This window comes from Struthio camelus, chromosome 1, assembly GCF_040807025.1.
Source record: "Struthio camelus isolate bStrCam1 chromosome 1, bStrCam1.hap1, whole genome shotgun sequence".
In the NCBI taxonomy this organism is placed as follows: domain Eukaryota; kingdom Metazoa; phylum Chordata; class Aves; order Struthioniformes; family Struthionidae; genus Struthio; species Struthio camelus.
In genome coordinates this window covers 198,514,159-198,634,969 of record NC_090942.1, presented here as the reverse complement: position 1 = coordinate 198,634,969, position 120,811 = coordinate 198,514,159, and the positions used below count along the sequence as shown (strand labels likewise).

At 36.9% G+C, this 120,811-nt stretch overlaps 1 protein-coding gene across 5 annotated transcripts; it reads left to right on the top strand.

Annotated features, from left to right (window-relative positions):
- Positions 1-4,393: 4,393 nt before the first annotated feature.
- On the top strand, positions 4,394-120,423 carry PDS5B (PDS5 cohesin associated factor B). Of its 5 annotated transcripts, none has more exons than XM_068930093.1 (35): positions 4,394-4,559; positions 26,784-26,909; positions 30,431-30,634; positions 35,219-35,305; positions 35,415-35,512; positions 36,384-36,510; positions 44,293-44,373; positions 46,699-46,839; positions 56,033-56,148; positions 58,038-58,132; positions 60,256-60,401; positions 61,571-61,722; positions 63,371-63,484; positions 65,059-65,140; positions 72,494-72,542; positions 73,840-73,979; positions 74,060-74,175; positions 75,660-75,765; positions 77,852-78,012; positions 78,633-78,756; positions 79,593-79,751; positions 80,578-80,646; positions 85,288-85,424; positions 91,187-91,310; positions 95,638-95,842; positions 101,575-101,689; positions 102,090-102,222; positions 103,007-103,126; positions 103,438-103,500; positions 106,706-106,851; positions 108,791-108,890; positions 112,433-112,875; positions 112,967-113,068; positions 116,364-116,505; positions 117,345-120,423. In XM_068930093.1, the coding sequence occupies exons 2-35, from the start codon at positions 26,802-26,804 to the stop codon at positions 117,378-117,380; spliced, it is 4,341 nt and encodes a 1,446-aa protein (XP_068786194.1). In that variant the 5' UTR covers positions 4,394-4,559; positions 26,784-26,801; the 3' UTR covers positions 117,381-120,423. The 5 variants fall into 5 exon arrangements, with proteins under 5 accessions (XP_068786194.1, XP_068786196.1, XP_068786193.1 ...); XM_068930092.1 differs by having other exon boundaries at positions 4,431-4,559; positions 108,791-108,896; XM_009686495.2 differs by lacking the exon at positions 4,394-4,559 and adding an exon at positions 5,223-5,241 and having other exon boundaries at positions 108,791-108,896.
- The last annotated feature ends 388 nt before the right edge of the window (positions 120,424-120,811 follow it).

Sequence of the window (120,811 nt, the reverse complement as noted above, 5' to 3'; positions counted from 1 at the left end):
GTAAGGAGACTATGGGGTTTGCTGCACTGGAGTTGAGATCTTCTTCTGTGTCAGAGTAGCTTAAAGGACCTAATCCTTTAAGCTAGATGGGAGAAAAAATGGAATGGCAAAGTTATCACTCTTGGTATTCAGAAGGGGATTTGAGGTGTTAAATTCAGAAGACAAATGAAAGCGCTGGTATACATGGAGGGACTAAAAGGCGAAAGATGTACAGAGATTTGCACTTGCAAATGGCTCAGGGTTACTATAATAAGGAAGGAGACTCAGTGAAAATGTTTAGTCAGTCTTCTGATGGTGATATTACCTTGACAGTTGGAGAAAAGTCAGCAATGTGGTCTCCCAGAGATGTTTGGGTTTGCTGCTATTGTTTTAAGATGTTGTTTTATTCAGTATCTTTGTCAATGACCTGGAAAAGGGAGTGCATATTGAATGATACTTGGATGATGTTAAGCTCTTCTGGGTAATCAACTGTGGTGCGAGTGGCAAGAACTCCAGAAAGCCTCACAAAACTGAATGGATAGAAAAATGGCAGGTGGGCTTTGAGGTAGATTAATGTGAGGTAAAACATAGGATTATCTGCCAATCCTGGATATTTAAACTCAGAAAAAATCTTGAAGGTATTGTTAACAAGCCCTCTGAAATCTTTGGCTCAAAGTGCAGCAGCAGCTGAAGAAGCCAACGAAAAGTTAGGTGTCATCAGAAAGAGCAGAGACCAAGAGGGAGGGCAGCATGCTACTATGGGAAGCCTTGATGTACCCTTATCTGAAGTGAGTACAGTGTGCAGTTCTGGGCTGCAAGGGCACAGCAAATTTCAAGAAGGTATGGAGAAGGATAACTAAAATGATCAAGGGGGTAGATTGGCTGTCTTAGGAGGAGAGATCAAAGGGGTTAGGACTCTGACTGCGACAGGGCAAGGATGGGAGGCGTAGGGTCAAATTTTACAGATCAGGAAGGCACTGGATAAGGTGAATGCAGAACTGTTGCATGAAGAATACTAGAACTGGGGGCTATTTGCTGTTCTGGAATCTGCTGCCAAAGGAGGCTATGAAAATATACACTATCAGCAGGTTCAAAAGGGGACTAGACAAACCAATGGACAACAGGTCCATAAAATGGATTCTAAATGGAATAGGCAGGGATACCCCTGTTTGTACATCTTGTACAAACCAGAGATGTCAACATGCCTATTACAGCAATTGTGGATGCTGGGAGTGTACAATGCACAGAAAGTAAGCAGGTCTCCTTCAGTAGTATCTCCTTTTGCTATTGTTCTTGTTTATACAGATAAAAGCATAAATGCAATCTCCTAGTGCGACAAATTATGCTTTCAAGTTTTCTGCATTTGGGGAAATTGCATACCTTGCACTTGCAGGGTATGAGTCTCACTTGGGGAAAATGACATTTCAGATCATGGTGCAGCTGAAAACCAGGCTAGACGGACTACTGGTGTGTCTCAGAAGGGCATTTTCCGTCTTGAGGAGGTTCTGTGTATTACTCTGGCTAAGGTAAAGAGCTGCCTTTCATTGTACTCTGCTATTTTTGCACCATGTTTTTGCAGATAGAAAGCTGAGATACAGGCACTTCTATGAGGAGAGTACTGTTTTCTAGGATGTTCTTTGGGATGTTCATTGTCCCTTAAACGTAGGGCGATGTGAACACTGTCTTCACGAAATTCTGTGTAAAAGTTTTGGTCTTCATAATCTGGCTTTCTCTGTATGACATACTCAGCAAAACATTATTCAATTGTGTGTACATATTGTGAGTCTTCCATAAGATTATACACATTATTGATAAGTAACATCATACATTTATCATTTCTTTTGCCTGTATTTCTAGAAGGGGGCAAAACTAGTAAAATGAGTCTGCTTACGGTCGTCCAGTGCCCTGTGAGATGTGATGTTTCTTGGGGGAGGCACTGAGTCCACCTTCAGGAACCTGCTTCTATAGATTACACAGGGTAGTTCTTTTTAGGACTGGATCAGAAAGGCGCTGGCTGCTTGCTGTTCCCTCCCTAACCTAGAATTTAGGTCCCCACACAGCAGCATTAAAACTTCCCAAAGTATTTTCTGAAGAAACTCCGGTGAAACGCGTATGACTAAGTCAACAAATGACTGTTGAGAAGGTGGTATTTCGGCTCTCCGGTTACAGACGGGGCTGACGCGCGGGGTAGCGGCGGCTCCCTGCTGCCTCCTGCAGCCTCGCGCCGGCGTCGGCCGTTGGGCGCCCCCTCAGCGCTCCAACGGCCGCCAGCAACGGCCACTCGGGCGGCCGCCATGGGGGGCGCGCGGCACTCCTCAAACGGCGGCCACCGCCACGCTTTGCGCCCCTCCGCGCGAACCGGAGGGGGATCTCTGGTAACGCTTCAGGAGGGCAGTTTGAAGTTTAGCAACGGATTTCTTCTCACGAAGAGAAGCGCTGTCGGAAGGGCTCCCTCGTGAGGGTTAGGAACGCTATTACCGCTGAGCTGCAGAGAGCCAAACGCCATTAATCCCTGTAGTAAGCATCTTGGGGATGTTTGTGCTGTATTTTAACTATCTCACAATTAAGAGGGGGTGGAGAAACGGAGGAATACCTCAGAAAGTTGACCTCTGAAATCTTAGAGTCTAACTCCAGGCAAGAAATGAAGGCCAGACGGTAAATGGGGGGCTGGCCTCCCGTTGCCCTGCTACCAAGGCACTTCACCTTATTTCACTTTCAAATCATTCCTAGGCATCCTGATATGAGGTGAAAGTGTGAAGTGCTACTGTAGCCTGTTCTAGCAGGAAAAGGGAGCAAAAGATAAACATATTTGCAAACAGAGTATGGCAACACAATAGTTACTTTCACATTATACACATGGTTTTGCAACTTCAATAGCTGTATGAATATTCAGCTTGTCTACTGTTTTGTATATATCACTGTACGCATGTGCAAGTGCTCCATTAAAAAAAGAGATGTGTTCCATAACTTAAGAGCTGATATCTAGATAAGCCAGCACAATGGGAGGATTGCAGAGAAATTGTTCAACTTATGTGAAAAAATTATATCCTTGACTGCAAGTGCAGGATGCTTCCCAGTGATAATCAGTAATATAAAATTGCCAGACAAAATATTTTCTTTTTTGTGCCTGTGCAGTAGTATGTTCATTTTCCAGAAGAGTAGGACAAATAGTTCACTCTCAGAAATGTAAACAAGGGTAGTTTTGGGCCTGAAAAGTCATTTCTATGTAATAGTTTTTGCATTTTTATCTTGATAGGACTGATGTAGATTTGGTTAGAAGATGAGGATGTTTAACTGAGTTTAAAATTTGGATGAAAGTGAAGCAAGCTGTTTTAAATGTGTTAGCAGAAAGCTTGAGGAATTTATTTAAAGATTTAAAATATTAGCCAAGATGTTATAACTAACACACACTTTAAAAGATGATTGTATCCCACTGTAGACAAAGCCTTGAAAGTATTTCAGCAGATCTGCTGACTAGGACTTTCACATCTTTTAAATCATAACACTTTGGACACATCTATTGTCTTCAGACATCTCATTCGTAAATGTAGCATTTTCTATGTAGCAATGAGATTAAATTACATCACTTTTCTGTTCTTATTTTCCTGTCAGAATACCCCCTGAAACTCTTGCACTCACTGAAGTGCAACCAAAGGGTTTGATGAGCAATTGCTCATCAACTTTTTTTCTGCTTTCTCCACAGCTGAGCATCTTTATTCCTCATTGTTTTATAACAAGCATTTTATAATTCATATTGTCTTGGGGAAGTATTTATTTCATTAATTTGCACAGCAGAACAGCAAATCTACCACAGTTCATCTGTCAACTGATTGCACAGTCCTCTCTGGATTTGGGCCATTTGCTGCATCTCCTGTGCACGGTCTTTGATTTCTGAAACTGTTGGCAGTTTATACTGCTAGGATTGCTGAAGTAAGGTCGTCTGCTTGCCTGCAAACCTCGTGTTAGTTTTTCTAAGTCTCTTTTCTCGCTTTAAGCCATGATTCACAGTGGCGTGTAACTACTGAACGTCTTCCGGGGAGGTAGGGTTCGTCGCCGCTTCCCTTGCTGGAAAGTGAGGGAGGGCTGTATTGGGCCCCGGGGCACGGGTATGCATGGAGGGGGGTGGCGGCCGTGGCTCGCTTTCTCCCCTCGCCTGGAAGCGGTGCTTGGGGTCCTAGCCCGCGGCGCCAGGGCAGCGGGTGTCCCTGAGTGGCGTTGGGGCGCCGCGGGCCGGCTCGGCGCGGCGGCCGGACGCCGTTTCGCGGAGTTTCGCCGCGGGCCGTGTGACCGGCGGTCCCGGCGCGTGCCCGCGCCGGCGCGGCGCCGCGCGGGCCGGCAGGGGGCGCTGCTGTCCCGCACTGGCCTCGCTCGCTTCCCTCGGCGGTTCCATTGGAGCAGCCGGAGACGAGTTGGCGCCATTTTGAAGCCGACAGGGGGACCGGGGCGAGCTGCGGAAGGGGAGGGGGTTAGAGGCGATTGGCTGCGGCTACGGCGGCAGCTCCTCTCCGAGCCCAGAGCAGCGGCAGCGCGGAGCGGACCCGCCTGGGACCAGCGAGGCGAGGCGAGGCGGCTGCAGTGGGGTAAGGAGCACGGCAGCTCGGCCGCGGTTACCCCCCCCCCCCCGTCCACCGCTCCTCGGCGGGGGCGGGGGGCGCCAGCTCGGACCGAGCTCCGCGGCCAGCGCTTGAGGAAGAGGAGAAGCGCGGGGTGAGGGGGGGAGCTCTCCCCGTGGCCCGGGACTTGAGCCCCCTCCCATCCCCCCCACCCCTTCGCGGGGCTGCTCCCCTCCCCCCTTTCCCGGGGCTGGCGTCGCAAATTAAATTTGCCGCCCCCCTCCGCGCCCGCGGAGAGGCCCCGCGAGGGGGTGACCTTGGCTGGGGTGTGCTGTGCCCCCAGCTCGGCGCTGTGGTCTGGGGGTCACCCCCCCCCCCCCAGTGGCCGGGGCGCTCGCGGCTGTCCGGCGGGCGGCGTCGCGCGCTCAGCGCCCGTGGCTCCTGGCGGGGGGGGTAGTGGCGGGCGGGGGGAGGGAGGCTGTTCTCCAGCGCTGGTGATCGCGGCTCCAGCGGGTGTCCCCTCCCTGCCCCGTGCAGCTGGCCTAGCCCCGCTCGGGCTGCACCCAGGGCTCCCGCCGCCGCCTCGCGCCGCTGCCCGGGCTTGGCCAAAGACCCCCCCCCCCCCACCGCCGTTTCGTTCTCTCCCCGCTCTGCACTTAGCAGTGATCCTCGGCCGGGAAGAGGTGGGGACCGGGAGGACCTCGGTTCGGTGAGTCCCCACTTGCTGCGAGCTCGTTTCATTCAGGCTGATTTTTTTTTTTTTAATTCTTTGCATCAGGCTCTGTTAGAAGGCACCCGCGAAGGAAAGACGGGGGGGAGTAGGGACTGCCTTTTAGACGAAGGACTATGAATTTTACATCTAAATTGCCAGATGAAGAGTGGTTAATTTATAGGTTTTGTATTGTTTACGTTGAGAGCCTCTGGTCAGGAATCTAGGTCTGTAACTTCATCCCGCTGCAAATAAATCACTATCTATTTTTCAAAACAAATCAACAATTAATGATGGTGAGCAATGCTGGAAAATTAAACTGCAGCAGACCAGCTCCTACAGAGCTGGGTTTTGTTGTGCAAGCCTTATTCTGACTTGCATGTTTGACTCCTGAGCGGTTACTTACGGAGAACTCTGATCATTTGGTTAGGCATTCTATTTTCCGACCTAACACAACTGCTGAAATGTTTTTATGTTGGTCTTTGTTTTGCGTTTGATGGGTAGGTGCTTTGGCTGTAATTGACTTCTCTTTGCTGACGATGGCATAGATGAAATGCTTAAAAAGTGAGCGCCTGTATAGTTAAAAATGGGTGTCAAAGCCTGTGTTTTAGGAGGGAGGTAAGGTGACGTGCATGCCTTCAGGTTTTTTCCTTCCAAACCAGTGGAATTCTTCTATTTTTCTGTATTTCTGATAGAAATTCTACTCAGCGCATTTTCTGTGTAATATAGATACGCTATAAATATTGTATGTGCTTGTACAAAGTAATACTTCAGAAAGACATGAAACAGCTGAATTTACCTTATGCTCAGAGTATTCTAAAAGAAACTGAGAGTGATGAACGTGATACATACACCTCACTTAAATTATCTTTATCTGATTGTCTATCACTTACATCACTAGTGCACGCTTTCAGGAGAAAGTAGTTTAGTACTTGCGTGACATCTTGTGTTTGTGTTTGAAGTAAGGCTGTACTTTATTATGGTGAGGGTGTTTTTTGGTTTTTGGCTTTTTTTTTAGTTCTTATTGTACAACTGTAATTGCCTGTGTGTCTCTTGCGTTCTCTTCACTATTTATTGGACAGACTGGATAACTGTTTTGGCAAAAACTAAACTACAGTTTAGTTATTGTAAAAAGTAAATCAAATTCAAATGGAAAATCATATGTATGTAACATTTGTATGCTAACATCTTTTTATCTTGTGTGCCATATAAATATTACTTTAAGAATGTGTCTAGCAAGCTTACATATAGAGTTAAATTGAGCAAGTCGACTAAATTCTTATTAAGCTGTAATTAAAAATACAAGAAACACCGGTAGTTGATAGTATTTGGAAAGAGTATAGTATTAAAACATGAGCATGACCTCAGGCGTTATCCATTTTTGGCTGTAGAACAGGACGCTGTGCTCCCTTCCATAGAGCAAAAGAGATGCTTTTTCTGTTGGGATACATTGCTCCATCAGGATCTCAGGTTATGTTTTTTCTTTATTCTCTCTGATTCTTTCTTTGCTCACACAATTTGAGCCCATACAAAAGAGTAAAAGGTTGTATGGTCATATGTAGGAGTCATGTAGTAAAGGTTCTTCATTTATAGGTTTTGGACTAAATGTTTTCTTTAAGGCTAAGTTTTGAAGAGATGGTACAGGCTACTTGTTGCACAAGGAGAATTTCAGGGGAGCAGTGTCTAAGAAAACGTGAAGATGGATGATAAAAGTGTGCCAAGTAGGGAATGGAGGAAAGTAAGATACAAATGGAGCGAAACTGATACGGAAAAATAACAAATTCTAATGTCCCTTTTCCTACCTTTCTTTAATATTATTTTGCCCAAATGCTTACCTTCTACTTTCTTGATATAGTCTCCACCTCCCTCCTTCCCCCTCTCCCCCCCCCAGCACTTCCTTAATAAGTTTCCTTATTAGAACAAAAAGGTAGTTCTGGTACTGACAACTGGTAAGATTGTGTATCATACTTCTTTCAGTAAGTTTCTAAAGTAGTGGTGTTTGTACCCTGAACACAGAATCTTATTATTGTAACCTGAAATAGGCTTTGGAAAGACTGACAAAATCTTGAAGGCTTTCAGTCTGCTTTGGGAACTAGCTGGAAAGGGAAAACTGAGGAAACTCATTGCTTTTTTTTTTTTTTTTTTTTTAAGGGTGTTAGGCAGCGTGATCATCCTTGGTAGGAAAGTATTCATGTTGATTTACCCTGATTTGTAGTCTCATCTGGACTATAGTGGAACAGCATTGACAGATCCTGGAGGGAATCATGTGCAGACTTCTGAAGAATTGCAGAATATATGCTTTTAAAAAAATCTCTCCCTCAGAGGTTGAATATCTAAAATTGAAATTGTGCCTATATGTAGATAACATGCTAGCTGCTGTTTCATTGGTGAGGTTTTTTAATTGAATGTAGCTGCTTAGAAAATTTGATTTTCTGCTTAGTTTTGATATTTATCAAAATATATTCTTAAAGTAAAATATATCAGTAGAATTAGAGAGTTTGAATGAAAGTAAACCTTGTTATTTTAGTAAGTTAGTGGTTTATTTCAAAAACTCTTTGGAACATTTTGGATTCCACAATAAAAATACAATTATTTATATGAATAATTACTGTATTGTGTCTAACTTGAAACAATTTCATGGAATGTGACTAATATTTTAACATTTTGATTTTTAAAAAGAAACTAATGCTTCAACTATTTTCAAAGATTATTACTATCTGTCCCTCCTTCTCTGCCTATACTGCTTTTTAACCTTCTCTAAAATATGATGAAATATATAGTCCTTGAAGTAGGTTCTGAAGATTAAGTCCTTCAATTATTTTGTTCCTAACTATGGAATTTACTCTTTTGCATCCTATTCCAACAGTGGAAAACATTCTACAGTGTTTTCCTTTCCTTATATTGAGTGATATTGAGCTCTGTTATTTCAGCTGATGACAGCTTTGTTACTAATATACTGGAAAAGCTAATTTTGAGAAAGGAAAAGTCATACCTCACTGGGAACAGATGGATGTGTTTGTACTAATCATCTTGTCTGCCACCATTTATATGGTAGTACCTAACCAGGGATCAGGACCCCATCTGGGGCTTTCTAATTTAGGCCCTGTTTCTTTGGAATTGATTCTAGCCAATCCTAACTCTATGTACTTTTTCTCTGACTTAATCAGAAATCTTAGTAGATGCTTCTTCTGTCTAAATTAGACTCTTCATTTATGCATTTCTTAATGGAAAAAGAAATAGCGGTCAAAAATGTTATTAATTGCTCTCATAGTGTAGTCACCTAAACTACAGTTCATAGCTGTTTTAAGGAAGACAAGGTTATCATCATTCAGCTCGAGCATAATTGTTAATCATTTAGAAAGTAATTGTTGAGTGCAGTTTTCAGCTTTTGTGTGAAGATATCCATTTGTTGTCCACAACTTCTTTCAGAGCAGCCTCTCGTTCTCTCTGAGACGTCCCCAGTGTATCTACATTGTAGTTCAATTCAACATCAAGAATCAGCCTTCTGAAAGTCTTACAAAGAGAAAAAAATGACTTTGTTTAAAAAACAAAAACCTTTAACCCTTATCCGTTCTAAGTGCAAGCATATTAGTCATGAGGAAGACTTTAAAAAAAAGTCTGCATAGAAACTTTCCTTATGTAATCTTTGATTCACCTTGAATTTGACAATTCACTTTTATTAGTCCTGCTTTGCTAGACGGGTGTATGTTTTCAGTGAAGGCAATCAAATTGCTAGGAAATCTTTGGTGGTGCATAGGTTAGGATTCTGTTCTTAACCAGTAATAACTGTTCACGATTCTTTTTTGTTATGAAAAGTGGGCAGATTACTTTGTGGAAATCTTATTTTTTTTATCCTTATGGATTTTTTTTTCTATCGATACATACTTAAAATTTGTAAAAGTTTTTCACGGGGAAAATGTACAGGGATGATGGATAGTATCGTACTTAACAGTAAACCATCTTTGGTAATTATTTTGTTGTTTGCTAGTTCAGTATGAAGCATTGTACATAGTTCAATATGACTTCCTGTACATAGAAACAAAGAGATGCTACAAAAGATTAGTCTCTTCAATATGCTCTGTGGAAATTCTTGTGTAGGATGGTGTCTGTGTGCATTCAGTGTGCCACTTGTATCTTTTAAAGGTCTAAAGGAGGCGAACTGTGGACCCCTAGCTCATGGTATATAATATTCTTTACTTTGGATTTTCTACTTTGTGGAGTAGAAACTAGTAAGAATGAGGTTATAACACTTTACTTTTCTGGTTTTTGGAAATGGACGAAAGAGTACGTAAGTGCAATAATGCATTCTTAATATCAATAATGGAGTTTTTCAGAGGTAGCAGATAGGAGATGTTTCCTTTTTGTTTGCGCAGCTGAGATTAAGCAGTACATAATAACTCTAGGAAGCATTTTTGTAATTGAGGGTATTAACAATTGTGAAATTTGTGTTTGTATGTAGTTATCTGAAAGAAATATTCTAGTGTTCATTTTTGAATATTGGTGTATTTTGTGCTTTGAGAACTCAAAGCACTGTGAACATCTTCCCCAAGTTACAAATGTTGCTTGTAGTTAATTCTCCGCAGGGGCTTTCTTACAGTGTTGTAAAAGAGTAACTTTAGAGTAACTTTTTATTTCTGAATGGATCATTGCCTGCATCTTCTTCTATTTTATATAAGCAGATGCATTAAAACTACTCAAATTCCTAATTTTTGAAAGACTTAGTAAACATTATTTTAGTTAATTCCTGTCCCCCTCCTATGTATATGTTAGGGTAGTCTTTAGTTATGGTTTATAGAAAACTTTTTCATCTTCCTTTATTTAAGAGTTAGAACTGCATATTCAAGACGGCTGTCATATGTTCCTGAAGCTGGAAAACGTGAAATGAATTAACAGGGAGCTGTGGGAAGGGAAATCATGTCTTATTATTTGGGTGATTAAATGTCACTTTGAAATACTGGAATTTGTTCTTTCTATCAGTTTCTAGTGATGCCAGATAAGTCTGCTTAAACCAACTTTTCACAAGTGTTCATTAGCAGTGGGCTGATTTCTTGGGTGACAGGCTATAGACCCTGACTTCTCTTTTGCGTGGCTTAATAGAGGCTCTGTTTTCAGACATAGTGTGATAATATGGAGTGTTTTGAAGTTGTGCCCTAAATTTCTCTAATTGTGCAGCCAAAACTGGTGGATGTTTTTTAAACTTCAATCTGTTACTCAAGTTAGTCATCTGTGAAATGGGAATAATACCTACTTCATGGAAATGTTATGTAAGTAAGCTAATTTTTATGGCACACTAACGTACTCTAGTTATGAGTCCTGTACAGAATCCCATTAGGAATAAAGTCTTGTAAGAGGAGGGTTTAAATAGCGTGTAACGTGGGATGCACGTTAAATGACAGGAAGAAAAATTGAGTAGTTACTCCTTAAGTGGATCATATTCTTAATGCTGAATGAGACAAAAGTCCTGTGGTGGAAAAAAGTAGTGAAGGATCAGTTAAATCAACTCGTTTGTATTTATTATATTTAAAATTGTATAAGAAATCTTTCTTCCGATGTTTCCTAACTTTAAACAACTGTTTTTGCAACTATACTGTTGTTTTAACATACATTTGCTGTTCTTTTTTTAAGGAAACTTGGTAGACAAATTCATTGTATGGATGTGCTCCTGTGAGTCATTAGGTTGTAACCTTTAGCTACATGTAGCTACTACTAATTAGATTAATGGAATGCTATTAGTAGCAGTAAGTTATTACTCTCTGCTAACCAGCATTAATTGGGATGATATAGGGGCACTTTTCAGTGGATTCTTGCAAATATTCATTATTGGTAGAAGAGTAGTGTAATTAATATGATGATTCTATACGATTTCTGGCCCAGTACAGGCCCTGGGAAGGATTGAATTCTAGTGGATGTGTACTTTTTGTTCCCTGCAGCTGACCTTTCTGCTTTGGCCTTTCTCTACTGACCTCTCTGATTAGTTGGTCCTGATATCTGTTCAGGCTTCCGATTTTGATCCTTCATTGCTGAAGAAATCCTAGTCCTTCTCTCACCTTGCTCAGTGATTCTTAGACTTCCTACCTGGACGTTCTTGAACCATGTGTCCCGTCCCTTGCCGCCCTTTTGGTTCTCAATTGAATGCTATCCCCACAACCCCCTAAACTCTCTTTTCCAGTTGTCTAATAATGCTTGTTGGTCCCTACAGCTGTGTTGGCAGAAATAAATATGTGTCTGTGTGTCAGTTGTTTCTATGCTAAACTGAGCTTTTTGACTTACAGAGTTTAATGTAGGTGTCTGAGCTAAGAATCTGGCTGAGGTAAGGGCAGTTCCAGCGTTTTCTGCTAAAGGAGCAGTAACTGTGAGTAGACAGGTGGATTAGCGATGGATTCAGTTGTCAACAGGATTTGCCAGAAACTTTTGTTAGTCTCAAGACTTGACTATGTTAACCTTATAATTTGAAGGGAAGTAAGGAGGAGCCAGGAGAGAAGAACCTAGAATGTGTATTTCAGCAGTTACTATACATAAGAAATAGACGGAAACTCTTTGAGCTGTCGTGTCTTCATTGTACGCTCATAATCATAGGCAAAGCAAGCAGCCCTGTCTATATTAATACTTTTAAAGCTTATTCCTTTTTGTTATGAAAACACGGCTTTTCAAAAACAGGTAAAGGTCAGTTTCTGCTGAATTTTCTACTGTAACCTCCTGTAGGTACTACTGTTTTGACTTTTTTTTAAATGCTCATATGCTTCAGGTTTCTTTTCTGGGTAGATTTTTGTCCTTGGGAGGTGTTGTTAGAAAGTGTTCCTGTGTCTATTAGCAAGATGAAGTGTACGTCCTTACTGCGTATCAGCACAGGTCTGACCCTGAGTTAAAGCAAACCTATGCTGTAATCAGCACAAAGAGCTTGGCTATCACTGTACAGTGAAGATGCAAGTGATGAGTTGCAGCTGTTATCGTTACTTATTACTCTTATTAGCTTTCCTTTAGCTTACCTCAAATGCTTCCAGTTAAAAATGTTAAATAAAAGGATAAGTAGATATTTAAGGATTAATATCAAAAGGGAAAGCAAACTATAGAGTTCAAAAATTTGCTGTAGAGAAGACCTGGCATAGCTGTAAGCCAGTGATGCATACAATCTTGATTGTACCTAATCCAAATAAAAATACAACCCCATAGGGATAAAGGGGTAAAAAGAAGTTAGAGGTGTAAACAGAGATCATTGACTGGCAAAGAGAGCTACATGTTGGTCAAGAAGCATAGAGATAAATGTCAAAGGTAAGCTAGACTTTGCCGATGACATTGAAACATCAAGAGTCTTCTGCTTGATCACTTTAATACCAGTAGGATCACTTTATGTTTCTCTATGATAGCAGATGACCGGGTTCAGTTACTTGGGAAGTTTCTTCAAGTCCAATGGTCTTAAAGACCCACCACAAAAAGACTTAGGTCACCTGACTGTGGTAAGTCTTCAGCTCATCTGTTTTGTAACACAATCATTGGTTCTTCCTCTATCTTCAAGGGCATGTTATTGTACATGCCAGCAAACCATAGGTTGAAAGAAATTGTGTGAAATTTAACGAACAATGTAGTTAACTGGAGAAAAAAAAAAGAAACTAAACTGATGTGAGCCCTCAGTGTAGACACTCTATTTGTAAAACACTCAGCTTGTATATGCAACCCTAATATAAATGTTCATTCATAATTCACGTTGATCAGGATTGAACATAGTGTTTTGTAGTGTAACATCTGATTTTGCAGTGCGATACCCAGGCTTTCCTTTGAGTTTCACTATGCAGACTTTTCCACTAGCATTTTTTTCTTTTACTACTTTCTGTTTGTTGACTTTATGTATAACTGAGGCTAGTAGAGGTTTTTGTTAAGATTTGCTTTTTATCTTCAGTCTCTACAGGATGACAGCTGTGCCCGTTACTTTTGTTAGGATATAGGGTTTAGGGCATTCTGGTCTTTGTTTGCTCTGTAATAATTTTGTGATTGTATCATTTGTAATAGGGTGTTAGACATTTATAATTCTGTTATCACTACAAAGCTAGGCATTGGAGGGAAGCTAATTTCTGTATACAAATTCTGATTTCTTATTAAATAATTTTGTATTTGTTATCCATCTCCAAGATTTTTATAAAATATTATTTTTCTTCTGTAGTAGTATGTTAGTCGTCTTGACAGTTTTTGTAAGAATTAAAACTTTCATGGTAAGGCTCAGTAAGACATTTTTTGCCAAATAAACCAACTACTAAAATGATACCAAGTGCTATTTTCTCCCGGAGGCAATATAGAGATTAATTTTGATTGATAACTCATGTCTATCCATAGTTTTCTGCACTGCATCATCTTCCTCTACCCTCCTGCCACCTCCTGGGGCATCCATGGCACTCTTTCATTTTATTTTTTCCCTTTCTATAAATACTACAAACGTTAACTTTCTGAAGTATTATACCCAGTGACACAACATATCTGAGACTTTTATGACTAAGTTTTAAAATTATTATGCTGTTTGAAAATAGAGTTAATGTAAAGGAAAATAATAATCCCTTCCCCCTGCTTCCTTTCCAAGTGCTGGAGGAAGGAAAAAAATCGTTCTTGACTTAGTAAATCTTAGAGTAGTTTTCCTGTTAAAGAAAGACTATGTCAAAATTATGGCTGTAGATAGTAGAATTGTAAAATTTTTATTTAGTACTAAGGCTTACTGTCAATTCTTTTGTTTTAGGGTAGCAATTTGAGAACTTTCTGTGAGAGTCTCTAGTAGTTCTTTTCTTACCTGTGGAATGCTTAAACTGCTTAATTAAAAGAGTAAGACAAAGGACACCTCAAAAAAAAAAAAAAGTGGATTTGAAATATTAGCTGATTTGTGCTTCTGAGAAGGAATATTTTGCACTGTGAAAGGCCTATACTTTTTCAGAAGTATATTTATGTAGCTTAGAACAGCAAGATGCTAATCTCCTTTGTATACTGATTGAGTTCTGCCATAGTCTACCTGGGTATTTTGCTTCAATTATTGATCAGAAAGTTGTTCTAAAACTTCATTACATTGAGAACTTAGAAGTCTTTATCTGATTATCAGTGTATTCTTCATTGACTGGAATATTTTTGAGCTACTATTCTTTTTAACTTATAAAGATCTTCCAGTATTTCTGGTATTCAAAGTGTTTTCTGCCTCTTCTCAAGCTTGTCCTGCTAACCATCTCTTCTTGTTTCTGTAGATATGCTCTTCTGATGTCATAGACTTTATCTGCACCTTTTCTGCCTTGAATTATTAATTGTCTTGGCTATAGGTGCTGACAGTTGTATGTAGTACAACAACAATACATAGTATTCCAAGCAAGTTCTTGCCAGTGTCTTAAAATTCATGTTAGAAACTAATATTTTTCAGGAAGTACCTTTTCTGGAACAGCGTTCACGTAGCACTAGTGTATATTCTTAGCTGTGATCATCTATATATGAGCTTTCCTTATGCTTAGTGGGGGTTTTTTTTCAGTTGTTGTGTTTTTGGTTTTTTGGCTTTTTGAGCTGATAGTGGTAATTCTTGCTTTGGTCTTCATACTTAATAATGTTTCTGTTTTTTCTAGTCTTCTCTTACTGTTTTTCTGAATGATGATCTGATCCATCTGTGAATTAACTATGCTTTCCAATTCAGAGCTCAGATAGTAAATGATTTTCAGTGAAAGGAAAATGCAAATTGTTTTATCATAGATTTATCAAATAGAAATTATCCCAGAGTAGTAGTATATCCTTCTAAATTAGATTTATCCATTTATATTCATACATTTATGCATTAATTTATGCAGTAGTACTTTTTTCCTTGTTTTTAAGCTATTGAAGTGCAATAATCTTTTATTTACACTGGCTAGCTCAGTTTGATTCAAATTCTGACTTTAATTCTATATTTCTTGGTCTTCGGGGTGTAACTCGCATTCCTTGAGGGCTTTGATTATCTCTTGTATCTCTTACTAAGTGATTGTTCATTCAGTTCATTATAAAATGTTTCCTTGCAATCAAAGCAAGGGGAAGAACAGCTTAGAAATTTAAGGTTGTTTTGTGCCTTTGGCATGCACATTGCCCATCTACACCATGTTGAAATTATATAGGTCTCCAAATTAAATCACTTCTTTTTTTCAGTTTATCCCTTTGAAAATAGATAATTTATTTTTGCACTACTTGTGTCTCTCTATTATATGTAAGCATTCATGGTATCTGAACGTTGGCAAAACCATGTCTTATGGGGTTACATACTTATGTGATGCTGTTTGCCAACTTCCAGTTTCATCATGTGCATGTTTGCTGGAGAATAACCTGTATCCTGGGTAAGTGTGACACAGAGGATAGTTTTGGTTTTCCTAATGTGTGTATGTGCTTTACCTAACAGAAGAGCAGAAGTATTTTGTACTGTTTCCCACTGAGAACAGTCGTCCAGCTGCATTAGTTGATCAAGAAGATCATATGAACAGATTGCACTGCTTCACCTGAGTACTGTAGAGCTCTAAAACACAGAGAGAATGTAGTGAATGTTTCCTATATTTTTGGAACCTACCCATATGGGTAATATACCTACCTATATGGGTAATACAGTCTAATTGGAGGCCTGTAGCTAGTGGTGTCCCCCAGGACTCAGTCCTGGGTCCAGTCTTGTTCCATGTATTCATCAGTGACCTGGAGGAAGGCACAGAGTGCACCCTCAGCAAGTTTGCTGATGACATGAAACTGGGGGGAGTGGCTGACCCACCAGAAGGCTGTGCTGCCATTCAGAGGGACCTAGACAGGCTGGAGAGCTGGGCAGAGAGGAACCTCCTGACATTCAACAAAGGCAAGTGCAGGGTTCTGCACCTGGGGAGGAATAAGCCCATGCCAGCAGGACAGGCTGGGAGCTGACCTGCTGGAAAGTAGCTCTGCCGAGAAGGACCTGGGAGTGCTGGTGGAGAACAAGTTAAGCATGAGGCAGCAGTGTGCCCTTGTGGCCAAGAAGGCCAATGGTATGCTGGGGGTGCATGAGGCAAGAGTGTTGCCAGCAGGTGGAGGGAGGTGATCCTGCCCCTCTCCTGAGCCCTGGGGAGGCCTCACCTGGAGTCCTGTGTCCAATGCTGGGCTCCCCAGTACGAGAGACATGGCCCTACTGGAGAGAGTCCAGCGGAGGGCTACAAAGAGGCTGAGGGGCCTGGAGCGTCTCTCCTCTGAGGAAAAGCTGCGAGAGCTGGGCCTGTTCAGCCTGGAGAAGAGAAGGCTGAGAGGGGATCTGATCAGTGTATACAAGTATCTGAAGGGAGGGTGTCAAGACGATGGGGCCAGACTCTTCTCCGTGGTGCCCAGCGACAGGACAAGAGGCAATGGGCACAAACTGAAACAGAGAGGAAGTTCCATCTGAACAGGAGGAGAAACTTCTTTGCTGTGAGGGTGACAGAGTACTGGAAGAGGTTTCCCAGAGAGGTAGTGGAGCCTCCTTCCCTGGAGATATTCAAAACCTGCCTGGACAGGATCCTGTGCAGCATGGTCTAGAGGACCCTGCTTGAGCAGGGAGGTTGGACTAGATGATCTCCAGAGATCCCTTCCAACGTAAACCATTCTGTGATTCTGTGAATATTGTTGTGACTGTTTCATGTTGTGTAATGGAAGCAGAATTGTCCTGGGACTGATCTGTATGCTGTTGGCTCACTAGCTGGGAAATCAAAGGCCTTCAGAATACTTATGCTTATGATCTCAGCTGATATTGAGAGTTCCACTAAGTTATGTGGTCTGTTTTTCTGGAGGCGTAAACAAGATTGCAAGTATGTCCCTTGCTGAATGTATTTTGAGCACCAACATGTCAGGTTTCTCACCAGGGCTGGAAGGGCAGGATACTGTATTTCAAAGGCATCACTTAAAGAAGCCTGGTGAATTACAAAATGAATATATTGACTGAATTTCTCCCAAAGGACTTTATGGAAAAAAAAAAAAAAAAAAAAAAAAAGGCAGAACAATTGCCTAGTAGCTTCTATATGACCAGGATAGAAAATGAAAACCAGAGTTACTCCAAATATTGCTCTCAACTACCTCCGAAATAATAATTATTCCTATCCTGAATCAATAATTTGACATCTTTACTATTATTCCTTGCATCTAACAGCTTGATATTTGGATGAATGTTTTACAGATTGCATATACATAGCAACAGGAATAAATCTATAGATAAAGCACATATGTCAAGATAAAGCCATGTATGAAATGAGCTTTCTTTGTTTACCAATGGCAGGCATAATGGGTTTTTTGTAAGCTTTTGTAGTCTTGCATAGTTCTCCCAGGAGTGCCCTTTGTAGTAATTTTATTCTTCAATCTGGTCAGTATTATTTCCAAACAGTATGATTTCATGTGAACATTGGCATTTCAGTTTAGTAGTAATTAGTTTGAGCCTTCTATTTGAGCAATTGAGTTCATGTTCTTATTACAGCCATAACATTAGCAAGAAGGATGGGAGAATTCTGATCTCCTGAGTTTCATTTTTAGTCTTGCTTGGACCATGCCTTATTGTAGACACTGCTTTCTTTTTATGACTGTGTTCTCACTTAAACTTTATTCAAATCATACTTAAGTATAGGCTATAAAGGTATCAACATAATCAATAAAGATGGCTTTTTTTTAGATTTTACTATTTAAATCAGGAATCTGTAGAGAGTATCATGTGGCTTTTCAGAGGCTTTGGACAAATTTTCATGGGGGACAGTGTATATTTATGATAGAGTACTGCTGTTCTAAATTCATATTTGTACCCCAGAGGATGGGAAAACTAGCCTTTTTTTAGACAGTTCTTCAGATCTGTGCTACATGACGTTTAATTTATTTTATCTTGGATTCATTCTCTTAAGTGACTGAGCTATTAACAACACTCAGCTGAAGACCCTTTATATGTGTTATATCAGTCTCAAGTATTTCAAGTTTGTCAAAGCTGAAGTAACTGAAAATATATACTTTTAAAATGGACATTATTAAGAAATCCTAGTAGGAAGTGTTAGCAGCTTTTCTAATGAAGTTAAACTTCATAGTGTTTGCTAGTGACCTTTAGTATGTGAGAAAGTTTCATCATTTGAATGTTAAGGTGAAAAGGTCATTGTCAAAAATGTAATGGCTTTCTCTCTGACTTAATGAAACGTATCTCCCATTCCCTCCTGCTTTCACCCCCCCCCCCCAAGTTTTATCTTTTCACAAAATCTTCTATATCTGAACTGGTATAAGCAAGAACTGCATTTCTGATTTTATGAGTATAGTGACATCTTGCTTATTTGCAGCTTCTTTTATGCATTCCCTTTCGGTTCCTCTGTGGAGATGTATTTTTGTACAGTAAAAAAACAGTGTAGTACAGGACTGTAAATTTTAGTAAGTGTGTTATGTGAAAACTACTATGCTCCTATTAAGCCAAATTCAAGTTCAAGTGCATTTGAACCACTTATTGTACTTTTTTTGTTACAATTTTTTGCAATTACACTGTTACTTCTTTGTAGTGTTGTCATATACTTTGCATTCAATATTAAGCATTCTGGGAACTACTAATAGATTCTGCTTCTTACACACTTGTCTTTTTACATTTTTAACATGGCAGATTTGAATAATAATATGACCACCTAGAAAGCAATGAGATAGCCAAATATTAGGAAGAACCTATATTGCAGGTGTCTGTTTTACCAACATCGTATTTTATCAACCTACAATCTTTTCCACTTTATGAAACAGTTATGCATTTAAAAAAATCTTTATCAGTATTCATTTGTTCATTTTTTTTGTTTTGCCTTTTTTTCCTGTCAGAATCTTTTGCTATGATCTTCTAATTTCTCCTTGACATTTTTTTCCTTCAATTGTGCGCAGAAATAGGAAACTTTGTCCAAGATCCCTACAGTTGATGCATTTAATCCTGGATAGCAGTATGAAAATTGAGATCTCGCAATTACAGGACAGTTTTATTTCTCGCTTAGCTTCTTGATTGGTTTGGTAGTGAATTGTAGTTCCTCATTCCTTTTCTAAACTGCCTTTATTTCAGTGAAAATGCTCTTTCCCAAATAGCAAAAAGACAGTAATTTTATTCTTGTAATTTTTACTTTTAATAACATAGCTGAAAATAGTGGAAATGTGTAAGTAAGATTTTACATCATGTGGAAGCTGCAAATGTCTGCAATGCCACTGGAGAGAGCTGTATGCTGAGATAAGAGTACTGAATACTGTATACTTTTTTAATCTTTGAGAGGCTTTCTAATGCTGAATTTTGAAAAACCTTAATATCTGCAGAAATGGGGACTTGCATATGATTGTTCCCTAACTAATTGGAAGGAACACTACTATATTCTCCATAAGTTGTTTGCACTATTTTTTCGGTGCATATGATGACCTTGGTACCGTGGCTTGCCTCAGTGCTTTGCTGCTTATTTTTGTGTGTTAGTTCTCTTCGGGAATCCCACAAATCCTCCGTACATCATGGAAATATCTCCTCTTTCTCAGTTATTGCCTGCATACCTTTTTATTTTATACAAAGTGTTTACTGAGTGTGTTAATAAATTTAGTGCTCTTTGCTGTATTTTTGAATACAGGGTTGAAAAATACGAAGTGTTACCCAATTTAAACAAGCATTGTCACTTGATATGTTGACTCTCAAAGGACTGCCATTAGTGAGACTTCTGTAGTGAAACCAGTACCTTTCATATCACTTCCCTGACTGAGAGTGTTACTTTTTCCTGTGCAGTGTGTTTCTTCGTTTCAGAAGAGCTTTAACTAAGCTGCTAGCAGTTTCCATGAATTTTGATTTTTTTTAACTGTCTTGCAGAAATAGGAAGCTAACATTTTCTTTATACCGTGAGTGATACGCTAATATCTTGATTTAATGATGGCTAAGTAAACAGTATGACGTATATAAAAGAGAATGGAAAGTGTTTTTGTAGACATTATCTCTGAACCAGTATGAAACATGACTCAGATTTACATGAGCATACTTGGTTCAACACTCTAAAATTTTCTTTTACTCAGTAGCAGAAAATTGCCTCCCAAATTTTAGGTTGGAGTGGCTAGTCAAGTTGTAGCTCCTTGGTAGTAGATTTATTATGGAAATAGATTTAATTGACACCAACATAATGAGTCTTCAACACCTAAGTCAGATATGACCTTGAACAGTGCTGTCAATCAGTGAAATACAGGAGTTTAACAGGATTTAAAAAAAAAAATTCCATGACTGACAAATTGCAAAAATATATTTTTTATTAATAATCCTACAGAAGTAAACAAGTCTACCTCTTCCATTTCTGCAAGTTGCCAGTAATCTCTTCAGAATACTTTGTAGTAGTGTCTGTGCAAATTATAGCTTGACCAATTTCTTAATGCGTACTCTGTTATTGGAAAAAACTTATTGAAAATAACTTTTTATTTAGAGTCCTCAAAGTGTTTGTATTATTTATATTTATTTACATGGGGATATTACCTACTGAGGGTATAAAAATGGAAAAATTGAATGCAAATAATAGCATATTGTTCATCGCTTCCTAGTAACAGGGAAAAAGAGCTTTGGAATGGGCTCTGTATTACCATTTAAGAACTGGAGAAAATTTGACTGGTGTCCCCAGTATTGCTTAAGACAATTTAGGGGAAATGTTCTTGGGACTCTTTTTTTTTTTTTTAAAAAACTGTTTTTATACCCTTGATGGAATTGCTATGATAGTGAGAGGCCATTGGCTATGCTGTTTGACTGTGGAGAACAGGTTGGTGAGTATTTGCAAATCCTCTCTTCTGGCTACCCTTTCTTCTTGTAGGACTGATATGCACTGTGACAACATGTATTTGAACCTCTAGACTTAGCTTTTTCCATACTAGCAATTTGTTAAATTCACTTGAGTTTATATTAGCTACATTAATATAAAGGGAGTGTTGTTCTCAGCAACTTACTCTAAAATACCTTGCAAACATAAATTAAAAATAGAAATATTTGTATAGGTCAAATTTATGGAAGCTTTCTTAAATCTTATATATGTAGTTGCAAAATACTGTTCTCTAGATGTAGCTATATATACAATTATGTATGATTCAGTGAAAGTTCTGAAAATTAAAAATGGTTAAATTTGTACAGTTACCTGTATGCCCTTATTCTGAATTTTAAAGAGGCAATAGTAGAACAGTAGACAGATTTACAAGGCATTTAAGGATTGATTTGCTACCACTTCCTTCATCTCCTGGAAAAGATTTATAAAATATCTGAAGGATTAAGAGTTACATGCATATATGTATCTCTGAAAAAGTACTGTAGATATATAGCTGCATGCATGTTAAGGCATAGTTTATTTTAGTGATTAGCACAGTTAATTAAATCTCCATAGGCCATGTGAACTGTCATCCAAACAAAATGCAATTTAATGAAATGTGGTTTATGTTCTTCTTTTAGATCATTGACTTAATATCCTGTAATGATATTTATTGAACTATTAAGTATTGCATAGGTATTTAACATGCAAGACCTTAACCCATCTTTTATTTGCACATACGTAATCTTTATTTTATACTGTTGAGCAAGCAGAATATGTGTAGTTGGGCCATTCATGAAGAGTTATATACTATACAGAAACCAACTGGATATTGAATTTTTTAGCATTTAGTATCATGGTCAGTAGACTAATTCAAGTGGAACTAGGTAACTATTGGGTCCTGCTAACTATGTATAGAACTACTCATTTGTATTTTATTTGAATTTGACAAAATTTTGTCGATGGCATCTATTACGAATTAATTCTGACACTAATGAATTGTTCCCTATCCATGCTCTGGTTGATAACCGTAATTTTGCATTAAAAATGATCTTTCAGTTTAACTTCTTTGTCACGGGAAATGACTTTAATTCATCCAGTTTTAATTACCAATGAACGCAACTGCAATTTGTGTTACTTCTTCCATGCTTTTATTTTCCTATTACAGTTGTAAAAATAGTATATATTTTGTTTCTTCTTTCTTTTCCCTGTTTCTTTTTCTTGTAGTTGTTCCTCCCATTCCCCTCCCACCATGTATATATTTTTTTAAACTTGTCAACCTTTTTACACTTATCTGCTTTCCTGTGCACTTTTTTCATGCTTACTCTTAGTTCCTCATGTCTTTCAAGTAACAGTTGCAGAGGTGCTTCTCCTGCATCTGTGTTGAAAGAAGCAGTGCCTAGATAACTAAGATCCTAATGTGCCTTCTACCTTCATAATCTCCTTCAGTGAAAGGAGTGAAATTCATAATTTAAATGAGATTTGTTTAGATCATGTATTTGATTTTCGCTGTAGAGTAGTTTTCTAAGACTTGGCTTAGCTTATGATGTTTAACGTATTCAAAGCCTATTTGAGTCATGATTTTTCTTCCTAAATATTGACATTAGCTTTTTAAATCCTATTTTTATTGAAGTTTCTTGTTATATTTATCTGCTTTTCTCTTCTTAGAAAAGCAGAAACAACGCACGTATTTCTAATTGGTTACTATAAGCTTACATTCAGGCTTGTGCTAACTTGGGACGGAGATGCTTTTTTCTTCTCTTAAAAAAATGAACTATATGAGCACTTTGTTATTTCCCTTTTTCTTTGCCTTCTGATTGTGTATATTGAATAATACTGGATTTCTGGCAACATTGTGTATAACTTTTTTTTTCTAAAACTTCAGCTATAAAAATCTGTCATCTGGATTAGTTGTGTTGAATCTCCAAGCAACTTTCTAGGTATTGTCCTCTTTCAAAATTTATCATCTTACATTATGTCTTCTTCTGGAATATACTGGATCTTTAAAAACAAATTTAAAAACGTTATGAAATTGAATCAGTGAATATCTTTACACGCTGACTTGTAGATTTTCATGGTCAAACGTGTTCTAGATGCAGCTGAGCTTGAGGTTGCTGTTCTTAGCTCTGTTGCTATCGTGCCTGCCAGAAATTAACTGAAACTACTGATGTGACTGTATGTGAAATTCCACTGGAACTTTTATACACTTTTATTCTGATAGAATTCGGTTAAAAACAACAAAAGAAGTCCTAAACTTTTAAGTATTCAGCACGGATTATTTTGTCAGTTAGGTATATTCAGGCATACTGGGAGTCCAGAAGAACAGAAATTTCTAGCAGTGGGGTGCAATAAGCTAATTTGTTTTTATTTAAATAATATTTGAAGTGATAATAGGATAATTTAACAATTAATTTTCTTATATTGAATGCTAGATTTTATTTTTCACTATTTCTCCTAAATGAAATTTCTTCAGGAAAGCCTAACATTAACCCTAAAAAGATGAGATCTGCAAATTTCAATTATGTGAAATATTTAAAAGTTCAATTATTCTATTACTTAGACCGTTAGAGGCAAAAAATATTTCACACTGAGCCTTTTAAAATTGTTTTTTATCTTATTTTTTATGCATCCCAGATTTTTAGATGTATTGAGTTCATAGAAAATGATTTCTTATTTACTGATTTCTATACCTTTGAGAGGAATAATGGATAGTATACCCAATATAACTGTAGAGTTGTCAGGCTTTATGTTTGCTTTAGTTGCAAAATAAAGTTTAAATGAAATTAGACTTGTGATCTAATGCCTACATGAGTGTCTAACCAGTAATGGATTTCTCAGATCTCAAAGTTGCAAGGGAAATGCAACCCCACAGCTATGGACATTGCATTGTTGTAGGAGGTTTTACTATTTTGTTGTAGTCTAGATTCTGTGGTAGATGATTCTGGATTTGTTAGTTTGAGTCAATTTGGTGTACAACGAATGTCAACTAAAAAAACTGCTAGTAGTTCCTTCTGGCTAAAAAGGAAGGTTCATTCTGATCATTTCTAATTATGACAACAATCTTGTATTTCATGAGGAGGAAAAATCTTTCTGGTAGTTCTTCTGCAGAGCATATAGAACATTAAATTTCAATCCAAAACCTTGGATGCTGCTGAAGCTTATTAGAAATTTGGTTGCATATGAACTGGAAGCTTCAACTTGACCATAACGTACAAGTTCCATCCTTCAAATTGTTTTATAATGTACTCTAAGTGAGACTGTATTCTAAGTAGGTTTCCACTGCAGTTGATCTGATCTGACAGCTCTCTGCAGCTGAAAGGGAGAGTTTTGATCCCCAGTTCCGTTAGTCCCCATTCTTTCCCTTGAAGTAGCTTTGATGCTTGTTGCATGCTTTTTAAGACAGTTGGGCTTGGTTTTTTTGAGTTAATGAGTTTGGTCCAGCAATGCATCTGATACTGCGGAGTATCCTCAGATGTAGAGGAGTGGGACGACTTTTGCTGTGGTGAGCTGTTAAAGTGACATAAGCTGCAATATATAACTTTATTCCATCTGGAAACCATAAAGGATGGTCTGCATCAACCAGCAACAAAAGTGGACTTTGCTACATTTTCTGTGTGTTTTTGAGAATTTCTATACTCACTGTTACAACGATGTATTAAGAAATGTAAAGGGGATGAGGTGATGTCATGTTTTCCTGGGAGAATTAGAAATAGTTACTTTAACGTATTTTGTTCCTCACCTAACTTTCTTATTATCTATTCTTAGTGAAATTGCAAGGAAGTAGTGCTCAGTTCAACTGCCGTGTCTGTGGAGATACAGAGGACGTGACAGAACCATAGAGTTATTGGCTTTTGTGTAGCTATTGAATTGCATTGCATAGCATGCCTGTCTAGTGGCTTTAGTGCATATAATAAGTGAGGTGACATTGTTGTATGTCTCAAACACAACAAATGGAAGAAAGATGTCTAAAGCGAGTAGAACAGCTTCATCCAGGGATGTACAAGTGAATGATCAAAAAAAAAATCTCATGATGAGCAGTGTTAAAGAAGGTTTATATTAAAAGACAGCTTGTCTTTATTTCTGATAGTAATGAACAAATCATGTACCCAGATGTTTGCGCTGACAATTCATGAAAAAATGTGACTTGTTAACTTTTTAGTTTTATCCTTAAATGACCTCTTACAATTAAGAAAAGTGGAAAATTATATAATAATTTAGGGCTGCCCTTTTCAGAATTAGTCTCACAAATGTTTCTTAAAACTGTTAAATTTCTGGTGAACTCCTACCTGATCATGTTCATTCTTCTCATTTCCCCCCCATTTCCTCAAATAAAGATATGTTATGCTCTATGTATTCTTTACAAAGATTATTGAAATATCAGTGTTAACTTTTGTTTTGCAGAAGGTTGGAAATATTAGGGAAAATCTACACATTTTACACTGTCATGAAATGTGGACTGATACATGCAAAATACACTGAGGTATTTTTTTGGAGGGGAGTATGTTTCCCACTTCAATTTTCTCTTAGCGTAGAATGGTCTTACTTTAGGCTGGTAAGCCTCAATTATGGCAGGTTACTCTGTCCTGTTTCAGTTCCATCTTTCTTTGTGGATTCTGATTGACTCTTTCTGTTACAGTTCTGGGAAGATCTGATTTTTAATGTAGGTTCTCATTGTGTAGGAGCTCAGTAGGAAGAAAATGCCTGTCTCTGAATTTACAGTTCAGGAAGATGGAGACTGGGAGGAGGTGTTTCAAACTTCTAAAAAATAATTAAGGGGAATGCTGGTGAAATTTTATTTCCTTTATATTTGTAGTACGTTCTTGAATTATAATTGCACTTGCGTAGTCTTTTTCTAAAATCCTAATTATCCCAGCACACGGCATATACTTCTATTCGCTTTTGCCTGTCTTGTGCTACTTAAATAAAAGCAATTTACGCTTTCCTTTGTGCAAGTAGAAAAATAACACACAGCTTTCTCCAAATGGCAGTGGAACTTTGCTAGCTTGAGATGGGTTAAGTGGTATCTTGTACCTATATGAGGTTAAAGGGACTGAGAAACTGGATAGTTAGGTGGCTTTTATGTTTGGAACATAGGAAGAAGATACTGTTGGTTATCTGCAGCCTTTCGTTTATACAATTTGGGTTTATGGCATAGAGGAAGGACTTCCAGTTGGTCTACTGTGTTCCTATCCCTACTCTGTCTGCTGCTCATCCGAGTTATTGTCAGCTTCTTTTGGGTGGATAAAATGGTTAAAAATATATTATTGGCAAATGAAAACTAGTGGTGTGTAAGATTTTCAAAAGCACTGCACTAAATTAAAGCTACTTAGCCTTTCTGGGAAATTGTGCTCTATTTAAATGTTTGGAAAATACAGTCTCCTTCTGTTTTGAGAGAGTCTGAAAATCCAAGCTGCCTAGGATTTATTATTACCCAGTGGTGGTAATGGTTCATACAATAAGATACAAGATAATTCTTAGAAATGTAACTAAGAAGCATCAAATATATTCAGGGATTGTGTCTTTTCCATTATGTACTACTTGAAAGTATAAATGTAATACAGAACAGTCTATCTGAATGTCAAAACCATTACTATCTGCTGCAACACTGATAACTGAAAACAGGCAAACAAAATCTATTGTCCAGTTTTTTCCTTTGTTTGTGTGATTTTGTCCATGTATTTTGTTGGTCATGTTTGGACCCTTCAAATTCATCTGACTGCTTGAAGAAGCAGGACAGATAAGGTAAGTGTAAGCTAGCAAAAGAACACTGATTTGTAAATTTTTTTTTTTTTCCAGATTTAAAATTGTGAAATCATGGCTCATTCGAAGACGAGAGCCAATGATGGAAAAATCACATATCCTCCAGGAGTGAAAGAAATCTCTGATAAAATATCTAAAGAAGAGATGGTGAGAAGGTTAAAGGTTAGTAAGCAAGATGTAAAAAGAAAAAAACCAAACAAACAAAAAAAAAAACCCCACCAACAACAGTGGAGGCTCACTAATTGCAGACTGAAATTTCCTGTATACAGCATTCAATGATCCTATTACTATATTTCATATCCAAAAGGATTTTTTTCTTTTGGCTTTACAACAATGAACCTTTGTTACACTCAGAAGGAGGAATTTTTGACTGTTGTGCTTTCTATCATGCCACAAATACTCCTTAAAATTTATTTCAGCTCCTACAAAAAGTTAGTGCTTTTAGAGATGGAAGCATTGGAAAAGATAGATATAATATTAATTTTGAAAATAATATGGCTATGTCAAAATATGTTATTTTTAAGCATTCAAGCTCCTCACAAGTTTATTTATAAAAATCCACTTTTCTAGTGGATCCTTTTTATTCTAGTTATTTTAACCTTTATCATATAGTCAGGTGTCTGTGATTATACTGTATATTTCTGTCTCCTGAACTTCTTGGCCTTTTTTGACCTAAATATAGGAAGGAGGGAGAGATTTTGTGGGATAAAATCTTTTATCTGCCCATCTGCTTTCACAAAAAGGCAGGCCTATTTCAGTATTGTGTAGAGAGAATGACTGCAACTTGAGCTTGTCCTGTAAAACAAGAGGGAACAGATGTGGGAGAGGGACCCTAAATGTTCTAATTTTAAGTCAGTTGGAACTGTGTGTATTAAAAAAAAAAAAAAAATACTAGGGCTGTTCTTCCCCCTTTTGTGCTTGGGAATTTGGTTGATAGTAGTATACACTATACTGAAAAAAGTCTATGTTGACTAGAGGAAGGCATTTATAACTTCATATATGAGAGACTCCTAACAGAGTAAATTATTTCTTCCAGAAATCAGTCAGCGCTAGCGTATTTTTCAGTGCATTAGTATACACACAGCTTCTTACTCCTACAGTTTAATTTTTGGCTTTGAATGCAGAGTCCCTTGTGTCCTCTGTCATTTTGATCTGTCTTGCAGAAGTGTACTTTGCAGGAAGTCCTGTGGTTCTTGTCCAGCTGGCTATTCTGGCTGTATATTAAGATGACAACGTGGTTATGCAGGCAGGGAGCTCCTTTACACCCTAGCTCTACAGGTGCTCTTTTTGTGGAGGATCTAGGCTACTGGAGACACTGCAAGTGCAAGCTCCGCAGTATAAACAGAGTTGCAGGTGCTGAGAATAAGTAGTTTAAGAATAGGTGGGCTATTAACACCCTCATTTCCTTGACTGACAAAATCACATCAGTATTAGGGAAGGAGTAGTTTTTTGTAGATTTTGTAATTCACACAAGTAAATAGTTTGTTTATTTAGTAACAACATTCATTTATATATATGTATGTTACTAGGAATTTTGAGAGTAGAATGGAAAATATGCATAGTAAATTTATATATTAGCATACCTTCTCTTGCAAACAGTATGGACTTCTGATCCACACCATCTCAGAGTTGTAGTAGAATAAGAAAAGACGAAAAAGTGGTCCAAGATATGGACTAGCACTGAAGAGGGAGAGAATGTGACAAAGGTTTGGAAATGATGGAAACTGTAAGGAGGGTGTATTTTTTCCGCAGTTCCTCTTAGTATGCAAGACCCAAGGCGTCACATAATGAAATAAGTTAGTTTTAGACCTGCAGTCTAATAAAGAACTTTTCAGTAAGCTATATAATTAAACGGCAAAGCTTATTGCTGTAGGATGATATAGGAGCAGGAAGAATCAAATGGGTTAAAAAATGCTGGCCACATCTGGAAGAAGCTCCATGAGTATTATTCATGGTGGTCTGGGCCCAATTTCTGGTTTGGGAATTGCCTAACTGTTGATTTGCAAGAAGCTAGAAAAGTATGCTAGGAGAACTAGCTTATTTTTCTATGTTTTTCATTGAGTGCTGTGACAGACTACTTTGGAGAGAAGGTGACTAATTTATTTTTTCTGATCAGTATGAAAGTTCATATTGTCTGGAAAGAGAAATTTAACATTCATTTCCAGAGTAGACATAAACAGTACTTTTTGCAAGAACTCTTGTGAATATTTATGTTACCATGTTAATGAATTACACAAATTTAATTGCTTTCCATATCAGTGAACATAATTCTTCCTTGATGTTTTTAAAATTCTTTAATAGTATATGAGGAAGGTAGTGCAGCTGATCTCCTGTATGACTAGGGAAGATTTTATTTTTTTTCCTCAATGGAAGTTATATCTGTGCATAAGTTATTCTTTGCCTTTTACTAAAGGATTCTAATATGTTTTGAAAATCTTGCAGCTGCTGAGATCCTAAGTATGCAGGAGACTTAAAATAGGATCTGTTGCTCTCTGACCAGATATGTATAGTCAATTTTGAAATTTTAAAAATAAAACAATGAAACTATAGCAAGATAAAATATTTTGCAGCCCTCTTTTTTTTTTTTTTTTTTTTTTTTTTTTTTTTTTTGGAGGGATTTCACTGGCATCATTATTTTTGAGAAATATCTCTTCCTGCACTAGTGGAATAGATGGCAATTTGAACTTTAATTTTCAGGATTGTATAATTTGATCTTTATTGTGTATATATTTTTTTTCTTTTCTTTTTAACTTGAATGAGAGTTGGACTCCTTAAAATAACTGCACCTCTGTGATTCAAATAAAAAAATTGGAGAAAAGCATACCTGTGTTGTTAGTACTTTTTCTCCTCCAAACAGTTTTTTTTAAATGTAAGATTTGTCACTGACTAACAGTTACTAATTATGATTTTTTTCCCCTGCTGTATCTTTATGGTCTATTTAGGGTATAAAATAATTTGTGTGGTCCAGAGTGGTGTGTGTGTGTCTGTGTCTTTTTTTTTTTTTTTTTTTTTTCCTGTAGAACAGTCCACTGGCACCTAATACTAATTAGCATTTTGGTCTTGTCAGATAACATTCATGCTGCTAGCCAGTACTGGATTTTTTCATATATGTATACACATACATATATATATATATGCTTCTGTTGAAATTCCATGTGATCTGCCTCTGTTTGTGGGCTGTACAGGTGAGAAACTTGTCCTCAGAAGCAGTAGGAGAAAATTCTGAAACTGGAAGAGAATAGAGAAAATTGAATTGTAATGCTAAATACTTCAGGGAGAAATACACATTTTTGAATACAACTGATTGTACTGTATTCAGTATTTTACACTGAGTGTTTGTAACAGTAAACACTTTTGTGTTCTTAACTTCTTGGCCAACTTGATAATGTTGTTATCTCTTAAAGATATGTGAACTGCCAGGCTTTCAGTAACACTGCTGAGGCTCTGCATGCTGGAACAAATGACAGGGGACTTGACTAGGTCCTTCCTGTTTTGTGAAAAAGAAATATAATTTTCAAGTTTTTTTCAAACAAGTACTACTGAATTGGTAATAGTATTTAAAGAGTCATAGGGAGAGCTCAGGATGCTTCTGATAGACGTTATACAAACACAGGAGAAAACTTTGTGATGACCCCTTTACAGAGCACTTCATTTTATATATTGAGATCTTCCTTTCTTTACAGATGGTTGTGAAAACTTTCATGGATATGGACCAGGACTCTGAAGAAGAAAAGGAGTTATATCTAAATCTTGCTTTACATCTTGCTTCAGATTTTTTCCTCAAACATCCTGATAAAGATGTACGTTTGCTAGTAGCATGTTGTCTTGCTGATATTTTCAGAATTTATGCCCCTGAAGCTCCGTACACTTCACCGGATAAACTAAAGGTAAATTTAATTAATCTATTTTTCCACAATGTTTTTTTTGAAATGAATGATATAATGGGTTTATTTTCCCTCCCGTTATTTCTGTTCAGCTTGAGTTATCCCTGGCTTTCCCTGGATTGTGGGGTAGGAGTATTCTGTGAGGTCAGATGTTTACCAGATAAGGTGATATATCTTATATCTTTCAATAACTTGCAGGGTTTTGGGTTTATATAGAAAATAGTTCAATAAAATATCTATCGTTGGGGTTTACAGATAGTGGGCTGCCACATTAGAAATACCTACAAGCTTTTACACGAATCTCTTGCAAGATAGCTGATTTTTTAGCAAAATCATTGCTGTTTCCAGTTAAACTACCAAAAGATGATTAGTGTATTTTTGTAGACAAAAGCTGTACTGAATGCAATAAAAATTATTTTTGTAAGGAGAATAATTTATTTTTGATGCGAATTGGGAGAATTTTGCAATTACAATATCTCTGATCCCACTAGATGGAGATGGTTGATTGGGAAATGCCAGGTTTGAAAAGGCAGTTCCAAATTTGCGCTGTTTGTTACAGAAAATTCCATTTTAGATTGCTTCGTGTGTGTGTGTTAACTTTTTTGTAGAAAACTAACTTTTTTTCCAGCTCTCAACTGAACAACTTCTGAATCTAGACTAATGGACTGACCCTTCTAGGAAGTCTTGCAGGGGAAAATAACACTGGAAGACTTTTACTTTTTTTTTGCTTCTCACTGTCATGTCTCCCTGTTTTAAGAGTCTTTTTTGCCAAGTAGGAGAAAAAGATGGTTGTGGTGGAAGGTGCACCTATTTATAGTGGAAGAAATGGCTTAATTTCTGATCTAGTGGTAGCACGAAAAGTGCTTTGTAAGTAAGGTGAGCAATACAGTTTCAGCTGTAGTACATCCTTTGTTTAGCTGACATACTGGAGAGAGATTTAGGAACTTCTGTTAGCTTTATTTTCTTAATTCTTGATCATTGCATCTCTAATTGCATGTTACTGATTACACCCTTTATAGCTAAAGACAAATGTTAGCTTTCCCTACCATGTTATGCTTAAGTCTGTTTTTGAGCTTTCCTGGTTTCTACTTCAGTTTTGAATATATATATATATATGTGTGTGTGTGTATATATATATATGTGTATGTATGTATATATATAGCAAAAAAACCCTATTTTTTATATTATTAGGCTTAGGATTTTTTCTTTTTCTTTTGTCTGAGCTGGTCTACCAAGTGATATTATTCCTTCTTACCAAATTTGGGCTGTGATATGCTAACAAGTTTTAAATTTTGTTATATATAGTCCTAGAAAGTTCACATTACTGATAGTACACTATTTTACTTGCACTATAATTATAGTACTTCAACTTGGGTAGAGCTGCAAACAGACTTGGAACTTCCTTTGTCAGAATTGGTTCTGTAATCTGTACAGATTTCAGAATTCAATCTCTTGATGCAGATTTCTAAATGCATTTTGAGAAATTAAGAAAGGACAGACAATAGGGACTCTTGCCCAGAAGTACTGAGGTAGACAATTACAAACTAGTTTCAGCTGAATATAGCCTTTGTGGTTGCAAGACAAGCTCTAGTACATATGTTGAAGAGTTCCTCCACTTTATGAAAAGAGGTAAGAGGAAGAGCTTTTCTTCTTGACTTATATTTTGGCACTATTTTTGCCTGGTATTTAATATTTATATCCCTACGCAGCCTTAAGAGTCTCCGCTTTTATATTTAAGTACCCAAGTTGGAGACAGAAAATGTTGAAGAGAAATAGCTTTTTGAGAGGGGAAAACATCAATCTTGAGATTTTTACCTTTGCTTCAGGGACTGTTTAGGTCTTTTTATGTCACTTTGGATGGTGCGTAAGTTGCAAAGAGAGAAGGGATCACGATTTGAGTTATTCCTCTCTTATGTATATCCTCAGTATAAATCTTCCATTCCTCACTAAATGTTGAAAGAGTTTTGAGAACAGTGGGAAAAAGCCACAGATAGGCTAAAAGCAGAATTGGAGAAGGACTGGTCTTCTGGGGTGTAGAGACTTTCAACTTCAGTCCTCAGTCTGAGGAAAGCTTGATGAGTAACTCTCTTTTTTTATGAGGTGGGAGAAATATTCTAATCACTACTGGAAAACACTTTATCTTACATATAGTCTGCCTAACCGAGGTGAAAAGGATATGCTTCAGGATGTGCATGGTAGCAGAATTTCGGGTATCTGAGTACTTTCTGTGGTGAAAGCTGTGGCTCTGATGCATACTGAAGCTTTTATGTGGTCAATTGAATGTTTTTTCTGTGGATTGCTGTCTTGATACCAATGTTCTCCCTAAAGTGAAGCATAGACACCTATGTTTTTAGGGTTTGGGTTTTAATGTATACTTACTTTATAGAGTCTAGTGTGAAACCATATTATCTTATAAAAGTGTTGTGACTTCTTAGCTAACAGCCAAAATTAATCCTGTGTCTTGTGTGTATAACTGCATATTCAGATGGTGTACACTTAAAAGCTTTAGGTCATAGAACATTACATATTCAAAATTAATAAGTACTTTTGGCTTTAATCTGTTTTGCTTTCTGTAAAATATGAATAAATTATCAATTTATCAGGTGATGTCATTATTATTTGTGAAGCATTCAAGTGTTACATTGCATATGTGTACTATTCATTAATGTACATATTCATATACAATATGGTAACGTATACTTTATAAAAATCTATGAGGAAAGCCTATTTTGGTCTCAGTACAGACTTTGAATTATGTTCACTTTTACATATGAAACGGCAGGATAGAAAATAAAGATACTCTGTTAAGATTCACTCAGTGCAAAAAATATATTTATTTCCCATCACTGAGATTCAGTTTTTATTTCTCCTAAATTTCACAGTACTTTCTGGGCAAATAGTTGTTTAGATGCTGGAACTCATTTCAGAGGGGTTACTAGCCTGCTAGTGATTCATTTAAAGGGAGTGAGGGGGGCTTCTTTAGGCTAGCCTTTGTCTGGTCCTGTGACCTGAATGCTCTTTAGCAACTGGAGTCCACTGAATGTGTCCTTTGAACTGTATCTTCCAGTTTGATTTCAAATAAGAGTCCTCTTCCTGTGCTCTGACTAATCTGCAGTGTGAACCAAACAGTAGTAAGTAGGGGTGATCAGAAGATTGGCTTCAAAAACACACTTTCGATCCAAAGTCGAACAGTAACTTAAGCTGCGTCTTTGAACAATGTGCTTGCTGTATGTTTTTTTGCCAAGAGACGATATTGTCCTATCTAATTTTGATGTTATTGGTTTTATGTAGGGTCACAGTAAATGCCCAGCTTATTGATTAAGGTTGAATTTTGTGATTGTAGCCTTGGAAAGAAGGGACCACATTCTCCTCTTCTGTCCAGCTCATCGTTCTTGGGATGGGGTGAGGAGGAGGACAGCAATGACAATGGTCCTTTGTAAATTTTTGGTAAAGAAAAATTTTCTAGACTTTAGCTCTTACACAAATTTGAATAGGTGTAAAAAGCTTATGTTAATGTGAAAAGTATATTAAAATCTGCTATATTGCAGTTCTTTTTTTCTAAGGATCCTTTTTTTCAAGGTTAACTGTAAGACTTGCACATATTTAGTATGGCAACTTTATGCTTTTGGAATTTATTAAAAGTTAAAGGTTTCTTTGCCTCTGACGGAAACTTCAATCCATCCTATCAGGCCTTTGGATTCTTTAAAAATAAAATTGAAGCTTAAAAAAGAATTTGAAGGTAGGAATTTATTTTATACCTGGGTTGTTAGATAAAATGCTATGGAAACAGCTGAGGTTGTGAAGACCGTCTTTGAATGATGGTGAAATGTGCTTCTGAATCTTTTGTTTTTATATTGTAGTTAAGAATTTTCAGCCATTGATTGCCTTAATGCAGAAAGGATTTTATAAGGATGCTTTCCTATATGTTTCCATTCTGATCATAATTGACTTAATTTGTTGCTTATTACCTGATTGAATTTATTGTGTGAAACATTTTTCTAAATAAGTCCTCTTGTACTGAAAGTTGATATGCAAAGCATGAGAAGCTTGATTTATTGTTTTTTTTTTTTAATTTTTTTTTTTGCAAGAGATGTGGTCTATGTCAATAGAAAAATCGATTGTTTGGAGTGGTGATTAAGAAATGCACAAACGCGTCCTACTACTGGTACAAACGCTACTGCTGTAAGCCTAGTACAGTGCTCTTAGGAAAGCTGCGGTTGGCTACTGCTTTTTTCCCTTCTTGCCCCCTGTCCAAACCTGTTGCAGCATAAAGCGAAAACGCAAAGTTCGTTGTCCTCTTGAATAATATTGTAGGTTATGCAGCATGTCAGCTGGGTGCAGCTGTATGTGTCAAGTTGAGTGTTTTTTTACTGTGGAATTGCTTCCTAAATCTTTTAAAGAAGATGAAACATTCTAAACTTACTTCTTGACATTCCCCCTAATGTTCTGTAAATCTTGTTGTTTCCGACAGTGAAATAGTGCTTCTGACATGACTGTGTCTTGTACTGACTAATATTAGCAATTAATAATTATTATAATTTTTAAAGTTTCATTATGACTGAATAAATGTCACTTTTTTATTTTCAGGATATATTTATGTTCATAACAAGGCAGCTTAAGGGGTTAGAAGACACAAAAAGCCCCCAGTTCAATCGCTATTTTTATTTACTTGAGGTGAGCTCTATAACTTACTATTTCATAATAAGTGTTAAATGTATGCAATTTTTAAACATAATCACTTATTAACTACCCTTTCCCCCTTCCCACATTCTGTCTGACATAGAATATTGCTTGGGTGAAGTCTTACAACATATGCTTTGAGTTAGAAGACAGCAATGAAATATTTACACAGTTGTACAGAACACTGTTTTCAGTAATAAAGTAAGTATTGTCATCCTAATTATAATATATTATTGTATATTTGAGGTGAGAGGTTTTGAACTTGCATGTTCAATCTATTGTGAGACTGTTAGCATTAACAAGAAGAGCTTAATTTAGATACCCCAGTAATTCAAGGTAACAAAATGTAGCAGTCTAAATGTAACAAACTATCAATTCTGCCTGTTTTAGTTAAATGGTATGACAAGATTAACTGGAAAATGTCTTTTTTTTTTTTTTTTTTTTTTTTTTTTTTTTACGGTTAAGACGTTTTCTTTCTTATGTTGAAGTAGAATTTTCTGTAATTGAATTTGTGCCCATTGCCTCATCCTTTGGCTGGCTTCTTTACTGTCCCCCATCAGGTATTTATATGCAATGTTGAGATCACTTCCTTAATTCTCCCAGTCCTGAACCTTCTGTTCTCCAGGTTGAATAGTCCTGGTTCTCTCGGCCTCTCATCTCATGACAGATGCTCTAGTCCCTTAATTGTCTTCCTGGCCCTTTAGTGGACTCACTTCAGCGTGCCCGTGACTCTCCTGCACTAGGGAGTCCAGAATTAGATAGAGCGCTCCAGATGTGGCCTTGTCAATGCTCAGGAAAAGGGAAGGAAGTTCTAATATGCTATGTTATTCTCATATGGGCAGATCAGTCATCTTTCTTTTTCGATGTGATAGTAAATGGAGAGGGAATGAAATTTGAGAACACTTTGAAAAGTGGTACATGCAGTCCAGAAATTTGAGTAGTTTGACTTCTAAGAAAAATTGTCAGTTGGTTATTATGCTCCTTGTTGTTTGGCATTGTCTTGGAGAGTATTCTGAATGGAAGTTGTATTTTATATGAATAGTATGCTAAGAATTCTTGTTTTTAATTTCAGCAATGGTCACAATCAGAAAGTACACATGCACATGGTTGACCTTATGAGCTCTATCATTTGTGAGGGAGATACTGTGTCGCAAGAACTTTTGGATACAGTGTTAGTTAATCTAGTGCCAGCACATAAGGTAAGGCTTAGTAGCCATTTAATTTTCTTGCAATCATGATCAAGATTTATCAAATATGTATTCATTTATGTAGATTTCACTGAGAGAATAGCTGTGGCAAATAAGTTTGTATTACTTTTTTTTCAAACTGCAATTTTAATAATAATGAAACTCAGTAGCATTTCATTGCTTTGATTCACATGTCATAGACTAAAATGTTTATATGATTTTGAGTATTGACATTATGAAGTCATATGAATACATTTTTGGTATGTGGTTTGTACTGCTAGAATTTCATATAAATGATATCTATCCTTTGGAAGTTATTGCACTGTTCTAAGTGGTGGTGGTGGGGGGAGTTGTTATAATGGATGATTTGCAGTTGGCTCTGCTGTTTTCCAATTATGTTGACGTTGTCATTGGAAGCACATCAGTGTGTTTTTGATGTAGCCATAGAAGTAACTGTGTTCGGAGAGGGTGGGTGCTTAAAGAGCCGAAATGATGGCTATCTTACCTTAGTAAGTAATATTTAAAAAAAAAAAAAATACAGATGGCCTGGAAAAGAACTTCAAACTTTGTTTGTGTATGTGTCATGAAATGTTAGTGTTAAAAAGCAGGAAAGTCTGACTTCTTTGTTTGGAAAACTATTTGGGTCCTACTAGAATATCTTGGGCTACAGGCTTGGGAACAAGACTTCTTATAAGTCCTGTATGACAAAAAAAGAAAAATTTCTGTGTAAGCTATCTAGGAAATGCATACTTAGCTTAACTCTGGACAGTTTTGGCTGTGCAATGACACGCGCTGACATGCACTTCCTCCCAAAAGACTAACTTTTTGTCATGCCTTTTTAAAAGCTGCAGTAAGTAAAGTGAATGTGAACTCTTCTTATCAGCTCTTGTAAGTTAAATGTGGAAAAGAGATTTTTGCAACTTCAGAATACTGTCTCTTGAAACAGTGCATCCCTGAGGAAATTTAATAAGCTTTTCATAAGGTGCTCTGTAAATAGTATAGGTAGTAGCACAATATGATATGTCTTACCTCAATTCATCAGTTTTAGTAAATGAGCAGTAAATTGTTTTTTCCATTGACAGTGAAGGGCTAATTGACTAATATGGGTTAGGGTTTTCTTGATTGGAAATGTTTTAATTGTGTCCTTCAGGGATCCTAGGACTCCTGTGCCAAAGCTGGATTGAAATTTTCATATCTAAAACTCAGATTTACAAAGTAAAGCCTTGGAATACAAAAAACAAAAGCAGAACTGTGCAAAATAGGTTACTTTATATTTTCTCAGGTGTTAAGATTCTGTTTTGTGTCATAGTGTCCTGCATTCAACTTGATTTGACAGTACTGTTTTTATGATTCAAGATTAATAAGCTGCTTTTAAATTGGGAAATTTGTATCCTATCAAACTGGATATAGCATTGAAACAGTTTCATTTTATAGCAGATTTATTGACTAGAAATATTTTAATGAGATAAGGCATTTTGACTTTTGCATTTTATTTTGTCCATAATCAAAACCTAAACTCTTTGGACAGAATACTAGTTTATAGCATGTTTTCTAATTGAAGTAGTTTCATAATTTTGATCCATGTTCTGAGCACTTTTGCTCTGTGATTTTTATATTTTTATCTTTTTCACCCGAATGGAAAGCTTCTATTTTTTTTTTTTTTCTCTATTTTGTCTCAGTATGCTTAAATTACTTTGTGTTAACTTAAGACTTGGGAACTTGCATGGTAGCTACAGAAAGTGATTAGATAGATAATGTTATGTTGGAGAAGTGGGGCAGTGCAGTCAGAATGGGAATTTCTCTACTCTTGTCCCTTTGAACGCAAAACTACAAGGTACATAACAATAAGGTCTGCCGTAGGTCAAAACTGTGAGTTAGCTGAACTGGCAGTTAAGGCTGTATGGGCTATAGAAAAGGGAAATTCCAAAAATCAGACTGATATCACTATAAATGGTATAGTGGAAGGTGTTAATGTAAGGATAAGTAGGAAATTCTTGTCTAGCTGGATTCCCTGGGTGCAGAAAGAGTGTTTTTTGATGACATGGAGGAAGCATAGTTTTGGTATTCAGATTTGAAAATGATCAGATTGAGAGATTGTTGTCTCTGTTAAGATAACCGTGTACATGGTGAGTGACACAGGCAGACAGTGTATTTTTGATAAAGCCAGAAGTAAAGTAGTAAACATGAGACTGGAGTGCGCTTGTGAGTTGAATGACTGTTCTGGAAAATAGTGATACAGCTGATTTGACTTATGGTATATAAACAGTAGTATTGAGTAACACTAGAGAGGCTGAAGACTTGAGGAGCTTAATCTATGCAAGTTATCAAAAGAGCAGTATGTAAGCATATATTGGGAACAGAAGGTTCAGACAGCTCTTTAGTCTTGAATCCCTGATGCTAAGATTCAGTGGTTGTAATTCAACATTAGATAAAAAAATTCATATAATTTTAATATTTATTTAAACTTATGGTAACTACCTTGAACAATTTATCGAGGGTTATAGAGGATTCTTTACTCCTCATACCTTTTAAAATTAATGTCAGTATTTCTCTTTACAGAAATACTAGATATGGTCCTTAATTGTGTGTGGTAGCTTTAATAAACTACGGTGCTAACAGCACAACCACAAAAATTTAGGCAGTGGTAGGATATACTGAGAACATGACATACTCTCAAGCGTTCATCTGCTCTGATTTGACAAGCCTCTGAAGCAGTCCTAACCTTCTGTAGCTGACTTGAGTTTGTAAGTCATCTCACTTGACACCCCTTCCCCCCCCCCCCAAAAAAAAAAACAACTGATGTAAAACTGAATGAAAGTGGCTGATGCTAGTATCACAAATCAAGTATGTTAGGGTATGCACTGGCTTGCTCAATAATTAAAGCAGATATCTGATAATTTAATAACACATCAAACATAATTTGTGAACTATGTGTCCTCTTAATTTCTCTGATCTTTAATCATTTTCTTCCTTTTGTGATTTGGCTCTTTTATTCCTTTCTATGATCTCCGCTGAAATTTTTTTGATAGGATTATATAAAGAGGGAATGAAACTAATGAGGAAAAGTAAATTAAAACCAAAAAAGACTGAAATGAAGGCAGTGGTAGTCATCATAAAAATGCAAGAAGAATGAATATTTGTCTTGTCTTGTCTGTTTAGATTATAAAGGTACTGCCTTACTGTAAACAATTTTTGTGCAATGTTTTAGCAAATGAATTATACTTTGTTTCCTTGAATGTTTGCCAGACTGTTCCATTTTCAGCCTCAGGACTGCTACAGGGAAGCACACATTGCAGGTGCTGTACATGTTTATCTCTCCAAAAAAGTGATATGGACAATTAAATTCCTCATCTGTCTTTTTTTTGGAAGCTTGCTTAATAATTAGTGTTATCTATCTTGGCAACACTTCAGCCAAGCTCTTTCTTTATTGTGAGCCATTCTTAAAAGGCTGTTCCATGCCCCTTACCCGCAGATTTACTAGATCTAGAGAATCTGTTAAAACTTCTTTGTGAAGTTCTCTTGAACACAAATTCTGTCACTGTGCCTTGATAATCGGAATAAAATTAATGACCGTTACGAATTCCAAAGGAGATAAAATATTAAAACTTATGTTTTTGAAGAATATTTTCTCTAAATGAGCAGGAAAAAAAGGTTTAACATTTGATTTCACTCTTAAAGATATAAAACTAAAAAGGATAGGATTGATGCTAGCTAGTCATCTTTTGAGGGGGAAAAAATAAGGGTTCTGCATTTGTTTGTTTGTTAATGTTCTTTTCAAATATGGGTATAAATTACTTAATTGCTTTGAGCTATGTTAAATTGGGCATTGAGAGGAAGTTGAAAAAGGTAACTGAAAAAATTCAGTGAATGTGCCTTTCTGCCTCTGCCAACTCCATTGTGCTAGCCCATCTGGCTTTTGGCTCTGTGGCAAACTGGCTTTTGGCTCTGTGGCAAACTGGCTTGGAGAACATTGCATATACATCCACAAAAATGTCTGTGCCACCCTGTCCGAGAGGTTGCCACTACTTCTTTCATCTGTATTATAAAGTTGTCAAAAATTCTGGTAGAGAATGGATGTGAAAAATGAGATGACAAGGTTCTTAATATTTACCCAGAAGCATATCAAATTGAAATACTAGCCATGTGTATGCAAAAATAATGGTTGAAACTGAGATGAAGGAGACAACTCATAGCTGGTGAAAATGGTCTCTCTTCAATAATTATTGCTGAAATACTCTCAGTTTAAAAAAATAATTAAAAAACTCTATTCTCCTATTTACTTTTTTTTTTCCCTTGAAAGGAAACTAGAGATTTTCAGGTGAAAATGTCTGTTTATAGCGCTATACAAGCCTATTTTATAGAGCAATATTAATTTCTCAACTATCTAAGACTTTTCTTGCAGAAGATCTGCATTCAGCCCTTTTCTGGGTGGTTCTTTGATTTGTTGTGATCAATTCTTTTCATTTCTGCTTTTTCCTTCAAAACGTAATAATTATTAATGGTTTCTTTAAACAGTATAGGCATCAGATGACTTAGTTTCTAACCAATTCAGAGCTCTTGAAAGCTTATCCCTGCTGGATGCTTGTGTGCTCTTAGGGACATTCTGCTTAAGATGATTGTCCCCATCAATGAGGGATTTCTTAAAGCATTAAAAGGTCTTGAAGTTCGTGTCTTCCCCTCTCCCTGCTCCCCAATGTATGGGAAGATTGAACTGGTACAAGTTTAGATATATGCAGAGAATAGATTTGTTAAATTTGGTCTTTCCTTTTGTACACGTTTTAAAATATTTTTATGAGTATTACGTTGGTCAAAAAAGATAGTATTGACCTTTTGTAAAAGATCTTTGAACCTGTTTGTTTTTGGCTTGGGTTCCTCCTGTTTTCGTTTGAACTAAGGCAATGCTGCTTTTTCCTGTTTTTGCCTTTACCTTGCAGCTGGGAGAAGAAACTTATGCACACACACACGTCTGTGTGCACGCACGGCCCTACCCGTACCTAAATCAAATTCATGACGCATGAAGAAATAGCTAACTTTATTTATCCAACTGTGATTTAGACTTTTTTGGAAGCTTTTTTCTAGGATAGAATGGAGGATAGTGTGAATACTTTATTCAGGGTTGCAAATAGCTATTTCTAGTGTTCATCTGAGCTGATGTTAAGGTGTCAGGAGATATTTTGCCTGGCCTTTAGTGGTTTAATTGTGAAAGATCACCTCAGTTCTTTCAGGTTTCCTTTCCTAAGGCTATGCGTGAGTTTTTCATTTTACAGTGTTTTTATTAGTAGTTGCATAGATAAAATTACGGTAGCTTTTTAAATATCGGCTCATATCGTGAAAGATATGAGCTGAAAATGCAATTAATGAATATGCCTATTGAAACATTGCTGTGCTAAGTCTGCTGTTCAGACTTATTTTACACGTCAGATCTTATGATCTAGAGTTCATTCCTATGCAGATAAAAGCTATTTTCTTTGTTTTGGTGGAGGTGAATGAACTGTGGAAGTCAAGAAGGATCAAAGCAACAACTGCAAATGTCATACATTTCTTATTATGGCTATTTGTGCCTTTTATTTCCTGAACGGGCACAGCTCCGGTGAAATAACAGAGAACAGATGCTACAGGTGGAAACACTTTTGTATTAAGTGTAAAGAAGAATCTGGTGTGCAGAAAACTCTCATTTCTGGGACAAGGAACAACCATACAGTTTCATAAACAGATTGTGCCCATGGTGACTCTCGCACCTTGCTTCGATAAGGGAAGAGGAAATTACAAGGATGAAAATTAAGACATGTACTGGTATTTTTTCCTTGAGAAAAGTTACTCAAGAATGTTTATTGTTATTATTAATAATAATAAAAGAGGAGATCAAGCACTTAATTTTTGATGTTCAGGATCTCTGAAAGGGGTCCTTAGAGGTCAATCTTAGTGAAATGAAACAACTTGTTTTAAGAGTGCAGATCAGGCATTTTAAAGCTTTCTTAGTACAGGTCTTAAATTAGTGACATAAAATTTAATAAGTTTTGACTTTCTTTTTGCCATTTAACTGATCCACTTGAAAGTACTGTGAATTGTTTCTTGATTGTGACACTGGCAGATGGCTTTTAGAAAGATAAAGAATGTTAAGCCAAATCCATTTAATAACCAGAGGAAAACTTGTTGCCAAACTGTTTTTGACTGTTTCAGCATGAAGTCAGCGTAAATTTAGCCTTCATATCTCTCCTATTCATGGTGGGCTGTGATGGCTATAGTTTAGTTTTTACAGTAGTTGTTTTGTTTTTTATGAAAACTGGTAGTGTAGGTTTCTTTCTCAATTGTATTCACATGTGGCTTTTTACAAGAAGATAAAATTCATTGTAGTTTGGTTTTAATGATCTTTTTCTATGTTATTTTATGTAAGTATTTGGTATCTTTCCAGAACTGGGATTTTTTTTCACCTTTTATAGTGGCTTTGAGAGTATTAATAGATTCTTCAGGCACGATCTTCATAGTCTTTTTGACTTCAGTCACCTAACTTACTGCTATCAATACGCAAATGAGAAACAACTTTTGTTTTATGTTTACAGAAAATGTTTATTTCTTCTAACTGTTGTTTAGAAACCTGTAGTTCTATACCCAGTTTTTAGGATTACAGACATTATATTCTATATCCTTTTGCAAATCTGACCTTGTTCATTCAGGTAGCTATGCAGAAGTAAAGCATACACAGGCAAGGAAATACTCTAATTTTCTTGATGATAATATATCTTGTGTTTGCTTTTCATTATCATGAAAATTTTATTCCTTTTATGGATGATGTTCATAACAAAACTGCTCTTTAACTGTTTTCTTTTAAGTGTAAATGGACTATGCAGCTGGGTTTTTTTTTTTTTTTGGCAAAGGCTAATCAAAATAGGCAACACCAGTTTTTCACAGAGACTTTTTAACTATTAAAAGATTATTTTTAGCTATTGAACGTTTTTTGAACATTTTTCCTTCACTTATGTGTGCTAATGAAATGTGTTGTGATGTGTGTCACAGTAGCTAAGTTGCATTTTCCTCTGAAATTTTTTTTTTTTTTTTTATAAATTATTGCAATATAGACATTGGGGAAAAGAATGTAGCATCCAGAGGTTGGTAGAAAATAAGTGTTAGGAAGGGAAGGAAGCAGTAACGTAGATATAGTAGCCCAATTACAGAAACGAGGGGTAGGAATGTTTTTTGAAATTTACGTTAGAGCTTTGTTAGAGTCAGTTTGTATCCTTCCTACGCACGCTCCCTCCCCCAAACACAGTCACCCAGATGAGTGTCTGGGAGATACTGTAGAGACACTGTGCTGATACCCTATTCACAGGTGGCTGCTTTGCCGCTAGGGAAGAATGAAAGGAAGGCTTTTGCTCCTCTACTTTCTATCACGGACCTGTTTGGAGGCTTGCTTCTGTCATGACTGTAAATGCCTCTGTGTTATGTTAAATTGCTTTTCCGGTGTCTGGGGAAGGTGATAAGGAGTGGCAGTAGAATACAGGAACTCATATTGCTAGGCGTCAGGCTCAGAAAGGCAACTGAAAAGTAAGCCCTGATTTGCCAGGGAAAACTGTTTTCTCAACGGTGTCAATGGAGATTTTAAAGCTGTTCTGTGTGAAACTAGTATTTGGGCTAGATTTTATTTGACTATGTTATCTTCACTACTGAATATATAAAAAGAAGATGCTATTTCTTTAATGTAATGGTAATTTCATTCAGTAATATGTGGTAAACTTTAATAATCATGTTTATTTTTAAGATTAATACATATGCTTAATTTTTCTGTGTGTTTTTCAGAACTTAAACAAGCAAGCGTATGATTTGGCAAAGGCTTTACTAAAGAGGACAGCTCAGGCAATTGAGCCATACATTACTAATGTAAGTGACCGCTTTTGTATTTGTTTGCAGTCTTCAATAAATTTTCAAAGACTAAAACTCTATTTTTTTTTTTTTTAAAAAAAAAAAAAAGGTAAATTACATATACTCAGATAGGGCTAGGTAACTTCTTAGAAACTCTCAGTTGTATTTTAGGGAAGAGTTGTTATATTAATGGAGTGCTGCCTAACTTCCCTCCTTTTCTCTTTAGGTCTGATATTTTACTGTATAGAAGTTACTAAGCCATTAACCATTTTGATGTCTAAAATGCAGTGGGTAGTTGACTTTCTGCTCTCTTGGGAGATCTTATACTTAATTAATCTCTGATGTGACTGGAAGACCAAATGTACTTATATGTGTTGTTCTGATACAGATACTTTCTTCCTGGGGCAGTGTACTTTTATGGTGAAAAGATGAGACTATTTAGGAGAAGAAACAGAAACTAAGAGAAGTGAAGACAGAGTATAATTTTAATGCCATTGTCACGGGAAAGGAGGACAAAACAGAATCTAAGAAGGGAGTAAGAAGGAAAAATTGTGAGTGGATTAAGGAGTAGCTGAGTTCAGTGAAAAGTAGTAGAAAAGAGCTCATAGACACTGCAGGAAGGAAAGGTCAGACGAGAACATCCCAAGTCAAGCTACCTAACAGAATAAATTTTCTGTTCCCTTCCCCTCCCTGTCATGTGTGGTGGGTGGTTTTTGTGTGTGTGGATGGTGGTGATTTGTTGTTTTTGGTTTTTTTTTGGTTTTTGTTGCAGTTAAGGATTTAGGTCTTATTGCAGCTACCCAAAACCTTAAGAAGTTGAAAGCAATGGAAAATCTTCAATACGTTTTGTTGCTTTCAGACTTGTAACACCCATGGTACTCTAGAAGCAAGTACCCTCTAAGATTAAGAGTGTCGTCTTGACTGAAAACTTTCACTCCAAACCTGATAGTCAAAGCTACTGTTTGTAAAGGGGTTGTCACTTGGGAGCGTGTTTTTAATGTTGTGTAGCTGTAAGGTTAGATTACATGCTAGGTGACATTTTGTGGTCTTAAGGAAGTCTCTACAGTTAGAATCTTCCTCCTATGAAGAATGTGTACGTGCATGCCTCTTTTCCCGGTTTCGCACAAATAGAAACACTATACTGTCCAATTTCTTTGTTTTAAAAGTACCTTTATTTCTTAAAATGTACCTGACACAGTAGGAGATAGTTGTCTACTGGGAACGTGCACGTTCTAGGCAACTGTTTGTTCACCAGGAAAAGCAGAGGTTTTTCTCCGAGTCAGTACACAGTCTGAACTTCTTATGAGATACATCTATCAGTTCCTTTCTAGTCAAGATTACTATGAACTGCTGGCTTTTTAAAATTGCATCACTTGCTGGGTTTGGGTTGTTAACTGTAAAAATGTGGGGGGTTTTTGGTGCCCCCTCTCCTTATTTGTAGTGTCTTTCCTGTTATGATTAACCTTGTCAGGCACAGAGGGTAGTTACATTCATTTGTCCAAGTTTGGGAATAAGAAACTGTGGTGCTAGGTAAATGTATTCTGTCATCTTATTGGCATGTGGAGGTAGTATAATTTGTTTAGCCACATTGTTTAGCTGCACTTACATGCTGTTTCAATCCAAAGAGAAGACAGCTTTTCCAAGTTATGTCCTCTCCCCTAAGAGTAGAAACCAGTAAATTCTAATTTAGTTGCTTTTGTCCCTTTAATCGTAAGAGTATATAGTAGAAAGTAGCGTGTAATTCGTACTTGATATTAGAAAATATTTTCTACAATTGAAAGTGTGAAGCTTGCTTCAAACCCGTCGAGATTACCCAGAAAGAATAATTGCTTTACCGCTATGTTACACTGCTTATAAATTCTGGAATAGTTGATTATTAATTTCTATGCTTTCACTTACAACTTCTTAAACTGTCAACTGAGTAGTATAGTAATTAGCCAGTTGTTTAAGTCTTGTTTTGACTAAAATGTTAGAATGCTTTTGAAGTAAATTATTGTTCTCTATAGTGAAAAAACTCTAAATACAGTCACAGTATAAAAAGATCTGACGTACTGGAACTCTTCTAAAGTCGTGTTGCTGCTTGAATTATTATTTGTAGGTTTGCTATGGTAAACTAAATGTCACGTTTTAGTGTACTTCTCCTTTATCTGTAATTTGAATATAAAACAGAATTATATGTTAAAACTTCTACTACATAATCTTAATCTTTCCCCTTTATTACTATGAAGAAATAAACTATTTTGTAAGATTAAAAGTAAATTTAGTGGTAGTCAAGCTTAGAATTTAGAGGAGTGTATATTCTCTTTTTCTTGCAATTGAGATATATTCTGTTTTACTCTTCAGTTCTTCAATCAAGTTCTCATGCTTGGGAAAACGTCAATTAGTGACCTGTCAGAGCATGTATTTGACTTAATTCTGGAGTTATACAATATTGACAGTCACCTCTTGCTTTCTGTTCTACCACAGCTTGAATTCAAACTTAAGGTAAATATTTCTTATCTGTGTTTCAATAGATGGAAAGTAATTGTGTTGACTGTTAATGTGATTCTCTACTGACAAGTTCATCACAAATTATTTTGTGTATAAAACCAATGCTAAAGTGTAAAACACATCATCTGTGTTTTTTTTTTTTAAAAAAAGGACTCAAAAAGTACTCTAAAGGGTAATTAGATTTTAGACATGTTAACCTATTGTGTATATATGCATATGTGTTTTAGAGTTTTACATCTTTCAAGGTACAAAAAGATTTTTAATGACTTGGAGAACGTGACAGTTTTTGTTGCATAGTTTACTGTAGTATTCATCATGACAGGCTTTCATATTTTGAGAATGCTTTGTACTGCTAGCTGTGCACAGAAACTATATCTTTTCAGAATAGTGAAGTTTGGCAGGGAAGAATTGGACTCCTCATCAATGAAAACTGATGCACTAACTCTGAATAGAAGGTCCCTGGCAGATGGAAACAGAGGCCTGCACCCTGGAAGCATGTCCTGTATTCATTGCTCCAATGACTTCTGAGATTTTTTCAAGCTAATTTCTTATTTCTGAAAGATAGCTGGTACTAAGACTGTTTCTATTTTAATGAGTTTTTTTATTTTTTGCCTTTCTGTTATTTCAGAGTGTGTGGATTTTCTCCAGGTGGTGGAGATGATAATTTTGATAGTCCGATTATTTGGCTAACTTATATTCTTTGTCATTCCACAGGGTTTTTATGGAAATAGTAATACAAAACAGTAATCAAATTCCCTAAGTTTGGAAGTGATGTGTTATTAAACTTAAGGGCTAATGTGGCATGGGTGACACTTTAAGTTCATATGTATTTTCATTACAGAGGATGGATTTTAGGTTTGCAGAACCTGTGGCCTGTTATCATTTTAATATTTATTACTGTAGTGGCTTGTTCACGCATATTCAATTTATTTATTTATTTTAACTAGTGTTTCATAGGTGCCCTGGATTGTTGGATGAGTTGTTTTTAGTGGTTATGTTGTCCTTCAGTCACTTTTCTGAAAGAAGTAGGGTTCAATTTACTACTTACTGTTTTTGTTAAGGTAGATCTTTTTCAGCCATTAATTCCTATTCTTACAGATGGAGAACATTTACCTTTTTCACCAAAATGAAAACATTTCTACAACTGAAACTGTTATTCCAGGCATTTAATCTTAACTGGTGCCACATCCTCCTTTCACAGCCAGTTACATAACCTTTCCTTCTTTAATTCATTTCAGATTGCAACTTCTTGGCTCATCTTCCTGTTCCTATGTGCCCCACTTCGCGGCTTCCTTCATTGACTCACATATTTCAATATTTAAATGCAAGCTTCTTGTTCATGTCCTGTTGGACTCGATAGGTTTAGTAGTGTAACGTTGTCAAACACTCTCCAAACCACTGCCTGCTGCCCTCACACCTTTTTCTAGCCTTTTCCTTCAACTAGGTGATTGTGGTCCTCAGCATTTCCATGTTTTCTTCATATCCCTTAATTCTGAAGAAACTTCTTCATGTTTGCTTTTTTGTTCTTTCTACAGTATGCTCTTCTTAAATCACACAACTAAAGAAACTGTCAATTCATAAATATGTATTTTGTTTTTTATCTCTGCAATTCTTCATGTAGTTTTACCTTGTGGTCTAAACCCTTAAAGATAAGATGGTGCACGTTTGGCATTTTTTATCATGCAGTTTAATGAATGTTATTTCCAATAGGTGGGTAAATTATTATAGTTATATTCCTATTGCTTTTACTTATTCCTTCATGTCCTGTAATATATGTTAAAGTCAGGTACAGCTTATGAATATTCTGAGAGTATGGTATAGCTGGTATGTGAATCATCTTGTTACTTCATGTATGTCTTTGATGTCACATCACACTATATTCAATAGTAGTAGCATACACTATCTCACAGAACAAGAATGGGACATCTCGGTGAAACTATGCATTAGACAAATACTGTTTCAGCGAGATGTCCCATTCTTGTTCTGTGAGATAATAGAAGGGGGCAGATACTAAAATAAAGCTTAAGGGGGAGAGTGATGGTTAGTATCCCAAGATCTTGTACTGCTTCTCTGCTGACACAAGAGGTTTATGTTACTCTTAAAGCAGGTAATGTTGAATGAAAGCTGTGTCTGTCTCAATTGTTGGGTTGTCAGTCTTGAGGAACAAAGAAGTGTCAGAATGATCTCAGCTTGCATGCACTGAGCAAATGAAAGTGGACGTATGAGGCACTTTTCAAAGAAAAATAATTACTTTCTGTGTTTTTGAAAACATAAGTGTTTGCTTTATGATTGGCTTCAAAAGCAGTGAGTTAAAATCATTCTGACCAGATGGAGTAAACTTATGGTGGATGCCTACTGAGCTATAGGCCAAGTGTTCCAGTCAGCAGGATACTTTAAAAAATATTTTCAGGTATGAACTTGGCAAGTTCTGCATGAATTAGAACAGAACCTAGTTTTTCTGATCATTTCAATGAAGTGTGGATTTAAAGAAAAGATCATTTTTCTTCTTTTGTTTTGCTTTAGTTTGAGCTAATGTTATCCATGACCTGTTTTTTGTAGATTCTTTCGACATTGTCTGAAATACAGTAGAAAATGGTAAATGGTTAATATCATACAGATGTTAGGGCCAGTAAATATCTATTTTGCTTATCTTGTGTGCAGAAGTACAAAGAATGCTACCTCAGTAGCGTGGAGGGCTTTAAAACAAATCGAGATGTAGTAATTAGGCATCCATGCAGGAAAAGAATAATGTGACATGGGCTTAGTTACTGACAACTTGTTTTTTTAACTTTGGGGTTGTCATCCGACAGAAAAGTGGGAAAATATTAACTAAACAAGAGTAGACAGGAGTTTCTGGAGGAATGATAATGTGGTTGAAGACTTGTAAAGATGGTCCTTTAGAAAGTCCACATCTGAGTTCTGAAAACATATGTATTTTGCTTCCTGTTACTCAAGGCTTAAATTTTCCATTGCAGTACTTGTAGAGGAATATGCTCCTATTCTTCCTACCTTCTTTTTTACTTGAAGATGCTTCAAGGAGATAGCTGTTCTGGTTCTTGAGCCATGCGATTACTGAAGAATTTTATTCAGTGAATGAGACAAGTCCCTTTTCACTAAGGGGAGCCTTTCCAGCTCCACTTCTTCACCCAAAACAAAATGCTAGTACAGCCTGCTGGTATCAGCAAGGTTTCCACTGTGTGTTCTATACATGAACCAGATTTTCCATTTGGTATCTTATTTCTTTGTTTTTAATCATTTTGTGGTACCTCTTGGAAACAAGGAAGTAGTGTTTTTCTCCCAATAACAACATGAGCCATCCCAGAACAATCTCTATCTGCAGCCCTTTGGTTGCCCAGCTGACTGGGCTGCTGCCTTTTCAGCTTCTGTGGCTCATAGGTTTTTGCATAGGTGAGCCGAGTATCTATGTGTCTGAACTGTTCCATGACAGGATTCAAATCACTTGCACTCTCTCTCTCCTTGAACTTCATTTGCGCTCTTCAGTGCAGGAGGCCTCTTGGATTATCTTCATGGGTCCAGGCTCTTATGGAAGTTCTTGACTGTCCCTTTTCACTGTGGAAAAATCCAAAAGCTTTGCTATCAGTGATCAAGTAAATATTTGACTATGTATGGAGCAGTTATGAAATTTAATATGGAACTTTGGCAGTGCTTAGGTGCCTCAGTAACTCTGCTACACCTATTTGCTATTTTGGATCTAAGCAATGTGGCCGTCTAGTGTTCAAGCACCTTGGCATTTTGGCATGACTAGCGGTGATTCAACCTGGTCACGAGATAGTGCTGCAGTTGTTGTCTCATGAAGCTTGAGATGCCAGGGTAGTTTTACCCACTGTCAGAAGTGTACATGTTGACTTTGGCTGAAGAATGGAAGGTTACTTGGCAGTAACTGATACTCCTTGAAAAGTGTACTCTTCCTGTGCCTTACTCCCTCAGTTGCTTTTCCTACTCCATCTATGCCAAAAATCTTAAGTATGACACTTGATGAGAATTGAAATGGTGTCAAGTATGTGCTATGTCATGTACCAAACAGAAGTAGACAAACTAGGTATACTTGATAGATTTTGCAAGAGAAAGCTCTTCTGTTCTTATGTGGCAGGGTTATATCTTACCAGTAAGTAATTCCCCCCTTCCTTTTTTTTTTTTTTTTATTGTATTTATTTATTTATTTATTGAAAAGGGAACTGCAGGACTAGCAGAAGAACATCCATTGCAATTCATTTAACTTTCCTCTTGGAGAGGTTTGGTTGTTAGTCTGTGATCTTCGCATTAAAAAGTGGTGTGCTTAGTGAACTAGCCTTGACATAGAAGCATTACTGGTGCAGGAGAGAACAGAGATAAGAATGTACTGTTGTGTAGGTGAACTTGTAAAGAAAATTTATATTCTTTCATTTGAATTTGATATTTGAATTTTAGGAACTGGTATTACTGAAAGTGAATATCCGTATAGCGCTCAGGAGAATGAAAAGCTCGTGAACAGGGTGTTTAGGAAATAGCCATAATGGATTATAGGTCTTTATTTTACAGTCCTACTAAACCATACTTACTTAATCAATAACATATTGACTTTTATTTATAGCTGCCTTTCTTTCTGGACATGCTAATTAAAACATCTGACAAGTTTCATATCTTGTATCCACTTCCGCTCCCAAATCTTCCAGATCCTCAGTGCTGTCTTTAGGACTTGCTAATCATAATGTTCTGATCAACTTCAGCTGTTGCTAATAACTGTCCATAATATCTAGGCAGAAGAGTATCTGTCTGTCTCTGGGCAACTGGATATGGGGAACCTGAAAATAAGTTTGATGTCAATTTTTATTGGCAAATCATTGTTAAGACTATTAAGCATAAAGAGAGTGCTGGATCATGGCTAAAAAAAAAAGTGAAGGAGAACACGACTGTTTAAGTACAAAATGTGCCATAGGATGGAGATGGATTTTCTGGAGTTTATGGTCTATTCCCCCCCTTCCCATCTCAGGTGAAGAAGTAGAGATACTAGTAGAATACAACCACTAGGCTATAGCAGTGGTGCATTCATTTAATAGCAGTTACACTGTGATTTTTATCTGTAGCAGCTTATAGAACGTCTCAAGGAGAGCAGCTGGGCTCAAACTTATGAATTACCCGATACTCTTGATCCGTAATAACAAATACTCATTGTTTCTATGAATATATCTAGAAACGTGGTGGTGGTGTTGTCTTGTAATTGGATCCATCGCCTAATAGGGGAAAGCTGCTTTTGTGGCTAATAAAAAAATAATGATACTTTTAAAATTATTGTTATTACAATTATTTTTCTGTATTTCCAGATATGTAGTAATGTGATTGAATGTTCACTGTACTCTTTTGTCACTGTGAGGGCCTTGTTCTGGATCAGTGTTAGCTGCCTAGAGAAATTCAGAAATCTTAAATATCTTTAATATTTTGTTGGCTTAAACAGGAGTGCATGGGATGTGAGAGTGGAAGTTGGAGTGGAACAGGCTACAGACAAATCAATGTTCTTAACATTCTCATTCATTGACCTTGTGGTTATGGAATGGAAATGTACAACCCAGAACTCATCTGGGAAAAAGATGCGCTTTCTTGCAGAATAAGAGCAGGAGTTGTAGATAGTTCTCACTGACATGAATCAGAGTTTTAATTGGATAATTAGTCAAATGTAGAAGAAAAAGTACTAATACTATGACTTTTACTGTTAATACTACTAATATTAAATACTAAAATATATTCAGTATAGTATAGTCTCTTGTAATGCAGATAGTATATCTGTGTTTGAGATTTCCTTATCCTTAATTATTTTCCCTGCTCTTTAAGGTTTTTACATGTTTTAACTTTTATTAGGAAGCTGAATCAAAAGGACATACTGTGGAAAACTTTGCAGCACATTAATGGTATAGAGCTAGACAGGAGAAGTAGTTGGTATCTGAGATTGTGGTGTCCTATTAAAGAATTCTGATGACAGCTACATTGTGCTCTTATTTCTTGCTCATGGGACCTAATTGAAAAGCCTGATGTTGAACTAATAAGGACGTCAAAGGCGATGGAAAAGAATAGAGCAGTTTTTCAAAAATTCCACATCTTTTACACTTCTGTCGTCTTTCTGGTATAAGGGTGAATAATATCTAGTTAGCGTCACCTTGTTTATGCTGCTCCCATTTCAAACAAGTGCTCTAGTCAGTTGTGTGGTGGTAGAGGTCCTGTTCCTCCTCACCATAAGCAAAAGAGAAAATGTGATGAATTGAAAGTACATGCTAATTGCAGGAATAATAATCACTTCCTCCAGGCTCAAGAACGGTTTATTCCTATGAGCAAGAAGTCGAGCAAAGGGGACAGAAGACCTGCATGGATCAACAAGGAACTCCTGACAAAACTCAGATGTAAGCAGGAAGTGCACAGGAGGTGGAAGCAGGGACAGGCCACTTGGGAGGAATCTAGGGATGTTGTCAGAGTATGCAGGGATGTGACGAGGAAGGCTAAGGCCCATTTGGAATTAAATCTGGCAAGGGATGTCAAGGACAACAAGAAGGGCCTCTTCAAATATATCAGTAGCAAAAGGGAGACTAGGGAAAATGTGGGCCCGCTGCTGAATGGGGCGGGGGCCCTAGTAATGAAGGCTCTAGAGAAGGCAGAGTTGCTGGATGCCTTCTTTGCTTCAGTCTTTACTGCTAAAGGTCAGTCCTCAGGAATGCCTGACCCTGGGGACAGGAGGGGAAGGCTGAAGAAAGGAAGACCCTCCCTTGGTGGAGGAGGACCGGGTTAGAGATCATTTGTCCAAACGTGACATCCACAAATGCATGGGCCCTGATGGGATGCACCCACGAGTGCTGAGGGAGCTGGCGGACGTTGTTGCTGGGCCACTCCCCATCATCTTGGAAAGGTCCTGGAGAACAGGAGAGGTGCCTGAGGACTGGAAGAGAGCCAGTGTCACCCCAGTCTTCAAGAAGAGCAAGGAGGAGGAGCCAGGGAACTACAGGCCTGTCAGCCTCCCCTCCAGCCCGGGAAAGGTGAGGGAACAGCTCCTCCTGGAGGTCCCCACTAAGCATGTGGAGGGCAAGGGGGTGATCAGGAGTAGTCAGCACGGATTCACTGAGGGGAAATCAGGCTTGACCAACCTGATAGCCTTCTGTGATGGAATGACTGGCATGGTAGATGAGGGGAGAGCAGTGGGTGCTGTCTTCCTGGACTTCTGCAAGGCTTTTGACACTGTCTCCCATCACATCCTCCTAGGCAAGCTCAGGAAGTGTAGGTTGGATGAGTAGATAGTGAGGTGGCTTGAGAACTGGCTGGATGGCCGAGCTCAGAGGGTTGTGGTCGGTGGCACCAGAGTCTAGCTGGAGGCCTGTAGCTAGTGGTGTCCCCCAGGACTCAGTCCTGGGTCCAGTCTTGTTCAATGTATTCATTGTTGACCTGGAGGAAGGCACAGAGTGCACCCTCAGCAAGTTTGCTGATGACATGAAACTGGGGGGAGTGGCTGACCCACCAGAAGGCTGTGCTGCCATTCAGAGGGACCTGGACAGGCTGGAGAGCTGGGCAGAGAGGAACCTCCTGACATTCAACAAAGGCAAGTGCAGGGTTCTGCACCTGGGGAGGAATAAGCCCATGCCAGCAGGACAGGCTGGGAGCTGACCTGCTGGAAAGTAGCTCTGCCGAGAAGGACCTGGGAGTGCTGGTGGAGAACAAGTTAAGCATGAGGCAGCAGTGTGCCCTTGTGGCCAAGAAGGCCAATGGTATGCTGGGGGTGCATGAGGCAAGAGTGTTGCCAGCAGGTGGAGGGAGGTGATCCTGCCCCTCTCCTGAGCCCTGGGGAGGCCTCACCTGGAGTCCTGTGTCCAATGCTGGGCTCCCCAGTACAAGAGAGACATGGTGCTACTGGAGAGAGTCCAGCGGAGGGCTACAAAGAGGCTGAGGGGCCTGGAGCGTCTCTCCTCTGAGGAAAAGCTGCGAGAGCTGGGCCTGTTCAGCCTGGAGAAGAGAAGGCTGAGAGGGGATCTGATCAGTGTATCTGAAGGGAAGGTGTCAAGACGATGGGGCCAGACTCTTCTCCGTGGCACCCAGCCACAGGGACAAGAGGCAATGGGCACAAACTGAAATGCAGGAAGTTCCATCTGAACAGGAGGAGAAACTTCTTTGCTGTGAGGGTGACGGAGCACTGGAAGAGGTTTCCCAGAGAGGTAGTGGAGCCTCCTTCCCTGGAGATACTCAAAACCTGCCTGGACAGGATCCTGTGCAGCATGGTCTAGAGGACCCTGCTTGAGCAGGGGGGATTGGACTAGATGATCTCCAGAGGTCCCTTCCAACCTCAACCATTCTGTGATTTACCTGAATATTAACATGCACTTCCAAATATGTTTTAAACTTTAAATGCTGTGTGCTGTATTAAGCAAGTGGAATGCAGACTGATAATAATCAAAATACCCTAGAGAAGGTCTCATTTTATTTGTATGATGGTGCTAGAGTTAAGTACGGAAGAAAAACATCTGCTATAACTTAACATTTTACATACAAGCTTGTATTGCCAGAAGAGACCATATCCTGTGCGTTACAGATTTTGGGTAGTCCGTCTGAAAACCTGTGTTCTGAAAACTTTTTTTCTCTGTGTGGAATTATGGTGAGCAGTTCCTTTCGAAAATATGTCACTTTAAGTAAAGTCCCAATATTTGAGCCACTGCAATGCAGGTCATTTTTCTGTAAAATTAGTTTATTAATGCTAAAATTTAGTGTCTGTGAACCTTTTATTCATGTTTACACTGTGTACTTAAAGACACTTCTAGAGCACTAATGGCCTTGATTTGTAGACACAAGTAGAATGAGTTGTGTCCTTTTTTCTTAACGCTGTGCTTGAATTTGTGTCATTCTGTATAGTAATGTATCCCGTGGTCACTGGATTTCTTAATAGCATTGTTAAACTGTATTTGAGGGCTAAAATCACTTATACATCTGAGTATTTTTCATCAGGTTTTTTTTCAACAGGATACAGGTTTTCTTCACCTTCATTATTTTATCTTCTCCCTATATTAGTAAAGGTTCTTTTGAAGATCCCTTTGTTCTTGAGGGACATAAAATTTATATACAAGAATAGTGTTTTGATCTACAACATAATTTTTCTGAAGATATATGTATGTATCAGTGTAATCACTGTATAAAACTTTTTTTTTTAAATATGTTCATTTTCCAGAGCAATGACAATGAAGAACGCCTGCAGGTTGTAAAGCTTCTGGCAAAAATGTTTGGGGCAAAGGATTCAGAGTTGGCATCTCAAAACAAACCACTTTGGCAATGCTACTTAGGGAGGTATGTGCTGTCCTGGTTCCCTTCCCAGGAGGGGAAAAATATTCAATATATAGTTCACTGTCTATTAGATTGTCCTGTTTTTAGATAAGTGATATGTAGCTAAATGTGAATTTTGTTCTGCTGCTTTTCCTGCAGTCTGACAGATAATGCTGAAGAGATGACATCTGTGATTTTGTAGAGTGCATGATTATGAATCATCCCTTTTTTAATTCAATTTTTGTAACTTTCCTTGCTGCCATTGCAAGGAATAGTTTCACTTTTTTCTTCACAAGTGAAACTAATCCATGATGCATTACTTTTTAAAACAGCATCAAATGGCTTTGGCAGGATCAGATTATATTATAATTGCAGTTGAGGCTTTTGAATACAGTATTTCTATACTGTTTTTATTTTATTGAATAATTGGAGCACCAGAAAAGTTATAGTATTTACAATGCAGCAAATCTTTTGTTTTAGAAGTATTCTGACACTGTGAAATAGGAAATATATCTGGAGCTAATAAATAGAAAATTTAAGTATGGCTGCTATGGTGAAAATATTTCTGATCTGGATAAAAGAAAAACTGTATAAATTATTACAAATGCAGTAGTTTATTCTTAGTGTCCAATCATATGAAAACTAGTATGTCCTCAGGGAAATTCTACTTTTAAAACTTATTTGAGGAAAGACTTCTCAATATAACTGTTTAGAATATTGCATGTACTAAAAAATACCAAATCTAATTGGACGTGAAAGAAAATACTAAATTATTAGATGATGTGAAGAAACAATGCGACTATGTGCAATCTATTGTTTGTAATTACTGTTTTCAGCTAGTTATGAATTTGGGGATGACATACATGAATTAAGAGTTATTTGAAATACTTGCAAAAATAGTAATAGTTATATTATTAAAGGAGACCTTCTTAAATTCTCTTGATTTAGAAAACATGCTAGGGTTTTACTAAAATAGGTAGTCTTTAAAACCTTTTTATTTGATAAATAAGCATTTCTATAGTAAAACTATTCTAAAATTTGGTTTTAGGTTGTCTAAAAACAGGGGTTTTGAAGATGGCTTGAAAATGCCTTTAATTTCTAAAAGATTTATTTATAACTCATTATATCAACAGTTTTGTTATGAAATTACTTACATAAAAATTAAACATGAGAAAAAGCTAACTTACACAAGTTGAAGTGGTCCATTTCAGAAGAAATTTGTATTAGGTTAGTTGCTTATGTTAGTTTGCTGTATATCATATAGTTTAAAGAGGAAAAGAATATCACAATAAATCTAAATTTTTTTTAGTCAGTTCATCTTTATGTACATAGAACATTACAGAAATGGTAACTAATATGTGAAACACCTTTCTGTTAAATAAGTGATGTCTGTGTTCCTGGGAGTTTTTCATGTGTTCCAGGAGAAGATATTTATCTTCATGTTTGGAATGTGAGTTAATTACATGAGTACTAGATTTAATTATTTATTTATTTTAAGGTAAAGACTAGTCAGAACAACACCGTGAAATTTTATGCATACAGCTGTACATCAGAAGCATAAATATGTTTCAGAGTATTTGAGAAAGTTATAAGAATAGGAAGCAGCTACATGTTTTGTTTTTGCTGAAGCAGATTACTTGGTGCTGTTTAGACTTTGAGAATATAGTTGTTTAATTTATTAGCAGTAATTCTTTCTCTTCAAAAGCAGAATGAAACATGTAAGACTACATTGTTTCTACTCAGGTGTGCATTGTTTATATAGGACTGGCATGGCATAAGTGGAAATATGAGAACTACCCAAAGACAGGGGAATATAAGGCTTTAATTATTTCTATTTTAGTGCTGTATATAGTAAGAGACTAATTGCTTTGGTGGAAGTGATTTATTTAATGCATTATCTTGTTTCTAAATAGGTTTAATGATATCCATGTACCTATTCGGCTTGAGTGTGTGAAATTTGCGAGTCACTGCCTTATGAACCATCCTGATCTAGCAAAAGACTTAACAGGTACAGATTTACTGTAACATTAAAATATAAAATTATCCTTAAATCTCCTAGAGAAATCAGGAAGGGTTGGTTGCAATTGTAAAGTAACTTTGTCTGATGATGTGGTGGACATAATGGAGGTTAGAGTGCTAAGTCACAGAGACTGAGTTCCTGCCTTTGAAGCTTCTTCTTAGTCTAAGCAGACTGCATGCACAAATGCCTAAACAAAAACGAGCACCCTCGCTTTTTTATAGTAATTAAGTTTCAACAGCAGTTGGGAATGCAAGCACCATGGGACGAGGCAAAGGCAATCTGGCTGACCAGGGTCATGGCATTTATTAATTTGGGTGCAGAGCTAAGACTTCAATTCCAGGAAGCTGAAACATGTACACGTTATGTAGTCTCTGTGTAAAAGATGAATAGTCCTGGTAACTGTGACCACAGCCATCAATTCCTGTTCCTTCAGATCAAACACAGCCTGTAGTTCAAGACCTCTCTAGGAAGAAGGCAACTGGAATGGATAGAACCATTTAATATTTTTGTTCCCTATGTCTTACTGAAAAAAAACATAATTAGACTGTTCTTTTTTTGGGGAGGGGGGAGTGTCTGTGAAGACTTTATCTCTCCCCCTATCATTGAATGCCTGCTTCTTGTAATTCTTTGAAGGTAGTATCTTAATCTGTTTCCTTCAAGGAGGGAATTTAAGGGGCTGTTAAGCGTATGGGTTTGTCCTCCATATTTGGTGTATATGTTTGCTGAGAGTTGTGAAGATAGACATCTAAATTAGGCAGGCTAGAGCCATCTCATTAGTTTTGTTTGTGGATTTTTTTCGTTTTTTGAAAAGGTCTGAAAACATTTCTAAACGGAACAGTAAAGAGATTTCCTCTCTCATCAGAAATGTACTTCCAAGCTTTTTTGTTGTTTTTCATTGCTGAAGGGCTTTGTGCCCCCTCTAATGGTATCCTTTGGGAAATGTCATTTTGCCTGCCCCACATCCCTTCCCCTCCCAGCACTTCGCAAAGTCAAATTGTTGAAAAATACCAACCACTCACTGGTATTTTAACAGGAGACAAGAATCGTTTTGGGCGATAGTATTGTTCTTCCTTATTTTTAGTGCATTATGGTTCCCTGTGGACAAAAAATGTTCAAGGAAGGCAAGGAAAAAAAAAGTCAAAGCTAACTTTAAGTAATGTTTGGTTTTCAAATCTTGTAACTTCCATAAATGCCAAGCTTTGTCTCTTGATGTGAATTTTCAGTGCTTACGCTGATTATCGGTAATGTTAATAGTCAGTATTTCAGATGAGACTTGAAAATTGTCACTGGTCATTGAACAGTAATGAGTATGCAGTAACCTCTGTTATCTTATTTACAGCATACTTTGAGTTGGTATCCTGTATCTGCTTATTCAAGTTGTTCCCAGTTATTTTGGATGTTTCACTGATTGTATGCTATTTCTCCTTCCCTATCTTGTTTCTCCTGACACTCTTCACCTTGTAATGTTAGCTACAGCGATCTTGATCATTTTTGTGTATGTTTTCCTACCATTTATGAACTGCTTCTAAATGAACCTAAAATATTCACTTCTAAAAAGATAAATGAAAAGTACTATTTTGTACTTGGCAGCCTTCTAAAATGATAAGTAGTAGTTAAAATGTTTGACGTTTGTAAGCAGAAATAGTAAAATGTCAATAGTATGAGATCAGTGATAGTACCAAATAGGTAGCAATATCCTAAAACAGTGTAGAAGCTTTATCTAAATTTAATAAAGTAGGATATGTCTAAATAAGCATTTTAGCTTCATTGAGGAGCCTGCTTTTGAAGTATATCTCTTGTTTTTTTTCCTTCTTGCTATACTTTAGTTCACACTGTGGAGTGTTCTTGGAGCATGTGAACTTGGATAATATAAAAACAGAATTTGTGTTCAGGAATGCAATTACTGTGCTTCAACAGCCAAAGGGCATAGAGTCTGCAGGAAGAGTAGCCTCTAGCCTGAAATAAGACTTCTAAAATGCATTTAGTCTGGATATAAAGTTCTTAGCACTAGCTCCTTTGCCCTGCAAATCCAATTCGGTTGGGCTACGATTGCTAGTGTACAGTTGGGTAAATTGCTAATGTACTATTTTTTTTTTTTTTTTTCCTTTCAGAATATCTTAAAGTAAGGTCACATGATCCTGAAGAGGCCATTAGGCATGATGTTATAGTCTCCATAGTTACTGCTGCTAAAAAAGATCTTTTGCTTGTCAATGATCACTTACTTAATTTTGTCAGAGAACGAACACTGGACAAAAGGGTAAGACATAATTAGTAGTAATAATGGTTATGTATTATACTTCATGTGCTGTATCTTATTATAGCTCAATGTTTTTTTCTTAAAAACAATACTTTTTAAAATATTTGATTTTTTTTAATGACTAATTATGAAAACCAGTATAACGCAAAAATTTATGAAGCTGTCTATTTAATTAAACCTTGCTTAATATTTTGATAGCAAAAAGGTTATATGATGTTATTCAGGGGCACCTGGACAACAAATGATGCTGCACCATAGGACAATACTTCTGCTTTAAGCTCATGGGTCAAATTTATCCATGATAAGTTTTGTGTTCAATGGAGTAGTCATCTGTAAATAGTATGAGGCATCTTTTGCCCTTGACTGGAATGCCATGTTTTCCATTGTTCTCTATTGTCCTTTAAGATGTTATAATCAAAAAAAATTATAATAGGCTGAAGTAAAACAATGTTACTGATGTTATCTAGTTTTAATAATAATTTTTAGGTAAATTGAGACTCTTTTAAAGCTTTGTAATGTTTTTGTAAAAGACCTTGAAAGCAGAATTCAAAATGTGTTGTAGATTACTGATGAAAATGTTCTACCATCAAAGGTAGCCAGATTGCCTGCTTTTAATTAGCCATCATTTGATGGCTGCAAGTCAATGTAGTAGCTTTCAAAGTTAAATATCTCTAAAATTTAGTTTAGTCTTGTTTTGTTGTTTGGACAAAGTTCACGTGATTAAAGCACGGTCAGCGACGATGTTAAAGGCAAACTCATACAACTACCATTTCCACCTGATTTTTTTTTTTTTTTTTCCATTTGATGACATACTTTTCCCCTGTTGCAGGCATAAAACAATGGCAGGTATTCAATACAGATGCCTGAGAAAGGATGTCATCTTGAATTCTGAATTCAAATTTAAATTCAAGAAACATACATTTCAACATTAGTAACTACTCTGTATATAGCAGTAACAGACATGATGTGCTATTTGTTTTAATGGGTAAATATTGCTTTTAAAATTCAGTTTAATTTTTTTTATGAATTGAAGTATTTTCCTCTGGGAAAGAATCAAATTGTCTCCTAGGAAATGCCTCAGTTTTATGTTTTGAGTTTTGTACTGCTAAACTGCAGCGCGCTCTGGCTCGCTCTCTCTCTTTCTCTCTCTTTTTTTTTTTTTTCTTAAGTGGAGAGTGAGAAAAGAAGCTATGATGGGACTTGCACAGATATACAAGAAATATTCATTACAGTCAGAAGCAGGAAAAGAGGCTGCAAAACAGATTTCATGGATCAAGGACAAACTTCTGCATATATATTATCAAAATAGTATTGATGACCGGTAAGTTGGTCTTTATTTATTTTAAAGGCTAGGCAGTTCTGTGAATAAGTGAGATAACTTGTATACAGACTACTTTTCTTTGTGCTTAAGCACTGACAGTAAGGAAGAGACTTGATAATCCTGTATGTTTTGATCCCATGCATAATCTGATATGGTTGTAGCCAAGTGTTGTCCTCTTTTGTTTCTCTCTGCCCTTTTTTTTAAGGCCAGAAGTGATTTTAAAAGGTGAGCTAGGTTGAAATGTTTCAAAACTCTTAGTTGTACTTCACAACTGCTTCTGTAAAGAAGACTTTTGTCTGTATTTCAGTAGTTTACTGGTTTTGTGCTAAAATACAGTAAATTAATTGTTTTAACTTAATTTAACTTTGGACTTGCATGTTGCTCCTGCATGCTTTAAAAACAAGTCTAATTAGTAAATGTAGTGACAATGGTTAAGGCATATCACTCTGCAAAAAGTTAGTTTTCCTTTGCAATTAATAGCTATGAATTGGAGCCTTGCTCTGGATTTGTAGTGAAAACAGTACGTCTGTCAGCCTAGCTGTAGATTTTTAATGTGGTGGTTTGAGTTGCACGCTGGGGCAACTTTCACAGTTTTGGGAACTAGTCTGCCTTGACTAATCAAGGGGTCTCATAAGGTTTGGAAGTGGGCCTTTGGCCTTCAAGATATAGTCAAATATAAATGATGCTATAAATCCCTTACAAATCCTTTCGGAAACTTGTGCCCTCAAAATTCATATCCAAAATAAGCAACTATATCATGGTACCACAAAAACGGAAGGACCTGTCAGGATTACCAGGTCCAGTCCCATCCACCTACATCTTTGTTTTCTTAAAACTAGCTGAATTTGGGTTTTGACCACTTGCTCCATTTGGAAGACTTTAACTTGTACCTGTGTGTAAGGACTTCTCATTTCCAGCCTAAACTTAAATGGCTAGTGTACACCCATCTATTCTGTCTTGCTGATACTGACCTCAGTTGGCCTAAGTCTTCAGCTGACATAAGTCTTGGGCCTTCTTGGTATTTAAGATTGCAGTATGGGTTTAGTTTTCCTTTGGCTTACAGTATTTCCTAGGTAACTGATACACTTAAGTCTTTCTCCGCTCTTGTTTCTAAATAAGGAGCTTCAATGTAAAAACATAAAAGCCAAAGCTTTTATTAATTTCTGTGTGTATGTACTTGTATTTTTTCCACTTTTGAAGCAACGGAAATGGGATAAAGTCAATCCTGAGGTGGGAAAAAAGTCCAATTCCTTCTGATTAATATCTGAATTCTCCTTTGTGTTGATTATACAGCACAAAGATATTAACTAATAACATCTCTTCAGGCTGATAGTTAAGAGATGTCCTTCTCTGAAAATCCTTTGATTCCTATCTGTATTAGTATATTTGATCTTGATAACTTTAACTGTTTTACTGCTAACAGTAAGGCTTATGTGTTAACTCTTCTGTAATGATATAGTTTTTTTTAGTTTACACTGAGTTTTATTGGAAGTTAAGTGACTTGACCTTTAGCTTTTTTTGAATAACCTGGTCTCTATATGCAACGACTGATCTCTAAGTAGGTCTGAGAATTTTTGAATGAGTATTTTTAGCAATTTATGACCACTTTTTTGCTTTATCGTTTAAGTTCCTTAATGCTGTCTTTCAGATTACTTGTTGAACGCATTTTTGCTCAGTATATGGTCCCTCACAACTTGGAAACAAATGAACGAATGAAGTGTTTATATTACCTTTACGCAACACTGGATTCAAATGCTGTGAAGTATGTGCTGTTATTGACTTTTTACAAAATGTTGTATATTACTATTAATATTGTAAATTAAATCTAAGTTATTATGAGTAGCCTAAGCCAGTGGACAGAAATAGTTCTTGAATTATCAGTAAATGGAAAGTAGCAGCAGTAAATATTCTTCAAATGAGAGTTTGAAAAAAGAAATAGTAGATCTTTTCTAACAAGGTGTGATACCTTTTAACCATAAACAGCTAAAAAGTATCAGAGGTCTGGTATGAAGCTGAATTGCACTTCAGTCCTTTTATGTGTTGAAAAAGATAGCATAAATTTGTAGGAGCATCTACTAGCCCTAGACTTATCTAACAACTTTTGAATATTTACTTGACCATTTATCAGCCAGAATGACTTAAAAGTGAGAAGGAATTACTTGTTTGTCTCTTTCCTTTCACTATGCATTTGTCTTATTGTTCTTTTATTAGCTACAATACTTGCTTCTGTTGCTTAAAAATATGACCATACACATGAATTTGACTAATGATGGTTCTACTTCTGTGTATCATGCTCACAGTTTGATCGAATTTAGATAGTTTTACTTTGCTTCTGTTCAGTGATACTCTCCCACTTGAAAACTGAATAAATTTTTTCCAATGTGGTAGACTGGAAAAAGTTTTCTATACCATAGAATGTATAGAAGGGCTGAAAACCCTAAAGCTTTCAAATACTCCAGAAACTGATGTTTAAACTCCCTATATTTGACATGTTACCTGGGTCAAGATACTACAGTAGTATAACATGTGAAAATTAAGAATAATATTAAAAAAAAAAATTAGTGTTGTATTCGAATTTTTTAGTATGGGTTAAACAAAAATGCAAAATGTAGAATTTTTTCAGTACTTGGTATTTTGGGCAGCAAATAATTTCCAATTTCTGTTGTTGACATATGCGGCAGTACATATTTAAAACACTTAGTATAGTCCTGCAGTTAAATAGAACTGACTTTTGTTATTTGTGGACTCTGGAAGTTGTTCAAACCATACTATTTCTTTTTCTTTAAGACAGGTCATTTTTTCTAGAAAGTGTTCCAATTTACATTTTGTGCGATGTCTCTAACGCCCTTTTTACAAGTCCAGTCTTGTTCACGCGTCACTATTTGTTGATCGACTAGCTGCCTTTTGTATGCAAGGAAGACGTTATTTTGATGATAAAGATCTTAAACATCTACTTTATCCTAGTCCTTGGAAAGTTTTTAAAAGAGTGATTGCAGACTTGTACAAATCAGTTCTTTATAGGCCAGACATAGCAGTTTGCTTCCTCCATTTCAAGTCAATGTATTTAGGCATCTGAAATGAAACTCATTTCAAAATCTCACTTCTTTCCAGTCTAATTTGACCAATTTCATATCACTCCAGTAGGAAGCATTTTAGACTTTGACACACACAGAGCAATGAAATTTCAGATGATAAACACTTTTCCTGAGTCTGAAGTTGAAAAGAATTTAAAGGCTGTTACTGGACAATTTTGTTATTGAATAGAAAACTTTGACAACTATTTTCTGATTTTATACAAATATACATTTATGTTTTTTCCTATTTTTTTTTCCTTAGAGCATTGAATGAAATGTGGAAATGTCAGAATCTGCTACGACATCAAGTAAAGGATTTAGTTGATCTGATAAAACAGCCTAAAGTGAGTTTAGTTTGCCTTTATTCCCCAGTTAATATACAGTTTTATTTAAAATAATATCCTATTTCTTTCCAGAGAAAATTGCCATTTGATCAAGTATTTCAAGCTTATTCTTAATGATAGATATGAAATATTTTGAATTTTAACTGAAATTCCGCTAGACTATGCATGCAGTAGGAAATGTGTATATTTTTGTTCAGTAAGAGTGAAAAGTTAGGATTGGTTAGAAATTTTTAAAGACTGTCAGTCCTTTGTTATTGAAATACTTCCTCTTCATGTTTGAGACCTACATCTTGCCCGGATTGTTCTGGTTCTTGAAAATCAAAGAAAAAACAGCAAGTTTATTTTTGATTGCCAAACTATGTAATTATTTTTAAAAATTACTGTATCTTAATTGATCTTATACATGGTTAGTAACATTAAAAAAAAAAAAAAGAAAGAATATTTTTATCCCAGCAAGTGGCTTGATTTTCTTCCTCTTTGGAAACTTCTTAAATGTTGTGTTGAAAATATCAGACTACAGTTAAATTCTTTGTCCAGAAAATTTACTCAGTAGAAAAAAAGTAGCATTTTTAGAGGACTTATGATATTACAAAAAAGTAAAACTCAGATTTGTTTTGGGTATGTCTTAGTATATTCCTGTAGTTAAATAGAACTGACTTTTGTTATTTGTGGACAAAAACGCAAAACTCATGTACTCATGTTGAAAACTGGTGGAACATAAAAATGATGGCTATGATTTGGAATGGGAGTAGAACTTAACTTTAATCTGTTGGTGCTGTTTTGAGAAGAAGTAGTGTATGCTATAAAGCGTTGCCATGCTGCTATTCATATATTTGTCATTTTATCTTTTATATGAGCATATGCTTACATACCACAGATAAATTTAATGCAGTGTTACAGCTAAATTATCTATTTACTGAAATAACCTGAACAGGAAGATATGGTAGTAACTGCATTTTTAGAAGTGTGGTTGTAGTATCTAATGTGTCTGCTTGGAAATGCTGCTGTTTTGCAGATAGAAGAGGACCCATCAAATCAAAATTAATCCCTTACTATTTCAATCCTATCATAGTTATAATGAAATTGATTGCAGTGAAACGCCTAATTTTGATTTAGTGCATTTAAAATATGTTTTAGTACCATATTAAATTGTCAGTGCAGTAATTGCACATACAGTAATACTTCCTCCTGTTTCAGTGATATTATTTAAATAATTTTAACAATTATTGCTTATATTCCTTGTCTAATCTAAATACACATATGCATAATCTAGAACTTGAATTAGTTTCTTAGCATTTTCTACTTTTCAGTTGAAAGTGAAATTTCAGCTTTCTCCCTTTGGTTTTCAGAGAGATGTAATGATAGTATTTTACAACTGAGAAAGCACCTGATATGACATGGAATGAAACATCTAGTTGTAATAGATGCCAACATCAGCATCTTATCTCACTCTTAAGTACTAATTCGCTAAGCCTAAATATTTTTGAGTAACAGGACTTCCTGTGAGAATGTCAGAGGGCTTATGATAGTCTGATATGCTTAACTATTTTAAGCAAAACTTCTCTCACTGTGATAGTTTGCATATGTTGTGGACACCTCCCCCCCCCCCCCCCCAATTAAGTGTATGTTTTCATAATCACACTGAAACTGAAGAGGGCAAGAATCTAAACAGTGAAGGTGGTAATAATCTTGAGAGAAATATTCCTTAGCCATTCTGACTTTTTTGTTTTTAAATTTTCAGGAGACAAAGTTGAAATGAACTAGTAAAGTTTTAGAGTATAGCTTAACATTATTACCATATGTACTTTTTCACTTTGCATTAATTTCTCCACTTAATCATGACGACTTAGTTGTTGATTTTTATCCTGTAAGTGTTGTCCCTGAGGCAAGCGTAGGGTTTGTGAGAACTATCTTGAAGATGATCAGCGGTAGGACAAGAAGCAACATACAGAGGTTGTCACAAACAAATTCTGATTAGATATTAGGGGAAAAAAAATTGCAGTGAGGGTAATCAAATACTGGAACAGGTTGTCCAGAGAAGTTATGAAATCTCCATCCTTGGAAATACACAAACGTCAACTAGACATGGCCCAGAGCGACCTGGTCTAAGCTGGCCCCGTTTTGAGTATGTGGTTCAAGTAGGTGACCTGCTGTTGTCACTTCCAACGTAAATTGTTCTGTGATTCTAAATCTTTGACTTCTTTCAGTCCACTGTTTATTCTCATCTTAAACCTTTTGGGTATTTAGTGAAAGACTTCAGGTTTTTTCCTGTGTTCCAGGGTAAGTGCTGTGTCTTTGCTCTTGTTAATTACTTCTGATTCTCCACTCTAAACATAAAATGGTACTGGTTCTTTTTCCTTATGTTTTTCTGCTATTTAACTGCTGAAGATTCTTCCTAATTTTTAGTTTGTTCTCCTTCCGTTCCTCCTGCTGCCTTGTCCGGACAAACTTCTGAAAATAGAGCAGTATAGAATGGCTTTCTACTTTTGACTTATTTTTAATTCTGCTTTATTTCCTGGGGTTGTTAATATAGCTATAAGAAACTTCGCTCTTTCAATCTGTCCTGAAACCAGCCGCTTAACTTATTATGCACAGATCGTGGTGGTGTTGCCCATTTCTGGATAGACAGATGAGCATTGCTTTATTTATATCTTGCAGAAAAGATGTTTAATTTGAGATAACGTGTTTGGCCTGAAGTGTTTTGAAAGTATTTGGAAGTATGTGAGATTTTGGAAGAGTGAAAGAAAGGTTTTTGGTTTGGTTTTATTTTGCTTTTTCTTGTCAAAAGAACTTAAAACTCCAGCAATTTCGGAAAAGTGAGGTGGTATGGATTGAATTATTTTTTTGTTCTTCCGCAGCTTTCAGCAAGATTTGTAGCCTAGTTTCAGGTAAATCACAGAATCGTTTAGGTTGGAAGGGACCTCTGGAGATCATCTAGTCCAATCCCCCCTGCTCAAGCAGGGTCCTCTAGACCATGCTGCACAGGATCCTGTCCAGGCAGGTTTTGAGTATCTCCAGGGAAGGAGGCTCCACTACCTCTCTGGGAAACCTCTTCCAGTGCTCTGTCACCCTCACAGCAAAGAAGTTTCTCCTCCTGTTCAGATGGAACTTCCTCTCTGTTTCAGTTTGTGCCCATTGCCTCTTGTCCTGTCGCTGGGCACCACGGAGAAGAGTCTGGCCCCATCGTCTTGACACCCTCCCTTCAGATACTTGTATACACTGATCAGATCCCCTCTCAGCCTTCTCTTCTCCAGGCTGAACAGGCCCAGCTCTCGCAGCTTTTCCTCAGAGGAGAGACGCTCCAGGCCCCTCAGCCTCTTTGTAGCCCTCCGCTGGACTCTCTCCAGTAGGGCCATGTCTCTCTTGTACTGGGGAGCCCAGCATTGGACACAGGACTCCAGGTGAGGCCTCCCCAGGGCTCAGGAGAGGGGCAGGATCACCTCCCTCCACCTGCTGGCAACACTCTTGCCTCATGCACCCCCAGCATACCATTGGCCTTCTTGGCCACAAGGGCACACTGCTGCCTCATGCTTAACTTGTTCTCCACCAGCACTCCCAGGTCCTTCTCGGCAGAGCTGCTTTCCAGCAGGTCAACCCCCAGCCTGTCCTGCTGGCATGGGCTTATTCCTCCCCAGGTGCAGAACCCTGCACTTGCCTTTGTTGAATGTCAGGAGGTTCCTCTCTGCCCAGCTCTCCAGCCTGTCCAGGTCCCTCTGAATGGCAGCACAGCCTTCTGGTGGGTCAGCCACTCCCCCCAGTTTCATGTCATCAGCAAACTTGCTGAGGGTGCACTCTGTCCCTTCCTCCAGGTCATCGATGAATTCATGGAACAAGACTGGACCCAGGACTGAGTGCTAGGGGACACTGCTAGATATAGGCCTCCAACTAGACTCTGCAATGCTGATCACAACCCTCTGAACTCTGCCATCCAGCCAGTTCTCAAGCCACCTCACTATCTACTCATCCAACCTACACTTCCTGAGCCTGCCTAGGAGGATGTGATGGGAGACAGTGTCAAAAGCCTTGCAGAAGTCCAGGGAGACAGCACCCACTGCTCTCCCCTCATCTACCATGCCAGTCATTCCATCACAGAAGGCTGTGGGGGACCTTCGGGACCTCCGTTAGTGGGGACCTCCGGGAGGAGCTGTTCCATCACCTTTCCAGGGATGACAGGTTCACCTCCTTGCTCTTCTTGAAGACTGGGGTGACACTGGCTCTCTTCCAGTCCTCAGGCACCTCTCCTGTTCTCCAGGACCTTTCCAAGGGGAAAGTCCTGGGGAGTGGCCTAGCAACAACATCCACCACCTCCCTCAGCACTCCTGGGTGCATCCCATCAGGGCCCATGCATTTATGGATGTCACGTTTGGACAAATGATCTCTAACCCGGTCCTCCTCCACCAAGGGAGGGTCTTCCTTTCTTCAGCCTTCCCCTCTTGTCCCCAGGGTCAGGCATTCCTGAGGACTGACCTTTAGCAGTAAAGACTGAAGCAAAGGCAGGCAAGCTGTCTTGGAAAAATCAGGCAAGCTGTCTTGGAAGTCTGTTAAGAAACTTTCCGTTTCTGTTGATCATAACTTTTCCTTATCTAGGATAGAATAGACATCAAACTTTCCTTTAAAATGAGTTCCTGTACTGAAGGGCAAAAGCGTAATTCACAGCTTATCTTGTTCTCATATGGCAATAATATAGACTTAAATGAAATAATAAAAGTTGCCTGTTCACATGTGGGAAAGTGGGTGACAACTGTTCTGTCTATGGTAAAGGTATAAACTTTGTTTGCTGCAACTCTGCTGCTGTTTTTCCATATCATGAATCCAAGATCATGTTGATGAAAAGCCATAATCGATCTTCTAAAAAGAAATATTCCTTGATCATCTTTAATCTGTCATGTTCAGAAGTTATAAGAATACTTCTGACTCAGGTTATTTCATGTTTGGGTGACTGATTAACAGTTTGGTCAACTTAAGAGCCGTTATACTGGAAGCTTTAGCCAGTTTTAAATGACCAAATCAGTCAGAAGCAAAGGAACTGCACAATACTACTCTTGATATTTTTGCTCCTATTTTTACTCATAAGAAAAATGGACATTCTCTCTCTGTTTAATTCTGTAGACCAGGCTTGATGTGACTTTTGTGGGGGGGGGGGGGGGGGGGAGAATGTGTTTTTTTTTTTTTTTTTTCATTTCTCATCATGCCAGTTAAACTGTGACAGCCAACGTTTCCTCAGAATGATAGCATTCTTTCACTGCTAGAAAGTGACTTGAAGTTCTGTAGACTTGCTCAATGACTGGAATTATGTTCCAGGTGACCACATGACAAGATAGAGATCGTGCTCACTGTAAACATCATTTATCTTAATCTCATGCTATATTTTTACTTTATTCTGATCTTTCCAAGACTGCAGGTGGAAACTCTTGCAATGTTTGCAAACACAATATTGTCTAATTAATTTATTTTCCTTTTTTTGGCGTGTGTGGGTCTAAAAATGCAAGTGTGTAAATATGTTAGAACTTAAAATTTTATTTTCTGTCCTGGTATCTAGTCTAGGACATAGACGTTTACTCTGAGAATTGAAAAAGATTGAAGGATACTTCTCTGGAAATAAGCTCTTCTGTGTGTTGGCCAAAGTTATTGTAATATTTAATCGTTTTGTTGTCTCCAGAGCCAATTATGGCTTATTTGAACCTTATAGTTGGAATTTATAGGCAATTTTCATTATTAAAACACAAAGAAATTAGATTTGCTTGAACAAGACTTTAACTTCTGTCTTGGATATTTTCATTGCTCCTCCATAATAGTTTTAAGCCTTCTGAGAGAAAATAAAGTTTTGTCTTGCAGCATTACGTCTTACTGGTTGTTTCCTGATGCGAACCTGAGGAAGAGGCCCAGCTTAGGTCTTTATTTGCCTCCTTTTAAGTACTTTGTTATGAAAAGCTTTTTTTTCCTGCAATAGTGAGCCTCCTTTCTGAGATGATCTGGTTTTTGTGTTGTTTTTTAAAGGTGTTTGATAATGGGCAAGCCTAAAAATTATAATTTTTTCTGTTACAAAAGAAGTTCTCTCAAAGAATGCTAGCAATGGTAGCTAAGCACTGATCTTTACGTTATTTTTGAATGAAAGCTCATAAACAGTGCTTGTGCTCTTATTTAAAATTTTGCCCAGAGGAATGTCATTTGGTAGTTGTAGGCCATAATTGATGCAACTTACATTTATGAAGCCTTTGTAAGCTATCTCATCAAGGTTACTCTTTCAGAAGTTGTTCAGCAAAAGAGCTGTTTTCATTATGATTTGGAAGCTTTTAGGTCTGTGTACTTTTGACTCTGTTGCTGCAAGCGTAAATTTTCCCATTTGCCATTTTCATCCTACTTATGAATGAGAATTTCAGAGTTGTTTGACAGCACTTATTTTTACACAACGGTGAAGGATTTCAATTTGTTTTTTCTTTTGTCCAGCTTAGAACACTTTTATGAAAATGATTAAGGTGTTAAAGCTTACTTTACTTATAAAGCTTACTTTACTTATAAGAAACGTATTCTCCTACAGAAAATGGTTTACTGTGTAGTTTGGTAGTTTGACATGACCTAATTTTTTTCCTCTTCTGTTTTGTTTCCATTTTAAAGGGAACTGATTGTTAAGATGGACTTTTGATGTAGATTTTGAAATCATATACCCAAAGAATTGGCAACATAAGAAAAAACATTGAGATAAAAGTCTGTGTCATTTACTATGCTTGTGAGGAGCTATTGGACAATTTTTGATCAGAGAGAGTTTCACTGAAATCCAGGCTTCACTGATATTTTGAAATGCAATTATAGTTTCATATTTTACTGTTGCCATGGTCCCTAGTTGTTATTTTCATAAGTACACTGCTATCCCGTCTTCCGTGTTCAGCTTAACAGTAGCAATAGTCTTAATATTGATTTGCTCCATTCTTTACAGTAAGGTGGGAACTACTGCTGAGACTATTTAGAATCAAGATGTGAACAAGAAGATAAAGTGAATTTAATGCTTGCTGTTCATTTTTTATTTAAAAACAAAAGCCTTTATATGGAAAACACTGTTATAGGAAAAAATCATTTGCCCTGTTCATAAAATACATAGTAAATAAAGAAGAAATAAAAAATATTTTATGTACAGCTATGTGAGGCAGAGAGTGTTACTGTAGGTGAGATTCATGTTTTACTTATAACTATCCAGCATTAACCATTGTACCAGTGGTGCTTTTTAATTGCTAATATACTCATGTACTAGCCAAATGATAGCGGCTGACTTGCTGATAATACAGCATTATGGAATATTGCTTACTGTATTCAAGTGGAAATACATACTTAATACGTTCTTTTATTTTGACCTTGCAGACAGATGCCAGCAGTAAAGCTATATTCTCAAAAGTGATGGTTATAACAAGTAAGTCAGCATATGTATATTAAGAATTGTTTAAAAAATACTGTTGAAATATATTGCTTTCCTCTTTTAAAATCATTTGAAATGAGTTTATGCACTTTTATAACAGATGTTGATAATCATAATATAGCAGTATGTTTTGGAGAATTATCAAGATACCTATAAGCAGAATTAATTCCTTATTATAAAATATTTCCAGTCATGAAGCTTATCATATGATACTTTGGCTGTATTTCTAACTGTTGTTGATTAATTCAAAATGTAGATGGTCTCAATTTAATAGCATCTATTCCAGCATTTATCATAGAATGTATATATGTTAACTAACGTTAACTAATATTGAACTAGCTATTAACTTTTTTTAACACAAACTGTTATTTTGACAAAAAAGATACTACTTAAGGATATGTGTATTTTTGCAAGTATCTTGAGAAAAGCTGAATGTTGCTGCTGTTTTCAACCATGTCCCAAACATTTTTTTTCCTTTTTATTTGTAATATAAAAGCTGATCACTTTGTAACTGTTCTGATTCCTTTGGTTCTAGCTTGCATTTTCAAAAACAAAAATCAACAAAGCAAATATTTAGTAAAACTTATTTTCAACAAACTATCCTATAGTTTCATACTATTGTCTGTGCCAACTTTGCTTAACACATACTGTACCAAAAACATGAAGCATCGTAAACATTATATTGATACTTTTGTCAGTAGATTATCCTGTGAATGTATAGTTAAATATAAAATTAATGTACTATATAAGATATGTGTTCTTATAATTTTTTCATATTGCAAGCCAGATGTAGACAGTTTAGGTTTAGTGGAGGAGTAATTTAGCAAAAATACTCTTGTTTGTGGGTGGGTGTGTTTTTTTTTTTTTTTAAATGCTTGCCATATCAGGGACTGATACGTACTTAGTATATCTTTCTGTGGAGAATTGGTTTTGTATTGTTGCTTATAGAGATTCTGAGGTCAACTTCAGCTGTTAATGTTTTTAAAAGGACCAAGAAGCCTTGGTGAATATGATGGAAACGTGAGTAAGGAGCTTGAGGGAAGGGGAATGCAAAGGGAGACCAATGTAATAGCCAGGGGAGGAGGTCTGCAAGTATGGCAATTTTATGAAAGAGGTATTCTCATAGATACATCTATATGAGTTAGGGATATTTGTGGGTTTTTCCTCCCTTCTTTTTGGTTTGCTTGCCAAGAAAGCATGTGTGCATGCACATGTGAATTTTCAAACTTGTGTAACTTAACAATACTGATACTTATTAAAATAAATAGTCATTTCCTTTGCTTATTTAAAGGAAACCTTCCTGATCCAGGCAAAGCTCAAGATTTCATGAAGAAGTTCACACAAGTTCTAGAAGATGATGAAAAAATAAGAAGTCAGTTAGAAATGCTTGTGAGCCCAACATGTTCTTGCAAACAGGCTGAAGGATGTGTGGTAAGAATAGCACTTAAAATATTTATGAATATTTTTGGAACTAAATTGATTATTTAATGTAATTGAAATTTATGTTGCAGAGGGAAATTACAAAGAAGTTGGGCAACCCAAAACAACCAACAAATCCTTTCCTGGAAATGATAAAGTTTCTTCTGGAGAGAATTGCTCCTGTTCACATTGATACTGAATCCATCAGGTATGTTTTTGTATGGCTGTAGATCACTGAATTTGAACTAGGAGTTTCTAATTTTACCTTTAAGCACAACCAGTAACGGATTAGGTGGAAAAAATTTTTTTTAAAGACTAGTGACCTTCAGTATTTTCTTCTTTTTTTTCCCCTTGCTTAGAAGTTTTTGCGTCCTCGTTCAGAGTGCAGCAGCACAAAAAATTAGTTTGTCGTTCAGCACAACTAGAAGGAACTTTCAGGAAAAAAAGGATCGGTTGCTGACTGGGGAAGTTTGCTTTGCGAGTAACTTGGTTATTTTAAAATAAATGTCTGTCCTTAGCTTTTCAAAAGCTTTGTTAAAACTCTCCACCTGGGATGGTAGATCACAGTGACTTAAACAGTAATTTAAGTAAGGTTTTAAGTTTTTAAGGAAGAGTAAGCTGGTAAAGTAATAAGTAAAAAGTAATGGGTGAAGTGGTTATTTTAGCCTGATTTGAGATGTATGATAGCTTATTAGAGAGAACTGGTTCTAAATACTGGTAAATTCTTATCTGTTAATTCCAGCTGTAGTAGTTAACTTGAGCTTTTCAGTTTTTTCCTGTCATATATATAACATAATGGAGCCTTGAGATTTCATTTAAAATCTACTTCAGAAACATTATTAGTAAACTTAAGTAGTAAAAATGCAGTTATTCTTAATTTTGCCACGGAATTAGTGTTTTCCCAACTTTTCAAGTTTCCACTAAATTTCTGCTTCAGTTTTGCTACTATCAGACTGCTTAAAATTGTTTTTTCATAAGAGGTAATTTTTGTCCAGTTAGGGATGGGGAAAAAAAGACAAAAGACTGACTAGGAGATCTCTCCCTTGTGTTACTACCAGTGGTTATAAATAGCATTTCCAGTGTGCGCTGAAGAAATACTCTGAATATTGTTCATTCCTTATTGGAGAAGCTGCCTACATCACTTGCTAATAGGCTTAGTCTGGTAATCACCATTTCCCTTCTTAGGGTACAGTGTAAGAAAAAACAAGTGTTACTGTCAATGTGAAATATGGAGGAGATAAGTCTTTTAAATTTCTTGTCAACTCCTACCGCAGCTTTTTAACAGTTATTTTGCCTCTTAGTTATAAGCTAAACATTTTTAATGGTTATTTTCCATCAATTATAAGCATTCATAGTGGCTAGTAACCTCAACAAGACTCTTGTCTGAATTTGTTACGGGTAATACTCAAATTGTTTCCTTCTTTTGGTCATCCTTCCAGAGCAAGGTGTATATATAGCTCCTAATTCATGATAGGTAAACATTTTTGAAAGTAATATTTCAAGATCTTTTGATTTAGATGGGAGATGAGGACAACTGAATTATGTATATAGTTGACTTGCACTTATTTTATAATAAACTTATGCTTTATATACTTTAAATAAGTTATTAAATAACTTGTGTTTTAAACTTATGAAGTGGTCAAATTGACTGGAGTTGCAGTAGTAAGAGTGTGCTTTTATTTTTCTCGTCAGTGCTCTTATCAAGCAAGTAAATAAATCTATAGATGGAACTGCTGATGATGAAGATGAGGGTGTACCTACTGATCAGGCAATCAGGGCAGGTCTTGAATTGCTTAAGGCAAGTATACTGTTGGTGATCAGTGAGCATGTGAAAACTTTCTAAAGCAACTTAGTTGAAAATGCATTTGTAATTGGCACTCGGTATCTTCAGTTGTAATCATTGTGGCAGTTACCCTAAGGAATATTATGCACTTTTTTTTCCTCCCTCCATGCTCATTATATAGGACATTTAAGGTGATTTTAAGGTTATTTTAAACATCATTTATACATCAGATATTAAGGTTATTTTATCCATCATTTAGAAATAAAGTTGAAGTATAAAGTTGTAAGTATTTGTGAGTGTGATATCAGCAGTTGAACTTTGGTCATTGGAATGTGAATTTTTTTCCTGGTTTCTGTCCTGGGTTTGTTTTTGTGCTTTCATACGTATGTGCAGTCACTAGAGTAACAACTTATGCTTTCAATATGTATATAGGTTGTAGTCATAAACAATGCTTATGTGGGTTTGCCTGCTGGTTGTGAGGTGACTTGTTTCTGGTGTCCTCTCCCCATTCCCCACCCGCAGCTGGCTACAATAGTGTTCATTATTTAAAAAAAAAAAAAAGAAAAAAAGTGATTTGTGGTAGCATCTGTGCATATGCTGTGGATTCAGATATGCCTATTCTGGCTCTGTGTGAGCATCTCAGAACTGGAAATAACAGTGATAATTGTACAAAGATGTTAGACTGGACTCCTAAACAGTTCAGTGATGCTTTTGAAGGGTAGGACTGACTAATGCAAACACAGCAGTGTTTAAATGTAGTCATACTACTTCTGGACCTATACTTATTTATCTGTACAATGCTGTGGGTATTTCTGAGTTCCACACAAATCAAGGTTGTCTTTATTTCTAGGCTGTGTAATCCTTGTTGATATTCAGTTAATACAGCAAATCCCATCAAGATGTATTCCCCAGGACACTATATGAGATCTCTTATCCTCATATTATCCCTTTTTTCCCATGAGGAAAAGGCCTGATCATTTTTTTTTTTACAAATGTTGTTAGAAGTCTGAAGCTCTTTAAATGCAACTATATAGAGTTTTTCATTTCACTTACATTAGGTAAAAACCATTAAGTTGATTTTACCAGTGCTGTATAGTGCAAGCTTATCCTGTACTTGCACAGTGAGGTGTTTGTGCCATCATACCATCTCTGCTATGTGATGGTATTGACAAATGTCCAAAATTGTAGACTGATTTAGGAGACTTCAGAATCCATAGGACTCCAGTGCTGAAGTATTCAGAATGCCTTAGATCAACTAAGGACCTGGTAGACTCATCTAGGGGTAGATGAGTCTTTAGCTAAATATACACATTAAGATAAAAGTGAGAGAAGCCAGTAGCACAAAAGGAAATTTGAGTAAGAATGGGTTGTGTCATGGAGGGCAATATATTTAAAAGAAGGATCCAAGGTTGGTACCTATATGTTCGTATGAAGTGGCATGGCACTTTTTGGGAAGAGAAAGAAGATCCTTAGTAATCCTATAATTACGGGTATATCTGTATTAGTATTTTAGTTGAGTTGGGAATGTATTTAAGTGAATTTTCTAATTGTCCTGCTTACCTTGCTTTATTTGCCTTGCTAATTAATCTGGGAGCACACAAACTAGATTCCTTTTGGAGAAACTAGATTCCTTTTGGAGAAACAAAACTAGGAAATATGCTTCAGGAGCATGCTTTGTGCTGCAGTAACTAAAGTGAGTTCAGTCAGACCAGAGCTACTCTGAAGCAAAACCCCTGAAAAGAATATGGTATGAATGTTGCTTCCTTAGCACCAATTACATTTCTCTGAAGATCTGCACCTACTGTAACCCAGCGCTTGCTAATGTAGATATAGCCACTGAGAAGTACAGGCTCACAATAACAGGAGAAGAAATTGAGACTGGAAAAGTCAGTTAAAACCAGTGAAATCACGTATAGACTAGGAGAAGTCTAGGAGGTGCTCAAAACTGACAGAAAAAAAAGAGCAGTAAGGATCATGTGACCAAAACAGACAGATTATTGTAAATACTCCAAAATGGCAGTGGAAAGCAACTCTTGATGTAGTGTTCTGTGTAAATAGACCTTCAAAAAATATTAACGTGACATTCATTTTATTTTGGCAGGTACTGTCATTTACACACCCTATCTCATTTCATTCAGCTGAAACTTTTGAGTCTCTTCTGGCTTGCTTGAAAATGGATGATGAAAAAGTGGCAGAAGCTGCTTTACAAATTTTCAAAAACACAGGAAGTAAAATCGAAGAAGACTTTCCTCATATAAGATCGTAAGTGTATATCTTATTGTTTGAGTAGTGTTCTTTATTGTATGGGATTTTAGAAGTTCTCATTTTTCCCTTTGCATGCTACGTTATTATCCTGCATTCTTTTGAGAAAAAGCATTACTTCAGATAAAACAGGAAAGAGTTTGATTGTTAAAATGCCCTCATTTTTGAGGGGTAGATGTGCAATAAATATCTCCCAAAAAAGTGGTAACTGACATGTTACTGATACCACTCTAATTTGTATCATTGCCGTTCAGAATTACATGTACACTTTTTCTCTAAATTAAGTGTATGGCAGTGTAAAAATGTTCCTTGCAATTTAATATTCAAGAGTGAAGATGAATAGACAAGAATATTTCCCAAAAAGCATTTTAGTAGCTTGTGCAGATTTTTTGTGGCCCTATAATACTTTTATAGACAAAAAACAGTTATTTTACTTCCAAGCCATTCAAATAACCCGTTTTCCTTTCTTTAAAGAAGCTGCCAAATGCAGGAGAACTAGCGAGTTTGAAGAGGTGTTGTTTTATATGTGTGTGTGTGTGTGTGTGTGTGTGTATTTACATTTCTGCTAGCTTAATATTTTTAAACATTTCCAATTTTTGAAGAGCTTCCTTGTTTTTTAGTGCTTTGCTTCCAGTGTTGCATCATAAAGCTAAAAAAGGGCCCCCTCGTCAGGCCAAGTATGCCATTCACTGCATCCATGCAATATTTTCCAGCAAAGAAACACAGTTTGCACAGATATTTGAGGTAAGATGAAAATACTTAAGTTACTTTTTATTAATCTTTATATTGCATACATAAACTAAGGAGCAAAGAGACAATTCATATTGTAAGTTAGTTGTATCAAATTTAGAGGAGACGTTTTCTCTGTCTCTCTTTATTCCCAATATAGTTTGACCTCAAAAATGTTGGCAATGGGGGTGTTTTTAATGTCCCGTCATCCATCTTCCTTAGTTTTACTTTAGCCAGCTTAAAAATATAAATAATAAAAACAAATAAACAGAACTGTTAGACTGTCTGCTGGAACCAGGAAAATTTTCTTGGAAACAAGAACGAAACACTATCTGTCACCCCCGTTGGGACTGGCACGAAGTGTTTAAATGGTTACAGAAATTACAGGAAACCGTTATGGTACAAACTACTTGAACAGATTTTATGGTTATAACTGCCCATCAGCCTTTTACCTTGAAGGATGAATCGTAGTTCATTACTGAAATTGCCATCTTGAGATGTAGCATGCCCAATTCTTCAACAAGAAAATACCTTTTAATATATTGTTTTCGAAAAGGTCCTGCTTGAACTGCCACTTTTTGAACTTTTGTTCCCAAATGTGATTAGCATTTTCTGTCTGTCTTCTTGACTTGTCTTGTGATTCCTAGAAAGCCTGTTGTAGGTTTGATGAATGTTTTCTTAAATCTAAATGAGAATAGTTTTTTCAAGATTCCATTTCTGGAATGGAAATAGATGGGTTTAATGGACAGTTAATACAATTGTTAGAGTGAGCAATTTGGTACAGAGCTTTGTTTTTCTTTTAATAAGACACATTTTATCAGTAATATCTGAATTTATTGCCTTTATCCTAGCCGCTGCATAAGAGTCTGGATCCAAGCAATTTTGAGCATCTCATTACACCATTGGTTACTATTGGCCACATAGCCATGCTAGCACCTGAGCAATTTGCTGCCCCTTTGAAATCTTTGGTTGCCACTTTTATTGTTAAGGATTTGCTAATGAATGACAGGGTAAGTATTTCTTAAATCTTGTTTTAAGGTTCCCCTTTTTCTGCTGTAGGATAATCAGCAAGTAAAGTACGTGTATTAAAAAAAGAAAAACAAAACCCCGTAAACCCAACTCTTGCTGCTTCTGTTTTTTGCATATATTTTTCTTTACTTTTGCATCTATTATTTGACCCAACTGAAAGTCCACAGCACAGAAAAGATGGTAATACTAACTTGTCATTGTTGTCATGACTACAAAATTACCTATCACCTGTGTCCTACCCTTTATTAAAAATGAGAAATTTTGTTATTGGCTTCCCTCACTTTGTCTCTTGCCTTGAACAAGCAAGTTGTGATTTTTAGGAAGTATGATGCATTTGAAACTAAAATACACTGTTTAAATGCAAGACTGTGATTCTTAATTTATTTGATAGTTCTGCATCGATAGTGATTATAAAGCTACAAAACACTTATACATTGCCAACTACATTTAAGGAGGTGCTTACTGTCTAAAATTATGCACTTGAGGTCCCAGTGCAGTAGATATTGAAAATGAACATTATTTTCAGAGCAACAGCTATTATGTATCTTGCACTCTAAAGCCACAGTTTTCAGAAAATAATAATTTAAAAAACTGCAAAGTTTTACTGCTATTAAATTTGCTGATATTTAGATGGTGAGGTAAGCATATTACGTCACTTCTGTGCTTGTCACTTTTATGAAATAGAGAAGACATAAAGCTAACCAGTAAGTGCTTCTGTATTGTTTATAGAGGCAAAAAAGACAGAGGGGATTGCAGCAGGTTTCAGTAAAGTATCAGTAGTATAACAAAATGTAAAATTTGCTTTAGCTTCCAGGGAAAAAGACAACAAAACTTTGGGTTCCAGATGAAGAAGTTTCTCCTGAAACACTCGTTAAAGTAAGTAGCACTTAATGTGTCTTTCTATGATTGTGTATGTAATAGTTAATGTATTAAATCTCAAGATTCCTAAAAGTGTCAGCTGCTTTTCTCTTATTTCCTTGTCAGCTTCTCCTTTTTAAATTAAGGACTCTATCAGAATAGACAACTAGGAATGCCAGGAGAGAAGATTTTGTAAATAACTTTGCATATACACCTTACTGAATTTTTATTATGTCCTAGGTTTGGTGTGCAACAGTTAAGTATACCAGGTATTATCACAATTATTTCTGTTTAACTTAATAGTTAAATACTATAGAGACTTTGTTTAAAGTTTATGCTTTTCATTGGGATTCTGAAGACATACCAAGAAACTTTTAGTGCTGTCTTGGAATAAGGAAAAAGCTGTTTTTGGATTTGTCGGTTTTCACAAATGAGTAAATATACTACATTGTACACAGAGAAGAGTGGTGTGTATTAGAGAAAAACCTAGAAAACCGGGTTTTTTTCCTCAATCAGAAATAGACTTACTCTGCAGAAAATAAATCCTTTTTCTTTTCCTTTTTAATTTTTTTTAATCGCCTTTCTTCACAAAGTAGATTCTACATCTGCTTTCTACAGAGGTAGATTATGCTTTCTTGTTTTCTTCTGTATTTAGAAATATGCACATACTTTGCAGCATGCTGTTACAAAGTTAATTATAGCAGCTGTTTCAATTTTATGCCTTTTGAGTAGAGATGCTCTGATAGTTTAAAGTTCTTTAAGTTCTTTACCTTCTCTCACAGATTTGTTAAACTCTTTGTAGCATAATGGTGCCTTGTCTGCCAATTTAGTAAGTACTTAAATTTCCAGCTTGGTACAGAAGTTGTTATTGGAAATGTTCAGTTATGTTTGGCATTGGCTCTCTGCTTATCTGACTAGAGCAAGGGTATTTTTCCTATTTGTGCAGTAGTTGCACAGTCTAGAGAAATAAGTTGTACACTTCAAAACCTATTAAAAGAATGCATAGGTTTTTGAATGCGTGAACTACTAGTTTAAAGTAGAAGTGATTTAAATTCAGTGACTACACATGTAACTTGAAGTAGTAAATATAGTTTTGCAAAATCACTAAAAAAACTAAATCTCTATAAAATGTATTGTTGTGTTGAATTTGGCTAGTTGAAAGGGGACTGGCTTGTAGAAAATCTTAAATTGCAAGGTGAAGTCAAGCTTGAAAGTTATAAGAAGCATTTGTGGACATGTGAAAACAGGTTATGGTGAAAATTGATCTACAAATTTAATTAGCAGTTATTACCACTATGAAGCCTATATTTAATGAGCACTGCAAATCACGCAATTAGTCTATGAACAGATCTTTGTTGACGAGGTAATCTTTTTTTAATCTAGTTTAGAAAATCTTTTTCCCCCTGTGTAATGTAACTGTGTAGTATATTTAATGATTATATTAAACTTCTGAAGAAGCTGATAGTTTTATAATAACTGTTAAATACAACAGGTGAAAGACCCAACACAAAAGTACATCTTTATTTAGGTTGGAAGGAATTGTCCAACCTAATAGACATAGATATAGGCTGGCATATCTTTGGATGTTCAGCCTAAATGAAGTGATGCCTGTAGAAAAATGTTTCAGCACACTATTGAATATGAGTTAGAATAATTATTGTATGAGTTAGACTTGTGTTCTTATGCCTAGCATGTGAGTGTCTGCTGTGAAGCATGAGTCTCTTTTGACAGTGACCAGTGCTGAATACTGTGGTGGAATGTGCACAGTGGATTTAGATGTGTGAATTAGCAGTAGTATTTCTTGTTCGCTTCCGTATCCACTGCAGTATTTGGTTTTTAATTCCATGTCTCTAGTTGTGTTTTTAGTCACTGTTTTGCTTTTCAGTCTTGCACAAACATCTACATTTTATGATATTCCTGCAATGGTTGCAGTCTGGAAACTGAAGTAGTAGAAACCTCTGCTAGCTGTTGTCATAATGCTGATGTAGTAGGGAGATGTTGCTTCTAGGGCTGTTTTCCAGGACTGCTACACGGGATAGTTGGTCATTATAGCTTTGCAGGGGACACATGATGATAACCCTAAGTCAGAGAAAAGGGCTGCACTTATTCTGCGGATGTTTTTATCACTGTTGTTAATTTTTGTTGTTACAAAATTAATACTTGCATGCTGCTGAATGCCTATGTGAAGCTAGGGTTTGAATCCAGTTTTCTCATATGCCAAGTCAGACACTTATCATGCTAAACTCACCATAATAGAAAGAAATGATCACATCCTATCACTTTTGCTTGCACTTAAAATAGACCTAGTTTGTGTTGTGCTCCAATATCTGGTGAAAGGGAAGCATTCATGGCCTTTTGAATGGTTGGGTCCATTGTGGTATTTTGACTTTCCTGAAGTTCTTGTGTTGTATAGGATATAAACCTTCGTTGTTAATCATAGAGAAGGATTCTAGGCTTGTGGGGCATAAACTGAAACAAGGGAGATTCAGATCGGATATAAGCAAAAAGCTTTATTGCTGTGAGAACAGTCAGGCAGTGGAGCAGGTTGCTTAGAAAGGCTGAGCAATCTCCATCCTTGGAATCTTTCAAGACCAAACTGTATAAAACGTGAAGCAACCTGGTTGGACTTCATAGCTGACCCTGTTTGGATAGGAGATGGAGCTGAAAACCTCCTGACACTAATTCAGACCTGAATTATCCTTTGATAAGTTATCTTATGTGACTGTGAAGAGAAAACTTAAAACATGAAGACAATGCAAACTCATGTCATGTTTAAATCTTCAGGTAGTGAAAAGTAGTGCCTGGGGCATTCTCATGTCTCGTACTAATTTCATGGGAATATGTTAATTCTGAAGGGTTGCTGGAGTGTCATCACAGCATCACTAAAGCCAGCAGAGAAATAAGGAACAGCATGGGAGCAGAACAAAATTATGGAGGAAGTGGCCTGGAAGGGGAAGGCTAGAGTGGACTCTGACAGTAAACTAGGATGAAGGGGAAGGAGAGAAAGCAAAAGCTGAATGTGATCAGGAGCTGACCAGAGATGTAATGGCGCAAGTTAGCATGTGGCTGTTCCCTGGCTGAATTTGTATGTGCATCAGTTCTGTATCAGTGCAGTTAAACAGTTCCTGGAGTGGAGCGAATTAGTACACCATTTCCTTGACTATCAAATAGAGCTAGCATGCTTCTCTTCCCAACAAATGGGAAGCGGTAACGATATGGGTACTGGCTGTGGCAATGAGAAATTGAACTGTTAAACTTTCAGAGTAGTGATTATTATTGTTAGCCAGATCATCTTGTTGGAACTTGCCAGCTATTTTGGTGGAAGATCCACTGAAGGTTAGGGCAAAACTGAGCTTCAGTTCTGTTCCACAAACTATGTATGATTTCTGAGTTCTTGAGTGACTGACATCCTGCCTCCTGCTGGTGTTACCAAATAAGATCAGTTCTGTAACTGGAGTAGCTGGGCTGCAGTGCTAAAAGTAAGCTCAGTTATAGATTATGATCAAAGAATTTTAAGATCTGAAGATGACCATTTTGATCATATTGTTGATCTCTTCCATATAACAAACTGGAGAGCTTCAGTAATATTACAGATGTTTGATGTAAACATGTTACAATTGCCTTTTCTGCTAAAGACAAATTTCTAAGATACTGTGTACAAAAACATCTATATTAAAAGAATGTATCTGGATTCATCACCTAGGAGAGTCCTTCCAAGCCTAGTTTCTAATTTTTTTCTATACTTATCATAGTTTTTGTAGAGCTCTTGAATTTTATGTTTTAAATTTAATTTATTTTCAAGGATGTCTCCTTGATTCAGATGAACATTTTTATTTTGTTGTAAGATAATGCTCTTTCTGTTCCTTTATTGTCTGTGCTCTCAATTCTTAGGAAAATTTAAAGAACAGAAGGATTCAGATACTAAAAAGAGCTTAATCTTCAAATTCATGCTTTGTTCTCACTAAAGGAGTATGTGTGAAATTGTTCAGTGTTTCATGGTAGCTGGATCTTGCATGCTTTTAGAAGTTTACCTCAAAATGCTTAATGTTTCCCCTGGAAAAGGACAGTTATCCTAAGTAGTAGGCTTTGAGGCTTTTCTTTAAATAGCCATGAAAGAAACATACTTTTCCAGGACCTGGTTATCTTAATGTAGGTTGATAAACAGTCACTGTGTCTATGAAATATTTTAAATTTATATTTCTTATGCAGTATTTAGATATAAAATTATTTATATAAAAGTATTACATAGGGCTTGTCTAAGCACAGGAGTTATATGACAATCTGTTTTGTATTTTAGTAAGTAATATTTTGTTAACAAATATAAATTGTTTTGCCTATTCCACAGTATTTAATAACTATAATGTCAATGAAGATAATGTTTTCACAGGACAGGAGATGTGATTATTTAGTGGAAGAAATTGTTCAAACTGACTAGAGGTTGTATGATTTTTATTTACTTGAGACTTTTGGTGAAAACTTGCTTTCTTTGGGAGAGTATCTCTTAGTTACCTTTCAGTAGGGGATACAATACTTTACATGATGTTTTGCAACCTTCACAGTCTAGTGTTCTAGGTAATAAAAACTAGTTGGGAAAATGCAGTATGATTAAGCTAAGTCACATGATGTGATTTGATTCTTCCATTTCTCAATTTCTTTCAGATTCAGGCCATCAAGATGATGGTTCGATGGTTGCTAGGAATGAAGAACAACCACAGTAAATCGGGAACATCTACTTTGAGGTTGCTAACAACAATATTGCACAGTGATGGAGACTTGACAGAACAGGGGAAAATTAGGTACATAACAGATGGTAACTTTTTGATGTCTGAGATGTTGGAAGAGAACGCATACATTTTAGTCAAAGTAGTACTTAAACTATTATGTTAGATTGATGACAATGTATATACTTACTTAATTTTATAGGAACTAATAGCAGGTTTGGCTGAATTTCTACTTGGAAGTTTGGATATTAGTTTTCTTTAACACTGTAATTATGATTAGCGGTATTTTAATATTTTTATCTTCTGTGCTTTATCCCCTTCTTTGAAGGGCTATTACTCATATTGCAAGGATAAACTGAGTAACTTCCTCTTTCACATTGTAAATTGGTTTTAAGTTTTTATGCAGCTTGCCCTTGCTGATGGACAAATTGTTACATGTGCCAAAGGCTGGTAGGAAGGCTTTCTAATAAAACATAATAGCATTAGCATATTGTGGGAAAACAGGTGGGAATACCTACTATGTAAGATAAGGCGCTTCTGCTTGAAGGGCAGCCTCTTTTCCCTTGAGGACACTATACATTTCCTTCTTCCTTTCCTTTTTAAAGAGAATTAACTCCTAATATATAATTTCCTTGTAGGTGGTTGTCAGACAACTTATTGTTTGTCCTAGTAATTTTTTAATCCTCTCCAGTAGCAGAAGTGACAAGTTGTCAGCCATTACTGCTTGCTAAACATATTGAAAATTGCATCTATGGAAGCCTTTTCAATATGGGTATAGCTGGATTGTGTCAGTAAGTGTGAAAAATAACAATAAAGTTACTTTTTCAGTATACCTGCTGGGACTACTTTGTTAGAAACCGGCTTATCCAGTCAGCTGTGAACATTGTTAGTTCTTTAGGTCCTGTACATTGTCACACTTGGAGTGATGATTCCATACAGTTCACCTTTTTAAAATCTAAATTGTCCCCTACTCTTTTTCTACTCAAAATTATAAATAATGATAGAAACTATATATATAACAATATGGTCAGCTTTTTGTTATGCAAGCTAATGACGGGGCTGGGATACTTAGTGCAGGGAGACAGCTGCAATGACATGTGAGCTGTTCTGTGTTAGAAGCAGTTTGGGTCAAGCTAGAGTAATTTATTCCAGTTCTTTTCAGGCTTTACTATTTTTTAAGGATACCTGAATCTACTGGACAGGATGACCCAGGGGATTCCTTGTCTCCTAGTCTAATGGGGATGAGAGGCTGCTCCTTATTGCAGTTTCCAGGTCTAGCCAGTATAGTGAGGCTGAGTGCAAATCCCAAACGGGGGGGAATACTCAAGCAGCCAGCCACAAACAGGTGAACGTAAGCAGGAACACAGCCCCTTCATAGGTTCCCACACAGAACAGTGCAAATAGTTTGATCTAAGGATTGATGCTCAAGGAAGACACTCCTTCACTAATCTTTCCTGTGTTTGGCTTGTCTCTTCACCAGCTCGTCTAGATTGAAGCTTGCTAGTGGATCTGTCTGTCTTTCACACCCCAACTTTCCCCTGTCCTCTCTTCCGCACAGAACAGAGAGCAGAGTTGCATAGAAAATGCTTAGAAACAGAGTTGAACAGACTGCAGTGATCAAATCCAAGGCTCGGTTGGACAGGCCTTATGAACAGCAGCCATATGCATACATGTGACAGACCCCCTTTTATACCCTTGTCCTCTTTATTTCCCTCTTTCTTTTTCCTCCCTTCTCAGCCCTGATTTCTCCCTGTCCCCGTCTTTGTCCCTTCCCCTAAATACCTCACTAAGTCCTGTACAATCCCAACATTCTTGTTTAATCCTGAAATTCCCCCAGGTATCTCACAATAATTTCTGTAGTCCTCCCCTTTGTTTGCAAAACCTTCTAGAGATAATTTCTTCAGTTAAATTGCCTTGGCCCGTTTTTTAACAAGGGCAGCAGTGGCTTAATAGTTCAGGTTTGTTCTTAGGGGTAGCTAGCTGGTGCAGATGAATTAGGGTGTCTCATTTCCCCACATTAATTTCTGTCTTCCTGGATCCTGATCTCTGGGTTCCTCTGATCACTGTCTGGTCTTTGAGTGTGTTGTGAATAGCCATTAGCCAGTTATACTTACACAGATTGTAGCAGGACCTATTCAGAGCTTCTCAAATGGATCTCTGCTTTTCCAAGTTTGGGAAAGCTCTAAGTTGGATGCAGCGCATATCTGTGTTGTCTCTGTTTTGTTTGAGCTATAGCACCTACATTAATGAGTACTCGCAACACCTGAAGCACAGGAGATCATGTTTCATGTGCACTAGTTCTGCATGGAGCTTGCTGATATCTAGCTGACACTGCCCTGACCCTTTTTGTTCACCCATTGAGAACGTGATGATATCTTCTTTCTGGCAGTGCTTATTGCTAAATGGTCTCTACTGTGCAAATCTGACACTGTCCCTTCCAGATTAGATGTGTTTTGGAAAAAGTAAAATTGTGCCTGTGCAATACAGCACCTAACCTGCTAAACTGTGCTGGATCTGATGTTATTCTGCGTAGTCAGTTTTTGTGTTTGTGGCTTGTATTTGTCTCTTAAACAATAATGTATAATTTGCTAAAGATAGTTCAGTTAACTGAAAGGAGTGGGTTTCAGATGTTTGGTCTCATATGGGCTGATTGTCCTGTTGCCGTGGTCTTTTTTTATTGCCATTTGTTTTTTGCTTTATAAAATGCTTTAATCTTGGTGTTCCACATCGTTAAAAGTTTGTACAAAAATTTCAGGAGCAAGTATTTCTCCAACTGTAAAAGTGACTGTTCCCATCTTCCTTTCTAAATCTATACAACTGTACTTTTCAGTGACAATGTAAGGGAATGGGGTTTATTAAATTTCAAAGGATGATTCAAGCCCAGAGTGTCAGGTGAAGACAAGGCCCCACTTGGAGGGGAAAAAAAAAACCAAAAAAACAAACCAATTTGTACTGCTATTCATCCTTCTCGCTTTGAAGTAATGGGATTGTTGAGTTTTGAATTGCTTGTAATTTTTAGACAACAATTGCTTTGAAATGTTAGTGTACATAGGTTAAATGTACCAGTGTTAGACATAGTTTAATCTTAAACTGGTTCAGTAAAAAATACCTCAAGAGTCCCTTTGGGTCTTTATTTTTGACTTATATATATCAAAACCAGTTTTATAAATTTTAAAACTTACTAATTTTCTATTTCCAGTTATGTAAACTGGACTTTTTTACTTTTGTTTTAATCTTACATGCCTTCTTTGTAATGGGGTTTCAACTTTAACCTATAATAAGCATAAAATAAGAGTATTTGACTATTGGGGGGCACCAGCTGGTGCAGAAAGTTTTAATATTAAGTATGAATCTGAATTGAGATTTTTCTAAAATGCTATCTGTATTTTTCGTAAGTAGAAGTTTGCCAAGAGGAAAATGACTTAAATACTTTGACTTTTATAACTTCATAGTTCTGTGCTATAATCTGCTGTATGATCTAATGTGCAACAGTGTCAAAGACCTTGTATTCAGAAGAAACTTTTTGTCCCGTGGAACGTGGAAAATATTTACAAGATTAGACCCTGGTATTTGCCTCCTGTGGAACAGAGGGAAAAAAAGTTAACTACTGGTTTGTGAAGTGAGAGAAGATAGCTGATTATACACCAGACATATTTTCCAGATGCCTGTATTTAGATTATCTTTGTGCAGCCTACCACCTTAATTAAGACTAAGTGTTTCCATTTGATAATATCTTTCGCTGGGGTTGCAATTCTGTTCTCATTTCAAACATCTGCTGTTCAGAGATGGTAGTAGCGATCTGGAAAATAAATGCCCAGGTCATCCCCCTTTTAACTCTTAGGAAGCTTCCAATGAAGCTAACTAGATGAGACAAAAGCATCCTTGGGACTAATTTTCAAAATGATCGAGATAAATTAAAAACTACATTTATATCGGACTGAATTTTTTATTTCGGCCTTCAAAACTGTGTGTTTTGGAATAAGGTAGATCAGAAAGCTTTTGACTATAACAATTTAATCCAAAATAAACCCTTGATTAAGAGGGGGGTGTATGTATGGGGTTCCCCCCCCCCCCCCCCCAGCATTTTCCTCTTGGGGAATAAGAAGGATCTGATTGTCATCTTTAATTGCAAGAATGATGCTCACTATTGAAACTGTCCTCTTCCTCCTTTCTGTAGCATGCATACATGCTTATGGGTATTTCTGTGATGCAAATATGACATATAGTCCATAAAGATTTGGCCGATTTATGTGAAATCTCTCTGATTCAGTTTAATTCTGAAAACATTATCACTGCCAAAGCTGAGTAAGATTGAAAGTTCTTAATTTTATCCTTCCCTTTGGCTTACTCATTCTGTAATAGTAGGTCATTATTGGCCAATTGTTATTGGAGTGCAAAAAATGAATTTTTATTGGCTTCACTTATCACAGTAGATGCAGTTTGAAGTAAAATTTAGCATTTGAGAAGTAAAAATTACCATATTCATCTCCATGCCCTGTTTGAAAGTCAGTGTACCTTTTGTCCTGTCGTCTGCTTACTCATGATTTATGTGTTTTTTTTGAAAAGTTTTGATTTCCATAGAATACTGAGAAATATATAAAGCCTAACTACACAGTTTTGAGGTTTAAGCACTTCAGGTATTTTTATCACGTGCTCTAATTGCATTTGACAGTGGCTTTTTTTTCTTGTTGTTGAAATGCTTTATATAGTTTTCATGATAATAGATTTAAGACTAAGTGGTTCCTGTTCCTAAGGATAAAGGGCAAATGATTAAGGAGTTAAACACTATTTATTCTCCTTGAATAAATGTTTATTTCTAAATAAGAATACACCTTGATTCCTACTCCAACTTATTAGAGGAGAAAGCTGTACCCATTACTTCTGAATAGAATTCATTCATGCTTTAATAACAAGGAGGCATAAAACTTCTTAATACCTTTTTTACTGTTTGAACTGAAGAAAGGCAGAAGTAATGCAGTTTACTGAAGTGAGTCTTCCAAAAACACTAAAAGTTAAACTAAGTTTATCAATGCACAAATTAAGTGGATGTCAGTTTGTAAAGGCCGTGCAAAATTACTTTTGATGTTCTGATGACGTTTGAAAATACGGTAGTAGGTAGGTAGATTAATCCATTAATCTTTTTATATGAAAAATAGCAAATCTTTGGAGTTTTTTGGTAGGTGGGAATGCAGTTTGGATGTGCAAGTCAAGTAAGAGTACTTTTAACACGCTGAAAAACTTCTACTTGCCACGTACTTTTTGCCATCATCCTACAAATGCAATTCACTTAGTCACCTGTCATAATATTTGAGTAGTCTTAATATGTTTTGAGGTACAGCGTGGATCTTGAGCTGTCCTTGCTGGAACAGTTTTGGCAACTGTGGAGACTAGAACTGGTCTACTCCTTTGACAGGAGCCCCTGATAAAGGAATATCAGGATGCTCGATAGAAGTATCTTGCTGGCCCGTGTTACGCCTCTGAAGGGCCATTTGGATTGTGCTGATCCAATGTATAACTAACTGAATCACATGCGTGTGAAACTTACAGGAAATTCCAAGGAATATTTTCATTGCAAAGTTGGTGCAATGTAATGGGTTTGTGGTAATAGCCTTTGAAATGTGGTGGCCTGGAAACTACTTTTAGTTTCAAATTACTTCTGTTATTGTGGACTTTGTTTCCCCTTTTCAAAAACACAATTTTTCCTTCTTTTCTCAAATTCCTATTTTTCAATAACGACAACCTAATGGGCTCTAATAATGTCAAATAATTATATATATTTATTATTTATTTATTTATTTCTGCTAATTAACTCTCATATCTATGTGCTTATTTATCAGTAAACCTGATATGTCTCGCTTGAGACTGGCTGCAGGAAGTGCTATTGTGAAGCTGGCGCAAGAACCTTGTTACCATGAAATCATCACCTTAGAACAGTACCAGCTATGTGCACTGGCCATAAATGTAAGTATACTGGGTATGAAGTGTGGATATCAGCAAATATCTGAGTGTGTATGTTGTTCATTCTATATTTTGTACATACTGCTGCTAATCTCTGACTTTATGCAAAACCCTCAGACTTGAAGTGAATTTATTTTTCCCTACAAAATCCTGAAATTCTCTTGTTAGAGAAAAGTAGATCTATAATACTAGACTACCCAGTAGGAGAATGGTCACTTGAAGTAGTGAGACGTTAAAATATTGAATCAAGGAATTCAATATTCTTTTAAAGTAATACCCCAACTGTGTTATGACATTATTAAAAGTTGAAATAGGATGATATAAGGTACTTCAGACTGCGGTGACATTAAAAACATTGGCTTCTTGAAACCTTGGTAGCATATACTTGGGACTCTGAGGTCTGCAAAAAGAGTTGCTGTTCTTTAGATATTAAGAGATAGGAAAGATTTCTCAGTAGATATAGGAGGTCATTGTCTTTAACTTCTGCTTGTGAGCCCAAGGTCACAGGGAAATAACTTCAGAATATAAGCAGAAATGCAGAAATTTATGTTCCTACCTCGTAAACCTTGTAAATTCTTCAGAAACTGATTTCTTCCTCCTGCCCCCCACCACTCCCCCTCCTATATATTCTAGTAAGCCCAAGAGGAGCAAGGAGATAACGGAGGGATTCATATACCTGGTACTTCTGCCACTGCTGGTATTTTACTGGCTTTACAAAAGTCAAGAGAGCCTCCGGAAGCATTCCCTTCCGGAAGATGTTGTCACTAACAATGATCTTCCATTTTAGACCTTAACTGCTGTTCCTGGTCTTAAAAGCTCAAACACATTTTAAGTGTCAGGATATTTGAAATTGACATTTAATATTCAAAAGTATGAAGTATAGCTCCTGTATGAATATTGTTTATGTTGGTTAAATTCTTTGGAATTGGGGTGCAGTTAGGTTAGAAAAATCATTCATATCCTGGAATAAGACTGTCCATATTAAGCTTATGTAGCAGTTTAATAAAATTTATGTGGCTCTTGAACTTCTGTGTCCCATATGAGAAGAGCCTTTTCTCAGTTCCCACATACTATGAAAACCAAAGGAAATTGAACAAAACTTTAAAAATTATGTGGACATATGAAGTCTAACAAAAATGCAGCAGAAATTCAATGCTAATAATTAAAGGTCCTCGTACTCCAATGGAGAACTGATACACATCAGTCTTCCTATCCCCAAAATTATGGGTGATATTAGTTCTATGTAAAACTAATTTTAAAGGTTTTTACGCTTCAGAACAAAGCTATAAGAGAGGAAAATAGCCATTTATTGTAATGACAAATAAGCTCTGTCTCTGTTCTAGAAATTATAAATATGTTAAACGTTAACCTTGCAGTTCTTCTCTCTCAGAGTTTTTCCTCACTGGTTTGACGCTCTTAGTGTATCAGATGTAAGCTCCTTGGCCTCTGTCATTTGGTTGACTCTCTTGATTTCCTTTTCATTATTTTTCAGTTGTATCCGTCTTAGCTGTTTGTGGATATTGGTATCCACATGTGTGGTAACCTTTTTTGCTACTTCTGGGTCTTAAAGCTTACCTCTCCTGAATTTTTGAAATGGAATTTTGAGAGATGAGATTTAAATGAAAAGCAGTTGATAGGATCATCAAGATTAAGCAATGCTTTAACACCGTGCCTTACTATAGTATCACTTTTGTCAGTCTTCTCCCCATTAACTCTCCATTTCTTTGTCTTTTTGTGACCTTCTCATTTTGTGTTTATCAAAATTTAGATTGTAAGCTCTTATCAGGACAAGAAGCCTCCCTCCATTTTTCTCTGAGGTTCTCAATGGATTTTGTATACTTATTTATATCTAAATAACTTTTCTAGATCATCTTAAAGTTTTCTTCAGTTTCCCTTTTTCCTGCCAGTCCACTGAGTTCAGATGCTCATGTGCAGAGTAGAGTGATTATAATGCTTTCTGGAACCGCTGGCACTAATGGAACTTTTGGACTTCTAAGTGGTACTGTATTAATCTCCCATCCAAACATCCCAGTTTTTCAGAGGTTTGCGTACATATGTATGCTTAGAATGTTTAGTATTAAAATCCACTTATTGAAGGTAGACACTTAATATCATTCTAAGAGCTTATTCCTTTTTAACACTGTCATGTCTAGTCACAAGTCAAAACATCCACGTGGCATCAAGGCCAGCCCTGATATTCCATAATTTCATTTATAGCAGATTTTTTAAATGGACAGATCAGGAAACAGATTAAACAAAAGGAAAAGTTTGATTTCTTCTTAAGGTTTGTAATGGTTGCACAAGTTCTGCGGTAGTTCTGCGGTGGCTGTTTTTTTTTTTTTTTTTTTTTTTGAGAGAGAGACTGTCATTTTGTAATAGCATGTAGGTAATGTAAAGTGACTAGAGTGCAGAAAACATAATTAAATGTTGTTGCTCACTGCTCTATTAAGATTGCACTGGTAAACAGAATTTATGATGATTAAATGCATGTAGTTGTAGTCATTTCTAAAATAAGTTACACATGTATTTGGTCAAACCTGTAACCTTACCAGTAGTTACATTCTTACATCTTCAGAACAAATTCAGATGACAGCAAAGCTTCGTATTGAATGAAATACAAAATAATTGAGCATAGCGTTCAGGATCAGATATAAGATTTTAATGAGTTTTGCTGTTGAAAATGCAATTTTACTTGTTATTTGAATAAATCTTTTAGATTGCTTAAGCTTCACATGTAAAAACTTTTTAAAGTTTCCTTCTATTGACTTCCTTCAGTTCAGAGAGCGAATAGGTAAAACTGCGCTTATGTGTGGGTTTTAGTTATATGCTATTAAAAACATAGAACTAAATTGAGTTTGGTCCCCCTTCCCAGTAGTGAACTAGTGTACTGGTCAGAAATTAAGGTTATTCTCTTATTTTAGGAGATTGGAAGGATTTTTATTTCTTTTTTTAATTTGTGCCACACAGTGCCATCTGAACTGTGCCTTCCTCTGTCCTCTTGAGTTGAGCTTGCTTCTTTTTTTCAATGTACCTATGAGGCACAGGTCTGTTCTGAGCTTTAAAAGGGCTTTGGACTTAGGTGGTGTCAATAAGCAGGAGGAGAGGGCTGTATTTTAGCCTTCTGCTGGGGTCTGGATTTGTTGTGATGGTAGGTCATATCTTGAGATTTGCAGTCTTGGGTGGCTGCAGCTGCATCAATCAGCTCTGGCTGCAGAAAACATTTCAGGGATTCATAATGGGTCTGCAAAAGATGGCTACACCTTGGACCCCTGACTAAAAATGGGATTTGAATCTCTTTTGGGTGGGGGGATGTGGAGGAGGAGGCGGAGGAGCTGGTTTTATCCAGACACAACATCTTTCATCCCATTTAAGAATTTAGCAGATTCCATGTTACCAGTAGTTGGGTTTTCTCTCTACTCTGCCTGTTGGTAATTTGATGGCTGCAAACGTGCAAAATTTTTTCTTTTCCAATTTCACTATTGTTATTTAAATAAAATAGCTATTTATTCCTGCTAATGTTTTTTTTTTCTTCGTATTCAGAGATAGCCTTGACCATTGTTTTGGCAGGTGAAATATGCCAAGCTGTTTTGGTGATCTCATTTATGATAGGCTGTCCATTTCTGTATATTGTGTGGTAACTGTTTTCTGTGTCTGCTTCTATGAACCTTTCTTGGCCTGTGTAACTAAATGGTGTTTGGTATACTGAATGGTATCTTGAAATATGCAGTTTATTTTTGTTCATATTATTTTACTTTGTGCACTTTGACAACTAGTGGACGTAGGTTATTCTCCTGTATGATCTTTCTTGGCTCCCAGATTTCCTCATTGTCGTAGAAACGGTTAGTACTCTTAAGCATATGACCTTTATTTTACTCTGTTGAATTTTATTCCGTTTCTAATGTTAATGGTTTGAACACTTTTGAAACTGGAGCAGTAAAATCAAAGAAATATTTACTGGTAGCTAAATGCTATTTCAGTGCAAATCTTTATCTTTGGCTCTGCAAAGCAAGCAGTCACATTGGAAGCAACTTTATTAACTTCATGCCTAAGTACTATGCTAAATTAGGCCTTGGGTTCTGAGTGTGAAATTTGCCTATACAGTTTCTGAGCCTTAACATTCCTCCAGACCTTCAGGGAAATTTCAACTGACTATTCACTATAATCCTTCTGAATTAGAATAAAAAGACGTCCTGGAAAGATAGGAGCCTTTCTATGACTGCAAGGTCTGAAACTGATTCTGGCATATTTACCCAGCCATTTATGTTTCATTCCAGAGTCTGTGTTACTTTTCTGAAAGTTTACTGTTCCAATTTTTGTTTTGTTTTAATAGGATGAATGTTACCAAGTGAGACAAATATTTGCTCAGAAACTTCACAAAGGCCTTTCTAGACTACGGCTGCCACTAGAATATATGGCCATTTGTGCACTGTGTGCAAAAGATCCGGTGAAAGAGAGAAGAGCTCATGCTAGGCAATGCCTTGTGAAGAACATAAATGTCAGAAGGGAGTATCTGAAGCAACATGCAGCAGTTAGTGGTAAGAAAATAGAAGTCACTTTTCAGTACAACTGCTGTTGTTCAAATGTAAATGGGAATAGGCTGGGAAAATACTGGTTTTCTTTTTATACATGCAGAATGACTGTAAACTTGTAAATTTCACTTAGAGGTATCTAATAAAAAAAGAAAATTTGGCCTGTATCTGCAGTTAAGTTTTTAACAACAAGTTCTGAAATCTTTCAGTTTTGTTAAGAGTTCTGCAAGTGCTAAGGCCTAGGTATATTAAAAGTGAAGCAGCTCTTCAAAGGCATGTTATGTGTGCTGTCAGAATTTAGTGATTTATGTTGTTTAATGAACTGGCAATGATTTATTTTAATTCAGTAATAATATGCAACCTTCATGACGCTACAAGTGCTGCACTAAATTGACTGTCTTTGAGCTGCTCTATTGAGTAGCTTGTTTTGGTTAAGGACTGTATTTCTAGGTGCTTCAGGATCAGTTAATCTTTTTTTCTTCCATATAACAGCAGATCCTGATATGCTTTGACTTATGTTAGCTGTCTGTCTTACCCCTTTTGATTGATTCAAAACTATGGTCAACCAGTGTTGTCATATCATATGTGCATAGTTTTGAATCAATCAAAAGGGGTTGATATGGTCATATGCTTGAAGTAGCTCTTTATGAAAAGCTTAAGGTATTTTGCATAAGAGTTTTTGGAAGTTATATTTCTTTGAAATGTTACTGATGATTCTTGGTTTTGGTCTTATGTGAAATGAAGGTTTTTCTTTTTTCTTTTTTGTCACAGGATAGACCATACCTATTTTGTGAATTTGATCTCACTGATGCTACCAAATAACTGATTTAATTCTATGTTTATGAAGCACAGACTTTATATTAGCCAAAGTGCTTTTTGTGTATTGTTAATTAGACTTTTTTAAAAAAAAAAAAACTCCTTTTTCTCCCTCATCAGTAATGTTTAAAAAAAAAAAAATCCATAGCGCAGTGAACAGATACAGCAGTCTGCGCAGCAGTTTGCACAGAAGAGTGCTGGAAGGCACCTTCGTTTCCAATCCTAGTCGTGTACACTTCCTCAGATATGGTCATGACATGCTGCGGAGCACATTCTCCAGTGGTTGTTGGAGTTGCTGCATCACCTGTGCATCACCTGTGTGTGCTGTGCTTCACTTGAAGCTTTGACCCAGACAGACCCTTTGGCAGCAGATGCAACTCTACAGGTGTCAGGCTGCAGGGAGTGCTTGGGGCCCCTCCATGACGCCTGGCCTGACAGCTCTCCTGCAGAAGGTGTACTATGATTGATCAGTTGTGTTGTCAGGTAAAGGAGTTAAGGGAGGATTATAGATAAGGATTAAAGGGCAGGCTAATATGGGTGACATGGTGGTGGGGTTTTACTACAGGCCACCTGATCAGGAAGAGGAAGATGGTGAGGCCTTCTACAGACAGCTGGAAGTAGCCTCACAGTCACAGGCCCTGGTTCTCATGGGGGACTTCAACCACCCTGACATCTGCTGGGAAGAGAGCATAGCTAGGCACGAAGAGTCCAGGAGGCTCCTGCAAAGCACTGATGATAACTTCTTGACAGAGGTGGTGGAGACGCTAATGAGGAGAGGTGTGCTGCTAGACCTTGTACTAAACAACAAAGAAGGTCTGGATGGAGATGTGAAGGTTGGGGGCAGCCTTAGCTGCAGGGAGCATGAGATGGTGGAGTTCAGGAACCTGCAAGGAGGAAGGAGGGCAATAAGTGGGATCGCAACCCTGGACTATGGGAGAGCTAAGTTTGGCCTCTTCGGGGACCAACTTGGAGGAATCTTGTGGGGTAGGGCCCTAGAAGGAAGGGAACTCCAGGAGAGTTGGTTAATATTCAAGCATCACTTCCTCCGGGCTCAAGACGGGTGCATCGCTGTGAGTAAGAAGTCCAGAAGTCCAGCAAAGTGGACAAGAGACCTGCGTGGATGAGCAAGGAACTCCTGGCAAGACTCCAGCAGAAGAAGGAAGTGTACAGAATGTGGAAAAGGGGACAGGCCACTTGGGAGGAATCTAGGGATATTGTCAGAGTATGCAGGGATGCGACGAGGAAGGCTAAGGCCCATTTGGAATTAAATCTGGCAAGGGATGTCAAGGACAGCAAGAAGGGGTTCTTCAAGTATATCAATAGCAAAAGGGAGACTAGGGAAAGTGTGGGCCCGCTGCTGAATGGGGTGGGTGCCCTGGTGACGAAGGCTCTAGAGAAGGCAGAGTTGCTGAATGCCTTCTTTGGTTCAGTCTTCACTGCGAAGGGCAGCCCTCAGGAATGCCTGACCCTGGGGACAGGAGGGGAAGGCTGAAGAAAGGAAGACCCTCCCTTGGTGGAGGAGGACCGGGTTAGAGATCATTTGTCCAAACTTGACATCCATAAATGCATGGGCCCTGATGGGATGCACCCAGGAGTGCTGAGGGAGGTGGTGGATGTTGTTGCTAGGCCACTCCCCAGGACTTTCCCCTTGGAAAGGTCCTGGAGAACAGGAGAGGTGCCTGAGGACTGGAAGAGAGCCAATGTCACTGCAGTCTTCAAGAAGAGCAAGGAGGTGAACCTGTCATCCCTGGAAAGGTGATGGAACAGCTCCTCCTGGAGGTCCCCACTAAGCATGTGGAGGGCAAGGGGGTGATCAGGAGTAGTCAGCATGGATTCACTGAGGGGAAATCATGCCTGACCAACCTGATAGCCTTCTGTGATGGAATGACTGGCATGGTAGATGAGGGGAGAGCAGTGGGTGCTGTCTTCCTGGACTTCTGCAAGGCTTTTGACACTGTCTCCCATCACATCTTCCTAGGCAGGCTCAGGAAGTGTAGGTTGGATGAGTAGATAGTGAGGTGGCTTGAGAACTGGCTGGATGGCAGAGTTCAGAGGGTCGTGATCAGCATTGCAGAGTCTAGTTGGAGGCCTATATCTAGCAGTGTCCCCTAGCACTCAGTCCTGGGTCCAGTCTTGTTCAATGTATTCATTGTTGACCTGGAGGAAGGGACAGAGTGCACCCTCAGCAAGTTTGCTGATGACATGAAACTGGGGGGAGTGGCTGACCCACCAGAAGGCTGTGCTGCCATTCAGAGGGACCTGGACAGGCTGGAGAGCTGGGCAGAGAGGAACCTCCTGACATTCAACAAAGGCAAGTGCAGGGTTCTGCACCTGGGGAGGAATAACCCCATGCCAGCAGGACAGGCTGGGGGTTGACCTGCTGGAAAGTAGCTCTGCTGAGAAGGACCTGGGAGTGCTGGTGGAGAACAAGTTAAGCATGAGGCAGCAATGTGCCCTTGTGGCACATTGTGGAGACTGAGGGGCCTGGAGTGTCTCTCCTCTGAGGAAAAGCTGCGAGAGCTGGGCCTGTTCAGCCTGGAGAAGAGAAGGCTGAGAGGGGATCTGATCAGTGTATCTGAAGGGAAGGTGTCAAGAGGATGGGGCCAGACTCTTCTCCGTGGTGCCCAGCGACAGGACAAGAGGCAGTGGGCACAAACTGAAACAGAGAGGAAGTTCCATCTGAACATGAGGAGAAACTTCTTTGCTGTGAGGGTGACGGAGCACTGGAAGAGGTTTCCCAGAGAGGTAGTGGAGCCTCCTTCCCTGGAGTTATTCAAAACCTGCCTGGACAGGATCCTGGGCAATATGCTCTAGAGGACCCTGCTTGAGCAGGGGGGATTGGACTAGATGATCTCCAGAGGTCCCTTCCAACCTCAACCGTTCTGTGATTCTGTGTTTTTTTCAGTTATGTAGGAGGAATATATAATAATTCTCATATAACAAATAGTAATTGCTGACTTTCTAACTATATTAAAATAGATATTGCAAAGGTGCTTTCAGAAAACCTGTAGAAGAAACCTGTAGAGATTTTTTTTGTTCTTGCTGAAGGGCTCACCAAGTGACTAACAGGGAATTCCACTGATTTGATGTGCACTGTAATCCATGAGGGCTCTGGATCAGATATACATACTAAAGTACTACTGCTATACTACTAAAGTAGTACTACTATACTTCTATGGTATCTACTATATCTAAAGTAGATATACTTTAGAATTACAGTGTTAACTGTGACATTCAGACTTGTCAATTTGAGCTTTTAACAAATAAAGTTGTAAACTGTTTATATCTTACACAATTGTTATTACAGTAGTGTTACTGAAGCCTGTTTCTTGTAAGATAATACTGTTTAAATGCCTTTCTCTCTTCTTACTGACTGTGCAGTAACTGAGTAGTAATGACCATAATACATACTTGGAGAAGAAACAAAAACATAATGGACTTGAAAATCTACTAAGTTGATTAGTACAGTTTATTCATTTCTTTTAAATCTACACACTGGTGATTTTGTGATATGCTTTTTCTTGAAAACTTGAAGATGATAAGGAGAGCATCTTTGAGGTATTTGTTGGGATTTCAGCATTTGTTGAAAAGATGGTATATTTCTTTATACCTTGGCTAAGGTATAAAGGTGTTTACCTTCCTAAGAATGGCACAAGAGAGTAAAATTTCTTTCTTCCACACTGACCATTTTTACAGCCTGGAAAGAATCACTCTAAGGCCCCTAAGTTCTTCGGATGCAATTCAGAGTGGGGGCCACTCAGAGTGAGACTTATGTCTTAATTGTGTCCTTCATTATGTGACTTTCATTTTCATGTACCTTATTTCCTTAAGGCTTGGCTTTGGATACTAAATATCAAATCATATCTGGAGCCAGACTCTTTGGTTATTTAAAGGGATTTTCAATCCTATTTCAAACTAAATAGCTTGCTAGAGGTGAGGGAAGATTGTATAAACACTATTTTTGTCCTACCTGAGATTAGATATCATTTGTATTAAGGTTTATTCTTTTTCTGTTTTGTATGGATCTGGTTCTCTGGTTCAATCTTCGAGATATAAGCTCTTTCATTCTAATTTTCTTCACCAGCCTTTGAGGTATTGAAATTCATTGTGCATAGGACTAGTTAGCTTAGAAATTTTTGTTTGTTCTCTAATGAAACATGTATTTTATGTTCATGACTCTGGCAACAATTACCACTTTTGAATCTCCTGAAGAAAATTGGCCATCAGACTGTGAAGCAAGAAAGACTTTCTCCTACATAACCCTGCTTAGGACTGGTTACAGCTCTCACAGAAAAAGTTAGAAAAAGTTTTGAAAAGCTTTGGAGGGCATAGCTCAGTTGAGCTACTGTATCTCAAGAGGGATTTAGCCTTTCAGACTCAATAACTACTTTGTTACTATAGCTGTCAGGTTACTTCCTATCCCTTCTCTAAAAAGATAAGGAAGGCTGTAGGTGTGGAGAACACTACTGCAATTTGAATACAGTGCCTTATTTTCACTTATTTTTGAAAAGGGCACTTTTTTTGTATTCTCTTGACTGCAAGGCTCTATGCTGACATATCAAAAAAAAAAAAATAGTAACTCATCCTCTAATTGTGTTGCTCCTAAACATTGCAATTAACATGAATTTTGCAATCTATCCTGATTTCTTCTTTCGAAAGTCTTTCAGGATACAGACTTTGAACTGAGGAAAGGATTGAGGGGAAGGGCTATAGCTGTATTCTTGAGGGAGGTAGAAAGTATCCAGCCCTGAGAGGTACTTAAAATCTTGATTTTTACATACACAAAACATCTGCACATCAGCGATGAGATCCATATTAACAGCAGCATCATAAAGCAATGCTAGGCTCAGATATATCAACACTTCAACATATGCCAGCCTTAAATATGCAGTCTTCTAATCCATATTTTTTCTGCTTTTCAGAGAAACTGTTGTCTCTTCTACCAGAGTATGTTGTTCCTTATACTATCCACCTTCTAGCTCATGACCCAGATTATGTCAAAGTCCAGGACATTGAACAGCTCAAGGACATTAAAGAGTGAGACTGTTTTTAATACTGCTATTTCTGAGGCTTATAGTAATCTGACTTTATTCTAAATGAAACTTTAATTTATTGAGTACCTTGATAAATTTTCCAGTGCACAATAATTATGGTGGTAGTTTTCTTAAAATATTGTGGGGAAAAACTGTTTACGCTTTGCTTAGTGCTCTGTGGTATCTCATAGGGGATTGAGCTTCCCTCATGAAGGATTTTACTCTGCCTATCCTACTGTCATTTCTTCTGCTAGTGAATTAATTTTCTAAAGTTAGATTGCTCGACTATCAAGTTCATAGTACTTGGAAGAACTAGAGTAAACCATTTTCTCAAATGTCTTTTTTTAAAGATTTTTTTTTCCAATTTCCTTTATTAATGAGGAATACTTCATTTCTCCTTTTAGGTGCCTGTGGTTCATACTGGAAATACTGATGGCTAAAAATGAAAACAACAGTCATGCATTTATCAGAAAAATGGTAGAAAATATCAAACAGACTAAAGATGCTCAAGGACCAGATGATCCAAAAATGAATGAAGTAGGTGATAACTTTGCATTGGAAATTGTATTTAGGTCTGACCTAGTACTGGAAATGAGTTACTCTTTGTTTACCACGAACTTTAAAATGTCTTTCATTAAAATTGTATCTGACAGGTAATATTCTGTATACTGTGATGATTACATTTATTGTAGTTTCTGTATCAGTTTTTGTGTGCTTCAGTAAGATCTTGCATTTTTGAAAGGGAGTTGTAATTGTTTGTCATCCTTCTGTTTCTGTCTCAGTAACATTATCAAACACTACCTTGAAATATATGCAGACTATAATTTTTACTCCTTATGTAGTCCAGTGAAGTGTTTTCTGCTTTGTAATACTTGAAAAAGGCAAGATAGTACAGATTAGTATAGGAAGAAAAGTACATGCATCAGATGTTTCTAATTTGTCTTAGATAATGAAGGTATCAAGCCCTGATGCTGTTTTAAATTTTTTGCATCACTAATATACAATAATTTGTTTGCAACTTCTTTCCTCTTCCCTTACAGAGATTTATTAGCTTTGTCTTCCAAACCATGGAGTACACCTTTTTGAGTGTAGAAAGAACATGAAAGCTGTTTTTCTAATTGCTGGGTGTACAGTTTTTGTCTTTTGCTCCTTTCTTTTAGTACAGTGACATAGTGTTTAAGATGCATTCCAGTACTAATGTTTAAGATGTTTGTTTTAAACTGTGAGTACTTCTAGTTCTATGCTCAACACCTATCGTTTTTTTGTCAAAATTTGCAATAAACTTCTAAAGTTTTTTGTTTAAATTTTTTATTATTTACAGAAACTCTATACAGTCTGTGATGTAGCAATGAATATCATTATGTCAAAGAGCACGACATACAGTTTGGAATCCCCTAAAGACCCTGTACTTCCAGCCCGATACTTTACTCAGCCTGACAAGGTATACTTGGAGTTTAAGTTTTCTTAAAAATTTAAATTGACGTTATCTTAAGGATAGTTATAATTTATTTTATTACAAAAGTCTTGTAATTTTAAACTTTTCCTTGTTATAATTTAGTTGAAGATGTATGTATCTTCATATATATATATTTATATATGTACACACACTTTTTTAAGGAGATATTACTGTTCAAGTTTAACATTTCAGAAGATATGAAGAAAGTCCAATATATTATTTTGTCAGTACTACCTCCAAAGTGTATTTATCTTGTTTGTTGATTTTTTTTGTTGTTGTTTTTCCCTTCTTTACAGAATTTCAGTAATACCAAAAACTATCTTCCTCCAGAAATGAAGTCTTTTTTCACTCCTGGAAAGGTGTGTATGTATTTCTGTATGTATTTTTTAATACAAATATGTTTTTGCTTTGATTAAGATAGAACTTCCTGTGTTTCAGTTTGTGCCCATTGCCTCTCATCCTGTCACTGGGCATCGGTGAGAAGAGTCTGGCTCTATCCCCTTTATGGGATATTTTTTACACATTGATAAGCTCCACCCCCCACACCCTCTGCAGCCTTCTCTTCTCCAGGGTAAACAGTCACAGTTGTCTCTACCTTTTCTCATATGAGAGATGCTCTAGTCCCTTAATCATCTTAGTAGCCTTTTGCTAGACTCACTCCAGCACTCCATGTCTCTCTTGTACTGGGGAGCCCAGAACTGGACGCAGCACTCCAGATGTGGCCTCACCAGGGCTCAGGAGAGGGGGAGGATTACCTTCCTCCACCTGCAGGCAACACTCTTCTTAATGTGGCCCAGTATACCCCTGGTCATCTTTGCCACAAGGGCATGTTGCTGGCTAATGGTCAGCTTGTCCCCCAGAACACCCAGGTCCTTCTCTGCAGAGCTGCTTTCCAGGAGGTCAGTGCCCAGCCTGTACTGGTGCATGGGGATATTCCTTCCCAGGTGCAGGACTCTGTACTTCGTTTATTGAACTTTATGAGGTTCCTCTCTGCCCGTTTCTCTAGCTTGTCAGGATCCCTCTGAATGGCAGCGCAGCCATCTCATGTATCAGCCACTCCTCCCAATTTTGTATCCTCAGCAAACTTGCTGATGGTGCACTCTCTCTTATCATACAGGTCACTGATGATTAAGTTGAACAGGATTGGACCCAGTACTGACCCCTGGCGCACACTGTTAGTTACTGGCCTCTAACTAGACTTTGCATCACTGATCACAACCCTCTGAGCTCTGCTGTTCAGCCAGTTTTAATCCACCTCACTCTCTGCTCATCTAGCTCATACTTCCTGAGCTTGCCTATGAGGATTTTATTGGTGATTGTTTCAAAAGCCTTTCTGAAGTCAAGGTAGACAACATCCACTGCTCTCCCCTCGTCTATCCAGCCAGTCATTCCATCACAGAAGGTTATCAGGTTCGTTAAGCATGATTTCCCTTTGGTGAATCCATGCTGACTATTCCTGATCACCTTCTTGTCCTTCATTTGCTTGGAAATGGTGTTCAGAATGAGCTGTTCCGTCACCTTTCCAGGGACGGAGGGGAGGCTGACGGGCCTGTAGCTCCCTGGCTCCTCCTCTTTGCCCTTCTTGAAGATAGGAGTGATGCTGGCTTTCTTCCAGTTGTCAGTAACCTCACCCAATCACCATGACCTTTCAAAGATTATCAAGAGTGACCTCACAACAACATCAGTCAGCTCCCTCAGCACTCATAGGTACATCTCATCAGATCCCATGGACTTGTGTATGTCCAGTCTGTTTAAATGCTCGCTAACCTGATCCTCCTCCACGGAGGTTAAGGCTTCCTTTCTCCAGACTTTCCCATGGGTCTCAGGGACCTGAGATTCCCAGAGACCAGTCTTATCAGTAAAGACTGAGGTAACATTGAGTACGTCAGCCTTTTCTGTGTCCTTTGGCACAAGAGTTCCTACCCCATTCAGCAGCAGTCTCACATTTCCCCTAGTCTTCCTTTTGCTACTGATTCATTTGCAGAAGCACTTAAACACGTAGTTTATGCTACCATGAAGTATTTTAATTTTGTATTTTAACTTCTAGAGCTAGGTGCTCTAGCTCTTTCTTTCTCAATCTGGAATTGAGTAAAAAGCAGCAGAAGTGTACTTGGGCACATAAAATTTTAGAATTTTTACAATTTTAGAAAGTTTTTCATCTCCAGAGCAACATGGTATGACAGTTGGTCTAGGGAGCCTTGTCTTAAGGGAATGGAAGACTAGCTTGCATGCACATTAGTGCTGTGGATATAAGCAGGAAACAATTCTACATAAAGCCCTGCTGCCCTCAGATGAGTTTGCGTTCTGTTTTAAGGGGAAACTATTAGTGCCAGTCAGTCTCAGTATGGGGCCCAGTCCACTGTGAATCTGAGCTTGTGCTTTTGAGCTTTTTTGTATATTCTTATTGATTAATGTTAAGTTCTAAGCTAATAGATGTAAACTCTTAACAAGCCTTGGAGAACAGATTCAGTTTATTTTTGGAGAGACTATTCCATATCTTTCATACTTCACACAGAGTGGATCTTTGCTTTAAGTGTAGAATTCACTCGAGCTATAAAAATATAATCAGCGCATCCGTGGCATATATATCTGAAAAAGGAGCACTTAAAGCTGCTGTGATGTGCACGTGCGTTTTTTCAGCTGTCAGCAACTTAAGTTACAGCCTCAACCTAATATTGAAATAGAAAAGGATCATCTTAAGTGCTGTGAGATCTAGGGTTTACTGATAGGAATGGTCTTTAGTTGATTGACATTTTTGTACGTGCTTGTTTGCCACAAACATATATTCTCTTTAGGAGTGTCACACAGAATCACACTGAATGGTTTAGGTTGGAAGGGACCTCTGGAGATCATCTAGTCCAACCTCCCTACTCAAGCAGGGTCCTGAACTAACTGAACTCTTTCAGCTCTCTTGAAAGTTAGTATGAACTGGAGGTATTTGGCATGTCTACAAGATAACCCACCTAAATAGCCTGGAGTTCACTGGTGTCTGGAACTTATTTTGGCACCTATTAAAAGCCAGCAGTTTTTAGGTTTGTGCATGATGTATCAGAATCTTCTCCAGAATATTTGATTTTTGAGGTGCTTATTCATTCCTAGTTGAAACTAGTATGGTTTGCCATTACAGCTAAGCCAGTCTAATGGCTGACTTGCTGAAAGGACTGACCTACTCCTGCTTCTTTTTTGCTGCTGCAGGTGCTTATCTGATCCAAATCATGAACTGGTTCAGGCAGCTATATTAGCAGAAAACAAACTGCACAAATAGCGTTCAAGTGGCTTACTGCAAGGTCAATGAGCACCAGTAATAAGAGGACTGAATAAGGGTTGAGAGAGTTGACACTTTAGTTAGTTGGCTAGCTATTTGATTGCAGCTCTGTGAACTTTCTTCTGGCTTCTGTTACAACTTTCATATTTAAATGTTTGTCACTTTGTGTTGTATTTGAGATACTGGTTGCAGCATGTGAAATTTGCAAATATTTTAAGCATAGTACATGTTATTTCAGGTTAGATATGTAATATCTAAACGTGTAGATTAAAATAAAGGAAATATATTTTTGGTTTCAGCCCAAAGCAGCCAATGTTCTTGGAGCAGTTAATAAGCCTCTTTCATCAGCAGGCAAGCAGTCTCAATCCAAATCTTCACGAATGGAAACTGTAAGCAATGCCAGCAGCAGTTCAAATCCAAGCTCTCCAGGAAGGATCAAAGGGAGGTTGGTAGACAACAAAGCAGCTTTGATATTTCAAGTATTTGTAATGGGAACTTTGAATATTTTTATAACACTCTCTAAGTGAGAGACAGAATTCTATTCTCTTATTTTGAAGTTAGAGTACCACATATTGCTATAACTGAAACCAGAAATTTTGCTTTCTAACCCCAGAAATAAATTTGCTCAAAAAAAAAAAAAATACTTCAAGCACAATTACATAAATACAATCAAATCATATCCAGGTTGGCTGAAAGGAGGAGAGCCTCATAGCTTTATACATTTGCACTTCGAGCAACTTTGTGGCCAGCTCTAATGTTAACAACATGCTATAGACAGTGAGGGCAGGTAAGGCGTTGTGGTGATCTGGCCTGACTTCCTCCTGTATAAATTTATCCTGGACTTTTCAGATGAAAATAAATTTGAGAGATTTTGGAAGAATAAGCATTTTGGATGTTAGATTATTTCTGTGATGGACAGGAATATACTGTAATGATAGAGAAGTCTTCTAATTAGCTCTCTGTAAAATTCATACCTTATTTTTGTGTCAATTTTCTAGGTTTTTCATCAGTCACAGTATCTTTCGATGTTCATTTGTCTAACTGAAAGTCACACTGTCATCAGTTTGTTTCACAGAGATATTTTGAGATTGCATACCCCCTGTTGTTCATCTTTTCTCATGTGAATTCAAGACTGAGGGAAAGTTAGGTTTGGAACTAAGACTTTTCATTTGATTCTTCTGTGACTCTTTAATACATAATATGAATTTTAAATGTAGTGTGATATGTTGTAACAAATACTTTTCAAGTCCTTGAAAAGTCCGCAGAAAGACTTACTTCTAAGAAGTCATGCAGGTTCATGTATAGAAGTATGTTATTGGTTAACGACAGGTTGGAGTCCACATTCCTCTCCATATTCAGTGAAATGAATCTGAAGCTAATATTGTTCTACATCCAGTTTATTTAAAAAAAAATAGCACTCACAGCCTAAGCTGTTCTATTTTCTCTATAATCTCTTGAATTGTAACCTAAACTGATCAGTATTTTGAATGAAGACATCAAAGAAAAGAAGTCCTTGTGTAACTGATCATAATGTTTCAGTCAGTATGACTGAATATATGCACATGTAACATTGCATCTGTTAAGGTGATGTGTAAAGACTGAGGTTCTAATATGTCTTAACTTTTACTGATTTTATACTTGTAAGAATAAGGATGTCTTTCTCAGTTTAGGGAATGCCCAGATAAGACAGTTAAGAGTTGGTGTATTTGAATACCCCTTTTGCTTTCAGTCCGTAGCATATTTCTTTTCCCTAAAAACTGTGCACTGTTTTTAAAAATTCTGCTTCTTCCAGCCCCAGGGCAGGATGATTCTTCTATACTGGCTTTCATATACTGGCTTTTATCTGTGGATCTCTGTGTTATACAGACAGGGAAAGTATTATTGTCTCCGTTTACCTATGCAGAAACTAAAATAAAAATTAAATTACTTAGTGCTACCCCAAATAACAAATGCAAACTGAGGAATGAACTCGTCTATGAAATTTAAATATGCTGTTTTATTGCATAAACATCACCATAGTGTGCATGAGGTTGGCCTCATGCTGACATTAATAGCCTCACCATAGTATACGTACTTTGGTTGGTCTGTCCACGGGAGTCATATCATGCTTGATATGTAAAAAAGCATATGCAAGTGTATACAGATCCCTTTTTTCTCAGGGAAGGATATGCAATGTGGTTTATAATTGACAATCTTATCCTGAGAGTTAGCTGTTCTGACTTGTGATATCATGATACCTACAGTAGCCAGAGCGAAAGGTTTACCAGATTGTTCCCGGTTTGAGAATAGATTTCTTCTGAAGATTATTGCTGTTGGTTAATGTATTCTTTTAATGATTGCTTGCTGTATTATAGTAATGAGTAGGATAAATCTATTGATTTTAGGCTTGACAGTACTGAAATGGACCACAGTGAAAATGAAGATTTCACACTAACTTCACCATTGCCAGGGAAGAAAACTGACAAAAGAGACGACTCTGATCTTGTAAGGGTGAGCTGTTTGGTTGCATTGCAAATATTTCATTTTAAGTCAACAGAACTTAAAAAATTAATGTGGTGATGCTTGATATCATTCAAGCAAATATGCCTTTCTAATCTAGACTTTATATGAAACTTCTGCAAAAAGTGTGTAGATTTGGACATGCAATGAAAACATGTCCAATTTGTCTGTTCGGATATGCATGTTACCTTTGCATCATAATGATATTTTTTGTAAGCTGTTGAGATTACTTGTTATGATTTGAGGGATATTGACAGAATTAGGTGCTGTTGGAGCTAGCTTGATGAGAGTTAGTCTATGATTTGTCTCATGCTCAGAATTCATTGATGAAGCATTCAGAATGTTCAGTTTGTCAGTGTGCTTGGACTCTTTTTACCCAACATGTGGTGATTCATTGTTTTAATGTGTGCTTGATGGTTGCTCAAAATACAGTTCTGCAAGAATTAATTCAATTAGCTTGAGAATGATTAGCTATGCAGGAGTTCAGGAAGAGTGATTAAACCATTCTGAGATTTCATACTGCATCTGAGGATGTGAAGATCTATTTCATACATGGTTTTTGGCTTGTAGCTAGCAAAGTGGTAATACTTCATTACAGGTTTGATGTACTGTGATTCTCACCTTTTTTGATATTGTCCCATTACTGATGCTATAGCATGTTCTCCTTTTCCAGCCAGCTGTGTGTTCCTTTCAGCAGCTGTAAGGGAACAGCAACTGCTCTTTCTTTGGTTATCTGAAATATCAGGAGGGCATGATGATTTGACATTGGATTTAGGAGTTATAGGAAAAGTTGTCTCAGTAGCCATATTAATTCTGTTTTCTTGCATGAAACTTGTCATATAGCAGTGAAAGTAAGAAAAATGTTAGTCCTGAATGTGAGGTATCACAAATAGAAGTTGTAGCATGATTTTAAATTTGCTTGTGCATGAAATGGTCTTTCACTCGCTTTGGGGCAGCATAAGCTAGCTAATTGATAGTTATGGACAAATACAATCTCGCAGGATTTAAGTTGCCTTAATGGTTAACAAGCACATTGCTTATACTATTATATAAACTAGCTGTTCTGCAAGAACATCGCTGAACGCCAGGGACAGCAAAATGTTGTCATTGGTATGTGTATTTTCCAGAATTGCTCCTGAACAATGCTAATACTGTATCTTCTGTATCTTTGAGAGATTTTAGTGAGTGACAAGGCCTTTCGAGAGTGGTAGGCCTATCTTGAATTCTTACTCATGTATTTCTGTAGGTTAATGATGCTAAAGGTTTCTAATAAGATGATCAAAATGGATTTGGACTCTCCCACAAATGTAGGGCTGAAAAATATTTATTGATACTAAAAACAGGTTAAATATTTCTCTCAAGTATTTGTACCTCTTTGAGGCATCATTATATCAGAATACAGGAAACTTATTCACCAAAAGCCAAATTATGTTTGTTCTGCTTGTCCAAATACTGTTTGTTCTGCTTGTTTTCATTCGAAGAGCAGTTGTGATAAATTAATAAGAATTAATAAGAATTTCACATACCACTAGTAGACTTCAGCTCTCTTTCTGCCTTAATTACAGTTGGCATTTGTCAGATATTGCAGTAATTTGGGATATGCATGAAAAAATAATCCGAACAAGATGAAATTCAGTAATTGCATTTTCTAGAACGCAGTAAGGATATGTGGTGTCTGATGTCACTGTTGTATTTTTCCTGATTGCTTAAGACATAGAAAGCTGCTGTCTGGTAAAAATGCCCTGTATTTTTGCTAGTCTTGAAGTGCACGTAACTATCTTAAGCTGTGATAGATTGTGGGGGAAAAAAGGTAGCACATCACAAAAACAGAATAGTCAGGGATTTTATGTCCAAACCCCCGCCCCAAACTTTTGAAGCCCAATGAGTCATAATGTAACAGACTTTGGAATTTTCATTCCTATACTTGGCTTTCCTTTCAGCTTTAAATTTCAGATCAATATTGCTAGTGGAACACATATATTCTTTACACTGCAATCTGAAATATATTAATTGGTATTCTGCCTTTTAAATATGGTGAACTTCCCTTATGTTAATTCCAAAGCTATTTTAGCCACTTGATTTACATTGCAGGAAGCAAGGCAATTGTAGTGAGCTAACTTCATTTTCAGTTACAGGCTCTCTTGTTGTTGATGGAATATTAACTTTGTTATAAACAAACTGTATTCTTATGTTGAATACATGACATCAACTGAAAAGCAGAATTTTAATTGTGGACCAGAAAGTCCCAATTTTAAAGATGTCACAACTCAAGATATCTATCAAGGTAGAATAACATGCTGTTTCTAAGCTTGGGTGACATTTTGTTAAACCTGAATAAGAAACTTTACTTTGAAACTCAGCTACAATCATACCTAATAAAAAGCAGCTGCAATATGACAGATACCAACAATCACTGCAAAAACAAGTAGAACAGGGAACAATGAGCTATTCTTTCTCCTTTTCTTGACTAAAGATTACTGCTGAAGTAGAGATGTGTTTTTGTAAGCTGACTTCTATCTTCAGTCACAAGAAGTGATGCGAAAGAAAAAGAATATCCAGTCTGGTTTTAAGTGGCATAACTATTACCATGTGGGTTTAATTGCAATATAACAAATAACAATAAATAAATGTCTGTATGTGTTGAAATAGGGTAATGTTTGTTTGAAATAAACATTGGTATGAAACTCGAATACTGTAAATATTTGGACTTTTGTCCCTATGAAACGGTAGGTGGATCAATGTATACCTCTTTTTTTTTTTTTTTCCAGCTCCAGTAAGCACAGTTCCAAAACTGGAGCATTTTTTTTCTAGATTGCTCTTATACCACAAGGGCCATCTGCCTGACCTAATAGCGACCTATAGAAATCTTTGTACAGTGAAGAGCCTTATACAATGAGACCTAAATGGTAGAGAGGTCGGAATAGTTTGTATCCTGAAAGCTTATGATTCAGTAATGGTTCTGCTTTCTGTTTTTTGTTGTTGTTGAAGACAAATGTGCAGCTTTGATAGTTGTAGCTGTCAAAGCACTGCAGACTTCTGTGCTTCCCTTCTACATTATGGATTCAAATCACCAACTGTCTCCTGTTAGCACCTTGCCGTTGCCAGTGTGAGAGCCAGGCGTAAGCACCTTTCAACTTATAAAAAGGCTTGAGCCACAAGTTGGCCGTTTCTGTCCTATATATTATCTTTGTATTTTCCTAATGATAAAAATATGATTATGGATATTTTAACTGGTTCTGTTTGCCACAGCTGAGGATACAATGAAGACCTTACACATTTCTGTGATTTAACATTCTTGTTCATTTTTAGAATAGTCTTTCTCTTTTGCCTGTGGCATTTTATCTGTATATATGCATTTATAATTTTGGAAAGGCTTTTGAACTGGATGTGATGAAAAAAATCTTAGTGTGATATCTTGAGTAATTTTAAGACTTTCTTCTTCAGAAGTTTCCATAGCTTTTATGTACTTGACAGTTTATTATGGCAGTTTAATTTTTTAATTTTAAGATGTAATCTTACCTTTCCAGTCTGAGATGGAGAAGCCTAGAGGAAGGAAGAAAGCAACTATCACAGACTCGGAAGAGAAATTAGGCATAGATGACCTGAATAAACTGGGGCAAGAGCAGAAACTTAGAGGTAGTCAACGGGGAAGGAAGAGACCTGCAGTTGTTTCAGAATCTGATGAATCACAATGGCAAGAGGAAAAAAGGCTAAAAGAAGATGTGATAGAAAGTGAGGATGAACAGAACAGTCCACCAAAGAAAGGCAGAAGAGGACGCCCTCCAAAAGCAAACAATGGGGGAACACCAAAGGAAGAACCAGCAGTGAAGTCATCAAAAAGGAGCAAAAAAAAGCAAACCCCAGCAGCAGCAGTAGAAGAGGAGGAGGACGAGGAAGAAAGGCAAACAGAAAACATGGAACAAAAACCAAAAGGCAGGCAAAATAGGACACAGAAAAGAACGCAGCAGAGGTAAGTCCCTCTTCTTGTTAGCTGCATCTTTTATATCCTTGAACACTAGTTATAATTTGATACTTTGCAATTTGGGTCTTCCTCAAAACAGAGCAGAACCATCTGAAACTAGTACAGTTGAATCAGCACAGTCTACGCCACAGAAAAGACGAGGAAGGCCATCAAAAACACCACCATCACAGCAAAAAAAAGTGTAAGTGGTGAATATTTTCTGAATTTGTGTTTAGTAAAAATTAAAATATACCTCTGTGCCCCAAAACAATCATTCACTGAAAATATTTCAGAATACTTAAATTGACAGTTACAAAAATAAATTACCAATGTTATTTCCAAAACATTTTCCCTATCTACTTCTCCTGGAACATCTCAAATCAGAGCAACAGGCTACAAGTAAAAGTTTAATGTGCTCAGGTAGCATATGTGTAGCTCTGCTCTTCTAGGAGAAAATTCAGTACACAGTGAGGGCCTTGAGGATAAGGCTTTGTTAGTTGTTAGAACTTCAGGGAGCAAAAAAATTGTTCCTGTTCATTTTGGATAGGGAGGAAGAATCAAATTGTTGCTTTAAGAAAAAGGTGTTGTAGAGAATAGTTTTTTTTCTAATTCTTTTTAAGCTAAATTTCAGTGACTCTCTAATTTGTGGCCTCCTTGTTGTAAGGTAATGTATCATCCACTTGAATAGTTTCCAAATGAATAAAATGTGCTACGCTCTATGAAGGATAATTGTTCTTGAAAATTTTAAGGTACATTATCTCTGTAGTGAAGGTCGAACTCTGTGGCTAGCTTCATTTTCTTCTACTTATTGTACAGGCTATAGCTTTTTCTTCACATGTGCATACAATATGTATAAATCACAGGTGTATGAGTGGATAGGACAATAAAAACTGGACCTCCTGGCATCAATCTGCAGCTCATTGAGCAGATTTGCAAGATACCTTTCCAGAACATGGTGGTGAATTCCTCTAGACACTACTTATGCACATCTTAAGTCTGGCGTTTTGTATTATTCTGTTGGCTAGTAGTTTAGTGTTCTCCAGCTTCCAGACATAGCAACATGTGTGGGTCGTCCTCTTGTAGTTTAATGTACCAATTTGCCTGTTCCCAGCAGTTATTTTCCCATACCCCAGGTCTTTGCCTGAATAAGTTGGTCCCCTCCAGTCAACTTCCAGTTTCACATTTGATCCTTTGTTCTGCATCCATGGTGTCCCAATCCTTCCAGTCTTTTCCTGGACCAAGACTCTTGTTTTCACAGATCGTTTAGGTTGGAAGGGACCTCTGGAGATCATCTAGTCCAACCTCCCTGTTCAAGCAGGGTCACCTAGAGCATATTGCCCAGGATCACATCCACCTCATAATCAAACCTTTTTTTGATTTTCCTACCTCATAATCAAACCTTTCCCACTCCCATACTCTGTAACTGGAAGCACAGGTCCCAGGGTTGTCTTGCTTGCTACACAAGTCACTGCTACATGAGCAGTGGAACAAGAGTTGCAGGCAGCCACTTCACCATGCACAGACGACATGCAGACAAGTTATTTGTTGGATGATGTGCTATGTGGCATTTGTCCAAGGTGCCCTTTAGTAAATACTTAAGTAGCTTTTGGTTCACTTCTTAGTGAAATTGATGAACTTCCCAGTGAGTTGGTTTACCCTATGGTAAATACAAAGTAAACTATATCAATATACATGATCAATAACAGCAGCACAATGGTTCATTCGTATGTATATACATAGCTCATAGTATGAGGAGCCCTAATAAGTTCCTTTAAGCATTCAGAAGTTGTTGGGTCTATTCTAGACTTAGTCTCAAAAATATCTTTGTGCGTACTTACTGTTTTTTTGTTGTTTTTTGGGGAGGATTATTTTTTAATTTTGTGATCAGACGCCTATTTTAGACTGTCACTTCTCAAATTTGCAAGAAAAAAGTTAGGCAGCAGTAAATCCTCAGTGTTCATAGTGGCTGCTAACATGGGCTGATTGTAGTCAGACCTTTCTCCCTTCTGTCCATTTATATCTACAGGGATTTTAAGTGAAGGAAATTGATAGTCTGAGCAGCACTGCGTACTAAAAGGGAGAATATATCTAATCCAGATGCCTAAAGCTTTCTAGGCTGTTCCGTGAAGGATTTGGAGTGTGTGGGCCAATGAATCTGGGTCTTTAACTCTGAGGTTATAGTATATAACCTATTTCTAATAGTTAATTGTGTTACCTACCAGCACATGTAAGTTGGCTTATTTTTGTAATATGTGAAAACATGAACCTGGATTGTAACTATTGCTCTTGTTTCCTTTTCAATTCTGTCGCTTTTATCAGTGTCATGAAAGACTTCAGCTGGGCTGTTTTGTCTTGTTTTTCAAAGGATGTAGTTAGTGTTCTCTGGTGCTAAAGCAATTGCTGTATTTGCTATTGGTGCTGTAATTGCTATATGCGATTTGAGATTTTTATTTTGAACTGATTTAGTGTGTGGTTCTCATGACTGAAAATTCCTATCACGCGTATGGTTTGAAAGAGTCAGAGGGCAGATGGTTTAGATCTCTGTGTCCCCGCTGGGGATTTGTGTGTTGCCTACCTGGAACAGAGCTTCGAATTAAATTTTATCCAAAAAGAGATCTAGCTTGCATGCACAAAAACGGCTTTGTGAACCAAACTAAAGTACTGTAAGTGGGATGATTCAGTGATTTACTTCCAAACTGTGCTAATAATCCAAATCAAAATGCTAATGTAGATGTAGCTGTAGTTCTGGATACATATCCAGCATTTTTGTTTTATTTTATTTTTATTTTTGAGACTAGTTCCCATTTTAAGCAAATGGATGTTTTTGCTATGGTTCAGCTCCCATAATTGTTAACTAACAAAGACAATTTCAGATATCGTTGACTGATTATCCTTGTCTTAGCATGAGCTAGCTTGGTAGATTTGCATTTTGGTTCATTATAATGTTAATTTCATAAATGGCAATACAGATTCTTCTAGATCTGTTAAAATATATATATATATGTATAGAGAGAGAGATGTAACTATTCAAATGTCATGGTGAGTATACCGCTGCAGAAGTGGAGTACGTGTTTGTTCATGGAATTCAGTAGATGGAGGAGAAAAAAAAACAGTATTCAGTCTCTAGCTTTTCCTGTTCTCCAGTGTCACTGTTGTGTTATCCTTTTTCAGCCTTATTCTGGCACTAAAGAGAAGAATCTCTCTTGCCAGTGAGCTCATTGAGTCCTACAGATACAAAAATTGTTTAGCTTTGTACTCCTGGCTCTTTATTCTGGAAAAAGTTGTTTTTCAAATACTGTTCAGCCTCCTAGTTACACTTCTACTATTCTGTATACAGATGAAGTAGAAAGCCATATATGGTAAAGTAATCCAGAAAGCAAAATCTTAAGGCTGTTGTTATTGAAAGGTTAAATCGAATGCTTGTTCTTAACGCAAAGTTTTTACATGTACAGATCTATTTACCATGAAACTGATCTTAATTTTTCTTTTGATTGTAGCCGTGCAGGACGTTCCAAACAAGCAGCCAGTAAAGAAAATGAATCTAGTGAAGAGATGGATGTATTTCAGAGTAGCTCACCTGTCAGTGATGACATTCCCCAAGAAGAAGTAATGGAAGAAGAGGAAGTTTCCACAATCAATGTAAGAGAAATGCATAGGACTTCCTTTTGAAGTCTCTTTGTGGTGTCCTCTTTTGTACTGATGTGCAGAGACTGACTTTTCCTGTTATTGATAACTTTACCTTTCTCCTTTAAAATAAATGAGGTGGTTCTCAACTCTGTGTTGTATAGTGGCACTTCACTGTAGTTTTTTAGAGAATCTGCGTTTCTTAGAAAATGTCAATTTTTTGTCAAGCATCTTGAATTTTCTGTTTTGTGCAACTATATTATTTATCTGTCTATCTGAGTTGGGTAATTCTCTCATGAGAATTATTTTCCATGTAACTCATGCCCATTCTTCTCAGCTAGATTATAATAGCAAGTAATGCTTCCTTATACAAAATAGGAGATATTGAATAGTACTGGATGGCAATCATGGAATCCCAGAGCAGAACCTTAAACCAATTTCTTTTTCTTACTAGCCCATGCAGATAAGTTGAAATAAATTTATATTTATTTCATATGAATTTGTTAGTTCTGTTAATATTAATACTTAAATGTAATTGTGAATGCTTTAATTCACACTTTGGGACAAGTCTGATTAAAGCAACCGAGTATGTGAAAATTCTAAAATAGGACGTTAGATTATTTTTTTAATACCTGAAGGATGCAGACTCAGTAGCATTAAACACAATTACGTCCTGGTCATTGACTGAGACTTGTATCCATATTAAAAATGAGTAATGAATGATACTGTATACAGTTATTTGCACATTATTGTGAGAATCACCATTTTTTACTTTAAAATATACTTATTTTTGGATTTTTAGAAAATCTACACTGTTTATTGTAAAAACATTTTAATTACTTTTTCCCAAACAGGTGCGCCGCAGGACTTCCAAACGGGAAAGGCGATGAATGAATACATAGTTATCAGCCTTTCAGGTGAAAGCTTTGAAGAATGCTTTTAATATAAAGCTTGAGACTGAACAAAGCTGTTAGTGCACGAAATGGGGTTGCTGAAAAAAAAGATGAAGCCTATTTTACTTTTACTGCCCCTGCATTTGCAGTCCCTAGGTCACAAGCTTTAGCCACACACATGTTGATATCATTAACTGTGGATTTTTGTGAAGTGTAATGTGCGCTGGCTTTGTAGACATATGAACTAAAGAAGAAAACTGTAAATAGTTCTTTTTTAATGTTTCTGACTTCTAAAGTGCTTGTATAGCTTTTATCTGCGGCTTTAAACTGACAGTGCCCCACAGTTTATTAGATCTATTGATTTAAAAAAGAACAGAGTTTGTTTAAAAATTGATCTCAAGCAATATCTGTCAGTGTTCGTATTTGTACTCTTGTTGACATTTAACTGTGAAGAAAAAAAAATCAGTTGAACAAATAGTGCCACTTTCTTTTGCCGCTATTTGTTGAGAAGAAAAAGAAATGAAACAATCTTTGTTTCCTTCATGAATCTGACCTAGCGTTTACTTTTAGGCACCTACCTATCATCAGAGGTGCTATATTACTTTTACAGTTGAACAATGTTGAAGAGAATAATACAAGAGATGCAAATTGTGGAAGAAGTTGTTTGACTTATTATACACCTCAGTATTGATGCCAGACTTTTCTGGACTTCTAGTGGCATTGAAAATTCAAAAAGGATTTAAAATATTTTAATTTTAAAAGTGTGTTATTAAATAATGTACTGAATACCCTACCCATTTTATCTTCCCCTATCAGTTTTTATTAATCTACTGTATCAATAAAATTCTGTAACTGAATGAGTTTTTAATAGTCTAGTATGTTAATGTGTATAGATATTTCCTTCTGAACATGATGTTCACAAAGAGCAAATTATTACTACATTATAATATGAAATCTGATATATAAACATTAGTGAAAATACAGTTCTTATTACAATGTAAAGTTAATCACAAAGAAAAATTTTATTGATGCAGTGTGTCTTTATAAAGCTGTTCTTGAGAGCCAAGTGTTTTGTATTTTATAGTGAAGTTGCATGTTTATGAAAAATGTGCTGAAAATGGGATGTAATGTTTTTTTGGAAACTCGTATTTAGCAGTAGTATATGGTAGGTTGCCTCATGAGAGAACCTTCTATTGAGAGTTTATTGTACTTTTTTTTTTTGTGAGCCAAATTTTTTTGGTATGAAGAGCTAATTTTTTTTTTTGTGTTGAATGACCAGCTGCAGATGATTGCAGTCATGGTATTCAAGATTTGAATGAAGCTCCATTTTTATTTTCTGCTACCGTAGGTTGGATTTTTGTTCTTTTATGTATAATCTGCAAAAAAATATAGAAGCAAAATACCTAGGGCAGTATCCTGTATGCAGTTATACAAACTGTGTCTTTGAACCAAAATGTATAGGTTACTACACTATGCTTAGCCAAGCACATATTATAATTTCAGGTGCTCTTCTCCCTCTGATTCCTTACAGTTGACAACATATGAAAAAATCAATTTCTAACTTACTAAATTTTTATCTCACTGAAAAAAGGAGCATTTTCATATAATTCATCAAGAAGTAAGTTATATTTTCAAGGTGGCATGTAAAGATTAGAGAAAATGATAATACTGAAACGTGGATTTACAGATCTCCAAACTATACTATCATTAGTAAAGAAACTTTTAGAATTTTTCATTATGCATGTTTTGTTACTGATGGAAAAATGTTTTTTTTAAACAATTAGATTATTCTGCCTCTCAATTTTTTCCTCAGTATTCACCTTTTCAACATATACACCCATAGGTGTGGGGGAAATGCTGCCTAAATGCTGCCTAAAAGGGCAAATATGGTTGGTTTTAATTGACTTTGAAGTAGTTGGTGCAACTAAACTGGCTTACACTTTGGCAGTGCAAATGCAAGTTGTTTTTATGGTATAAAATGATTGAAAGCTAACTTTATATTTTCCTCTTTGACAGAATTGCACTGAAAAAATTTAAGGAAGATGTACCTTTAAGTCAATTTTTTTTTACAAAAATATGAAAATTTGATGTTCAAACTGCAGATTCTTGAGTCTTTATGTGCATAAACATGGTTAGGTTGAACTCATTGAATATTGATGCATATTACTGATCATAAAATATTTCTTGTAAATTTAAACTATAGTTTTGTGATTTAAATGTTGATTTCTTAGGTTATAATTCATTATTCCTTGTAATTCATTATTCCTTGAGAAAAAGGCACAGCAAATACTTCATTCTTATATTCAAACCTCTTAAGTTCATTCTCATCTCATATAAAGAAAATGAATATTTTATGTACTAACATTTTGAGATCTGCATACAGTAGCTACAGTAGAGTATAATTATGTATAAAAAGATAAATTGCTAACGTTCAGTTAGCATGTTCTTCTGCAATGATAATGTTACGTTTATAAAAATGTACTGTATTACATTAAAAAATCAAATTGAACTCACTGTAACAAGTTCCAGTATGAAATTTTTATGAGATTACCGAAGTATCTTGCTGTACTTTGCAGCAAAGTGAGCTTATTTGTGTTAAGTTTCCTTTTCTTGCTGCAGTGCAACAGGAAACTTTCAGTGATCTTCAATTCATATGTAAAATGTAAACTGATTGTAATCTTGATACTAGTGTTTAAGAGTAATTCACTTTGACTCCAGAAGCATGGGTTTTTTTAGTTTTTTTTTTTTTAACTTGTCACTGAATGAAATTAATATTTAGGACTAACTATAATCCACTAATAGAGAAGGAAATACATGAAGCTGCTTCAAAGTTGTAGCGTGAGTACACCTTTTCCACTTAGGATAAACCAGATCCCTATATTAACTATATGTGATTCTGCCAATTGACTTTATTTTTTGGCAAAATTGAACCTTTTTTCAAATATATTGGTATTTGCTGTTTTGACATTTCAATCTATGTGAACAAAAAAATTAAAATTTACGATAAAAAAGCACTCATATTAAAGACATTTCCACTAAATATGAATATGTTCAATTTGTGACTAACTTGCAAAAAACTTAAAGATTAAATACTTCATGCTGGCATAGCATCTGTCATCTGAGATTCTCCAAAAACTTTACGTGGAGGTGTGTGTGCAGTATTGTTACTACTATTTCACACGTGTATATCTTGAGAGATTATCAAAGTTTGCCTTTGTGAATACGCACAGTGGGCTTCGGATCCTGCAAGTTTACATGCCTCTGGTTTTGCAGGATTAGTTCTTAAATGCATTTGTGCTATTCTAATAACCAAATTCGTTGATATGTTTGAATAGTCTTAACACTTGTGCACACAGGGCATGTAATGTAAAAAGTGTATGTGTATTGTAAACAGGTGTACCCCAGACTTTCAAAATTCTGAGTTTGTG

Coding starts and splice junctions, on each gene's coding strand:
- PDS5B (XM_068930092.1), top strand. CDS start 26,802: ATGGCTCATTCGAAGACGAGAGCCAATGATGGAAAAATCACATATCCT. Junction 79,752..80,577: donor ATTTGCTAATGAATGACAGG/GTAAGTATTTCT, acceptor AATTTGCTTTAG/CTTCCAGGGAAAAAGACAAC. Junction 116,506..117,344: donor AGGAAGTTTCCACAATCAAT/GTAAGAGAAATG, acceptor TTTCCCAAACAG/GTGCGCCGCAGGACTTCCAA.